The sequence below is a fragment of the Carassius carassius genome, chromosome 3 (genome assembly GCF_963082965.1).
Source record: "Carassius carassius chromosome 3, fCarCar2.1, whole genome shotgun sequence".
In the NCBI taxonomy this organism is placed as follows: Eukaryota; Metazoa; Chordata; class Actinopteri; order Cypriniformes; family Cyprinidae; genus Carassius; species Carassius carassius.
Window position 1 is genome coordinate 25863952 of NC_081757.1, and position 143658 is coordinate 26007609.

The 143658-nt window shown below is 39.6% G+C and overlaps 7 protein-coding genes across 14 annotated transcripts; 5 read left to right on the forward strand and 2 right to left on the reverse strand.

Moving 5' to 3' along the window:
• Positions 1 to 2358: 2358 nt before the first annotated feature.
• trpm5 (transient receptor potential cation channel, subfamily M, member 5) lies at positions 2359 to 14635 on the forward strand. Of its 3 annotated transcripts, XM_059534508.1 has the most exons (25): positions 2359 to 2411; positions 2497 to 2647; positions 2752 to 2932; positions 3015 to 3181; positions 3715 to 3892; positions 3981 to 4045; positions 4123 to 4308; positions 5458 to 5554; positions 5693 to 5811; positions 5907 to 6236; positions 6313 to 6456; positions 7678 to 7801; positions 8565 to 8710; positions 8793 to 8905; positions 8998 to 9096; positions 9183 to 9444; positions 10926 to 11044; positions 11125 to 11257; positions 11358 to 11532; positions 12118 to 12286; positions 13225 to 13403; positions 13629 to 13761; positions 13902 to 13974; positions 14067 to 14157; positions 14317 to 14635. In XM_059534508.1, the coding sequence occupies exons 2-25, from the start codon at positions 2549 to 2551 to the stop codon at positions 14424 to 14426; spliced, it is 3492 nt and encodes a 1163-aa protein (XP_059390491.1). In that variant the 5' UTR covers positions 2359 to 2411; positions 2497 to 2548; the 3' UTR covers positions 14427 to 14635. The 3 variants fall into 3 exon arrangements, with proteins under 3 accessions (XP_059390491.1, XP_059390482.1, XP_059390474.1); XM_059534491.1 differs by lacking the exons at positions 2359 to 2411; positions 2497 to 2647; positions 2752 to 2932 and adding an exon at positions 3278 to 3353 and having other exon boundaries at positions 3108 to 3181; XM_059534499.1 differs by lacking the exons at positions 2359 to 2411; positions 2497 to 2647; positions 2752 to 2932 and having other exon boundaries at positions 3074 to 3212.
• Positions 14636 to 15452: 817 nt separating this feature from the next.
• Positions 15453 to 19296, forward strand: LOC132123843 (proline-rich protein 5-like). Of its 2 annotated transcripts, XM_059534544.1 has the most exons (9): positions 15453 to 15710; positions 16486 to 16552; positions 16679 to 16759; positions 16843 to 16891; positions 17011 to 17068; positions 17147 to 17238; positions 18202 to 18342; positions 18424 to 18523; positions 18801 to 19296. In XM_059534544.1, exons 1-9 carry the CDS (start codon positions 15698 to 15700, stop codon positions 19058 to 19060), a joined length of 861 nt encoding a protein of 286 aa, XP_059390527.1. In that variant the 5' UTR covers positions 15453 to 15697; the 3' UTR covers positions 19061 to 19296. The 2 variants fall into 2 exon arrangements, with proteins under 2 accessions (XP_059390527.1, XP_059390519.1); XM_059534536.1 differs by lacking the exon at positions 15453 to 15710 and having other exon boundaries at positions 16081 to 16552.
• On the reverse strand, positions 19058 to 24677 carry traf6 (TNF receptor-associated factor 6). 2 transcript variants are annotated; one of them, XM_059534519.1, is made up of 7 exons: positions 24531 to 24677; positions 23580 to 23881; positions 22849 to 22999; positions 22002 to 22160; positions 21628 to 21699; positions 21422 to 21499; positions 19058 to 20998 (listed from the first exon to the last, which is right to left on the reverse strand). In XM_059534519.1, exons 2-7 carry the CDS (start codon positions 23879 to 23881, stop codon positions 20129 to 20131), a joined length of 1632 nt encoding a protein of 543 aa, XP_059390502.1. In that variant the 5' UTR covers positions 24531 to 24677; the 3' UTR covers positions 19058 to 20128. The 2 variants fall into 2 exon arrangements, with proteins under 2 accessions (XP_059390502.1, XP_059390508.1); XM_059534525.1 differs by lacking the exon at positions 24531 to 24677 and adding an exon at positions 24007 to 24143.
• Positions 24678 to 36465: 11788 nt separating this feature from the next.
• acana (aggrecan a) lies at positions 36466 to 52947 on the forward strand. The gene is made up of 19 exons (XM_059534806.1): positions 36466 to 36735; positions 39233 to 39315; positions 39396 to 39779; positions 39885 to 40059; positions 40270 to 40397; positions 40481 to 40774; positions 40967 to 41296; positions 43533 to 43707; positions 44372 to 44499; positions 44679 to 44972; positions 45099 to 45197; positions 45755 to 47515; positions 47807 to 47920; positions 48643 to 48756; positions 49921 to 50079; positions 50160 to 50242; positions 50339 to 50483; positions 50559 to 50741; positions 51781 to 52947. The coding sequence occupies exons 2-19, from the start codon at positions 39240 to 39242 to the stop codon at positions 51861 to 51863; spliced, it is 4725 nt and encodes a 1574-aa protein (XP_059390789.1). The 5' UTR covers positions 36466 to 36735; positions 39233 to 39239; the 3' UTR covers positions 51864 to 52947.
• A 1720-nt stretch (positions 52948 to 54667) lies between these two features.
• On the reverse strand, positions 54668 to 65829 carry mfge8a (milk fat globule EGF and factor V/VIII domain containing a). Its single transcript, XM_059534759.1, has 10 exons — positions 65615 to 65829; positions 64185 to 64310; positions 62992 to 63123; positions 59324 to 59437; positions 58891 to 59072; positions 57872 to 58027; positions 57229 to 57373; positions 56920 to 57122; positions 56560 to 56715; positions 54668 to 55751 (listed from the first exon to the last, which is right to left on the reverse strand). Exons 1-10 carry the CDS (start codon positions 65691 to 65693, stop codon positions 55608 to 55610), a joined length of 1437 nt encoding a protein of 478 aa, XP_059390742.1. The 5' UTR covers positions 65694 to 65829; the 3' UTR covers positions 54668 to 55607.
• A 516-nt stretch (positions 65830 to 66345) lies between these two features.
• On the forward strand, positions 66346 to 90876 carry cpt1aa (carnitine palmitoyltransferase 1Aa (liver)). 4 transcript variants are annotated; one of them, XM_059534739.1, is made up of 19 exons: positions 66346 to 66534; positions 67237 to 67398; positions 67495 to 67637; positions 68601 to 68769; positions 68854 to 68958; positions 69386 to 69523; positions 69994 to 70071; positions 70249 to 70356; positions 72815 to 72899; positions 85368 to 85563; positions 85762 to 85950; positions 86086 to 86191; positions 87103 to 87219; positions 87352 to 87516; positions 87619 to 87750; positions 88952 to 89104; positions 89335 to 89448; positions 89537 to 89629; positions 90372 to 90876. In XM_059534739.1, the coding sequence occupies exons 2-19, from the start codon at positions 67258 to 67260 to the stop codon at positions 90456 to 90458; spliced, it is 2319 nt and encodes a 772-aa protein (XP_059390722.1). In that variant the 5' UTR covers positions 66346 to 66534; positions 67237 to 67257; the 3' UTR covers positions 90459 to 90876. The 4 variants fall into 4 exon arrangements, with proteins under 4 accessions (XP_059390722.1, XP_059390704.1, XP_059390712.1 ...); XM_059534721.1 differs by having other exon boundaries at positions 66347 to 66534; positions 68598 to 68769; XM_059534729.1 differs by lacking the exon at positions 66346 to 66534 and adding an exon at positions 66620 to 66816 and having other exon boundaries at positions 68598 to 68769.
• Positions 90877 to 96817: 5941 nt separating this feature from the next.
• igf2a (insulin-like growth factor 2a) lies at positions 96818 to 100771 on the forward strand. Its single transcript, XM_059534792.1, has 4 exons — positions 96818 to 97024; positions 97335 to 97473; positions 98230 to 98405; positions 99245 to 100771. The coding sequence occupies exons 1-4, from the start codon at positions 96965 to 96967 to the stop codon at positions 99479 to 99481; spliced, it is 612 nt and encodes a 203-aa protein (XP_059390775.1). The 5' UTR covers positions 96818 to 96964; the 3' UTR covers positions 99482 to 100771.
• Positions 100772 to 143658: the final 42887 nt, after the last annotated feature.

A 143658-nucleotide genomic window follows, 5' to 3' on the forward strand; every position in this document is an offset into this window, starting at 1 on the left:
CCCGATGCCGAGGCGGTGCCCGATGCCGTTCCGGAGGCCGAGGCGGTGCCCGATGCCGTTCCGGAGGCGGTGCCCGATGCCGAGGCGGTGCCCGATACTGTTCCGGAGGCCGAGGCGGTGCCCGATGCCGATGCTGTTCCGGAGGCCGAGGCGGTGCCCGATGCCGTTCCGGAGGCCGAGGCGGTGCCCGAGGCCGATGCTGTTCCGGAGGGCGATGCGGTTCCGGAGGGCGAGGCGGTGCCCGATGCGGTTCCGGAGGGCGAGGCGGTGCCCGATGCGGTTCCGGAGGCCGAGGCGGTGCCCGATGCCGTTCCGGAGGCCGAGGCGGTGCCCGATGCCGTTCCCGAGGCCGAGGCGGTGCCCGATGCCGTTCCCGAGGCCGAGGCGGTGCCCGATGCCGTTCCCGAGGCCGAGGCGGTGCCCGATGCCGTTCCCGATTCGGTGCCCAAGACCGGTCTAGAGTCAGGGCTAGTTCCTGTTGACCGTCCAGAGTCAGGGCTAGTTCCTGTTGACCGTCCAGAGTCAGGGCCAGTCACTGATGACCTTCCAGAGTCAGGGCAGGTCACCGTTGGACGTTCAGAGTCAAGTCAAGTCACTGGGTGGGCTGCTGCTCGGGCCTGTTGGACTCCGGCATCGACCACAGGGGGGTGGTGGTCATCCGCTCCGCCCTGGGGGACTCTGGCGTCGACCATGAGGACGTGGTGGTCCTCCGCTCCGCCCTGGGGGGCTTCCACTCTGACCACGAGGACATGGTGGTCCTCTGCTCCGCCCTGGGGGGCTTCCGTTCTGACCACACGGACGTGGTGGTCTTCCATTCCGCCCTGGGGGGCGTCCGCTCTGACCACGAGGATGTGGTGGTCTTCTGCTCCGCCCTGGGGGGCTTCTGCTCTGACCACACGGACATGGTGGTCTTCTGCTCCGCCCTGGGGGGCGCTTGCCCTGACTACACGGTTGTGGTGGTCTTCTGCCCCGCCCTGGAGGACTCTGGCCTCGACCACAAGGACGTGGTGGTCTTCTGCCCCGCCCTGGAGGGCTTCATGTTGTTTTTTGTTTGTTGTTTTTGTATTTACTCCTGTCCCTGTTCCTCTCTGTAGTCTGGCCCTCCATCCCTCCCCCTGAACCTCCTCCAGTCCTCCTCCCTCCTGGTCTTCCTGTTTTGTGGTTACTTTCTGGTGCCTGTTTCCAATGTCTTTCTTTTCTGGCCCTCCATCCCTCCCCCTGAGCCTCCACCTGTCCGCCTCCCTCCTGGTCTGTTTTGTGTCTGTCGTGGAGCGTCTGGGAGCCGCTCCGTAGAGGGGGGGTTCTGTCACAGTGTCTGGGTTGTGTCCCTGGGTTTCCACTAGATGTCCTCCTTTCTCACGGTGTCTGTCACCTTATCACTTCCTGTCTCCTTATTTGGTCACCTTCCTCCTTGTTTAGGTAATTGATTGTTCCCCACCTGTCTCCTGTTTCCCCATCATCCTTTTGTGTATTTATACCCGGTCTGTCTGAGTCTGTGTCACGGAGTCCTTGTGTATGTTTCATGCTTTTCGTAGTCTTGCCCTTGCCGTGTGTTATTGTCTGTTTTCATGTTGTTTGGATATTCTGGTTTTGACCCTGCCTGGACTGTTTATGCTTTTTGGATTGCCCCTAAATAAACCGCATACCTGCATTTGGATCTCTCCGTGTTTCTTGTATCACCGTACGTGACAATACCTGGACATGATAGCATTTGGATAAATTGAAAAGAGATTAATCAAGCTCATTCAGATCTGATTGCATCAATCACATGCTGTGAACTGCCTGAAATGTTTTATAGCATTACACTTCTGTTCCTGACTGCTTTTACTATGGCTGTTTCTGTCCGTGCCTCTTTAACCACATGAAGGAACTGGCTTCATAATCACTTGTTGACCAGGATGCAAATAAGCTTTAGTTGTCTGCTGCATAGACAGCATCTGTGGGTGATCATTTATGGCTGTTATCAGTGTTTAGAATGACATGTAAGTTTAGATGGGTGATTCTTTATGTTAAACCATATTTCCATATTCAACCGCATGCAGTGTTTTCTTTTAAGTCTTTAACTTGTTCTTTCTTTCTGCTTGCTTGCTATTTTTTTTCTTGCTTTCTGACTCTAACTTTACCTCTGGTTGGTAAAAAGCACGTCAGTTTCTCAGTTCATGTGTGGATCAGCGTTTACCAGAAGGGAGGGCATTTTTGCATGCGTGTAAAGAATGAAAATGAAAATTGCTTCTGCTTTACATAAACATTTCCAACTACCTGAAGTGGCTTTCTGAACAAATCAGCAGCTCCTGTGGCTGCACCTGACTGGACTGTGACGCAGATGCATTTTATTTCTGTCTGTAGGGTGTGTTACGGCAGCCCAGGTGTCTGCGATGTGGGGAACTGTTGATTGAGTCCCAAGAACACGGGTGAGACTAGTTGCACCTCTTCGTTATTACCACTAAATATTTAACACCGTTCAAAATTCTTGACCTTTTGTGTCACTGTTTGCAGTTCTCAACTGGGATGTCAGTGCTACACCCCGCTTACAGAGTCTGTTATTCAAATGGGCGAGAAGGGTGATGAGAGGTTTGATAAACCCCAATGGATGCCCGGACGTTTGGGAGATATTGATTTTGTTGGAGTCAGTCGGACCAGGGGCAAGGTATGCAAGGACAGATATTTACAGAATCTTTTCACTGTAACTCAAATTCACCTCTAATGAGTTCAAGCTTGTGCACATTATTCACAGACTATTTGTCAGTCCAGTTTGTCAGGGTAACCAGCTCCACAGATCCAGCTGAAATCTACCAGATGTTGACTAAGCAGTGGGGTCTGGCCCCTCCTCATCTGGTGGTGGCACTGATGGGAGGTGATGAAGTGGCGCAGATGAAGCCCTGGCTGAGGGACACTCTTAGGAAAGGCCTTGTGAAGGCAGCACAGAGCACAGGTGAGTCATTTATTGTTCACTAAAAACAAAACTCGCAATCTCTTTTTGACTGTTACAGACCTATGACCCTTGACCCACACAGGGGCATGGATCCTCACCAGTGGTTTGCGTTTTGGCATCACCAAGAACCTGGGTCAGGCTGTAAGGGACCACTCTCTAGCGAGCACTTCCCCTAAGGTGAGAGTGGTGGCTATTGGAATTGCTCCCTGGAACATGATTCAGAACAGAGATCTTCTGCTGGCTGCAAGGGTGAGGACTACCTGCTGGCATGAATAGAAAGGTCTTCTCAAATGATACATTTTGATGTCATAATTATGTGATTTATGTTCCAATTATATGATTCAGTTGCATGGAAAAGGCATCTGGACTTTTTGTTACACAAGAGAGTGCTGCAGCAATGAGTCCTAAAACCCAGAAACAAGTTAGGATTCCTGCACTTAGTTTCCACCTTCTTTTCCTTTTTTTATTTCATGGTCTGCCCCTGCTCAATCTATTTATAATATAATATAAACTATATTAGTAATACCACACTTGTGTTGTTTTTAGCTTTTACATGTCTTAAAAAGGGTGGTTTAAGTGTCTAATTGGGACTAAATAGGCTTAAGGCGACATTATTCTTTTACAGTCTCTATGTGTTTATACTTGCACTCTCTCAAACTATTCTAACTTAAACATGTAAGATTGAATGAGCTAAGAGGTGATGATGTTCAAGTCATAGAATAAGTATTATAAGTAAGTTGTTAAACAATGTTTATTTTTTATAATTTGGTATTTTTGTGTAGCCTGATCATCCAGCACAATATCCATCTGAGGATCTTCCGCATGGTGCAGTGTACTCTTTAGACTGCAATCATTCTCATTTCATTCTGGTGGATGAGGACCCACAGAGACCTGGAGCCACTGGTGAGATGAGAGTCAAGATGCTCAAACACATCTCTCTGCAGCGCACAGGATATGGGGGTGAGTTGAGATGCATTTTTCCCAGAATATCTGTAAATGTAGCAATGTTTCCTGTATATATTTTTAAAGGAGTTTATTGTTCTAACAGGAACAGGCAGTATAGAAATCCCTGTCTTGTGTCTTCTGGTTCATGGAGAGCCAAGGATATTGCAGGTAACTATTAACACTTATCTAATGATTTGTTTTGTTGTAGCATGATGGTAATATCCACTTTCAATCCGTTCTTACAGAAAATGTACAAGAATATTCAGAATTCAATACCCTGGCTGATTTTAGCTGGCTCAGGAGGAGTCGCGGATATTTTAGTGACCCTGATGGACCGAGGTTGCTGGGATGCTGACATGGTCCAAGAGCTGTTGTTAAACACCTTTACCAATGGCCTACACAGCACTGAAATCCCTTCTTGGGTCAAACTGGTAAAGGACAATCTTTGTTTTAAAGGGGTCATATGATGCAACTAATATTTTTTCTTTCTCTTTCAAGCTCTTGGTGCTTAAATAAGATCTGTAAAGTTGCAAAGACTAAAGTCTCAAATCCAAAGAGATATTCTTTATCTAAGTTAAGACTCTGACATGCCCCCCTAAAACAGCTCATTCAAACACGCCCCCACATGTTTACGTCACCTTGTGGAAATATTTGGTAATGCCGCCCAAATGTTCACGCAAAGAAAGAAGTTGTGGTTTCAGTAACCGCAGTTAGTGTTGAATCAGCCGTGTCAGGGAGATGGTGTGTATCTAGGCGAAAGCAAAAGCATTTGGCCTTCCCGAAAGTAGATGCATTTAGGAATCTTTAAGATTACTTACAACAGAACAGCAAAGCATTTTATGAACGACCGTTTCGTGAATCTAGGAGAAGAGGTAATTCTGACTTTGCTACGACAATCTGGCGCTTCTGAATCAGTTGTGAGTATGTTGTGTTATTAGTTTAAGAATTTGCTATTCACTGTTCAATGCAGAGCTTTGTGTGTCGTGTGTGTGTGTATGTGTGTGTGTGTGTGAGGGAGAGAGAGAGAGAGAGAGAGAGAGAGAGAGAGACAGGGTCACACAGTGGAGTCAGCTGTCTTAACCGTCAGTGGCTTGTGTGAACTGCAAACACATGGGAGCTTCATCACTGTGTCTGTCACGTGACTCTGTTCCCCTTTCAGACTTGAACTGATGGTAAAACTAAGGACATTATTAACTGTCTTTACATTTATTTTGAAAGATGAAGCTCATGATTATATTTCCAATGAGTGCTTGCGGTGTTCGGCCAATCACAATGCACTGGGTCAGTTGGCCAATCAGAGCAGACTGTGCTTGTCAGAAGGAGGGTCTTTGTAGAAAACAACATGTTTGAAAGAGGCGGGGCATAGAGGACCTACAATAATATACAGTATTTTTTTTTTAAATGTGTTCTTTTAACATTAAAGCATGTCAACATATTCTGGTACACCAAATACACAAAATAATGATCTTTAAAAAAGCATCATATGACCCCTTTAAGATAGTTAGACATTATATTTTTATACAAGGATGGATCATGCTGTTTTAAGTTGTGTGTGTAAAGACTCAGATTTTGTCCATTAGATCCAGAGAATATTGGACCACGGTCACCTGCTAACAGTTCATGACCCAGAGCAGGACTCAGAACTGGACACAGTAATTCTCAAAGCTCTGGTTAAAGGTGTGTAACTGTGATTTTATACTAACTCCAGCAGACATATGGGGGAATCATATATTTCTCTATTTGAATGTTTTTAGGAATTATATATTTCTGCATAATGTTGTCAGTGAGTTAATAAATGTTCTTGTCTGGGCTCAGCTTGTAAGAGTCAAAGTCAGGAAGCACAGGACTTTCTGGATGAGCTGAAACTGGCTGTGGCCTGGAATAGGGTGGACATTGCTAAAAGTGAAATCTTCAGTGGAGACATAGCATGGAGTGTAAGAACTGAACTTTTAAAACCAATTTGTATTTGATTTATCAGCCTTTTGGTTTTTTGGATTCTCATACACAATGTTTCTATATGCTCTTTTAGGCTCAGGACCTGGAGGAGGTGATGATGGAGGCATTGATAAATGACAAGCCTGACTTTGTGCGTTTGTTTGTGGATAACGGGGTGAACATAAATGAATTCCTAACTTACGGCCGTCTTCAGGAACTCTACTGTTCTGTTTCTGAAAAAAACCTCCTTCACACCCTGCTCCTGAAAAAGCATCAGGTTCATATGGCCAACAAACGGATGTCGGGACACCCTCACACTGAACCCGGTGACCGCAGGCCTCGTTTCACCTTCCATGAGGTCTCCAAAGTCCTCAAAGACTTTCTTGATGACACCTGTAGGTGTTTTTACCAAAAACTTCCAGCGGTGAGTGGGCCTTTAACACACACTTAGACGTAACCCACCATGCTACAGTCCTGCTATAAAATGTTATCTGCTGCAGGAGAGGATGGGGAAAGGCCGGCTTTTCCACAGTCATAAAAACCTCCCAGACATGGATCGTCGTTGTGATCACCCTTGGAGAGACCTCTTCCTTTGGGCCATCCTGCAAAATAGGCAGGAAATGGCAAACTACTTCTGGGCAATGGTGAGTCAATAAACCGATATGACTGATGAGCTCATTTTCATAAACTAAGTCCATTTACATTTTTACAATTCGTTCTTTAGACCTTAACAGAAGTTAGTACATACGTCCAATTGATTAACAGTCATTTGCTGTTGAGTATCACAGATGACATTAGTAGGGTTCACAGATCAAACGTTATAAGGGTGGGTGAACGAAGAGCAATCTGCATGAACAAAAGTGCTGACAAACTGAGAATAAATACTGAATAAATTTACTGTTTATGTTTTTGCATGTTTGAGGTTCACAGTTCTTGCTTATTTGTACTGAATGCAAAGTATTTAGGGTGATCATATGTCCTGTTCTTTCCAGAGCATGTATTGGCCAGGGTTTCTAAATTGATTAATATGTCCTGGTTTTGACTTTGTTTTCTAATAGACTGCTGCTGCAAATCATCCAAGTATCGTCAAGTTATGCTTACCATATACCTTATTATGCTCAATAATAATAATAATAATAATAATAAAACTAATTTTAAAAACCCATTGGAAAATCTTAAATTAAAGGGAAAGTTCACTCAAAATTGACAGAAGAGAAGAATTGTTGAATAAATTCATAATGTTGTGCTTTCTTAAAAGAAAAAGTATTCTTGTAGCTTTAAGGTTGAACCACTGACATCACATGGACTATTTTAATGATGTCTTTACTACCTTTCTGGACCTTGAACGTGGTAGTTGCGTTGCTGTCTATGCAGGGTCAGTAAGCTCTCATTTTCATCAAAAATATCTTAATTTGTGTTCCGAAGATGAACAAAGGTCTTATAGATTTGGAATGACATTAGGGTGAGAAATGACAGAATTTTCATTTTTGGGTGAACCGTCCCTTTAAGGTAACTCATGGTGATTTAGTCTTCTGGGTTTTGATATCAATCTACTGTTTTAATACTTAAGAAATGATTGAAATGTAATTTGACCAATAGTGTGCAGGCATTGTACATGATTGTGGATTGTTAGAAGGTTGACCGTTCTACCGAGAATGGTCAAACCAATGCAAATATGCCTAAATATAAAGTATGAGGATTGTAGAGAGCATGTCAATATGAAACAAAATGCCAAAACCCAGACATTTTAGGAAGTTTAGAAATCCCAGCCCGGACATGTCGGGACAAGGAAGGACGTACAGTCACCCTAACTTGTTCAATGCATTATTGTACATTCATCTTTGATAGCTGTTTGTGTTTTTTAGGGCCCGGAGGCCGTGGCAGCTGCTCTGGTGGGCTGTAAGATAATGAAGGAGATGGCCCATCTGGCTACTGAAGCAGAGACTGCTCGCAGTATGAAGAATGCCAAATACGAGCAGTTTGCTATGGGTCAGAATCACATCACCACCTCATTGAAAACACAATCATTCAAACATTTCATCTTTGTTGAGTACATTGTTTGTCAAACCACTTGATAGGGAACAAACTAATCCAATATTAAGATACAAGGGAGCTTTTATATATTTATATATCATTACAATAAAAGTTAGTGACTTTAGTGATATACTGACATGGATGGTTTTTCACACTTAAAACTGTGGACTCTGGGTCATGTTTAATTACGTGTCATAATGATCCTGCCGCAGTCACAGTTATTTTTAATGTAAACCTTTGACCCTGTAGTTTATACCAGGTTTGAATATGGTGCTAACTTTTGTTTTAAAAAGGGGCCTTAATCTGTTGATAAAAAAAGGTAAAACAAATAGTAGAAAATGTTTTTATGGTCTACTCAACATTGTCCCATTTCAATACAATAATATTTGGAAAACCTTTTCAGAATGAACCAAAATTTTTAAAAGTGCTTCATACAAAAAGCAGTATTTCAAGCCTTCGGAAGTCATGCTTTTTTCTGAGGAACATAATCAGGAATAAATCCTGTCATCATTTACTCACTCCTGTGTTGTTCCATACCTGTATGACTTCTTTCCGGCTGATTTGAAGAATTTGAAGACTGATGGTAACCAAACAGTTCATTTGAGTTAGGTTGAGTAAATGACACAGAATTGTAATTTCTGGATGTAATGTTTCATTACGCCTATATTAAGTGTAACATCCAGAACTGTCAGTCCTGATACCTGCACTGTTCTGACAGATCTGTTCAGTGAGTGTTATTCAAACAGTGAAGACAGAGCCTATTCACTCCTGGTGAGGAAAACATGCTGCTGGAACAAAGCAACGGTCCTGAATCTCGCCACTTTGGCTGATGCCAAATGCTTTTTTGCTCATGATGGTGTCCAGGTAACAGCTTATGACTAATTCTTACATTATCATGCCACCAACCAACCTAATCCCCATGATCGACCTGGATGCTCTTGCACAGGCCCTGCTGACCAAAGTCTGGTGGGGAGCCATGAGAACAGACACTTCCATCTCTAGACTCTTGCTCACGTTCTTCATGCCTCCCCTCGTTTGGACCAACCTCGTCAAGTTCAAGTGGGAACATTTATTGTGATTGATTCCATGTGTGACATTTAACTGATGTTTGACTTATTGTGCATCAATATGTGTGTGTGTATTTTTCACAGTGCAGAGAAGAAAGTGAGCAAAGGTGAAGGAGAGCCGTTTGCAGAGCTGGACAGTATGGAAACAGAGCAGGCCTTGTTACTCACAGAAGAGCACCCAGCGTAAGCCTCTGTTTCCTACTGGAGTAGATAAAAACTACAGTGAAGTTGAAAGATCTTTTTGAAAACATCTGTTTTCATTTTGTTAGTGCTGCTGAAGGTGGCGGTGATTCTGCAGTGCGGAGCTGCAGTGCAGCTTTCATTTATGTGATGCTGCAGAAGTGGAATCGTTTCTGGAGCGCTCCAGTCACTGTGTTCATGGGGAATGTCATCATGTACTTTGCCTTCCTCATTCTGTTCAGTTACGTGCTCCTTTTGGACTTCAGGCCTCCACCGCCACATGGCCCGTCTGCAGCTGAAATTATCCTCTACTTCTGGGTCTTTACCCTGGTGTTGGAGGAAATCCGTCAGGTAGGACTGAATGCCAATGATCTATTGTTTAAAATCTGTGTGGTTGTTTTTAAATTGTGTTTGTATGTTGAAAGTCTCTTATGGATCTCTGCTGAAATAACTTTAAGCAGAGATACAGTAGATATGCAATTATATTTATCAAAAATTATGAGAAACATAGTTCAAAGTAAACTTTAAATGCTAATTTCACATTTTAGGATCCTTTAGAATATGTAGAGCAGTGTTATTATTGTTAACATAAAACAAAAACTTAATTGAAATAAAACAGAAATAATATAAAATGTTAATTATAGATGTAAAATGTAAATGAATATTAGAAGTGTTTCCTTGGCAACTAACTGAAAAAAAAATAATAATAAGTTTTAGTACTAAAATTACTGAAACTAAATCAGAAAAAGTTAAGCTACATAGAGATATCATACAGATGACAATAGAATTTAACTAAATTAAACTAAAATTAAAATGAAAACTGAAAATATTAAAATAATAATTTAATAGTCTACTGTAATAACATACTGTAATACTAAAATAACACTGATTTTTAAACACACTGGGTCACAAAATTCCTCATGAATTTTAATTTGATTTGTATTGAAGTAGCAAATAAGGTGCCTAAATGTCATTTGAATTTAAGGAGGTAGATTTAAAATGAATTTAAAAGTTCACATAAATACATTTGAATGTGAATTAATTACATTTTCTAGTATGAGTTATCCCTGACATTTTGAGACAATATACTCTGATTAATAATCTGTACTTATATATATACATACAGTATATATATGCAACAGAGCACAACCGATTCATCATAAAATACAGTACAATCAATGCAACATGCCATATATAATGTAGTACAATACAGCGCAGGAAAATACAAACAGTATACATTACACAATACAATACAAGTCATTATTACACATGCAGGGTGAAGTCCAGGATTCATCTGAAATAACCGGTACAAATGCAGTTTAGCAGCAAAGTGGTCAGTGTGCCCAAGCAGCTGAACAAACAGTGCCAGCAAAACTGGGAGAAGGGTTAAAGAGCATATCCAGGTCAGGGAAGTTGTTTAGAAGAGTGGCATCACAGGTGAAGATACTGTTTTAGTTGTTGCTTTGATGGGTCTGAAATGGTTTAATCACTCATTTCTGATTTCCTGGACTCTGACTCATTAGATGGCTAGGGCAGATGGTAGCCAATGATTCTTTCTGCTGGGTGCCTATAATGTGCAAAGGTGTGGCTTCATGTGTGGTGAAAATAAATATGTGATACCAGACAATTACGGGTTAGATGAGGACAGAACAGAACAGGTTGATCAAGACTTGTGGAGGAATAACATTGAGCATTTCAAACGGTAAATTCTTCTTTGAGATTTTCTTGATGTTATTTGGGGGGAAATTATACGGTTATCCTCCAGAAGTACACAGTGCCGTTATATTGGTATTCAGTGTATGCGATCATTTTTAACACTCTCTGATCCACAGAGTTTCTTCACGGATGAGGACATGAGTATTTTTAAGAAGATGAAGCTGTATGTAGAGGATAACTGGAACAAATGTGACATGGTGGCCATCTCTCTTTTCGTGGTTGGATTGTCATGCAGGTATTATGATCACATAGTGCTGTAGTATGAGCCGCATTAAAGTAACAATGTGCTTAATATGAATCCTGTGTTTTCTCAAGGATGGCCACGAGCACATATGAGGCTGGCCGTACTGTTCTTGCTTTGGACTTCATGGTTTTCACCTTAAGACTCATTCACATTTTTGCCATCCATAAGCAACTCGGGCCTAAAATCATCATTGTGGAGAGAATGGTGAAACTTGACTCATCTCATTAAAAATTAAAAATCATAGTCAGAAGAAACATCCATCTAACCTCCAAAACATCCATCGTGTTTTTAAATGGTTTCACAGATCAAAGATGTGTTCTTCTTCTTGTTCTTCCTGACCGTGTGGCTGATAGCGTATGGAGTGACGACACAAGCCCTTCTGCACCCTGATGATCCACGCATCGACTGGGTCTTCCGCAGGGCACTGTACCGCCCATACCTCCATATATTTGGACAGATTCCTCTGGAGGAAATAGATGGTACACTGCCAATGTTCTTGCTTTGAGCACATTGTAGCTCACTGTTTGCAAAAAAGGAAAAAGAAAAAAAAAAAATATATATATATATATATATATATATATATAATATGATACTTAATATTTTGAGTTAGCTTTTATTTTTATATTTTCAGTTTTAATTTCATTTTAATTTGAATTTGTTTTAGTTAAGTTTAGTTACTTTTTATGATTTGTATTATTTTGTATTAGTAACATTATTTAAACATTTCAATTTGATTTTCGGTTACGGTGCTTTTTTATTTAGCTGCTTAAACTTTATATTTAGTAATTTTAGCTTAAACTTGTTTCAGTTATCAAGGCAATATTTCTTATACAAACACACACAGAAACTCACACACACACACACACACACACACAGAGAGAGAGAGAGAGAGAGAGAGAGAGAGTTATTTGACCTAGATAGATGATTGACCTAGATTCTCAAGTTTTTTTTTTGTTGTTGTTTTTTTTTTTTGTGTGTGTGTGTGTGTTTAGCTATTAGAATTGAACACTAGGTGGAACTGTTGCAGTTTATTCTTGACTGCATTTGTCCATGTTTCTTCACAGCGGCAAAAATGGCAGATGATAACTGCACCACTGATGTGCAGGAGATCATCTCAGGCACTCTGCCTCCCTGCCCAAACATCTACGCCAACTGGCTGGTCATCCTGCTGCTCGTCATCTATCTGCTGGTCACTAATGTGCTGCTGCTCAACCTTCTTATTGCCATGTTCAGGTCAGAGTCTGGCTAATCATTTCAGAATCTATGTTATGTTAATTCTTCATTGCAGAGTAGTAAAGTACAGTTTCAAATGTTTTTTGAATTTTTTCAGTAAAGAGTCTTTTGTGTGTTTGTTTATTTTATTTGTGTATATATAAATATATATACACAGTTGTGGCCAAACGTTTTGGTAGTGGCATACATTTTTTGTTTTGCTGTTTCAGTATTTGTAGATTATTTTTCCACAAGTTTCTATGTTATACTGTAAAACAAAACAACAAGTTTTAAGGGCTACAATTCATTCTGGCATGCTGGATATTAGCTTCTGGGCCAAATCCTGACTGATTAGTTCGTGAGTTGATCATAATTTATGGGCTTCTGCTTGTCCACTCGCCTTTTGAGGACTGACCACAGGTTCTCTGTGGGATTGAGATCCGGGCAGTTGCCTGGCCACGGATCCAAAATTTCAATGTAATGATCTTTGGGCCACTTCATCACTCTTGCTTTGTGACATGGTGCTGGAAAATGCAAGAATCACCTCAAGTGCTCATGGATCGTCGGTCGCTCTTGGAGGAAATTTTGATACCAATCTTAATTCATGACAGAGTTTTTGGGCAGAATTATGATAGAGCCCACTTCCTTGGTTTCACCTGACTAGTACTCATTCACACTTTCACATGTGCTGCTGATATGATTTGTCAATTAGTGTAAGCTGGTCATTTTGTGTCTGGACCAAAAACAGTGACATTTGTTTTTGTTGTCTTTTTTCTGATCTGATATTTGTTGTGCTCAGAGCAACCATCTGCATGAACATTATGGTATAATGATGAAATCATGTATTGGAGGCAAAAAAGAGATCTGTCTAATCGATCTAATTCTGGCAACCACTGTGTATATTTATTTATTTATTTGTTCATTTTTCTACTATAAATGCCATGGAACTCTCTCCACAGCTACACCTTCCAGGTGGTGCAGGAGAATGCAGACATCTTCTGGAAGTTTCAGCGTTATAACCTGATTGTTGAATACCACAGCCGCCCGGCATTAGCTCCACCCTTCATCATCATCAGCCACATCTCTCAAGCTCTCCTCAGCCTTGTCAAAACTACAGAAACCAAGCAGGATCTGCTGGGTAAGTAGATCTTCAAACTGTGTGTGTGTGCTCTTCCTGCACAGATTATTCTGGTAATTCATAATAATTACCCATTTTGTACCCAACTTTCTTTTAGAGGCAAGTTACAAGAAAATGACCAAGAAAGGAACACATGACATGATGGAAAACGTCAGACAAAAAGCAAAGAAAATATTTAAAGATACTGTGGTTAAGCGGTTATTCCTCTTTTCTTGTCATGGTTAGAGAGGGAACTATCGGCTGGACTGGACCAGAAGCTGATGACATGGGAGACGGTGCAGAAGGAGAACTACCTGGCTGAGCTGGAGCATGAGCACAGGGAGAGCAGTGCAGAGAGACTACGATACACTTCCTCGAAGTATGTGTTATTAACACATTTTCTTATATTGAGATTTACAGGTGGAGGGTGTTATAGCTAATCTGTGCTGAATGAGTGTATGTATAACCATTTTAATCTACTTCTTTGTGTATGTGTGTGTGTGTGTAAACACTTCATAGGGTACAGAGTTTGCTGAGGATGGTTGGGGGTTTTAAGGAGCAAGAAAAGCGCATGGCTACAGTGGAGACTGAGGTGAGATGAAGTGGTAGCTGCTGACTGAAGGTGTTGAGATGTGTCATTCTTGAGTTCATGACTGATTACTGAGAGTGAAACTTCATCTGTAGGTGAGGTACTGTGGAGAGGTGCTGTCTTGGATTGCAGAATGTTTCCACAAAAGTACTCTGAAGTGTGACAGAGACGCACCTACACCCCCACGTGAGGCGTTCTTTACTATTATGTTGCTCTCCCTTGTATTTCCTCTTCTTCTGACTTCCTCTGTGCCTCATTTGGTCTCTCTCTTACTCAGTGTCTTCTTTCCATTGTCTCAGAGGTTTTGTCCTCCTAAGGTAACACCACCCTATCTGTGTTCTGCAGGGTCCATTGGCAGCTCCAGAATTCCACATTCACAGGAAGCCAAGCAACAGCAGCCCTCGGGACATTCAGGATATGGTGCCGACAAGAAACTGCCTTACATTGATCAGTGATCTGGCCACGTTATTATGCATTTGTTTTATTTAACTGGAAATATAATTATAGTAGTTTAGTATAGTTTTTTGTAATTGAGACTCCAGGCCTCAACACGAGAGACACACTATGCAGATATTCTGATTTTGAGGTTTTTTTTGTGGATTATATATATTTCGCAGCTAAATAGCACTAAATTATTATTATCATTATGCAAATTTTCTATACAATAAAAAATCATTTTGTAATTTAATGCACTTCAGTTAATTGAAATTGTGTTGTTGTTATTATTTTGTAGTTAGAAGAATATTAATTTTCTTTTTGCCCTTCTATCACAGCCTGGCCAGAATGTATCAGTAAAATGAACTTTGTCAATTGAATTAATATTTTAAGGCACTGTATGAATGCTACAAAGTCCTATACTTCCTCGTTTCAATAGGCTTTTACAATTAATAAATATATGTACACCACCATTCAAAAGTTTGTGATTGGTAAGATTGGTTTTGAAAGGCTCTTGTGCTCACCGAGGCTGCATTCATTTAATGGAAGGGGGGGAAAACAGTAAAAACAACAATATTGTAAAATATAGTTCAAATATAAAATAGCTGTTTTCTATTTTAATATACAGAAGTCAACATTTGAAGTGGATCAAAAAAGTTCATCAAAGTTTTCCTAAGACATGAATGCATTTTAGTTTTAGGTTTTAGGAGAAGTTTGATGAAAGGTTTCGATCCGCCTCAAATGTTGACTACTGTATTTTAAATGTAATTTATTTCTGTGCTGGCAATTAAAAATGGTTGTGCTGTATTTCTGTGGAAACCATGATAGACTTTTTTTAGGATTCCTAAAAAAAAAAAAAAGTTAAAAAGAAAAACCCTAATTTAAAATAGTTTGGTAAACAATGTAAAAGTATTTAAATCAATGCCTCCTTGTCAAGTAAAAATATTAATTTATGAAAAAAATATATATACATACGTATATATGAAAAACATTTCACACAGAAAAACACTGATTATTCATTATCAAGAATGACTAATACGTTCCCATAGGTAATGAATCAGTAACCAGTTGACGAGGCAAATTTACCCAGTGTGCAGAAGGGACATCAAAATCAGCCTTGAGGGAAAACAAAGATTTGCAAAGTCTGTTTTCAGTACGATTACCAGAACTAAAAGAGGACACATTTACTCTACGAACCCACAGTGTTTTTTTTTCCTTAACGCAGAAGCCCTGATCTAGATTATGTAAGGAAGCTAAAAAGGACTCTGCTAATAGTTATTTCTGCACTGTGATGGACAGGCTTGGTATGTATTACATTCTCTGTGTTCCTTTACTTCGACTTTGTGCTCTTGAAACAAAGTTTACTTTCTGTTCCAAATGTTTGAGTGAATATATTTATGTGTTCTGCAAAATCAATAATACTATACATGATTTCTGACTCATTTGTAATATTTATATAGTTTGTTTGTAACAATTAATGAGAATAAAGAATAAAAAGTTCACTCTTGATGTCCCAAGCGTTTCATGAGACTGTGTAAATCTGTATGTTTGGTTGTAATTGCATATGCAGAATAATTTATTATTATTAATTTATTATAAAAAATCTAAATAACAGTTTGCATATATATAAAGGTGTGTGTGGGGGGGGGGGGTCACATGGCCCAGATCAGGCACCAATGAACATTGCATCCAACTCTGACTTCTTTTGAGCTTGTGTATTGTACCGTGCTTTTCTCAAAGGATTTTGCTGTATCACTCAGACATGTTGTCAGTGTGCTAGATCCTCAAAAGGAGGAGATGCAAAGTGTTGAGTTGATTTGAGGTTAATGAGTGAACAGATGTAAACAGAACAGGACAGTTAGTAACAGGAAGTTGGTGTACCACAGGAAGTAGATAATGTGTCAGATCCACCTGTCTACTTTCACACAGCTCTAAAAACCTGGAAATGACCTGGTTGTTTTGAACTGACATAGCAGTTGGCTATGTTACATGCCTGGGCTATTAAAAAGAAAGCTCTATGTCTTTATTTCATTCCTAAAGTTTTACAGACTTATTTATTGAACCATTATGTTCTACCAGACCTCCATTCAGCTCCATCCACCACTGACACCATCCTGCAGGGTCCCAGCACTGCTCTTACAAATAAGTATAGATATTTTTTTGAAATGTCCACTTTCTTTTTTTTTCTCCAGTACTCACAAGTTTTGTTTGTTTTTCAGTTGCCTTGAAGTATGACTTTAATATTCAAAAATATGAATGCTTTCTGTTTTAGTATCTACGCTGCTGTTATTAAGGTGTTCAAGGGAGAGGAACTACAGCCGAATGAACTGTACCGCTTGAATGAAAATACTAGGTATAAACTAAACAAGATGCAATATCACATTTTAAATGAATGTAATAACTACATTAAGCAGCTATTTGCTATCACCCATGCAGGTGGCTTCTAAGGACAGATATGGGGTTCTTTATCAAAGAATATTTTCAGGTGCTTTAGTGTGTCAGAGCCCTGGTGTTCTTCGTCTGGTAAAACAAGTAAAAAAATAAAATGCATTACTAGTAAAAGAAAAAAAACATGCTAATATTGCTTCATGTGATTATTTGCAGAAACAGATTTTGACCAAAGGTCTATCAATCATTTTGGATGAGATTCAGAAGCATGAAGGTGAGACACAAGATGTGGTGGATCTGCTGTTTGTGTCCATCATTAAAGCATGTCTTTAACATGATCTTTTGCCCTCAGGAGAGAGACAGCTGTTTGTTTTGGCCCAGGTGTGGGATAGGTTTTTCACTGAGATTCTGCCAACGCTGCAGGCTATTTTATATCCTCTGCAGGTAAATCTGCTTGTGAACTTGACATTCCTTGGCAAATAGTATAATAGATTCAAACATGTATGTGAGGTCTGCACTCATCTGAGACATCAAATGTGTCATAGCAAGGCTAGAGGATACACATATCAGACTCAGCCTGACACCAATGAACACTACTACACACTTTACAATGGAATTTTTGTAACAATGTTAAAGTCTTTACTGACTTTAAATACTCAACCTCATGTCATTCCAAACTCATAAGATGTTAATCTTGTGTTGATCTTCTGAATATAAATGAAGATATTTTTGATGAAATCCGAGAGCTTTCTGGCCCTGTATAGACATTAATGCGACTACCACATTCAAAGCCCAGAAAGGTAGTAAGGACATCGATAAAATAATCCTTGTGACATCAGTGGTCCAATCTTCATTTCATGAAGCTACAAGAATACTATTTGTGCACAAAGAAAACAAAATTAACAACTTCAACAATTTCTTCTCTTCATTATTTTTGTTTTCTTTGCACACAAAAAGTATTCTTGTAGCTTCAAAAACTAAGGTTGAACCATTGATGACTATTTTAACAATGTCCTTACAACCTTTTTGGGGCTTGACTATAGAGTGATAATTCCCTTTGTGTCTATGCAGGGTCAGAAAGCTCTCGGATTTCATCAAAAGTATATGAATTAGTGTTCTGAAGATGAACGAAGATCTTACACGTTTGGAACGACATGCGGGTGAGTAATGACTGTATTTTCACTTTAGGTGAACTGTCCTTTGAAGTGTCCTTTAAGTATTCATTTCTTCTTAAAAAAAAAGTAGTAATGTTAAATAGACTGTAGTAGAGTTAGATCTAGTGAGTTTAAATAGTATTATATATATATATATATATATTATTTTTTTTACCTTGTGGTTAATTTAATTGTGGTGGATTTTGATTCTGCTTGAAATTTATTCTGTTTCTCTCTCTAATTCTATATGCAGGGGCAGGAGTTGACGGTGAGACAGATGGCTCTTCTCGGTTTCAGGGATCTGGTCCTATTGAAGCTCTCTTTGGGTGACCTGCTGTGCAAGAATCTGTCTCTCATCCCAGCATCCATCACACAAATGCTACTTGTGCTACAGGTGAATATTAACCACAAACACATGCTGAATGGCCACCTGTTTAAGCATCTCTATTGTTCATGGCTGTTCTTGTGTGTGTAGGGAATTCAGGAATCCAGAGGCCCATCAAAGCAATATTGCCAACTTGAGAGTCTGGTGGCGCTAGTGGTCAGACCCTACTTATGGAACTGCAGACACACAAGTAGGACAACTGAGATTGATTCATTATAGTTTAATCTGACCCCAAAGTTAGCCATTTCCCCAACCACAAATTAACAATGTTATTTCACCCAAAAACACAATCACCCCCATGTTGTTCCAAATTCACAGGACTTGATGGTTAAAAAACCCAGTCTTAATTTACTTAAAATTTCCCTTTTGTGCTCCATGCAATAAAGTTCTACAGGTTTGGGATGTCATAAAGGTTGCAGCCCCTTTAACTTTGGCTAAGAATCTGTGACTTTCTCACACTCTCGTAGCCTGCACTGAACAAAGCACCACAAGAGCACAAGTGAGTCATCCTGAGATAAGGATTACTCATCACATCTCTGAAGGCTCTCTGCTGTCCCCTGTAGTAGAACAGGAAGGGGAGATGTACCTTGAGCGAGTGGGAAACCTACGACGCCACAGTGTGACGAATGCTCATTCTGACATTCAGCTGCTCACTGTTACCAGTAGAGTTTACACTGGGCAGGACGACAGCTGCCAAACCATGGAAAGAAAGACAGAAACTATCTGACATTCAATAATTTATAAAGACAAACATCAACACATCTGAGCACTGTATATTGTGACGTAAAAAACATGATATGAAAAAATGGTTGTCAGAATTCCAGTGTCAATACAATTATCAGATTAACTTGCATATATTAGTCCATCTGATTAAAGAAAAGGTATTCATACTTTGTCAAAGTTTTTCAATGAGGCACGTTGAACATTCACACACTATTGAGCAGTTAGGTGACTTGGGTAAAACATTTAAAAAAAGTAATGTCTTGTTTGTTGGCTAAGCTTGTTATGTACTGCACCTTTCAGAAATTTAGAGCAGCTGACATCTTTCTTTCAAGACAAACATCTGCATTAAGGTGTGATCACATTCACTGTTGTTTGACAAATTTTCTTGTGTAAAATCCAGTTAACTAGGAGTTTTATTAAGAGGGCGAAATACTTCCCCAGGCAGATTCACTCCATTAACAAACAAAGAGTTGGTTTTAAAAGGAACCCTTTGTGAGTTGCACTTCATGCATCATTAACAATTTTTAATCAAAACTTCGCTAATGTAACCACATCTTAAGACATTTTTAAGTTGTTAAATGAACAATGCACGACATTTAGTATAATCACAGTAAACACTGCTGCTCTGTACTAATGATACTTTAAATTGTCAGATATTGTCAAATAAATGAAAAGTAAATATTTTTTTCCTACTGTTGAGCAGGCAGAAAAGGCAGCAAAAATGAGCAGATGAATGTAGTATTGTGAAAAGAATTTGTGAAAGCTAACACTTAGCACAAGCAGCACCATTATAGTTTTACACTCTTTAGCTTGGTTGACAGGACATTCAGTGAATTTCTGATGCTAATCATATCTAGGGTTGTCCATTGATTGCACTGATTAAAAGGTTTTTGAGAAACAATATTTGTATATTAAACACTTCTCAACAGACATGCGAGTTATGCAATTTTATAAAACTATCATTACTAAGCCTGGGGTACGATGAAGAGTCAAAGAAAGTCCAGGTTTCGCCACATTTTCATTTCAGCAAAGTGTCTATGAGAACTTTAGGATGCAGGAGCGATGTAGGAACTCAAAGTGAAGGTTCTGACCCCCGAGGTTGGACCCCTTCCCTCCTGAGGCTAGCGTCGAATCGTGGCGTGACCTCACAGCGCACCAACAGCACGTCGTCTTTCATAAAGCCACGCTGCCGCAAAGCCTGTAGATGCAGGAAAGTGACGTAGCCGAAACCCTTGGGGTTGCGTTGCACAGTGGGCCTCTGGAAGGCCTGCAGGTCTGGCTTGGTCTCCATCACTTCCACGTGATGCTGCCCCTCGACCTGGTCCAACACTGCAAGTCGGATCATCCCCTGCAAGGGCCAGGAGAGCTGGCTGTCAAACTCACCCTGCATAGTGTGCACGAAAAGTGAGATGTAGTTGGAACAGCGTGGGGCGCTGGGAGTTTGGAGATGCAGTCGTAGGCAGAGTTTGTACCCCGGCCGGCCCGTGTAGAAAGGTGGGCTGTGGAGGACTATGGGTTGACCGGCTTCTTGGTTGCGCAGGTGAAGTGAGAAGTTCTCCAAGCGCCATACGTAGACGCCTTGATACTGCTGGGCTTCCAGCTCTCGGGTGGCCTCCTCCAGTGTGCTCAGCTTCCGGCGTAGCTCTGTGACCTGGTTTTTCTGTGTCTCATTGTGGATGCACAGCTCGCGGATCTGTTGATCTTGACGAACCAGTCGGCCCTCCAGCTCCAAGACCGTTTCACGCAGGTTCATCAGCTCCTGTCTACACTGGCAAGAGTCTGGGGCTCGGGCAGAGGCCCCACGTTCATCTGACGAAGAGTGGGCATTAACTGAGGGCACTGGGCAGCTACTGAGAGTCTGGCTACGCAGAAACTCGGCCATGCAACGCATGTGCATCTGTGTAAATTCCTGCATGTGCTGGGCCAGTTCATTTCTTGGCATCTGTAATAATTTCCAGAGAAATAAAAAAAAGTTAGACATGTGTTATTTACTATTTTCAAATATTTTTAAACAAATCTCTTACAAGGCTGCATTTATGTGATCAAAAATACAGTAAAAAAACTGTTTTAAATAACTCTTGTCTAGTTTATCAGTGTTGAAAACAATTGCACTGCTTTAATATTCTGTAGAAACTATGATACATATTTTTTCAGATTTCTTTCATGAACAGAAATCTCAAAAGAACAGCAATTATTTGTCTTTACTGTCACTTTTGATCAATTTAATGCATCCTTGCTGAACACAAGTATTCATTCCTTACAAAACAAGCAATTTTCACTGCCCCCAGAACGCACTTAATTCAGTATGATAAAAAGCAAAGCATATGTTTTCGGAGTGTTATATAACAGGAATCTCATGGCCCACCTTTACATGACAACCAAAAGTGCTGAAAGTACAGGCCACAGGAGCTTTCAGACAGTCTGTGTCACAGTGCAAGGCCAACTGAAACCGATAAGAACAGATTCATTCAGTTTTATAGTTTCACAATGAATAATCTGAAGTATCAAACAGAACAAATTACTGTTGTGCCTCTGGTCATGTGCATATTAGTGGCAAATCATCTGACACACCTGATCCCGAATAAGCTCCATTTCGCAATATTCACACACTGTATTGGCGAAAGGACAAATCTGTTCATGAATCTACACAAAAGAAGACAAATGTTTTAGACATTAATGTTAGACAGTGTTATCGTTAGCCAAAACTATTTAAATGTTTAACAATATTTTTTAAAAATACTAAATTAAAAGATTTTTACAATAATAAAACTATTTAAAAAATTACATAAAAATAAAGCAAAATACAAATGATGAAAGTAAATGAAATGAAAATATAAAAATAAACAATAATTAAATAGGATTAAATAATAGAATAGAATCTTTCAGAACCACTTTAACCAAATCTAAACATATCCTGTGTGTGAACAGGAGACAAGGGTTTTCACCTGTTTATTAGCAAACACGAAGCTCCCTGCACAGGCAGGGCAGGTCATACGCCGCTGTGAACACTGCTCGCTCTTGTGTTCATCCAGATGGCTCTTACGAACCGATTCCAGACACTGAGGACACTGCACTGTGGCAAACTTGCACTGAGACGAGTGTTTCTGAGGAAGAGAGAATGTAACAACACAATTAAACAAGTTGCCACCATGAGAACTGTGATTCAGCAAGACTCCACACTAATGCCATTCATGAAAGGTCTGGCTCTCTGAGGAGCAGATGCGTAACATAGCCATGGACTGTTTTAATTAAGATTTTAAGTTGAAATATCTTGGGTCCAATAAGTTCTTTTTTTAACCATATTTGATCTTTATTGTTTGGTTTCTGCATAGATCTGCACGTTTGCCTCTCTCTTAAACATGAATCAGTGGGCGGGGCTAAACAGGCAGTGATCTAAAGCTGCGGAGGTGGTGCTTATCCACACTATTATGTCATAGACAACATTCCAAAAGTTGTCGTTTTGGCTTTTAGACTAACAAGAAAGTTTTGAGTTCTGAAACTTACAGACTGTTTTTATAGTACAGTAACCTCTTATATGTCCAAAGTGAATTTTGGTTTCTCAGTTCATGACCCTTAAGTAAAGAAATGTTGTTTAAAAAAGGCATTTGGCATCATTAGACTGTATGGCAGTTCTTGTTGAAGACTTGTTGATCAAAAAAAAAAAATGGCTGCAAGTTACCATGATAATAAGCATGCATGCTATTTGTGGTGCGACGTGCTCGACAGAATTATCATTTATTTTTTTAATACAGCATTTAAAATATTTTTACCATACCAAACCTTCAAATTTACCTCCAGTTGGCGCAATTCCATTTTATCACTGCATCCTTCATTAGGACATCGGACAGTAAGTGAGAGGATCTCTCGTTTGGCAAAGTTATCAGGAAAGAGCTGTTCCTCAAGCAGCACCTCATTGTCAACTGGACATTTCTGCCCCGTGTCCCTGCCAGGAAACAGGAAGTTATATTTCATGTTTTTAACCCCATAAAGCCTGACACACAGTATTATTACATATTTAAAAAAAAAAACTTGCATATGTGTTTCTGTTGAGTATCATATTTGATGAATCAGGTTTTTGTGGCTCTTATAGTATTATATAGGTCAATATGGAGATCATATCTTACGGGGGGAAAAAAAAGTTTGAGCAATTTTACCTTAATCTAGTGCAGCTTGATATTTATATGGCAAAATATCAAATACATGATAATGATAATAATACATGATACATGATAATAAATGATTTTTATTTGAACATGATTTTTCTAAAAAAACAATGATGTATGCATAATCAAGTAAACCTAAGTTTCTTCAGTACACGAAGTATTGAAATATTCTTGAAATATTATTTATAATATAGAAATTATTAAAACATTTATTTATTAAATTTTGCATTTCAAAGGCATTTTTTAAATTATCCTAAAAGGCCTTTTACTAACGTGTAAACTATAAATAAAGTGTCAGAAGAAATATAATAAGATAATTTAAGATAATTTATGATTTTTGAAAGGGACACTTAAAGTCACCTGATGGACTTCTTGATGCACGAGTTGCAGAATCGATGTCCACATGGAGTCTGTACAGCCGAGCGAAGACCCATCAGACAGATAGGACACTCATACTTGCTCTCTAGCGGAGGGTCAAACTCCACGTCATAGCCTTGCTGGTCTGGAGGGATACTGGCGGAGACACTGATGGTGGAGGTGCTCTCTGTCGGGCTCAGATAGGACTCCCTTTCTTTCTCCATGGCTGCTGCACAACCGGAGAGGTCACTATCACAGTAGGGCTCCACATCAAGGCTGAGCTTCTCCATGTCACTGCAAGCCATCTGTAATCACATCAAGAGAGTGTTATGTTAATGAGTGAAAAATAACACAATCATTCAAACAACACATATAGCAGCAACAAACAAAACCCCCACCCATATGATCTGGCTGCCACACAGAAACTGACCTCTATATTTTACAGATATCCACACGAGTATCATTTTAAAATCTTAAATGCACCGAGGATGTGGTAAGAGATTATACATTAGGGCAAATGAAAAATCATAGAATGAGAGACTCCAGGCCTAATGATGGATTCAATTGTAAGCTGCTGTTTCCTCGCGCAGTTCTGTTGGGCGGGTCTGAAGTCAAGGAGAAACTTCTGTCGCTCAACAACTGGAAAGGTACTTTTATGTAGACCAAAATACCCATATTACACAGAGTGAACGTAAATATATAAATTTCAAAAGGTTACACTTATTATAAATGTGCATCTTGAACTAAGTTCATGGTTAAAGTAAGTTAAAAAGCGAAATCAGCTAACGTTAGGCAGTCAACCGACAGTTAAGTTACATCATAAACTTTCCTGACGTCGCCTAAAGTAACACAATCTTTAATCCACATTATCGCTGTAGGACCGCAAACATATTGGTGTATAATAAATGATTCGATTACAGATTAACATTATTTTTAATAGGTTTAATTTCATACCTTGCCTCAGTCCGGCCTCGCTGTCTACTACAACTTCCTGTATCTAAACATTAAGCGCATTAGCTCAACGTCATTGGGTCAAATTCCCCTGCTAGAGCTGACCCCAGACCAGCTCTCGCAACCCAATCCTCGCGAGATTCGCCGTCAGCTCGATGATTCTGCTGCTCTCAGATCAGCGCTGATTCGATCAGATCTGAGGCGCGTTTTGCGATCAGATTACTGAACTGCATATTATAATCCAGAAGATGGCGCAGTTGCCTCTGATTTTAAAGCAACAACCAAAGCGATTTCACGTGATGGAAAACTCCCAGTTCACAACGAGGACGTAAACACTTTCGGGAATTCCGACATGGCGTGTAGTTACACTTTTAGAGAGTAGTAAAATGAGTAATGGCCAGTTGTGGATAAAGTACCTGAAATCCATACTAGATATTTATAGATATTTATTAGGAAGTATGAAAAGTATATATATATATATATATATTTATATATACATACATATAAATTTAAATTAAAAATTAAATTAAAATTAAAAATTTATATATTTATATATTTACATATATATACTCTTTCTTCCATTTTTTTTTATAACTTCCACTTTTTTAATATTTGGGTAAGAATAAGAAGCACTTTATGTAATTAGTGTGTTTCATTCCAACATAAGAAAACATCTGGAAATCTGGAATCTGCATCTGAAGTTACATTTCAATGTATTTTCACAGTTTAATGTATCTCAGAGGGGACATGGATACATTTAACCTTCAGTTACAGATGCATAAATAATGTTTTATTTAAACATAAAATGTTGAATACTGATAATTTGAAATGATTTAAAACATGAAAAAAATAGTAGAAATGTCAAAATTAAAAGCGCTAGTTGGTGGCAGCAAATGACTGTTAATGTCATTGAGATTCAACCGATTCTTCAAAAAGCTGATTCATTTAATAAGTAAACACCTTCCATTGCTCAGAGACACAAAATAGTGCTGTGAACTTTGTTGGGAATCATTTTCGTTTGCAAAATTGAGCAAAAACAGGCAATATTGTGTCTAAAATGTAAGTCACTTAATGCTAGTTGTATCTGCGTCCACTCTGTTCAGTAAAATTTAGCAGAAAAAAACAGTTCACTTTGCTGCTTGATATTGAAAGTTGGCGTGTCTTATATAATTTTAATGTATGATCATAAACACAATAGTTTGTAGTGCAAACCATTTTACCATTTACTGCACATTGTTATTCTACTCGTTATTTACATGTAGTGGCTAATGAACCGGAAGTCTCACCCATGGGCTTACTTACGCATTGAAGAAAAAGGTGGATAGATTAAGTTAACTATATAAAATTATATATAAAAAGCATACAGAAGCATTTTTTGTATTTTAATAGACTAATAAACACATGCATGCACTCTTTGTGTGTGATTTGGTGATACTCAGTGTCAGATTGTACATCACTACTGTCACAGTTTCTCAAGGAGCGAGGGAATGAGGAGACGTGGAGATGCAGGAGATGCTTAACATCAACTTTAATCAAACCAAAACCTTAGGGATACAAACACTGACAGTCATGAAGACTGTGACGAGTGGGGCGGGGCCGAGAGACGTGGGAACAGGTGCGAGGCCGGTGGAGTGATTGGAAATGAGCGACATCTGCTCGACCCACCGGTCTCGAGTCCCACAGAGGAGATGGAAGGATATAAAACAGGAGCGACGACAGTGAAGGACGAGAGAGGACCAGGCCTGGGTTTTAGTTTGTGTTTTGATTTTTATTTGTGCACGTCAGTCGTCCGTGAGGGGCTGACGTGCTGTTTTGTGTTTATTTTGATCATTAAAATATCATTTGATTGTCCGCCGGTTCCCGCCTCCTTCTTCCCAATGATTATGAAGGTTTAATTCGTTACAAAGACGTTTAACACCGGACACTGGAGACAAGGAAACACAGGGCTTAAGTACAGGGAGTAAACTACATAACAATCAAATACAGCTGGAAGTAATGGAGAACTAATCAGGGAACATAATGGGAACAGGAAACAGGAAGGACCAAATAAGGGCATAAGAAAACACATGGGAAAACCAGGGCAATGGAATACATGTAAAAAAGACAAACACAAATCAGGTCTATAACCCTGACAATAACTCCCCCTTCCCAGAAGGCACGTCTATGCGCCCCACACCATCCAAAAAGGAGGGGGGATGGGCATACCTGTTCTGGGACCCATGGCGGATCAGTCAACCTAGGAAGCCATGGCGGAGCAGACAGTTCAGGAGGCCATGTTTGAACAGGGAGATCAGGAGGCATGGCGGAGCAGATAGTTCAGGAGGCCATATTTGAACAGAGAGCTTGGGAGGCATAGCAGAGCAGACAGACTAGAAGGCAATGGCGGAGCAGACAGTTCAGGATGCCATGTTTGAACAAGGAGCTCGGGAGCCATGGCAGAGCAGACAGACTAGGAGCCCATGATAAAGCAGACAGTTCAGGAGGCCATGTTTGAACATGGAGATCAGGAGCCATGGCAGAGCAGACAGACTAGGAGTTCATGGCGGAGCAGACAGTTCAGGAGGCCATGTTTGAAAAGGGAGATCGGGAGCCATGGCAGAGCAGACAGACTAGGAGGCCATGGGGGATCAGACAGTTCAGGAGGCCACGTTTGAACAGGGAGCTCGGGAGCCATGGTGGAGCAGACAGTTCAGGAAGCCATGTTTGAAAAGAGAGCTCGGGAGCCATGGTGGAGCAGACAGTTCAGGAAGCCATGTTTGAACAAGGAGCTCGGGAGCCATGGCAGAGCAGACAGTCTAGGAGCCCATGATAAAGCAGACAGTTCAGGAGGCCATGTTTGAACAGAAAGCTCGGGAGCCATGGCGTAGCAGACAGACTAGGAGGCCATGGCAGAGCAGACAGTTCAGGAGGCCATGTTTGAACAGGGAGCTCGGGAGGCATGGCGGAGCAGACAGACTAGGAGGCCATGGCGGAGCAGATAGTTCAGGAGGCCATATTTGAACAGAGAGCTTGGGAGGCATGGCGGAGTAGACAGACTATGAGGCCATGACGGAGCAAACAGTTCAGGGGGCCATGTTTGAACAGGGAGCTCGGGAGCCATGGCGGAGCAGACAGACTAGGATGCCATGGTGGAACAGACAGTTCAGGAGGCCATGTTTGAACAAGGAGCTCGGGAGCCATGGTGGAGCAGAGAGTTCAGGAGGCCATGTTTGAACAGGGAGCTTGAAAGCCATGGCAGAGTAGACAGACTAGGAGGCCATGGCGGAGCAGACAGTTCAGAAGGCCATGGTGAAACAGGGAGCTCAAGGAACCATGGTGGAGCAGACAGTTCAGGAGGTCATGAAGAGGGACCTCGGGGGCAGGGAACCTCTGCACTCGACCAGCCTCCAGTGATGGACCTCTACTACATCCCACAGCCCCCCAAATAAAACCTTAGGGAGAATAACGTCTGTAGAGGCCCTCTTTAGGCCTAACTCGGGCCCACCCTGTGCTTGACTTGGGGACTGGAGCCCTCCTTGGTCTGGACATCATGGAAAGTCATGGCCTAGTGGTTAGAGAGTTTGATTCCTAACTCTAGGGTTGTGGGTTCGAATCTTGGGCCGGCAATACCATTACTGAGGTGCCCTTGAGCACTGCTCCTCGGGCAACGCAGCATGAATGGCTGCCCACTGCTCCGGATGTGTGTTCACAGTGTATGTGTGTGTGTTAACTGCTGTGTGTATGCACTTTGGATGGGTACCAATTCTGTGTGTATGCACTTCATGAAGTGACATTCATGGCTCAATGTCACTTCACTTCACTCACTCACTCACATGGGAACTGGAGCACTTTCTGGGCTAAACTCAGGGACTGGAGTCTCTCTGGAATAAACTCTGGGACTGGAGTCCTCTGTGGGTTAAACTCAGGAACAGGAGGCCTCTTTGGGCTGGATATGGGGACTGGAACCCACACTGGAGCGCGCTCTGGGGCTGGAGCCGACACTGGAGCGAGCTCTGGGGCTAGTATGAGGGCTGAGAGCAGTCTTTTTCTTGACTTGGGAACGGCTGGCAGACAGGATGGCAGGCTGGTTCTGGATCGGGGATGGACGCTTTCCAGACACCAGAGGATCCCTTCCCTCCAGCTCAGTCCTGTGGTGTCTGGGAGGTCCACGGAGCAAATGGCCCCGATCCAGAACAGAGAGTTTAGCATGGTGTCGTCCAGAGCTGTTTTTGCGGCGATCCCGCAGAACTCCCACGCATGCTACACAAAGGGGAGATCCCTGCGGACTATGACAGAAAAGCGTGTGGCTATTCCCATGTCGCAGGAGGAAAACAAGGGAAAACAAAAAGACTTTCAAAAAACAAGGAAACAAAACAGGGAGAAGGGGTGCTGCTTACTATACTGTTTTGGTTCGGTGTTCTGTCACAGTTCCTCAAGGGGAAAGGGAACGAGGATACGTGGAGATGCAAGAAATGCTCTACATCGACTTAAATCAAACCAGAACCACAGGGATACAAACAGTGACAGACGTGAAGATGTTCAACACCAGACGCTGGAAACAAGGAAACACAGGACTTAGTTACAGGGAGTAAAACAAATAATTAATCAGACACAGCTGGAACTAATGGAGATCTTATCAGAGAACATAATGGGAACAGGAAACAGGAAGAACCAAATAATGGCATAAGGAAACACTTGGGAAATCCAGGACATAGAGTACATGGAACAAAGACAAACACAAAATAGGTCCATAACCCTGACAACTACAACAACACTTACTACATTATCTCAGACAATATACTGTATATCGCACACCCCAGCCTTGATTTGAGTGGGAAATTAATAATCTGCGGTTGTGCACGCACTTGTTTGCAAACAGCAAAGGTGTTTTGGCAAACCCCAGACCAGTGATTCGTCAAACCTACTTTTATTTTGTAGTAAGTAACAAATATACTTCAGGAAAATGTATTGGAGTAAAAGTATACATTTTAATTAGGAAATATAGTGGCGTAAAAGTGGAAGTTGGCAGAAATATAAGTAAAAGTAAAGTACAGATACTCCCAAAAACACTTAAGTAGGCTACTGTAACCAAGTATTATTACTTCGTTACATTACACCACTGGTAATGACAACTAATGCTGTCCAGAAGTTGGCTTTATAGATAACTTGATAGATAAGATAAGTTGACAGATAATTGTAATGTCAAGCCTTGTCTGACCAACCACATGTTATTGTCTTGATAAAGTAACCTCAAATTTGAATATACTTGAATTGTCTTCATAAAAATATTGCAAAACATAACAATTTACCAAACATAGTGCAAAGTCAATCAGTCTACTCCTTGAAAAAAATATTATTGTATATAAAATTATGTAAAATAAATAAATAAATAAATAAATAAAACAACCATAACATATAATAAGTGTTGTGATAAACCATTTTTGGTTGAAAAGGGGGTGTGTTGCTTAATATTTGGCTGAACTTTTGTGGGCATGAATAGCCTATATTCTTAATTTCAAAGAAAATTAAGTTTAAACTCTTAATATCAAAAAAAGCTAAATATTCAGAAATCAGTATAGATAATGTGGACTAACTTTTTTTTATTTGTTATTTTGAACACAAGACCCACTCACCTAAAAATATGACACTTCATAATGTGTAATATAAGTGACAGCAAGGCAGTTTCAAGCGAACTGAAACATTTGTATGAGATTATAATAGATTATTACTTAAACAGAATGCTTTTAAATACATTACATAGGCCGATGTGCTGGAAATGACACTGTGGTAGAAATGTTCATGACTTTCTGAAAAAGAAAAAGCAAATGACAAAATTCTCATGTGATGCATGTATGTTGGATGTTGTTTGTGAGAGTGTGAAAAGTGTGTTTTAAATGTCTTTATTTGCTTAAAGTACACAGGGTCAAAAGCCCATAGCTGAAGAAGCACCCAGGCATGAAATGTATTCACTCCTGCCAGTGAGGTAGGACTCAAGTCAGAGATGTGCAGTTGCTGTGATGCACAGTTCAGAAAAGGTGGACCTGAGAATTTGGTGATTCACCTTGTCAAAGTGTCTGTTCTGGCTTTCTAGTTATGTATAATGGCAATTTGTTAATTATTAATAGCTTGCTGTGAAAAGTTAGTGGCATTATAAAACCACTAAAATATCAGGGATGTTTTACATTTTATTGGAAAGCTTTACACAATTTACCAATTTAGCATATGGTTGTTTTTAGAGACACATTTATTTAAAACACTATGTCTTCCTGATTCTGAGACGATGCACACATAGGCAGTACTGTAGGTACAGATGCACCATGATATACGAATGCCATTTCTAAGCAAAGATCTTGATGTCAGCACTATCTTTTTTAAGTCCTGAGGACTGAGCATTGACTTGTAAGTACATTTTTGCCAGTCAGTTTGTAGCCTGATCACAGCCCACATAGTATGTCAAAGTTTGGCTAGGTGGGGGTCACAGTGAGCTTCTATGTCACTTATGAAAAGCACATTTTATAAACAGCAAGGTCAACAACCTGCATTTAACAAGGCTCCTTATTGAGCAGCCTCAGGATGCAGAGCACACCTTCTTGTTTAAACAGAAATCTGTGCAAATGTTTACACAGACCTTTTCTTTTAACAGACTTCCAGTTTTGTTTTGAGTGGGTAAGTGCAATTTGGGAAAACCGCAACATGATTTTGATATGCCACAATGTCTATATGTAAATAGAAAACAAGAATATAAGCATATATGAATGTTACCATTAATGCACCAACAACACTGCCTTGCTCGTGCTTCCTTTTTTTTTTGCCATTTTGAATTTCATGGTTTACTTTTGAATATTTTTTTAAAGGTTTTTTAATATTTTTTTGTTACAATTCTGATGAAGCTATACCACACATTTTTAAATACACCTATTCACCACACATCTGATAAGCTTCTAACCAACATGCAGCCATTCAGAAAATTCAGATCTGATACTTTCAACCTGGGCACAACATACAGAGGGAAGGTCTGTGCGTTCAAGTGCTACAGTTTGGCAGATTTCATCACTTCAGCCCCACATTCATTTTGACAAAGGCGTCTCTGTTGGAGAGGGCTCAGGAAACGCATCTTACATATGTTCCCTATTTAGTCAAACCAGAAGTGTGCATTAAAGAACAATAGATTCCATTATAAAAGTGCTCTGTCCTCCTCTTTTCCAAATCACATAACTGATGTCGCCCCTTGGATATGCATGAATTTATGTGTGGTCGTAATCTTGATTGGCAGCTATGACTTAGCACTTAATTATCTATGCTTGATTTTAAAGGGATAGTCCACCCAAAAAGGTCCCCCTCATGTCGTTCCAAACCTGTATGAGTTTCTTTCTTATGTTGAAAAGAAGATATTTTGAAGAATGCTGGTAATCAAACAGTTGATGTTCGCCATAGTATTTCTTTCCCTATGGAATAAGTCAATGGGGACAAAAAACTGTTTGATTATTCAAAATTCTTCAAAATATCTTCTTTTGTGTTTAACATAATTAAAACTTATACAGGTTTGAAATAACATGAGGGTGAGTAAAACAATAATCCACGAGTAATCCAAGCGACTCCAGTCCAATCGATTACAATGTGTTGGTGAAAATAATAATAATAGTAATAAATGCATTTTTTACTTCAAACAAATCCATTTAAATCAGTTGAACAATATGCACAGATCAAGCACTGTTCATATTCTAAACAAATATGTTAGTGGATTTTAATATGACAGGACAACAGGGGATGGATGTTTTCACTGGGAAAAGCATTATTATGGATTATGGACTCCTATTTTTGGCCAGAAGTGACGGTTTATTTTTTTCCATACAAACATGCAGCTTTTCACTTCACAAGACATTAGTTGGTAGATTAGAGTCGTGTGGATTACCTTTGGATTGTTGTGATGTTTGTTTTATAACCTGTTTGGACTCTCATTCTGATGGCACCCATTCATTGCAGAGGATTCAGTGGTGAAAAAATTATGTACTGCTAAATTTATCTAAATCTGTTCAGATTAAAAACAAAGTTATCTACACCTTGGATGGCCTGACAGTAGGTAAAGTTTCTGCAAATGTTCATTTTTGGGAGAAATATTCCTTTAATAAGATATTCAACGACTTTGTGTATCTTTATGTATGTATCACCCACTTTGTGTTTTTCAATTCAAGTCTTGTATATTCGTATATTCAAAGGCCAAATTAAGGCAATGCTGCGAAACATTACCTATGTCAGGAAAAATGGGTTATGTAACTACAAAGAAGTAATGGGTATATATACCAACCACATGTCTTGTTATCAGTCTGTCTCATGTTTTCTTTCTCTGTCTCAAGTTTTCGTTTAGAGCAAATTTTTATTTGAAGTAACAGACACACATTAAAATTCACGGAATGTCCTCAAGTCATAATCAAAACAAATGTTGTATTTGCAGCAACGGTGAACTAAAGCCAGCACTGTTTTTTCTAGTTTTTTTTTTTTTTTTTTCTTTCCTGATGCAGAATCGTTAGAGGATTCTTGTTGTCTACAGTTCCACTTTCAAATAGTGCACAGTACATGGAAAAACACAAAGTTTTCCTGTTTTTATTTCCTTTCATAAAATAAGTAATATTCCACAAAATGTGATTTAATAAACATACAGTAGCTGGTGAAAAAATAGGTATGTGAAACACGCTAGCAATGATCTCAGCTGTGGATAGAGGCTTTAATCAGCTGTTGAACTACAAGAATAATGTCAGGTCTGTTCCTGTGAATAAGGAAATACTGTTCTACGTCTCCCCTTAAACGTTCACACACTTAAGCAAACACACATGCTTGCATAGGAGCTGCGTCTGCTCTAAATTCCTTATGGGACGAGTGGAGTGGGGTAAATTCATGCAAAGACCATTTCAATTCGTCAAATCTATCCTTTAAAAGGTCTGGTGGATGGTAGTGGATACCGGCAATCCAGTTCAGAATTCCAGGAATTCTGTTTGCATTATGATGGGGAAATCTCTTATGAAAAAATCTGACACTTTTTTTTAAAATTATGATTAGTAAATTATGTATGATTACTTTTTCATTATTTCATAATTAATATTTTATTTAAGATTTTGCATTGCATTTAAATTCACTTTGAATGTTTTTTTTTTCTCTGGAAATCATTCCTTGATTCTATAAATAATAAAATATTTACATATACAGTTATTAGAATTCTGTTAAGGCTTGTTGGATGCAATTGAACAAGCTGATCATATGCTTTGCATCTTCTAAAGGATGTACATATTGCTGTCTATACTATTTAAAGTCATTTTCATAGCAGTAAATCTGTGTGTGATGCACAAAACAGTGACAACTAACAGATTTAATGAGGCATGCAGCAGCTTTAAGTGAGGCGTGTAAATGGACACTATTGAGAGAGAGCTGGCGTCCTCCTCCTCAGCTCTGGGACTTACACGGTGCTCTAGAAACCTATGGCGTACAATGCCCTGTTCAGTTCCAGTTGGAAAATAAATATGTTCTGTGCTGTCCAAAAATACCATGTGAAGGCGCTCCCTGTGAAAGAAAGCCTATTTCCCGGCAGCAGGGAGCCACTGAGTGCAAAACATCTTCTTGGTCAGATTATGTTAGACATAGCAAAACGAAGTCAGTCATTTGTCTGTGTCAGATTCAAACTCGAGTCAAATGTATGTATGTATATATATATTTCGTGTTGTCAGTAAGACATATAACTGACCCAGTAAAATTCAAAAGGTCCATAATGTCTTTCTAGATTGGAGGTGAGGCAGTACTTTACCAATCTTCATTCTTCTCGGTTGGTAGTAGGGAAAATAGTCCAGTGGCACCACAGTTTCCTCACACAGGCTTGCGAAGAAGCTTTTGTATCTCTCCAGAGACCTGAGTTTTCTCTTCCTTTATAGAAACAAGATTGTCAGTGAGGAGAACGCCTGATGTCTTTCAATAGTTTGGCCTTTTTGATGAAAAGAGCCCTTCAGGACAGCGAAATGTCCACAGGTCCCTGAAGGCTTCACTTGGAACTGTGCGTGTTGTCAACGTCAATCACCAAACGTCATCTTGATTGCTTAAAATCTGATGAATATGCTGACCCTAAGCTTGCAAGGTTTTATACCTTCAATGCTAGTCTACTCAAACTCTTCTGAAGCAGAGCCATATACTAAATCAGAGTGAACTTCTGTGTAATAATAATATGTCTGAATTGACTTTTAAATTTTCTTTTTTATATTTTTTATTTAACCACATTGCTTTCTGGAAGTTAGAAGATTATATTCAGTATTTTGAGGAGGATTTAAGGTAATGTGTCTCTTTAAAGATGTCGAGGGACATAGGTTAACCTGAGCAGGTTAACAAACCAGGGCACATTTCAAACATACCTTTGCATCTCATTTCATAAACACAAACTGCAGAATAAAAGCAAAGAGGACAAAGCACTCACACAAACTCACAGTAGGAACCTCCTCTTTGAAGTCCATTCCAAGCAGTTCAGTTACCGTTTTTAATCACCATCCAAAGGAAACAGAGAATGTCCCTCCCTTCTAAACCTAAACTGAGTTTAAACTCCAGCTCATGATTGGTTCTGTCTGTAGCTCTGCTGTGTAATCGGTATGTTAATGATGGAGAGATGGATAGTCTAGGAGAAGGTGCGATTTAAGTTTTTATATTAGTTTGTAAATCTCAGATTAAACACCCACAGGAATAAATGACAAATAGATCTTAAATGTCATTCCGGGTTTTTTTTTTTTTTTTTTTTTTACTTTGACACAAAGCACACAGCGTTCTTTATTGGGTACTCTGTATTCTTATGCCTATGTCTTGTGAGACATTACAAGGTTCTCAAATAGTGGCTCTATTCAATGGGATACGTTGTCATGTTCCCTCTGAGAGGAAAGTTTGAGAGGAACAACGGTGTTGGCCAGGCTGCTGAATGAAGCCTTGTGTCTCTGCTCTCCACTCCTGTTAATGCTGCTGCTGCATTAGACTAATTAATATGATGGATGTCTGTGACCAGAAACACAATATTTGAAAGCAGCACTTGGGATTTTGGGAAATTGAAAAAAAAAAAGGAAAAATATTATTTTTTTTATATTCTGATTTATAATAAAGACGTGTAGCATATACAGGGCTGATGTTACTCTTTACTCCAGTGAATATTCCAGGCTGGAAAAATGACATTTTTACCTGTAATGAGCCAGGATAAAATAAATAACATATCCGTAGCTAAACATAATAGTTCACCCAATAATAAAATTATGCCAAAATGTGAAAATGTGTACATTTACTCATTCTCAGGCCATCTGAGATGTAGATGAGTTTGTTTCTATATATTAGAACGGATTCTGACAAATTGAACATTACATTACTTGCAATGGATCCACTGCCGTATGAGTGCTGTCAAAATGAGAATTCAAACAGCTGATAAATCACAATAGCCTAAGTAGTCCATAAGACTCAATCCATTAGTTAATTGACTGTGAATCCTGTGAAGTGAAAAGCTAATGTGTAGGCGAATGCTAATAGGTCTAAGTCAAGTACAAAGATGTACCTTTCAGCTTTTGTAATTTCATAAAATGAATATAGCCTATACCTTGAATGCAATATGTAGTGAACTGTGAAGTGAACTGGAGTTGCTACACTAATGCCAGTTTTTATTGATTTGCTAATAAATTCTTTCGAAGGACAGAATTCTTAGATTCTAATTTAATTGGATTTTGAACAGCCTAGGTGTTTAAACCAAAACAATTTATCATTGCATTATTCAAAAAAGGAATATGTCATCATGTAAAAAGCTATAGGCTATTAGCAAAAAGACCGTCTTTGTTCCGTTCGATGATGTAGCTATTATTGCTCAAAACGGATCAAGAGGACCATTGACATAAATATCGTCAGGATTTGCGCATGTTTGCCACAAAAGTTTCAGGGACTGGCTCTATGTAAACTATAACCAAATTACATCATGCGTGGAAATTTTATGTGCTCCTTCACTCCACCTCTCATCCCCTAGCCCCCCTTTCAGCTCCTGTTCAGTTAAAGTATTTCCCCTGTGAGCAGAGTTTCTTTCTGCTTCTCAGTCTTCTGCCAGAAGCGCCTCTGAACTTTACTGCACACGCGACACTTTTATTACGGGTTTGGATTGAGAGGCGCGTGCCATCAGAGAGCTGGAAAGCATCTGCAATCGAGGAATATAAGAGTTTCAGAGGGAAACTGCATCTTACAGGTAATGTACAGTTTGGCTTTATGTTGTGGTTTCGCTAGCTGTACAGGTGAGCACTGTCACTGTCACATTTGTGGCTCAATTACAAGAATTCAGATGCTCAGGGTAGAATTAATTGTTGAAGTAATGTGAGATTGCAAATTGAAAGTTGTGAACCTTCAGTTATTCTCTGATATGTGCTGATATTAAACACTAAAATGTCTAACAGAGTGACAGTAAAGCGAATCAGATTTGATCATGTGGAAAACTTAGCATTTTGGAGCATTGATATAATGAATAATCATAATAAATGTGAAGAATAACTATTATTTACCAGTAATTTATGTTTTGAATCATGACTTAAGGTGGTTTTGTAATAGAACCTATTTCAGATACTTTTGTCTTAGCTTAAATTGAATTGAAGTTAATTTTGTTGCTCTACCGTGTCATATAGTTATATTTGATTATTACAGAAAACATAATTTATATAATGTCTTGTTAAGATGCTGATGTTGTTATATGCAACCTTCCTGACCTAAAGTGACAAATAACTTGTCAGTACATTTCACTCTGAGAAAAACTGTTGCTAGGTAACCTTTAAAAATATATTATTATGTATCATTTGGTGGTAAAGAAGGCACACGTTTCAGCTTTTGTAGGGTACAGTCCCAGTGATAGCTTTGTACCTTTTCTTTTCCTGAGAGAGTTCTTGCACTTACAGGGATGCCCACTTTATACATTTACTCATCCTAAGGCCATCCGAGATGTAGATTAAACTATAAGGTATCAGCTGAAACTGATATTTCAGATGAAACTTTATGTCTTAAGCCCTTTTTAACATTGGCCAAAAGATGCTGTGTTTCATTTCATTGACTCTTCCTACTCCTGTAATGCTGCTGGCTATGTAAAATGGCTAAATGACTTTATCATCAGTGAAATGCATCTAAATGTACTTGTTTCAACCTACTGTATGTATTGTTTGTGCCATACTCACAAACTGTACGTGATCAGACATAAAGAAATAAAGCACACTGTAGTGACATCTTGGTTTGTTGATGTCACATACCGTATACAGTACTTAAGCAGGATTAATTGACCCATCAGAGCATTTTTCCAAGTGGGCTAATATATATTTTATTTACTTTAAAAAATAGGTTATTATGTTTGACTTACAATGGCAAGACCCTAAATTACAGTTTTGTTGTTGACCCTTGACATCCACATGGTGGCACATGTTGACTAAGAATTGCAAAAAAATTAATTTTAGCATATTTTCTGTTTTGGGGGATTATCCTGAGATTAACTGTTGCAACATTTAATTGATTCGGTCATTTAACTCACACATCTGTGACTTCAGTGACAGTACACTCATTAATAATGTTGTTTTATCCCTGTTTTATGTCTCCTTTACTGGGTTTGACAGGAACACACAACTTTTAATGTTTCAAGATTGAGCAATGATTCATATATTCATCAGTCTTTTATCTTTCTATGAACTTCTAAATCTTGAATGATTTCCATTTAAGCTTTAACTGGTACAAACACTGCACTTTAAGGAGGACTTAAATTAAGACCAACACATAAGCCATTAAGACTTTTTCCCCATGAAACCAACTTTGGCAACTGATTTTATCTTATCTGTCTTTTTCCTTTGTGCATTCTCTAAACACAGTCCAGAGCACTTTAACAAAAACACCTGCACACATTTTACAGATAGCTTAATTGTTTTTTCTGAGCTTTATATAAAATGATATAATACTTCTAAATAGATTTAACATAATTTGTTTTGCTATAATAATTTGAGAGACCTCACAGAGGTCACAGAGTGTAAGCATGTATGCTCACTTTCTCAGATTTTGTTTTTTATGTTGTTTGCTTTACACGATTAGATTTGGACTGGACTAGAAGGAGAGGTGGGTGAGGACAAACTTGATATGGAATAGTGTATAAAAAGCTCTAGTTTAACAAGCTATGAATAAGTGTCTCTCTGCTCTAGCAGCATGTGTAGATAAGTCTATGTATAGAAAGCACTGTTGAATGCTTTGCAGAAAGTCAAATAAATATAGCATCACCCCTAAAAGCGGGCCAACACTGGCAAAGATTTTTAAAATGTTGTATGTTTGTTAAGTAAGGGCAAACTCTGTGAACTAGAAGAACAGCATATCTCTATCTATCCATGCATGGCCGACTTTCAGTAATTAATGGCTAGTTAATTCCCAAACCGACTGGTACAGATATGACCAGCTTGTTCTGGCTTGAGAACTGTACTGTTGCTGTGGTCATTTTGGGAACTGAAAATTACATGTTGGGTTTCTCTCTCAAAAACCTCTTATTTTACCGAACCTTTGTTATGATCTTGGAAAACCACATTTGGTACACAGCATATGCTGTCTGAATAAAATCTTTTGAGCAAAGCACAGTATAAGTTGCATTTTAATGGATATTAAAAACTGAGAATATCATAGTTGTTGCTGCATATATGTGCAAATATGATGGTCCTAACATTCTTTTAAACCTGTAGGTGAACGATGCTGTCCTTGCTTTCACTGAGTATGTGTTTCTGGGTCTGCTCGGCCACAGCATCTTTTGATTACTTTAACACTGGTGCGTATTGGTTGTGTAAGTTACATATTGAAATTGCTAGTTTTCTTGAAAACCTCATTAACCTGTATATGTTATCACAGAGCCTGAAAGCACACTGGGAGTCAGCATACCCAATGAGGGTCCTCTCCGGCCTTTGATGGGTGACACATTAATTCTGCCCTGCTACTTCTTGGACAACACAGTCAATGACCCTGGTGCGCCCACCATTGCACCTTTGTCTCACCGGATCAAATGGAGTCTGGTCACCAAAGAAAAGACCACAAACATTTTAACGGCATCTGAAGGAGTGGTGAGCATTGACAAAAGGTATCTGGATAGGATCACCATGTTTGGATACCCCATGACACCCACAGACGCCTCCATTAAGATCACTGAGCTCCACACCAATGACTCGGGAGTGTACCGCTGTGAGGTCATGCATGGGATAGAGGACAGTTATGCTGTTGTTGACGTTCAAGTTCAAGGTACTGTTTATGTGAAGATCCTTAAAGAAAAAAATACTTTATAACTTTATGTGTGTGCTTTTTTCTCTCAGAAATGTGACATAGATGTACTTTTATTTTGCTTAGGAATTGTTTTCCACTATCGTGCCATCACCACACGATATACCCTTACATTTGAGAAGGCCAAGGCAGCCTGTATTCAAAACAGTGCAGTGATTGCTACTCCGGAGCAACTCCAAGCAGCTTATGATGAGGGTTTCCATCAGTGCGATGCTGGCTGGCTTGCAGATCAGACCGTCAGGTCAGTTACTTTCAATGTAAAAACAGACTGTGGTGTCCAGAACATACTGTATTTTTTAAATGTATAAGAAATGAAGTGAATATGTTAACGTGTTTACTGTAGCTTTTTTCCAGAAAATCCTACAAAAAAATTGTAATGTATATTTAGTTAATGTTCTGTAGTTTTGTTAGAAAATGTGATGGAAGTATTGTTATTTGTTATGGAATAAAGGTACCCTATTCATGATCCTCGTGAGGCTTGTTACGGAGACAAGTACGAGTTTCCAGGAGTGAGGACGTATGGAGTAAGAGACGTGAATGAGACGTATGACGTGTACTGCTTTGCTGAGAAAATGACAGGTACTTGTTTGAGATGGCAGAGAACATAATGCCTTGTTTGAAGAACATTGAAATGCTGAAAAACTTTCCATTTCATCTCACAGGAAAAGTGTTCCACACTACTTCTCCTAACAAATTCACTTTTGAGGAGGCAGAAGCTGAGTGTGCAAAGCTGGGTGCCAAGTTGGCCACCACAGGACAGCTGTACCTGGCATGGAAGGGTGGTATGGATGTTTGTAATGCAGGCTGGCTGGCAGACCGGAGCGTCCGCTACCCCATCAACATCGCCCGACCGCAGTGTGGGGGTGGCCTGCTGGGAGTGCGTACCATCTATCTGTTTCCCAATCAGACTGGCTACCCTCTCCCAGACTCCCGCTATGATGCATTTTGCTACTCTGGTACAAAATTCTCTATTATTTAGCTATTCCTTCTTTGTCATTTAGGATTGTTTATCCACATACAGTACACTTATGTTTGATTGTATGATATGATTTTTTTATCCTTATTGATCCACAATAATGTGTGTTTAATAGCTGGTGCTAATTGATTAGGTACTGACAGGTGTATAATTTTCATACATTTTAATTTAGATACGGCTGAGGAAGGCCTATTGCCATTCGATATAGAGGTGACCACAGAAGCCAGCAATGGTTTACCGGGTGTGGACACATTCACAGAAAGTCCCCAGGTCTTTTTAAAGCCCACCTCCACAGCAGGTGAACTGCAGGGAGATGTTGTAACATACAAGCCATCAGTGACTACTAGTGTTGAGTTTCCATATACTGCACTAAATATTTCCCAGCTGCCCATTTTACCACCCCCCAGCTCTGTGGACACTTTGGAAGAGGTCACTGATAGGACTGATCTTGCCTCTGATTTATCCCGTGTGAATGAAACCGAAGGCATCATGTCCGCCACAGGTATGTATCAATATGAGATCAATACAGTAAAAAAAAGAATGTGAGGCATTGTTCTGTTCTCTGTAATTTGACATATGTATGTATTGAGTGCAAACCACCATACTTTACGGTTTATATTAATTCGTAGAATTATATATGTAGAAATTCTTATTTATTGCTGTGTGCCACCTTATGTATCTCATTCCCGGGGGTTTCAGTTCACCCTATAGTATTTGTACAATCAAATTTATCATGACAACAAAACATACAAAGACCAATGAAGTTTATGAGGGTCACACTGTTCCTGTTCCTCTTCCAAGATAAATCATGAAAATGCATGTTATATATTGTCATCAGTGTCAACGTATTTATATCGCAACCACACTGAACAAATGTCTAAATGCTGAATTCGACTGAATGCAAATTAGTATATTAAACTGGAGTAACAGCTTTTTAAATAGCATGTAAGAATCTTGCTCTAGAAAAAGACAATTAAGTGTTATAAATAGTGGTGGGCAGTTATCGGCGTTAAGAGACTCTTATCGGGCGATAAAAAAATTATCGCCGTTAATCTAATCTCAAAGTTGGGTTGGGAGCTGGGTCTATACTAAGCAAGCTATGATGACTTTCACCTTGATATTTTATATAACCGCCTGGCTGAGGCCAGCCTAAAAAGATGCTCAGGACAGTAGACGGGCCACTGCTGCGCATCGTCGAAAGCTTATCTTTTTCACGTGTTTTTAAACCTTACCGCTTGTCAATTTAAACATTAAAGCATCCAAAAACAAAATGCGGAAAAGCTGAACAGAGTAGCTGGTTACTCGAGCGCTGTGTTCGGTGCGCACGAGAGAGAGCCGCGTATCACGGACAGCGACACTGAACCGAGCTCTCTTCTGCGAAGTTCTCCTCGAAGTCCCTCCTGCACCTGAACGAACAAATACAAATCGCAGTTTGATCAAACAAAAAGATGTGAAAGAGCCCAATTCAGAACCGCGCTGTTCTGGTGTTCTGGGCTCAAGCAGAGAAAGGCGTCTCAAAACACTTGAACATCGAATTTGCTTATTTTTGCTCTTGTGCCGACAAATACATACAAAATATGTCAAAATACCCACCTTGGTAATTATGCTCAAAAAAACTGTCAGTTATTTCTTAAGTGAAAGTAAACAGTTGAGGAAAAAAATGGGATGTGTATTATATTGGATGCGTTCATCGTCTCTTAAAGTGACCGCGCCTAATTTAGCTACTGGCTGCTGTAATGTTAATCCAAGAAAATTAAAATGAAAATCACTCACTGCTCTTGACTGAATTACTTTGTAGTTTTAACAGTCAAACCAAAAAGTATTCAGACACCAGATATAATTTTTGATATATATAGCAAAACTGTAATAATGTGAGAAATGTTGAAGGTGTTTGAATAAATGTAGGTTTGATTGTATATTTCTAATTTACATTGAAGACTTTCCAGTGCTATTTTACATTTCATTATTTGGTTTCTGTACCTTGACACCTACAAACTTGAAAAATCTTAAACATTGTGTAAATAGCACAAATAAATAAAAATAAACAAACATACAAATTAAACAATTTCAAACAGGGCCCACTGGTACAACCTTCACCGGGTCCCCGCTGACCCTAACTACGACCCTGCTCACACCTGTTTCACACATACTCCGTCTGCAGTGCGTATGCAGTCTGTGTGCGTTACGTATGTGGTGCAGCACGGACTCGATGTGCTTTCACACAGGATGCGTTTGCAGTTCGCTACTCGGTACGTAACGATCGCTGCACTGCTGCAGACGCACCGCTCCTGGAACACAACTGGAATCCATTAACATGGGTGCTTAAAAAAATATGCAACGCATACGCACTGCAGACGGAGTATGTGTGAAACAGGCGTAAGGTTGTTTGCACCTTGTGCAATGTGGAATTAGTTTACAGCTTTTTCAAGCACTTTGTGATGCATTTTGGAAACAGGAAATGAGCCCCTTTTCTAACGCACCACCTAGCTTGATAAACCCCTTCTCAAAGATTTACTGTTTGTCAATTTTATTTGGGTAACACACATATTCTGAATGCCTTTGGCAGAATTCGAATGAGCCATTTTAATCTAGATTAATATAGATTAATCTAGATTGATTTCAGGATCACAGTGAGATTAATCTAGGTTAAAAAAATTTATCTATGCCCACCACTAGTTATAAACCTATGTAACTTAGATAAATCTGTTGATACCCATTGTTATTAATTCCCTCTGCAGGGGTGGTCTTCCATTATCGTGCAACCTCTGGTCGTTATGCTTTTGACTTTGTCGAGGCTCAACTGGCATGTCAGAGCATCGGTGCAGTCATTGCCAGTGCCCAGCAACTGCAGGCAGCATATGAGTCTGGTTACCATCAATGTGACGCTGGCTGGCTGTTAGATCAGACTGTCAGGTGCGATTAACTGCACAATTGTAACAATGTGGAACTGTTTTCTTTCAATTGTTTGTGTGTCTGTTTTTATTTTATAATGTTATAATGTTGTTTTTTTAATGTGAAGCATTGGACACCTTCACTTTATGTTATAGTAAAGTTATTAATTATAATGTTTTAATTATATATTTACCATATATAAATTTATTAGTGTAAAGCAAAATATTAGTGGCAGGGCTGATAACAAATGGTTCTAGTGGAATTACCTGCCTAATACTGCAAGAATATATGTGACCCTGGACCACAAAACCAGTCACAAGGGTCAATTTTCCATTGATGTACGGTTTGTTTGAATATGACAATATTTGGCCGAGATACAATTATTTGAAAATCTGGAATCTGGCATTGCAAAAAAAAAAAAATATTGAGAAAATCGCCTTTAGAGTTGTCCAAATGAAGTTCTTAGTAATGCATAATACCAATCAAAAATGTTAATTTGATATATTTACGGTAGGACATTTGTAAAATATCTTCATGGAACATGATCTTTACTTTATATGCTAATGATTTTTGGCATAAAAGAAAAATCTATAATTTTGACCCATGCAATGTATTGTTGGCTATAATGCTTTTGTGCTCCAGGGTCACATATGTTTACAAATGTATGTAAATGATGTTTATGCAGGTATCCCATTGTGTCTCCACGTGAGAAATGCTCTGGTGATTTGGAGCATGTTCCTGGTGTGAGGTCTTATGGACTGCGTTCTTCTGATGAACGCTATGATGTGTACTGCTATGTGGACAAGCTACGGGGTAAGAACCTCTACATAAATAGATAAAAACTGTTGAGTGGACAAAGGGTAGGTAAATAAATATAAATTACTTCCATTTTAAATTTCTGAGAGTGAAACAAAAGAAAACAAATGTAAAAAGCTGGATTCTCTCATTGGAAAAAAATATTACCAAATCACTCTGCGTGTCCACATTTTCAGGGGAAGTTTTCCATGCAAGTTCATTCGAGGGATTCACTTATGGTGAGGCAGTGGCTTACTGTCAGGGCAAGAATGCCTCCCTGGCCTCCACAGGAGACCTGTATGCCGCTTGGAAGCAGGGCTTTGATAAATGCCGTGCTGGTTGGCTTCTTGACCAAAATATACGTTACTCCATCAATAACCCGCGGCAGCAGTGTGGTGGAGGGAAGGCTGGAATTCACACAGTTTACAAGTTTCCCAACCAGACTGGCTCTCCTGACCTGCACTCCAAATTTGATGCATACTGCATCAAGGGTAAATACTTCTACAGTGTATTCATACAGTGTATTTTATTTTAAATGTAAAACATTAAGTCTGATGAGTGTCTGATGAGCCAAAATACATGATTCTTTAAATATTTGTCATTTTTTATACATACAGTGGATCTGGATCTGTCTCTGAATGAAAGTGAAACAAATATGACGGTAACAGAGGACAAGATAGTGAGCGTGACATCCCTCCCTGCTCTTCTCAAACCTGGTAATATACTGTAGCTCAGGATACATAAACAACTCAGTGACAATAAAGATAAAAATATGCATAAATCATACATCTGAATAGTTATTTAAGAAATGCTCAAATATATTTTGTTATATTTAATGTATTACATTAATTCATAAATATTAGGTTTTGAGGAATCACAGTCTGTTGCATTTTACAACTTGAATTAGCATTGGCTTACCATAAGAAGTGAAAAAAGTCCAATTGTCTCATTTGGTACCCTCATGTGATTCCACATCTGTATAACATTCTTTCTTCTGAGAAACACAAAAGAAGATATTTTGAAGAATTTTGGTAACCATAATTGACTTCCATTTTATGGACCAAAAAGACTTTTCTTGAAATATATTGTTTTATTTCGCACAAAGGAAATAAATTCATACAGGTTAATAACAAAAGGAGGGTGAGTAAATGATGTCAGAATTTTTGAGTGAACTATCCCTTTAATGGAACTATCCCATGTGTTTTTTTTATGTATTTTAATGCATGATGAGTGTTAATTTTGGTGCAGTACTTTAGATTATGTGTTTCCTCAGAAGGAGCTGCTCCCACTACTATCCCTGCGGAACCCTCTGGATCTGGCACATCTGGGCCCAATGGCACTGATGATCAGTTGAGCAGTGGGAGCGGGGATCAGCCAAGTGGGTCACATGTTTCAAGTGGAGACTCTTCTGAGGCTAGTGGCACTGATGATCTGTTTAGCAGTGGAAGCGGGGATCAGCCAAGTGGGTCAACTATTTCAAGTGGGGACTCTTCTGGGGCCAGTGGAATGGACAGTCTGTCGGGCAGTGGAAGCGGGGACCAACTGAGTGGGTCATTTTTGTCGAGTGGAGACTCTTCTGGAATCAGTGGCACTGATGATCCGTTGAGCAGTGGAAGCGGGGATCAGCCAAGTGGGTTATTTGTTTCAAGTGGAGACTCTTCTGGGGCCAGTGGCAATGACAATCTGTTAGACAGTGGGAGCGGAGATCAGCTAAGTGGTTCATTTGTTTCAAGTGGAGACTTTTCTGGGGCCAGTGGCAATGACAGTCTGTTGGACAGTGGGAGCGGGGATCAGCCGCGTGGGTCATTTGTGTCAAGTGGAGACTCCTCTGGGGCAAGTGGGAGTGGGGATCTGCCAAGTGGGTCTTTAGGTTCTTCAGGATCTGGCAGTGGCTTAGATATCCTAGTGACCTTTTCAGAAAGTGACTCCATTTTATCAGGAGTTGGATCAGCTTCAGGTAGACCTGAGGAGGCTGGGGAGGCAGGCACAGAGATCCTGACCTTTCCCTTTGGCCATGGCTCAGGGCTCTTTGGATTGGACACCTCTGGGTCAGGATCAGGAAGTGGGTCAGGGTTTAGCTCTGAAGAGAGTGGATCTACCTCAGACTTTTCTAGCAGCTCAGGAGAAAGCAACGAGAGTGGAGACCTTTCTGGCATCTTCTCAGGATCAGGTTCTAGTGAGGAGTCCTCAGGAATTAGCGGTTTCCCTTCAGGAATTTTTTCCTCTGGAGGATCAAGTGGCATTTCATTCATCGATGGCAGTGGTGACATCATGGTGGATAGCCCTTGGGTAAAGGTGTTCACTGCTCCACATTTAACAGAACAAGAACTGGGTGGAAGCCATGTGGATTTCAGCGGATCAGGACATATCTCAGGGTCTGGGATGAGTGGTGATGTCTCTGGGATGAGCGGTGATATATCTGAAGTTAGCGGTGTCCACAGTGGCTCTGAGAGTGGTTTAGAGTTTTCTGGTCTGACATTTTTGGGATCGGGCTTCATTGATCTCACAGAACAACCTCGTGAGCAGGAAGCTTCTGGACTTTTGGTGTTTGGGTCTGGTGAGAGAAGTGGATTTACATCTGGAGGCTATGCCATTGAATCAGGGGAAAGATCAGGGGAATCAGCTAGCGGTGATATCATCATCTTCTCCAATAATGGTCAGGTGGAAATGTCCAACAAGCCCTTCCAAGGCATGGAGCTAGGAAGGGGGGAGGTGGAGTACAGTGGCACCATCAGGTTGTCTTCAGGGAGTGGAGACGACCAAAGTGCCTTTGCTAGTGGACAAGAACATGAATGGATCCTAGTTACTGAAGATACGCCAACAGTGAACTCCAGTGATGCTCCCTTAGATGTACTATCTGCTCAAGGGCCATCTAGCCTGTACAGTGATGCTGCAGGACCTCCATTGCCACCATTGTCGGAACCAGAGGGAATCACAAGTAAACTTGACACTGTTACTTCTGCAGCTTTGTCTTCTACCACAGAACCTACTTCTTTACAGAGCCCTTCTGTCACGGAAGGACTTGATATTAATGGTAAGATCCCTTTTGCGTAAAATTTGTTAAAATATAGAACAGAGATACATGACATATCAGTTCCTTATCTATTACTAGCTGGTAATAGATAAAAAAAAATTGTGTCATCTATACAATTTTTATACTGCCTATTTATTGTTATCATCTGTAGCATGAAAATAATGGTTGACTCATTGGTGGATCATATTATATAATTTTTTCTTCTCACCTCTTGAGAAAAAAAAACCCTGCTTCTTTTTATGTGTTTTTTTATCATGTTTTGCTCTCTTTCTTTCTCAAAAACCATAATAGCTTCTCTTAACCCATGTGAACCAAACCCTTGTGGAGCTGGGGTGTGTTCGGTGAAGGATGGGGTGGGCATTTGTCACTGCCCACCTGGACTGCATGGAGAAGAGTGCCAGTTTGGTGAGTCAGACTGAATTGAAACAGTTATTGAATCAGTCACATAAATTATGGTAAAATTTTGTATTTTGAATATTGGACATCCTGTTTGCCTTTAACAGCTGTTGTTGCTTTTTTAGGCGCATATTTGGGATCAAATGAATCAAATGATTGTCTCACTGTTTTGCATTTTTTTGTGAATAACTTCTGTTCAGTTTGCTCTTGCCCTCAATTTATGTCCTCACAGTCCATTTTACAGGTTATGTGGCATGTATGTGTGGTTAAGTACTTCTCAACTTACTCAGCTCTTGTGTCCAGATGTCTTTTCAGTGACTGTTCACCTGTGTTGTTTTTGTTCAGCTGTGCCTTTGCTGCAGTCTGGTTTAATCAGCACGCCTGCTAACACCTGGTATATGCACATACTTCTTGTCCATCTTCATTTGAATCTGAACTCTGCTTCTGTGTCTTGGACTGTAAGAGTGCTGATCTGCTCACCCCATGAGAGGCTAAAAAATTGATCCCAGGTCAGCACTCTTACAGCAACTGCAACTGACTCTGATCTCTCCTTCAATTTACCACAATTTATTGAGTGTCTCTTCTCAGCTCATCAAAATATTGATGGTATAATTATGCAAGAGATTCGTTTAGAAGCAGCTCCAAGAGTTCTGATTCAATGGTGCCAAGCTTGGCCTTCCTCAGGGCATCTTCATAGTAGTCAGCTTTAATCGCTAAACGTTTATTTGCAGAGGTTGATGTTTGCCATTCAAACCCTTGCGCCAATGGAGCCACCTGTGTGGAGGTAGAGGACACTTTCAAATGCTTATGTCTGCCCAGCTACGAAGGAGACCACTGTGAGATTGGTATGAGGCTGCTTCAGCTAATTCTACTAACGGTCTTTCAAAAACAACCTTAAGGTGACACACAGCTCTAGATGTTGCTGTAGTGGAATGAAAGTCCCTGGAAACAGGGCATATTTGTGTAGAATAAGGATTGGTGAGGTTTTTTTTGTTTGTTTTGTTTGTGTGTGTGTGTGAGAGACTTTTGCCTGTCCATTTATGGAAATCTGTTGCAGTTAAACATCAGCGTTATTTAGGATGTAATGATGCATTTGCAGTTACTGTACAAATATAGCAAGAAGTATCTTAGACAGGAAGGGTCTGGATAAACAGAACGTGTCCAGTTCATATTTTCCATCTGAGCAGTGACTAGAAATATCTCAATTGTTCTTTTTTTATGCTGGATGTTTCTCTTGGCACAATATATGGAATTTAATCGTCGGTCTTCTGGAATACTTTTACACGATTGTGGAAAATCACTTTATCTAAAAAGCTGATATTATGCCACGTTAAAGGCATTTGTCACTTACTTAAAACACTGGTTTTAAACACTGAAGGATAAAGTGACTTTATCCAAATCCCTAAACACATTCCATCATACATTTGTCATTTGTTTTTTATTTGCCTGTATAGTAAGTTCACCCAAGGATGAAAATTCTGTCATTATTTACTCACCCTTATGTTGTTTAAAACCCATAAGATTTTTGTTCATCTTCTAAACACTAATTAAGATATTTTTAATGAAACCTGAGAGATTTCTGTGCCTCAACTGGAAGTCCATTCCACTGATTCCACAAAATGGATGAGAATTAGTGATGCTTTTTATCATCGGTTGAGCTTCCGTTGACCTTGTTTGATGAGCTTTAAGAATGTGCGTTGATCAATGTTTATGTGTGAATAGAAGTCCAATTAAATCTGTTTATCATATAAAGCAGTTTTGTGTCTTCACAAGACTTGATTTAAACTGCTCAGATTTTTAATGGAGGGAGAAAAAACTATCAGGATTTATTAAAATATCTTTGCGTTTGTATATGGGTTTGGATCATGAGGATGAATAAATGAAGTCAAAATGTAAATTTTTGGGCGAACTAAACCTTTAAGCCTGTATCAAGGACTATTCATCTTGCGATAGTGGTCTAAGAGGATATCTGGTGAAAGTGGTTAATATGCCATGTGATGTTGCTTCAGATGTGCACAGCTGTGAGGAGGGCTGGACTAAGTTTCAGGGCAACTGTTACTTGCATTTCTCGGAGAGAGAGACCTGGCTGGACGCTGAGCAGCACTGTCGAAACTTTAACGCTCACCTGGTGAGCATCATCACTCCAGAGGAGCAAACCTTCATCAGCTGTGAGTGTGTGTCTGTGTATTTTAGCTCCTAAGTATCTGTGTTGTTTTTCTGATTACAAACAATCACCCTCTTGAAACAGCATATGCACAAGACTATCAGTGGATTGGACTGAACGATAAAATGTTGGAAAATGACTTCCGCTGGTCAGATGGGACTCCGCTGGTAAGCCAGGCTCTTGCTAAGAAGCTGTTTTTCTAATAATAAAGCTGTTTGATTGAGATACAGTTTAATGCTTGATTTTTCTCTTCCTTTCTTTAGCAATATGAGAACTGGAGGCCTAACCAGCCTGACAATTATTTTAACTCTGGTGAAGACTGTGTTGTAATGATCTGGCATGAAAATGGCCAATGGAATGACGTGCCCTGCAACTATCACTTACCTTTCACATGCAAAACAGGCCCAGGTATGCTCAGCGCCAAACACAAACAAATGGCATCACTAGGTGACTCAGTTTCAATTGGACTTCCTCTTCTTTCAGTGACATGTGACCAGCCTCCTAAAGTGGAGAATGCCAGGATGTTTGGCAACAAGAAAGATCATTATCAGGTGAATTCTATAATTAGATACCAGTGCAGTGAAAACTTCACACAGCGCCACAAACCTGTGATCCGCTGCATGACAGATGGACAGTGGGAGAAGCCGCGAGTGCAATGCATAGCCAGTAAGCTATTCAAGTATTACCACAAACATGACTATTACCCTACCATTAAAACATTTGGGGTTGGTTAGTTTAAAAAAAAAAAAATGTTAAGTGTCTTATTCTCACCATTTATTTGATCAAAAATGACAGTAACACTGTGAAATTATTAAAATTTTAAATAACTGCTTTCTATTTTCATATATTTTAAAGTGTAATTTATTACTTTTATAGCAAGGTTAAGTTTTCAGCAGCCATTACTGCATTATCCTTCAGAAATCATTCTGATATGCTGATTTGGTGATCATGAAAAATTTCTTCTTATTTTCAATGTTGTAAATGGTTCTGTTGTACATAGTTTTATCATTCTTTTCTTTTTTTATATAATAATGAAAATGTATTTACTGTCTATTTTGAAAAATTAATGTGTCACTGATGAATAAATGTATTTCTAAAAATAAAGTACTGATCTAAAATATTTTAAAGGTATAGTTCACCCAAAAATAAAAATTATGTAATTAATTACTCACCCTCATGTCCTTCCAAACCCGTAAGAATTTCTTTCATCTTTGGAACACAATTATTTTTTATGAACTTCGAGAGCTTTCTGACCCTGCATAGACATCAAGGGTACTTTGTTTTGCACGCAAATAAAACAAAAAGGACGACTTCAACTAATTCAACAATTTTTCTCACATGGACTATTTTAATGACGTCCTTACTACATTTCTGTGCCTTGATCGTGGTAGGACCCTTGCTGTCTATGAAGGGTCAGAAAGCTCTCAGATTTAATCAAAAATATCTTTATTTGTGTTCTGAAGATGAGCGAAGGTCCTACGGGTTTGGAACGACATGAAGGCAAGTAATTGATAGAATTTAAATTTTTGGGTGAACTATCCCTTTAAATCATATATCTATATTATGTTTTAATCATATAAGATTTAAAATAAGAATTAATTTAAAATACTTAATTATTTAATCGACTTTGTATGTTTTAAACATATATTCTATACATTAATATTTGAAAGCTTCTGACATTATTTCTTTTTTTTTGTATTTTTAGAGGTCAAATCTGGACTGCGAAAGGAATCTTCTTTTCATCACTTTTATAAATCTAATACAACAACATTGGAGAAACATCTCTAAGGAGATTTGAAGAGCTAGAGATTCATTTTTAAATCTGTACGATTTTTATATTTATTTTCCAAGACACTGAATTATGAAGCATTTCTGATTAAAAAGTGTTATTTTCAAGATAAGTGCCCATCTTGTATATTGCTGCCCCCTATACATTAGATTTCAGCTATTGGCCATCAGCCATGATGATGTGATTCATCTCATCCCTGCAACAAAAGATCAGAGACCAAAAGATCAAAGACCAACAGCATTCATAAAGATGTCTGCAAATATTAGCAGGTTTTCCTTTTGGACCAGCTAGTGTTTTATGTTAAAATGTACTCTGTGAAGAGCTGGATGTGCCCAGTTTTTCCTCTGTGAAGGAGAGTGAAACAATTTTGTCTTTCTCTGCTAGTAAGCCAAATTTTAGGTACATGCACAACATAAATGATATGATGAATTGTGAAGTATTATTTTCATCTAGTTTGTGGAGAAAAGATGCAAACCTAAAAAAAAAAAAAAGTCTATAGCCATAAAAAAACAACCTTATTTATTTCTAATAACCAGACAGATTGAGAAAACAACTTGCACAAGGATGTCGTTAATTTGTTATGTCTGAGTTGGAAACTAATGTGAAATGAGATCTATTTATTTCTCACAGCATAACACATAGTAGGCTACATCCATCTTTGACTGGGTGTGTCCATCTTTTCACAAAAGCCATATGTAATTAAAGGAATAGTTCACCCAAAAAAGAAAATCTGCTTAAAATGTACTCACCATAAGGCCATCGATTATATAAAAGAGTTTGTTTCTTCTTTCGAACAGATTTGGACAAATGTAGCATTACATCCTGGCTCACTGATGGATCCTCTGCAGTGAATGGGTGCTCTCAGAATGAGAATTCAAACAGCTGATAAAAATCTCACAATAATCCAAAGGTAATTCACAAGACTCCCGTCCATTAATTTATCATCTTGAAGCAAAGCGAAAATCCATCGGCATACTTCTTTAGAACTGTTTTGGCTTATGAACAGAGCTTGATCTGTGTTTATTTCTCTCCTGATTCAGACAAGAGGAACAATATGGATTGAGGTCTTGTTTGCAGTTAAAACACCTTAATGGTAAACACCTTAATGTGTTTATTACAAACACACAATATGCTTCACAAGATATTGATGTACTGGAGTCGTGTGGATTACCTTTGGAATATTGTGAGGTTTGTTCAGCTGTTTGGACTCTCGTTCTGACAGCACTCATTCACTGCAGATGACCCATTGGTGAGCAATTGATTAAATCATAAATTTGACACAAATCTGTTCCAACAAGGAAACAAACTCATTTACTGTACATCTCAGATGGCCTGGAAGGTAGCAAATTTTCATTTTCAAGTGAACTATTCCTTTAAACAACATCAGACAGAGTTGGCCAAATCCAGGCAGATTATGAATGTAAACCCAACAATGAAAATGTACTTGTTTGTTAGATGTTATCTGTCACCCATGACTGTGCAGGGCATAGTACTACATGGGGACAAGAATGACCCTGGAACAGCTAACAGCTTTTATTTTATAACAATAGTTCAGATAGAACTATTAATGACAAGTGCCTTGTGAATATTTTACATTTTGCCATTTTACATTTTGCCTGTGATGAGACTGCTTGCTTAGTACAAGAGGCTGTGCCTCTTTCCCAAATGCAGCAGGATCTCTCTTTTATACAGCATAGCTTTAGTTTCATCTGATACAGCTGAAATGACGAATGCAGCATGAACTGCAGGAGATGCACAAATATTTCTTGAAAAGCATTTTTTTTCTCATGAATAGCAAAGGGGTTGGATACTCTGTGGCATAGAAAACCTATCATTTCTTTAATTGTGATGGATGAGTGGCCAAAGTCAACAGTGAAAACATGGGAAAATACGAGACGATACTGTCGTTGTGATAATCTGTCTTATAGTAGGAGAATTTACATTTATCCATGAATGTCTTCAGATGAACTTTGTGTTTGAATACCTGTATTACAGCAAATGCAACAACGTGCCATTAAAACATTCCATACATCATGTTTAATAAAGAACTGATTTGTTTGTTGGTCTGGTCATACAGAGCAGAAATGAAGGGCAAAGAGTACTCAGAGAGGGTATTCACAATGCACAGGTAGTATGTAACGGAAGGAAAATGGCTTTTACCCAACCAAACCCAGTCTAGAAATGTATTTTTAAATAAATGATAATGTTTGCCTAATTGGGTGGAGTGGAAGGAATAACCTTCCCTGTGACTGAATGGACCCCTTTGAGGCTGTTTGTGATGCCCTAACCTGTTTCTCCCATGTCGCCTAGAGAACCTTGTTATAGAGCATGAAGCTTAAAGCCTTCTGCCATCTTCTGGAGGATCTGAAGCATGACATCTTCTCTGGTAGATTTGTGAAGTCTACAAATGGCAGAATAAAGCATTTATCTTTGAGGAAAAACAGCACTACACATTCAAATTTACAAATGATTTATTTCCCGTGCATCGACTAAATATTAAATGAATCTCAAATCTTTTTAAATTAAACTACTGTTTCTTAAAATATCTTCTGCAATAATATTATGTAATATTTAAAGACAAACCTATTACTAGCCCAGTGACATGATATTCATGTGGCAGCATATCCAATGCTTTTGACCTAAAGAAGAAAATGTGAAGCTACAGATCCAAGAGCCTCTCATTTCATCATGACATTTACTGAAGCCAGTTCTTTCAGGGTTTTATGAGATTGGAAGACTAATCGTGTAGTCTCACAAACATAATTTCTTCTAAAGTTTATGCCTCGTTGTAAGGAAAAGCACAAATATTTAACATGTTTATTAATGTTGTTAAAGACAATGTGTTTTACAAAAGATAAAAATACTCAATATTTGCACAATTGTACAATTCTATTCAAATTTGGTTGACACAAATACAATTGAGTTATAAAATATATAAAGTGTAGAGCAACTGCAGTGCAAACAGGTCAATTGATTTGAGCAGCTCTACCGTGCTTATTTGAAACATTTATATCGAGAACCGAGAAATTCCCTGAAGGATAATAGTTTTCAATTCCATTCAATTTCTAATTTACAGCACAGTTTCTGACAGACCCATATATCAAGATTATTAAAAAAAAAAAAGAAATACTGTAGACAGCTCTTGTGATCTTACCCCCAAAAAGAAAAGAAAAGTTGTCCTTTTTCCATTACAGATCAGTGCTGTACATGTGCTAGAAGGCATACAGTTTGAATCAAGGAATAACAGAAAAAGATTTTGTATATTTTGTTGTCGATTAGGAGATGCATTTTGAAATAAAAGAATGGTCAGTGGTTAAGAGACTTGCAGATTTAGTAACAAACTAGAATCAGTCTAATTTTTCCTTACAGGTTAACCGTTCTCTAGATTTTGTAATATTCTCTGACACTTAGTGATATTAGTGTCTTTCAGCTGTTGAACACAAAAGAAGATATTTAGAAGAATGCTGGTAACCCAACTGTTGATGGTAGCCATTGACTTCCATAGTATGGAAACAAATACTATGAAAGTCAATGGGTACTCTCAACTGTTTGGTTTCCAACATTCTTCAAAGTATCCTTTTGGGTGAGATCAATTGAGCTTTTCAAACTACATCAAAATAGTGACACTGATCAAATATAATACAAAGCATTACGGATGAGGCTAATGCATATTGAAACGAAACATCACCTACAACCAGCAGAAAAACTTCAGGTGAAACCAGTGCAGAGAGAGGCAGAGTCTGCTAATCATCACAGCCCAGCAGCTCCATGCGTACAGTTATCCGCTCATGCCACTCCCAGGGCAGAAACCGCACAAATCGAGCAAAGAACGGAGGCTCAAACAAATTCTTTTTGTGTGTGTTGTTGTCTATGTTGCCTTGGAAAATCTGCAGGAAAAAAAAAATCAAACATTTAAATTAGTCAGATGAAATGACTATAACTGAATGTAAGACCTATGTGCTTTGAGGCCTTTGTAATATACAAATAACTAAAGCTGAGTTAGTAGCTTGATAATTCTCTAATGTCCTCCGAGCATCCAGATTCCAATGTGTAGAGCTTCATACAAAGTTCATACAGAGAGATTTACTGTACCCAGTAAACAAAACCATGTAATATTGCACCCTACACCCAAAATAAAACATTAAGAAATAAACCATTTCCAGTGGGATTTTTTTTTAATAAATTAATTTTATTCAGCAAGGATACTTTCAGTTGATCCTTGCCCACTGTTACAAAAATAGATACTTCAAATAAATACGGTCCTTTTGAACCATATTTTCAGAACATAAACCAAAAAATATATAATAATAGTATTATATATATATTTATATTTATATATAAATATTTATTAAGCAGCACAGTTTTGAAGACGGTTTTCAAATTGATGATAATCAGCATATTAGAATGATTTTTTTTAAGCATCACATGACACTGAAAACTGCTAAAAATTCAGCTTTGCGATCCTGGGAATAAATTTTATTTAAAAATATAATGAAATATAGAAGTTATTTTAAATTGGAATAATATTACATCAAATATTTGTTACAGTTTTTACTTTTTCTATGTTTGATTAGCCTTGGCAAGCACCAGATACTCAAAAACATGAAAACAATCTTTCTTACAAACTTACATACTGACCCCAAGCTTTTGAACAGTAGTGTATATTTAAAATAAAGATGTTGTCATTGCTGTAACCTTATCTGTTCTCGTTATTTGATCCTTCACAATGCTCCAAGATTGTCCGTCATCACTATAGGCAATCTTGAAGGCTGAAACAAACTGCACAACTCCAAAGTCTTTTGCTCCCTGAGTTATGATGCCTGTGATTCTTTTAGGTTTCTCCAAATCCAGCTGTAACATGAGAAGAAACATAAGGGACAAACATGTAGTCCACAATTACCAACATAATTGACATCAAAGCTAAAAAATAGGACTGCAGAAGTTAAAGTGTTATTGTCTTTAGATAGATCTATGCATGCCATTATATGATGGGTTTATAGCATAACTGAATTATTATGATTACAAGGAATATTTTTTGACTATTTTCAGCCTCACCTGGAGCCACTCTGAGCGGTTGTTGTTTGCTGCCGCCCAAGCGTTAGTCTTGCCTTGTTTGTCCAGTCGAGCATAGAAGGGATACCAGGTAAAGGCATCTATACCCCATGTGGAGAAGCTGCTAGAAGCTGTAAGCTGCACATCAGAGATGAGACGGGACTTCATGCCCAGTGGATCAGCGCAACCAATTGTGCTGGAGTGCACTGTCATGTTAGGGAAAATGAGATTGCTGAATGGCTAATGGGTAAAAATAAATAAATAAATAAATAAATAAATATAATGATTTATAGTTAATTCAACTGACATTACCGTTAAGTTCACAACCAACAAGTTCCATCCGGAGAGTACATGCTTTACGGCACACCACAGGAATGATGCGAATATACTGGGCCACAATGGGAGTGTCAAACATGTTTGTCTTAGCTCCATCATTATCTGTATTTCCCACAAACACCTGAAAAAAAGAGAGTCATAAGGATAAATAAGAAAGATTTTAAAGGTATGGTTCACTCAAAAATGTACATTTTGTCATTAATTACTCCTCCGCATGTCGTTCCAAACCTGTAAGATCTTTGTTCATCTTCAGAACACAAATTTAGATATTTTGATGAAATCTGAGAGTCTTCTGTCCCTCTACAGACAGCAATGCAACTGACACATTCAGGGCTCAGAAAGTTGGTAAGGACATCATTAAAATAGTCCATGTGACATCAATCGTTCAACCTTAATTTTATGAAGCTACAAGACTAAAACAAAAATAACGACTTTATTCAATTTCTTCTTTATTCGGATTTCATCAAAAAAATCTTAATTTTTGTGCTGAAGGACTTGCAGGTTTGTAACGTCATGAGGGTGACAGAATTTTAATTTTTGGGTGAAATATCCCCCCCAATTAATTAAAATTGGGGTGGGGGATATTTAAAAAGAATTCAAGATTTGTAATGTTTCTTACTTTGTCTCTTCTCTGGCCATCTGCTCTGTACACTGTGTATGATTTGCCATCAAAGCTGGATGCAACCTTGAAAGCCTTAACAAACTCAGCTGTCCCCATGCGGCTGGCTCCTTGTGTTATGATTCCAGTGAGGCGCATCTTCTTCTGCATGTTAACCTAAGATGCGAAAATCAAGGACAGGAAGCGTGAACATCTTTCAGATGTACACAAAAAGAAACTGAATCACTTTGTCCTATTTTGTATCTCTTTTGCATGATTTCTATGAGAATAGTGAGAAAAGTTCACACCATGACTATAACAATAACGGCACAGAGGAATGATAGGAATCACTTTCAGAACATTGACAACCAATTCAAGCCAGTGTTAAAGAGCTTAGCATTTAAAGCGTCAGACGACATAACTGTAGCACACGCTTAGAATAAACAGAGCATTATCATCCGTGGGTATGGCTGTGGACCTAAAGCCGTTGAAATAGTTATCTTTACTGTTATTGTTCTTGGTGTGAATGGGCCTTAAAAACATTTATTTACTTTGTAAGCACATGATGCATACAGGATTGCAATACAACTGAGTGATTACTTTGAATAAAATCATAAAATTACAATAAAAACATCTTTGTAAAATACTTTTTCTGGTATGGTGCACCAGAAATGGCCTTTAAAAAGCATCCAAATCACTAACATGGATGTTTTAAACATTTAAAAACACTTGCAGTCAACAGTCTCTTATATGTTATGTTACGTTTAAATTATGTGGCACCTTAATTAATATGAATTTAGTGAATATGGATGCAACACTGCGGCCTCTATAGAGAATTATATATTTTATGTTTGTTTTTGTATTATCCTTTATAAAATATTTATAAAATAATCGTTAAAGTACATTTTTTCATAAAATGTTCATCATCAAGTCTATTAGTTTCTCTTTCAGATCAGTGCACTTTTGCCATTATCAAAGTTCCTATTGTCACAATTCTCTTATAGTTAAGAAAAATTCAGTAAATGGGCTTATTGGCAAACCTCAATCCAGGGGTTCTTGTCTTGTGGTGCGGAGCTCCAGGCATTGACAAGGCCCTGATTGTTGAGGCGTGCGAGCTCCGGTCCCCAGTGCTGCAGCCCTAGAATGCCAGAGTGTACAGAGGAAGCCGAGATCTGGGACTCTATGATTCCACCTTCCTCCATCCCCAACAGTGATGTACAACCTGCGCCATAATATAGTGTGAGCACCAAATAATAGGGCATTAAGTCTACATTATATTGTCTTGTAGTTGTCCGGCTTACTGCTACTTGGTTTATTATAGTCATTAAGCAGCTGTACCTCTGACTCTAGATTTGGATCAAAAGACCCAGAACTGAGGGTCAACCATAGGGTACCCTAAAATGTATGTTATGGCATTCAAAACTTAAATTAAACACTGCCACCAGGAAATCATTGGCTGTATATAAAACTCACGTAGTTGGCATTGCTTCCCAATGTATGGAGAAGGGCAGTGGCAGGTGTAGTCTCCATCCAGATCATGACACAGGCCTCCATTCTTACAAGGCTGGTTTGCACAGTCATTCACATCTGTGTAAGAACACCAAAAATAATACAGTAAGTATACAGTAATTTGGAAATGTTGTAATGGGATGCTTCTCTGCAGAGGAAGGGAGCTGTCACGTAACTGCAGCTGAAGTATGTATAATTATAAGTGTGGCAACTGAGGTGTGGGGTGGCACAATGCTCAGTCTGTGTGCTCACACAGGTGGCTGCAGAATCTCTAATTTTCCTCAAAGGGGACAGAGAGTTCTGTGTGGAGCACAAGGTGGGATAGGGTGGTCTGTATTGCCAGTAAACTGTTGCAAACTGCAAATACAGCACGTCTTCTGAAACTAAACACTTTATAGGATGTTTGTTTTTACAATTTTCTTAAAGGGATAGTTCACCCAAAAATGAAAATTTTATGTTTATCTGCTTGCCCCCAGGGAATCCAAGATGTAGGTGACTTTGTTTCTTCAGTAGAACACAAACTGAGATATTTAACTCACGTTGCAGTCTGTCAGTCATATTATGCAAGTGGATGGGAATCACGGCTAAAACAAACAACAACAACAAAACATAAATAAAACCAAATTAAACCCTGCTGCTCGTGATGATAAATTGACGTGTAAAGACACAAAACAATCTGTCTGTGCAAGAGACTAAAGAGTATTTATATTGTTTATGCTTTATGGCGGATCGCAGACTTATACCGCCACCTATCTCTCAAATGAACCACTGTCAGATAGAGTGTCAGTGGTCCATTTGAGAGATTGGTGATGGTAATGCACTTATAAGTCTGCGATCCGCTGTAAAGCAAGAAGAAGAAGACGCCGGCTGTGTCGAGGATGCGCAGTACAGATCAGACATTTCAGCCATTTTAGTGCATTAAAGGTAAAGAAACAATATAAATATTGTTCAGTTTCTTGCACAGACCGATCGTTTTGTGTCTTTAGACATCAATGCATCACCACGAGCCGCAGGGTTTAATTTGGTTTTGTTTGTGTGTTTTTTTTGTTTTATTGTATGTTTAAGTCGTGATTCCCATCCACTTGCATTATACGACTAACAGACTGCAATGATTTGAGTTAAATATCAAATTTTGTGTTCTACTGAAGAAACAAATGGCGCTTTACCACTGCATGGTACAGCTCGGTACGGTTCACTTTTGGGAAGTTTTCCACTGGGTACAGTACCTGGTACTTTTTTTAGTACCACCTCGGTTGAGGTTCCAAGTGAATTGTAGCGTTACCAAAACGTGAGGTGAAACTCTGCTGCTAAAGGATTGGCCGAAAAGAATTGTCACTAACTGCGTCACTGAACTCGCGACACAAAAATAAAAGGACCACTAGATTTAAATCAGCACAGCCAGCGAAGGAACGAACACAACTGTTTTGAACGAGCGCACCTTTTTTTAACAACCAAAAATGTTCATGGTCTGTTGTGGTGGTACAGATGTTCCTCTCGTTGATAGCAGAGGAACGGATCCAGCTAGAGTTTGATGAGGCGACGCAGAGTGAAAAAGTTTATTTTAGGAGTTGTGGCAGTAGAGGCAGAGCAACTATAAGGACATGTGAATAATGTCAACAAATGTAGCCTTGGTAATCAGGAGGCTTCTTTAAAAACAACAAACAAACAAACAAACAAAACAAAAAAACAACAACAAAAACATTTGAACATAGTATATTTTATTCAGTGGGCTGCTTTTTACCTTGTTTGGTTTTGGAAAATTATTACAAAACTAACAGCCTAGCTGATACATGCAGAAACATAACACTGTGTTTCTTATTTTTTTGTTCAACCGTAATAGAAAAGAAAACACAATACTCATGCCCAGTTTTGCTCCTAAACTGTTAAGAGGATTGAAAAACATTATTCTGCTGAATGTCTGCATACACATAGATTGAATCAATCTAGGTCAGATGTGCTGCTGAAGAAGGTGTCTTGAGAACTCAACTTTTTTATTGTGAGTTATGAACTTTTTGCATATTCTGAACCAAATACTAAGAGTCTCAAGAAAAGGGATTTAATAAGAAAATGTTTAATTCAAACAAACATGTTCAATAACAAATGAGATTTAGTTTGTGTCAATTGCTTTTCAACCTTTAACATTTAAATTTGGCCAGGACATTAGATTAGATTATTAGAAATTAGAAATGTTTTAGGACCTCTTTAATCTCCAAAGGCTGGTCTGTCCTGTTCTTCTTAAGCATAAAACCTCGTTGGCTTGATTAAGTCTTGACTAATTATACTGAGGCTGTCTGTCTGGAATGTTCCTGGCTGCATTTGAGGGCCTTTCAGTGCCAGTGCTATTCTAATATTTGTAAAATCACTATCTTCCATCCCTTTGATGCATGAATTATTAAATACCAAAGTAATTTTTTTAATGTTTGTTTTTACTTCAAAACAAGAATAATACATATTTCCCAATGTCCTTTTTAGTTTGACAAAATTATGTTTTTGCATTGGTCCACTGTCTGCAATTTAGTATTAGAGGAGTTCAGGGGTGTGTGTTGAATCACCACTTTCATCAGCCGTTTTGAATTTGTCATAAATAAAAACCACAATGCCATATAAAGAAAACGGTTGCTGTGTTCACGCCATGTCGCAATTACCATAATTACTAGATGACACCCCGGACATTCTACTCAGAGCTGTCTTCATTCTCGGACTATGAATTATACATTTCTATAGCAACACTGTAAACTACTATGACAACACAAGTAACAAGTCGTTATGCAAATACCTTATTTATAAACTTATAGTGGGTTAAGCATCATTTAACTCTGTGCTAACTACATTTAATTGTATTGTACTTCCATTCAAATATTAACAACTGAAATATTATGAAGCATCACTACTTCACTACATTTTACTGTTGATGCCACTGCTATTTTTGAACATTTCCACATGACGTTGCCATGACCGGTTTTAACACAATGTCAGAATCTTGTAATTACAAAATTCTGAATATCGATTATGGATCCTTTGTAATAATCTGAACGGTTAAAACGGCTTTAACAGATGTGTCCACTGTCGAGAACCTCAGGCAGTAGAGAGTTAAATCATACATGGAAAGGAACTTGTGTGGACTGGAAATTTTAACAAAGCCTATTTAAAACTCACTATGGTTACAGCTCTCTTTAACTACCGCTGACAGCTCAACATCCTGGGTGTGTCTGGTGTTTACATCAGTGCCATTGCATATCCAGTATATTTGTAAGCATGAGATCAATGAAACAATGTGGAAAGAATTAAACAGCACACAATAACTAAAATCTGGTCTCTCTTCTGTGGGCCTGCAGCCACAAGAAGATTTGTCATATAGGAGAAAGGTTTTAACATGAATTAACAACCAAATGCATCATAGGGACTCCACGTATTTCATAATTGGGCACAAATGAGTCTCAATCATTTTGTAAGTTGTTGGTTTTAATAAATTGGGACAAAGAACTTGTTCAGTTTTGTTCAAACTGAAGTTTTCTTTTTTATACTAATGTCCCTCTAAACTCTTTGGCTGGTCCACTGGAGTGATCGTCACGTAGTTTTAATTAGTGCAACAGATGTGTTGTAAATCTAAAAATAAGTGGTACAAAACTTACTGATGTGGCAGTGTGCACCTTCGAACCCAGGTTGGCATTTGCACACATACTCGTTAAAAACATCTCCTCTTCTGGCGTTAGAGATCACCTCACATGTGCCATCGTTTTTACATGGGTTTGGATTACAAGGACCTACATTGAAAAACAGTTAAACGTTTTGATGCAAGTATCAAAAATTGACAAAAACACAGGAAAAAAAAAAAGACCTCCAAATCAAGATCACTTCCATACAGTAGGTGCTAGAAAGTGCTAAGCAGAATCAAACAAAAGAAAGATCACCCTCGTACTGGCAAAACTTTGCTTAAAAGGTTTCCATTTACGTTTTTTTGCAGTGCTGAGTAATATAGCCAATCACAGACATATCTGTTTATATTAAGTAGAATCCTGCTCAAAATTACCAAAAAAAAAAACAAAAGTTTTTGTTCACTGCTGTGTTATGCACTCTCATCTTATTATAACAAAGTGTTAACGTGGAGAGAGTTTCATAAATTACAATGGAACTCTTTGTGAGATCACAGTGCACTAAGAGGAGTGTCAGCTTTTTAGTGATTATAAAGGGAGCACTGTTTGCACACTTTCTAGATTATATATAATCCATTAAGAATTTGAATTAAAGTTTTGTTTTTCATGCTGCCAAAAGGACTAATGGCCACATACACACTGCAAAATTCAAGGAGTGGCATCCACATATAAATACAGGATTCAGTTGCACTGAGTGACATAGTGCTATCATAATATATGCGCATTAAGGCTAGAACACCCTCACTATTTTCAGAAGCACCCTCAGTGATTTGATTCTGGAAGCCTATTTGAGAATTTGAATTGTTCTTCCAAGACAGCAATGAGATTCCCACATCGCATATTTTTAATCTAAAGAAAGGAGCCATATGATGTGTCTACTTGTTTCAGAAAAAAATCTTAACAAGGTTTAAAACTGTGTTGCCAAGACAACAAAATCTACAATCGAAAATCAGAACACAATCCCAAATTTAAAGCATTTTCCCAATTTCTATGCTGGAGACAAAGTTGATAATCAAATGAAACAACTGAGAACCTCATTAAGTAAGCTATGAAAGTGCAACCCCTGAGCAGTAAGGCTTTCCACAGGGAACAACAGGGTGATCCATATAAACCTAATCTGAAATTCAAATGAGCATTAAACCAGGAAAATTCAGACAAACAACATTTCTGACCCTTCTCAGTGGCATTGCACGTATCTCCAGCAAATCCTTCGGCACAGATGCAGATGAAGGGATCTTCTCCAATGCCAGTCACACACGTCCCTCCATTATGACACAGGTTCACCTTGCAGTAATCTCCTATAGAGACACACATAAGCAGGAGTGAATGGAATTACAAAGATTAGACTGGAATTAGATCTTATTTTATAATTCGGCAACAGATGGAGTGGTCCTGCATATTAAGCTTTGAGAGATACAAAGGAGTAAAAAGGGGGGAAAAACGCTTTTCACACTTCTCAACAGGATCAGGAGAGTACAAAAGATAAGAGATGTGAGCAGCATAGCCAATGCACATGGTTAACTTTCAAAAGCAGATGTATACTTTTCAAGGGTAGGAAAGGTTCTATTATATTTCCAGATAAGAGAACATGAAAAAGAGCTTATATTGTGTTATCAGTATGTGTATGAGTGCAGCAAAAAAAACATATCCAAAGCAATCAGATGAATGGCAAATAATAACACAAAACATCCATATAATTAAATGCTGCTCATGCTTTGTTTGGGAAGCATCAGCATTCATTGCACTTCATTCTGGCTGACCAACATGACAGAAATGTATGGACATAAAATGCTCTTAGGCACACGTTTCTAAGATGAGTGAAACGTTACACAACGTGCTTCCTGAAAAGCTGGGAGATTTGTGCCATGTTTACCCTCTGAGCTCATTAAGATTAGATTGTAGAGGTTAAGACGGGGTTCTTTGACTATGCTTGTGCAATAAATGAAAGGCAATTTCCTATACAACAGATTTACTTTCCAGACTTTTGTAATTGTGAATTATACTACCATCCAGTGCAAATCTCTTTCTACCTCCCTGCATTGGATTTGATTTGTTCTGTCCTCACAATGGACTGGACATCTCGTTCAGACGGTTAACACTTTTTGAGATCCACCCTATATTAAATCCATCTGCATTCCAACAGGATAATATAATTATTTGGATAGAATAAATAAGATACAATAAACAAGACAAATAAAGAGAAATCATACTACATAAGTGTTAAAAAAAGTACTACCAGTATATAAATTAAACAATACAAAAGCATTTTGTAAAAGATGGTCTAAACTAGAAAGAGGTGAAAAGATAATGCATGAAGTACAAATGTGTGAAATGTTCATGAGCTACAAATAAACTCCTTCCCACAATAAGAAACATTCGCTATTTAAATAGTGTAATACTTGCAGTATAATTTTATTTTGTTTTCTGTATATATATATATATATATATATATATATATACATAAAAACACACAAAAAACACATGAAAAGATGTACATTCTTTTGTCAAAATAAACCAGCCAAGAGCTCGAACTATTTTCATGATGCAGTGACAATACTTTTTTAGAAGGTATTGAACTCTAAGAATCTAAGATGTGACTCACCATTCACAGAACAAATGCTGCAAATGACCAAACTGACAAAAACTGTTCTCCAGGACCGAGAGAGCCCCCAGGTCTTCATATTGATACCCTACTGTCTGTTTGTGAAGTCCTTGCGTTTTCTTACCGCTGGGTCTCCTGACGTCATCCTCAAACGTGGACTTGAGCAGCACAGGGCGCGCGCACTGTTCACGTGCACGGCTGTTTCAAGATCTGTTGTAGTTGCACATTATTAACGTAACGACTCTGTACAAATGACAGCCTGTGTTGTATTATAAAATTATTAAAATAACAGTATTGAGTGTAGACGTGTTTTCCCGATGTTGTGTTGAACTGAAAAGTATATCTGCACTGCACTGCGAGGTTTTTTTTTGTGTGTGGTAATCTTATTATCCCTTATTGAAAGTCAACAGTAAACACCCTATGGGGGTGCTGTAAAATAGCTTTGTTTTTGTGGTCCTTGTCTCTCTTCGTAAAGAAATTTATATAGCAAGTCCACTCAGCCTTCACTCCAGTGTCTGGCACGCAGTGAAGCACGTGATACTTCTGTGGGCTCCGATTGGTTACTTCGGTATTTCTCAACAGATCTTAGATGATGAAGGTCAAACCCTAATCTCTAATAATATAAATCCAAGGTATCTGATACAATTTTTATATTTAAATAAACCTATTTGCACGATTTGCAATTTAAAAAAAACATTTTAGTAACTACAGCGGTTTAGCCATATACTTACTGCAGAGTGGACGGGCTATATTGTCTAGCGCTCTGTTGTTAAAAGAAACAGACGGGGGGGATCTAGCAAGATAAACGTTGCTATCCTGACCTGGAATCATCGTGCCATTTAATCGAATGGGTGTCCGATTGTACAATTAATTTGATAAAGTTCACAGGTCTGACCAGGAGAATAAATAATTAAAAGACGGTAAGTCTGGCATGTGGCAGTTTATAAATTCGTCATCACGAAATTAAATAACAGTCCATCGGGTTCACGTCACCCATAGCTCACTAAGTAAACAATCACATGTAGATAACAAATCTAGATCTTCAGATGTTTGTATTCAGTAGTCCCAGATTCAAAACTGTTTTCGAGTCCTTTTACGTTACGATTAATGTATCTTCGCCTGTATTAAATCACGTGTTTTAGTTGTGTTTGATAGACAACGTTATATAACGTTAGAGGAAACGGCGGCTGCATTATCATCAGGTCTGTATGCATCGCTATGTGCAATTAACGTTACATCTGCAACTTTCTAGATAAATAGTTATTTATTTTTAAAAGCTTTGTAAGATCGAAATATTGTGTAATATGCCGGTGTGATTTTGAAAATGAACTTTAATGGGTCAATCAGTGTGAACTCTTCAGCAATTTTCGGTTTAGAAATATTATTGACTTTATTATAGTTCAGAAACATGGAGTATTGTGCTTGCTTGTCAAACATAAAGGCAAGCAAGTAATCAAGGGTTGGTTAGTCATTGGGTGGTCATTTACTAACAGCTAAAAAGCAGGTTAGAGCATATATAACAATGATTTTTGTGAACCGCAAGATGACAGCATGCTACAGTCATTTGTACTTTGAGCTAGTCAACTCTTGTGTTTGTATTAAAGAATGTTGTTCTTTCACAGAGTTATTAGCGGTGATCCAGGATGGCAGAAGCTCATCAGGCTGTGGCCTTTCAGTTCACTGTCGGCCCTGATGGCATTGACCTCCAGCTCAGTCACGAGGCTCTTCGGCAGGTCTACCTCTCTGGAGTTCACTCCTGGAAGAATAAATTCATTCGTTTTAAGGTACTAGGATTTTGTTTCTTACATTTTCTGTGGGAGTGTTATCTACCTTTTCAAGATTAATTGTAGAGTTAATTACATTTCTCATTGTGCCCACAGAATGGGATTTTGAATGGTGTTTACCCAGGGAGTGCACCAGGGTTCATGCTGGTGTTGGCGGGGTACTTGGGAAGAGCTCGTTATTTAAAAGTGGACCCTTCTTTAGGCCTGCTCTTCAAACTTGGCAGACATGTCCCAGTCAGGTGTGTCTGGTATATTTATGCTATATGGTATTTCATAATGCAATAAAATGCATTTGGAATGATGTTTTAAATTACATCAGTTTGTATCAGAGGTTTTTCTCAATAAGACTCCTCTGAATATACTATACTACGTTTGTACAGATTTTTGCAGCAGTTTGGATGAGTTGTAGCCAATCTACAGATTTTGGGTAGTCGAAAAGATTTCACAAAAAAAAAAAAAAAATTGCATTATATACTCATTTCAGTATTTAAGCAGTCATCCTGGTACCTTTCACCTTCTCAGTACTATGAATTCTATGGACACTTGTTTCTGCCACTTATAATAATATAATAACAATATTAATAATAATTTAAAAAAAAACTTTTCCCCAGAATTGTGAGCTTACATCATTGTAAGTTATAATGTCAGAATTGCGAGATATAAACTTACAGTCATGAGTTATAAAGTCACAATTGTAAGATTGTGTCAGTTGTGAGAAATAAAGTCAGAATTGCGAGATATAAACTCAAAATTGTGAGTTATAAAGTCAAAATTGCGATATAAACTCACAGTTGTGAGATTGTGAGATCTAAACGTGAAATTCTGAGAAGATTGGTATTCTGACTATTTCTGAGAAATGAAAGTTTATTTCTTACAATTTTGACTTTCTAACATGCAAAAGAAACTTGAAAAATCTCTGAATTGCGAGATGTAAACTTGCAGTTGCGAAAATGTCATGGCTACCTTTTTTATTTTAATTCACTCTCAGAAACAAGCTTCAATCTAATTCAGACATACTACTATTTTCATTTCCAGTTGGGGTATATCAAACACGTTTTTAAACAGTATTTTGAGGCAATTTTAGAACAAGTCATGTTTGGACGAGTTGCAAGTCTAGCAGTGTGTGATTCTCAGTTATTTACTGTGTGATTATCCTATTTGTGTTGTGTATTCCAGCCTTAATGCTTCTGTTTTTGCAGTAGGTACATGTCTACACAAAAGCAGATGTTAGTTGGGGGTGTCATGGTGGGCACGGGTCTGTGGATTGCCATCATATTCAGTATGAGGACTGTCCTGAAGGGTCTGCTGTCCTGGCACGGCTGGATGTTTGCTCCCCATGGCAAAATTACCTGGCAAATTCGACTATGGCTGGTGTGTATTTGTGATAACTGTTTTCTGGAACAGTTTATGCTCACTAATCCATTCTTGGTTGTTTGTTGTCCTCTGACATTGTAGATGCTAGTCAAGATTTTTTCTGGCATGCAAACACCAATGCTATACAGCTTCCAGAACTCTCTCCCTAATTTACCTGTGCCATCTGTGAAGGACACCGTGAGAAGAGTAAGCTTTTCATCTTTACAACAACCAAATCAAAACTCATTTGAGATGTTTTATTCAGTTATATAAATGTCAGATCGGTAAGCCAGGAATAGCTGCACTCCATTTAGTTTTTCAATGTGAATTTTGGTCACTTGTTTTCAGAGTTAACTTGCTCAGGTGATTATCTACTGATTTTGGAGGTAGGATGCACAGCGTGAATGAAGTGAGTTAACTTACTAAAACATGCACGCTGTTCAGAACAATACTAGAACGACAAAACTAGCTTGGTTTTGATTTCAACTTCTAAAGCATCAGTTGCTGGCATTCATTAAGAATATGCTTGGATTTAAGTTAATACTTATTTTTTTGACAACGCTGCCAGTAAGATTTTGCTTTTAGGGTTGAATCTTAACTGTGTTTTCTTTTTTTTGAAATGTCGGACCTGTAGCATCTTGAGTCAGTTCAACCACTGCTGAGTGACGAGGAACAGAGAAGAATGCAGAGTCTTGCACTTGATTTTGAGAAGAACCTTGGACCAAAACTTCAATGGTACCTCAAGCTGAAGTCTTGGTGGGCCACCAATTATGTAAGTTAAACATTTCTCAACATATCAATGACCTTTCAATGAGGATCTGCTGCAGGAGTATGCGCTCTTGCATTATGTTGTTATATTTTCTCCTTTATGCATCAAAGGGATGCAGACTACTTTTACAAATATTTACAAAAAATTACAAAATGTTTCACAAGTACTGTGTATTATAATACATTAATATAATACATTGTCATTGTTACAAATATATATTTTTCAGATAAATGCTGTTCTTTTGAACTTTCTATCTTTAAAGAATCTTGAAAAAAATTATTGTGGCTTCCAGAAAAAATAATAGGCTTAGGGTTAGAAATAGGGTTTGGTCTCGGGTTAGTTGCATGTAATTATGCATAATTTTCTGTTATTACGATAGTAAGTACATGTAACATGTAACAAGGACACTGTAAACAGCAGTTTTCCACTGTACATGATGGGATCCTGGATCACTGCGTCACTGTGTGTTTCAGGTCAGTGACTGGTGGGAAGAATATATCTACTTAAGAGGTCGTGGGCCAATCATGGTTAACAGCAACTATTATGTAATGGTAAATATATATGCATGTGCAACCACAAGATGCAGTATCTTACCTAGATATGCAGTATTATAGTCTGCTAGATCATTTTAGCTGCAGAGTTTTGACTAGATCATATTTTTGTTTAGTCTCAATTAGATTATACAGTACATGCGTTCTTGGATTCTGAAACCTTTTTCCTTTGAACAGGACTTTCTTTATGCCTTTCCTACACATCTGCAAGCAGCAAGAGCCGGCAACGTCATTCATGCAATCATGCTTTACAGGAGGAAGCTGGACCAGGCTCAAATCAAGCCGGTTAGAAAAGCTACCGTATTTCTGCCACATCTTTACTATAAAATAAATCGTTTAATATTTAAACTGTTAGTATATCAGTTTAATAATCAGATAGTTTTTAATCAGACAGATAAATGAGTCTATTTAGCAGTTTGTCTCATAACAAAGAAGTAAAAAAAAAGAAGGTTACAGCTTTAGACTTTAATTGCCCAACATTGTAATAACCTCTGTCCTCTATCACAAATAAATGATTAGCCCCAACTAACCTTAGGTCTGTTACTAAGGAGACTGATATCTTTAGTTTATTCTTTGAATGTTTCTATTTTTCATGCCTACTGATCATATGGTCAAAATGGTGCAGCTTTTTGCACTAATGAACAGCGTTCCACTCTGTTCTGCTCAGTGGGAGCGGCTGTTTAATACATGCCACATCCCAGGCCAGGAAACGGGTAAGAATAGCCAGTTTGTGCACCATAGACCAACTTCTGCCTACTCCACTGGTCATGTGTCCTCAGTTAATTTTGATTATTAGCAGTGTATAATAGACATGTTATTGTACAACCCGAATTCCGGAAAAGTTGGGAAGTTTTTTAAATTTTAATAAAATGAAAACTAAAGGAATTTCAAATCACATGGGCCAATATTTTATTCACAATAGAACATAGATAACGTAGCAAATGTTTAAACTGAGAAATTTTACACTTTTATCCACTTAATTAGCTCATTTAAAATTTAATGCCTGCTACAGGTCTCAAAAAAGTTGGCACGGGGGCAACAAATGGCTAAAAAAGCAAGCAGTTTTGAAAAGATTCAGCTGGGAGAACATCTAGTGATTAATTAAGTTAATTGATATCAGGTCTGTAACATGATTAGCTATAAAAGCTTTGTCTTAGAGAAGCAGAGTCTCTCAGAAGTAAAGATGGGCAGAGGCTCTCCAATCTGTGAAAGACTGCGTAAAAAAATTGTGGAAAACTTTAAAAACAATGTTCCTCAACGTCAAATTGCAAAGGCTTTGCAAATCTCATCATCTACAGTGCATAACATCATCAAAAGATTCAGAGAAACTGGAGAAATCTCTGTGCGTAAGGGACAAGGCCGGAGACCTTTATTGGATGCCCGTGGTCTTCGGGCTCTCAGACGACACTGCATCACTCATCGGCATGATTGTGTCAATGACATTACTAAATGGGCCCAGGAATACTTTCAGAAACCACTGTCGGTAAACACAATCCGCCGTGCCATCAGCAGATGCCAACTAAAGCTCTATCATGCAAAAAGAAAGCCATATGTGAACATGGTCCAGAAGCGCCGTCGTGTCCTGTGGGCCAAGGCTCATTTAAAATGGACTATTTCAAACTGGAATAGTGTTTTATGGTCAGACGAGTCCAAATTTGACATTCTTGTTGGAAATCACGGACGCCGTGTCCTCCGGGCTAAAGAGGAGGGAGACCTTCCAGCATGTTATCAGCGTTCAGTTCAAAAGCCAGCATCTCTGATGGTATGGGGGTGCATAAGTGCATACGGTATGGGCAGCTTGCATGTTTTGGAAGGCTCTGTGAATGCTGAAAGGTATATAAAGGTTTTAGAGCAACATATGCTTCCCTCCAAACAACGTCTATTTCAGGGAAGGCCTTGTTTATTTCAGCAGGACAATGCAAAACCACATACTGCAGCTATAACAACAGCATGGCTTCGTCGTAGAAGAGTCCGGGTGCTAACCTGGCCTGCCTGCAGTCCAGATCTTTCACCTATAGAGAACATTTGGCGCATCATTAAACGAAAAATACGTCAAAGACGACCACGAACTCTTCAGCAGCTGGAAATCTATATAAGGCAAGAATGGGACCAAATTCCAACAGCAAAACTCCAGCAACTCATAGCCTCAATGCCCAGACGTCTTCAAACTGTTTTGAAAAGAAAAGGAGATGCTACACCATGGTAAACATGCCCCGTCCCAACTATTTTGAGACCTGTAGCAGAAATCAAAATTGAAATGAGCTAATTTTGTGCATAAAATTGTAAACTTTCTCCGTTTAAACATTTGCTATGTTATCTATGTTCTATTGTGAATAAAATATTGGCTCATGTGATTTGAAAGTCTTTTAGTTTTCATTTTATTAAAATTAAAAAAACGTCCCAACTTTTCCGGAATTCGGGTTGTATACTGTATGTTCATTGGCAGTTCCATTGACAATTTGTTCTTATGCACAATAATGTGATGACTTTGTAATGAGCAGTTGGTGATGGGGCTGTGCTGCTTAAAATTCCTCTCCATTTATTCCATTTTCTTTCTTTTATTTTACATATTATTATTTTTCCGACTAGAACCCCAGTCAATCTTCTTATATCCTAATGATTGCATGGTTCTCTTTCCAGAGTGTCAAGTAGCAATTTGTGACCCTTTTCTCATCCGTTAGCATTGTTTATCACCAATTCCTCCTTCCATCTTTTATTTGACCTCTTCCTCTCTGCTTCGCAGCTTATGCTTCAAAACACCATCCCTATGTGCTCGTCCCAATATGAGCGCATGTTCAACACCAGTCGCATCCCAGGCATAGAAACAGGTACTGAACATTGACATAGTCTTTGCGCAGAGAATCTGTCTTTGGGTTATAGTATTTCAAGTATTTCCAATCCCACTTTCCCACAATTCAATCTGCAACTGGGAATGATAACTATCTTATGATTGCTGATGGAAAACTCCAAAGGCATGGATTAGTTATTTTGTTGTTGCGCAATATATTAGGTTACAAGTGTAATATTCCATACTACATTTTTAGTTGATGAAAACAAAGCCCCCTTTATCTTAAGGAAATTGTATGACACAAAACGCTCCCTGAGAAATTCGGTAACTGATTTTTTTCACGTCACAGATCTGCATTCAACTTCATGCATGAAATTTACAAAATTCACATGTTTATTTCATGTTCGTTTATGTTAGCTGCAATGTCTAGATCTAATACACACCCCCGTTCCTGCACTGTGGCTTTGGATAGAAGACCATTCTTAGCGGTGATGTGTGTAATTTTTTATTTTAAATTACTTTATCCAGTACTGAGCAGAGAGAGACAGTTCAGTAGTTATTGGGGTGTAATGGTTAGGTAAAGAAAAATCAAACCGTATTGTCCTCCACCCACGATTTGGCACACACTTGCACTTTATTTGTATTGCGCTTTTCACAATACAGATTGTTGCAAAGCAGCTTTACAGAGTATTTCAGTTTCTATGATAAATTTTCTGTTATATTTAGTAGTATCTTATCAGTGGTGACTGTCAAGTTGATGTCCATATGGCAGAAATGTACGGCAAAATTCATGAAGTTAGTTAATGTCATGTAAACAGTCAGACACTATTAACTGCAATGATTATATGTTGCGATTAAACTTATAGCAAAGTTTGGTAGTTTTGTATGTTGTCTGAGGGGTTTGCATCATCTCTTCTCAGGTGTTCGGTCAACTCAGGTCTTTGTAAAGGTTGGATCCAGACTGAAACTTGTGTAATTCCTAGTTGCAGAAACAGAGAAGCAAATAGAGACACAATTATCATAGCTGCTGTTCCAACCAAGCAAAAGAATGAAAATGCATTTGATCAGATGTAACTGAAGTACAAAACTATGAGATGTTTTATGTGAATGCTTGGCTAAAGAGATGTGCCTTTAATCTAGATTTAAACAGAGAGAGTGTGTCTGAATCCCAAACGTTATTAGGAAAGCTGTTCCAGAGTTTGGGAGTCAAATGTGAAAAGGCTCTACCTCCTTTAGTGGACTTTGCTATCCTAGGACTACCAAGAGTCCAGAGTTTTTTGACCTTAGGGAGACAACAACAGCGATGAACAAATAAAAGTGGACAAACCCAAATCTCTTTGTTCAATGCGAGTGCCGTATGCTGGAATATGGCCGGTCATTTATGCTGTCATTACCCAGGTGTTAAACTGAACAGCACATGTTGCTATCTGTGTTCATACTGAACTCATTTAAGCCTTGCAAGTGTAAACATTCAATAGCCACGAGACATGAATGAGAACTTGTGCACAGTGAGAAAATTTGTGTGATCGGATCACAAACCCTCATCTCAGAACGAGCGCAAATTACACAAAATTACAATTACATTTTTGTCCTGTGCTTAATTGGACAAATTCACAGAAAAATTACTTAAAAATCCCATCTTGTTGAGTATCCCCAGGCATAGTCAGTTGAACATACATTATCAGTATACAGGATCCGTACATTGTCTTAAAGTGACAGCACATTTTTAATTTGAATCAAACATCCAAAACAAGGAAATAACTCACTTCTCTTAATTGAATAGCTTTTGTAACTTTAATAAGGATTAATATTTAATTTATATAGTCAAAAATGCAATGTTATTTCACATTTGATTACTTTATTCAATTTCTGTACCTAAAAACGTCTCAAGGTTACGTATGTAACCCTAGTTCCTTGAAGGAACGAGACGCTGCGTCGAAACGCTTTTGGGGAACGTCCCTGACGAGACCGACTCTGAATATCGTGTGCAATCAGTCCATCGGAAAGGCGTGACGTCACGGGCGGGGTGACGCAGCGACCAGGAAGCCATAAAAGCACGCGCCGTGCAGCTGGCTTCAGCTTCGAGTAGGGAAGCAAGCGCCGGCAGGGGTGCCGGGAGTATGGCTCTGCGACGCAGCGTCTCGTTCCTTCAAGGAACTAGGGTTACATACGTAACCTTGAGACGTTCCTTTTCAGGAACTCGAGCTGCGTCGAAACGCTTTTGGGGAACGATGTGCCCACGCTGCCAGACTTCCAAATCCCTGCCTAGTGTGTAGTCAAAAGAGCACAGCTAAGACGAGAGAACAGAAGAGCCCGGCGTGGCTCGCATGTCAAGATCGTAAAATCGGACAAATGTGGAGGGCGTGGACCACCCCGCAGCGTTGCAGATGTCCAAGAGGGACACACCTGCTGAGAAGGCCTTGGAGGCCGCCATACTCCGAGTAGAGTGAGCCTTGGCCCCCAAAGGAGGGGGAAGACCAGAGGACTCATAGGAGACGTTGATAGCCTCGACTATCCAACGACTAAGGGTCTGCTTGGTGGCAGGAGAACCCTTGTTAGAAGGACCGTAGCAAACAAGCAATTGGTCTGATTTCCTCCACAGGGCAGCTCTGTGGACGTATGCGTCCAGTGCTCGCACTGGACACATACAGTTTAGCTTCTCTTGGTCTGGCTCCCGAAAGGGAGGAGGACAGAAGGCCTGCAGTACGATAGGCTGTGGTGTAACAGAGGGAACCTTCGGAACGTAACCCGCTCGAGGGTATAAGAATGCTTTGGCCATACCAGGGGCAAAGTCTAAGTAGGTAGGGGCCACCGAAAGGGCCTGAAGATCTCCAACTCTCTTTAGTGAGGTGATTGCCAGTAATAGGGCAGTTTTAAGTGTCAGATGTCTATCTGAGATATCTTGTATTGGCTCGAATGGAGCTTTACAAAGAGCCTCTAGAACCACAACCAAATCCCAGGGGGGAACACGGGATCGTACTGGAGGTCTCAGCCTCAGCGCACCGCGGAGGAAACGTGTAACTAGGGGGTGTCTACCCACTGACTGACCATTGAAAGGGACGTGGAAAGCAGCTATGGCCGCCACGTACACCTTTAAGGTGGAGTGGGATAACCCCGCAGAGAGCCTGGCTTGTAAAAACTCCAGAACTGTACCAACTGGGCAGTCTGCTGGGTCAAGCTGGCGGTCTCTGCACCATGAAGTGAAGAGCTTCCACTTCAGGGCGTACAGTTTCCTCGTAGAGGGAGCTCTGGATTGGAGTAGGGTCTCAACAACCTCGGTTGAGAGACCAGCTGCTAACAGCTGTGCCCCCTCAGGGGCCACACCCACAGTTTCCACAACTCCGGGCGAGGGTGAATTATCGTGCCCTGCGCCTGTGAGAGTAGGTCTGTCCTGATCGGTATCTCCCACGGAGAGCCGTCGAGGAGCGAGACTAGATCTGAGAACCATACTCGGCCCGGCCAGAACGGGGCTACTAGTAGTAGACGGGCCCCGTCCCGGCGTACTCTCGCCAGAACTCCCGGGAGCAGAGCGATAGGGGGAAAAGCGTACAGACGAAGCCTCGGCCAGGTCTGTACCATAGCGTCCAGTCCCAGAGGAGCTGGATGAACTAGAGAGAACCAGAGGGGACATTGCGATGTCTCCTGAGTCGCAAAGAGGTCCACCTGGGCTGTACCAAATACTCTCCATATCTGCTTCACCACCTCGGGGTGAAGCATCCATTCCCCGGGCCTCGGCCCCTGTCTCGACAGTATGTCTGCTCCCACATTCAATCTCCCAGGAATATACGCTGCTCTGATCGAGAGGAGCTTGCCCTGGGACCACAGAAGGATCTGGTGTGCCAGCTTGTACAAGGGGCGCGAACGCAGACCCCCCTGGTGATTGATATAAGAGACCACTGATGTGTTGTCGGTGCGCACCAACACATGGTGACCTCTCAGGTCTGGGAGGAAATATTTCAATGCTCGATAGACCGCTAGTATCTCTAGGCAATTGATGTGCCATGTTAGATGGCGACCACTCCACAGACCGCGGGCAGGGTGGCCGCTCATGACCGCACCCCAACCGGTGAGGGACGCATCTGTCGCTAGCGTTACACGGCGACAAGGAACTCCCAGCACCGGGCCCTGATTCAAGAACCAAGGTTTCCTCCACATGTCTAAGGCACGAAGGCACCGCCGCGTGACCTTGATAACTCGACGTGGATTTCCCCTCGGGGAAAAGCCCTTGGACTTGAGCCACCACTGTAGGGGTCTCATGTACAGCAGGCCAAAAGGTATCACGTTGGACGCAGCTGCCATCAGCCCTAACAATCTCTGGAATTGTTTGACAGTGAGTGACTGGCCTTCTTTGACTCTCTCGACTGATGTGAGGATCGACTCGATCCGAGCAGGAGACAAACGTGTCTGCATCGTGGTCGAATTCCACACTACGCCTAGATAGGTGGTTCTCTGAACTGGAGAAAGTACACTCTTCTTGGCGTTTAGTCTCAAACCCAGCTCCCCCATGTGTGCGAGAACGACATCTCGATGTCGAGCCGCCATCTGCTCTGATTGAGCTAGGATCAACCAATCGTCGATATAATTGAGAGTGCGAGGCCAAAGGGAAGTACTCGATATTGATAAGCTTTGCCCCCGAAAGCGAACCTCAGAAACTTCCTGTGTTGTGGAAGGATGGATATGTGGAAGTATGCATCTTTGAGATCTATTGTGACAAACCAGTCCTCGGATCTGATTTGAGCTACAACCTGGTTGACAGTGAGCATCTTGAACTTCAGTGACATAACTGAGCGGTTCAGGAGACGCAAGTCTAGGATCGGACGCAACCCCCCATCCTTCTTTGGAACTATGAAATACCGGCTGTAAAATCCGGATTCCCTGTCTAGAGGAGGGACCACCTCGATGGCCTCCTTCCTTAATAGGGTATTCACTTCTTGTTCCATAGCCAGAGCCTGCTGGGGGCCGACCACAGTCGGTGTAACCCCGTTGAACTTCGGTGGTGGATGACCGAACTGAATGCAATAGCCTCTTTCTATTGTACGCAGGACCCATTGAGATACATTTGGCAGTAGCTTCCACGCTGCTAAATAATCTACTAAGGGAATCAGTCTCTCGAGACTGACCTCTGGTGTAAGAGGCCCCCGAAGGGGCGGCGAGCATCCCAGCTCCGCTACGCTCACGGGCGGAAGTAACTGGGAGTGGCGCTCGCTGGAGGCCGCTGCGCCCTGAAACTCTGGCAGGGTTGGCAGACCGACCTCCTGAGGGTACTGAGGTGAGACGGGCACCGTGTAATGAGGTGAACCGCGCTCTACCCCAGCAGGGGCTACCCTCTGGATCCTGGCGTCAGGATCTTTTCGTCGAGGACTTCCGGGCTTCGATGACAGATCTTAAATCGGCTTTCGCCCTAGAAGCCCCCGACTCAGAGCGTCGTTGCCTTCGGTCCCGACGTGGGGGAGCACGAGTGGCGACGCTCTGCTTCTGCGCTTCCCGGTGTGAGGAGCCGGTATGTGGCGTGGTCATCTCCCGCCCAGATGCACCACGAGAGCGACGAGGGAGGAAACTCTGGAACGCCGCCGCCTGCTTGTGCGCCTCCTGGAACCTGTCGACGACAGTATTAACTGTGTCGCCGAACAGGCCCGAGGCTTGAAGCGGGGCGTCCAGGAGGCAGACCCTGTCTCGTTCTTTAATTTCTGACAGGGTCAGCCACAAATGCCTCTCCGCGGCCACTAAAGCTGCCATAGACCGCCCAATTGCGCGAGCGGTCTCCTTAGTGGCGCGGAGGGAGAGATCAGCGGTCTTTCTGAGTTCTTCAATCTCTTCAGACTTAATCCCCTCCCCCTCATCGACATCTCTCAGCAGGTCAGCCTGATAAGCTTGCAGGACTGCCATAGTATGAAGGCACGCCCCAGCCTGACCTGCTGCCACATAACCTTTGCCCACTAGCGATGATGTAACTCGAAGCGGCTTAGTGGGCAATGTCGGAGCCTTTAGAGACGAGGCCGAACCGGGTGACAGATAGCCCGCAAGCGTCTGTTCAACCCGTGGCATCGCTCTATAACCACGCTCTCCCAGCCCCATCACGTTGCCATAATATAGTGAATCAGGGCCAAAGAGGCGGGTCGAATACGGGTGTTTCCACGATCTCGATAACTCATCATGGAGATCGGGAAAATATGGAAGGCTCCGACGTGGAGGTGGTTGCTTCGGCCGCAGAAAGCGTTCGTCTAATTTGCTTCTCTGCGGCTCAGTCTGTTTTTCAGCAGGCCAGTCGATTTTTAATTTATCTACTGCCCGCGTGACCACCTCCAAAAGCTCCTCATACTGGGGCGACAGGGGTGGCGAATCCCCAGCAACAGTCTCCACATCGACCTCCTCGGAGGACGAGAGGTGAAGAGCTGATCCCTCACCCTGGGGGGAAGAAACCGACGAGCGTGCTTCCGAACCCAGGGTTTGGGCGCCGGATCTGGCAGATGAGGAAGGAGATAAGGACTGGCCCGTCTCCATTCCTTCTGACAGATCCACCTGCGAACCCCACGAGTGCAGCAGCCGCTCTGCCTCGGCAGAAGCGGGGCCAGCACCGCGAGGAACGCTGGTGAAGGCTCCCTCCTCGAAGAGAGCCCTCCGGGATCGAAGCGTCCGCATTGGCAAACGTTCGCAATGCGGGCAGTCGGCCCCCTCGAGAGCCGACTCAGCGTGCTTCGATCCCAGGCAAGCCACGCACAGCCTGTGTGTATCCCCACTCGTAATGTAGCGAGTGCAGGGAGGAACACACAGTCTGTAACGCGGCTTGGAATCGCCCTTCAAATGTTTGGTCTTTTGCTTCTGCTTAGGCATATTGAGCTGTTTTAGCGATCTTTTTAAGCTAAGGGACAGACAACAATAAATAGGACCAACAGGACAGACTTTTGCACATGCATACACAGAGCGCTTGCTGACAGATTCGAAGCTGAAGCCAGCTGCACGGCGCGTGCTTTTATGGCTTCCTGGTCGCTGCGTCACCCCGCCCGTGACGTCACGCCTTTCCGATGGACTGATTGCACACGATATTCAGAGTCGGTCTCGTCAGGGACGTTCCCCAAAAGCGTTTCGACGCAGCTCGAGTTCCTGAAAAGGAACTAATGTTAATGTTAGTTACCCACCTAAAAAAACTTGAAAAGTACCGTTTATTTTGTTTGTATCTTTGCTTTATTGTATTTATTTGTGCTGTTGCTTGTAGTTTGATGATTTTTTTTATGTTAATTATTTTTATTCAAAAGTATAGTTTCTTTTTTTTTCATAAACATGGCACATACCGAACCGTACAGAAACCAAAACCATGATACAAACCTAACCTTGAGTAATTTGAACCGTTACACCCCTTGTAGTTATACAGTATAAGTCTGTCACAGTGTCTGGGTTGTGTTCCCTGGGGTTCCACTAGGTGTCCTCAGTTCCCACGGTGTTTATCATATTATCACTTCCTGTCTCCTTATTTGGTCACCTTCCTCCTTGTTTAGTTAATTGATTGTTCCCCACCTGTCTCCTGTTTCCCCATTATCCTTTTGTGTATATAACCCGGTCTGTCTTAGTATGGGTCACGGAGTCGTTGTTTATTCATGTCCGTCAGTTCGTGCCCTTGCCTTGTCTTCTTGTTTAGTTTATGTTTTGGATGGATGTTTCCTATTGACCCCTGCCTGGACTGTTTATGCTGTTTGGATTACCCCTTAATAAAAGACTTACTTGCGATTGGTTCTATCTCCGTGCTTCATTGGATCCCGGCCGTGACAGAACGACTCCGTCTCACTAGGAACCAGCGGTATGTCATTTTTCCGTTCCCCAGCCAAGATGGCGGAGCGGCGAACCAAGTACCTTCGGTTGATCGCCCTCCGCCAAGAGGGCAATGAAGTGGGTGCCCTGGCTCAGGTGTTCTGGTCCCTGGCCGAGGGCATGGGCTACAACGATGCGGCCCTCAAGGACTATTTCAATGGCGGGCTGGATGATCCAGTGTCTCATGAGGAGATGGCGCAGTTAGAGACACTGGAATTCTGGGAATTCGTGCGCTACCTGCAGCATCGGCTTCGGTGGGATGCCCCAGCCACTTCGGTCTCTTCCGGCGGGATGGTCGTCAGCCCAGCACCACTGCCCAGGATGGCAACCAGCCAAGTGCCACAACCCAAGATGGCCACCAGTCCAGCACCACTGCCCAGGATGGCTAACAGCCAAGCGCCACAGCACAAGATGGCCGCTAACCCAGCGCCAATGCCCAAATTGGCCACTTTTCCAGCGCCACAGCCCAAGATGGCCGCCAGCCCAGCGCCAATGCCCAAATTGGCCACCGGTTCAGCGCCACAGCCCAAATTGGCCACCGGTCCAGCACCACAGCACAAGGTGGCCGCTAACCCAGCGCCAATGCCCAAATTGGCCACCGTTCCAGCACCACAGCCCAAGATGGCCGCCAGCCCAGCGCCAATACCCAAATTGGCCACCGATTCAGCTCCACAACCCAAGATGGCCGTCAGCCTAGCGCCACAGCACCAGATGGCCGTCAGCCTAGCGCCACAGCACAAGATGGCCATCAGTCCAGCGCCACAGCACAAGATGGCCGCTAACCCAGCGCCAATGCCCAGATTGGCCACCGGTCCAGCGCCACAGTACAGGATGGCCGCCAGCCCAGCGCCAATGCCCAAATTGGCCACCGGTTCAGCGCCACAGTACAAGATGGCCGCCAGCCCAGCACCACAGTACAAGAGGGCCGCCTGTCCAGAGTCATGGCCCAAGATGGCTGCTTGCCCAGCGCCGTTGCACAGGATGAGAGTCTCAGTTGACCCTCCGGAGTCGAGTCAGGTGCCAGTTGACCCTCCGGAGTCGAGTCAGGTGCCAGTTGACCCTCCGGAGTCGAGTCAGGTGCCAGTTGACCCTCCGGAGTCGAGTCAGGTGCCAGTTGACCCTCCGGAGTCAAGTCAGGTGCCAGTTGACCCTCCAGAGTCAGGGCTAGTCACCGATTACCCTCCAGAGTCAGGGCTAGTCATTGATGACCCTCCAGAGTCGAGTCGGGTTCCAGATGACCCTCCAGAGTCAAGGCTAGTCACTGTTAACCCTCCAGAGTCAAGGCTAGTCACCGCTGATGCTCCAGAGTCAAGGCTAGTCACCGCTGATGCTCCAGAGTTAGGGCTAGTCACCGTTGACCTTTCAGAGTCAAGTCAAGTCACCTTTGACCTTTCAGAGCTGAGTCAAGTCACCGGTGATCTTCAAGGACTGAGTCAAGTCACCGGTGATCTTCATGGACTGAGTCAAGTCACCATTGATCTTCATGAGCAAATGCAAGTCACCAATGGTCTTCATGAGCAGTGTCAGGCCAGCACCGATCTTCTGGAGTCCAGTAGAGACACCATGGAATTACCAGAGTCTCGTCCTCCCATTGATCCGGCCGCACGGAAGTGGTGGGCTTCTGATCCGCCCTTGGGGCTTTGTGCATCGACCACAGGGATGTGGTTGTCTTCTGCTCCGCCCTGGAGGGCTTCCGCTTTGACCACAGGGGGGTGGTGGTCTTCTGCTCCGTCCTGGGGGCCTTCCGCTCTGACCACACGGACATGGTGGTCTTCTGCTCCGCCCTGGGGGGCTTCCGCTCTGACCACACAGACATGGTGGTCTTCCGCTCCGCCCTGGGGGGCGCTTGCCCTGACTACACGGTTGTGGTGGTCTTCCGCTCCGCCCTGGAGGGCTCTGGCCTTGACCACAAGGGTGTGGTGGTCTTCTGCTCCGCCCTGGGGGGCTTCATGTTGTTTTTTCCTTTGGTTTTTGTGTTAATGTCTGTCCCTGTTCCTTTCTGTCAGTCTGGCCCTCCGTCCCTCCCCCTGAACCTCCTCCTGTCCTCCTCCCTCCTGGTCTTTCTGTGTTGTGTTTACATTCTGGTGCCTGTTCCCCATGTTTTTCTTTTCTGGCCCTCCGTCCCTCCCCCTGAGCCTCCACCTGTCCACCTCCCTCCTGGTCTCTGTTTTGTGTCTGTCTTGGAGCGTCTGGGAGCCGCTCCGTAGAAGGGGGGTACTGTCACAGTGTCTGGGTTGTGTTCCCTGGGGTTCCACTAGGTGTCCTCAGTTCCCACGGTGTTTATCATATTATCACTTCCTGTCTCCTTATTTGGTCACCTTCCTCCTTGTTTAGTTAATTGATTGTTCCCCACCTGTCTCCTGTTTCCCCATTATCCTTTTGTGTATATAACCCGGTCTGTCTTAGTATGGGTCACGGAGTCGTTGTTTATTCATGTCCGTCAGTTCGTGCCCTTGCCTTGTCTTCTTGTTTAGTTTATGTTTTGGATGGATGTTTCCTATTGACCCCTGCCTGGACTGTTTATGCTGTTTGGATTACCCCTTAATAAAAGACTTACTTGCAATTGGTTCTATCTCCGTGCTTCATTGGATCCCGGCCGTGACAAAGTCATTTGTAGGTAATTTCTCAGGGTGATAAAAGTGTAAACAGTAGGAGCTGTTTAGCTGACAGTGTAAGACGTGTTCTGGAAACTCATTTTCAAATTTTTAATCTAATGATGCAGCAATTACACACTTCAGCTTTAACTTTCACCATACTTTCTCCCTTGATCATTTGCACCCCATTTGTTTTATTTTTTTACTTGAATAAATGTTTTATATACTGTTCAGACATTTGGGGTCAGAAATAGGGTCGGGACAACGCGTCGAGGTCATCGATGACGTCGACGCAAAAAATACGTAGACGCAAAATATGCGCATCGATTCGTCGACCTGTTTTTATTTCTCTAAAAAACGTTTGCAAAACGTTTACCTTATATGCGCTTAATATACGCGATGGCCGGATCAACATTCTGTCCAACGTTATATAACCAATCCAGGGGTTTTTCTGCATTGATCTTTTTTTTTGCGGCTGTCAAAGCCTTATTTGATCGGTGAGTGACAGTGACAGGGCGCGTACGAGAGAGAGCCCCGGCTGCGCGCGCACTCACAGTCATCAAACAACGCGAGCGCTTCTTGCTCTCTCCCTCCCTTGTGCATATTAATCAAAATCATTAAGCACGATAGAAAAAGGGCGAAACACCTAAGTTTCACGCGCGCTCGCGCACTCACAGTCTTCAAACTACACGAGCGCTTCTTGCTCTCTCTCCCTTGTGCATATTAATCAAAATCATTAGACACGATAGAAAAAGGGCTGAACGCCAAAGTTTCACGTGGAGCATTCTGAGATTTTTTTTTCTCCATGACAGGCTGCTGGCTCCCACTGTTAATTTTTTTTTTTTTTTGTAAAAGCACTCTCTGTATTAGCTTAAAGCCCTCAAGTTTACATTTACATACTGTATTCTTTCAATTGCTCTAAACAAGTATTTTTGGGGTGACCTTTTTTATTGAATACTAGACATCAAGTTGTTGTTGTTTTCATCTGAAAGAACTTCTTTTTTCATAAGCTAGGCCCTATGTGTTCAGTAAGCTTGTTTCAGTAAGCTATGTGTTTTCAAGGCTTCAAGGTTTTATTGAATGCTATCTCTATACAAGTGCAAAGTAATGCATTCTTAGTCAGTCTTTTATTTTGTAATTTTAAGAGCAATAAACATATATTGCAATGTTAAGGAATTTATGTTTTTTTTTCCATTCAGATATGTAAATCAACATGTATAAATTGTTAGTAGTCAATTAATGGGGAGATAATCGAAATCAAATCGGTCTGAAAAATTAATCGTTAGATTAATCGATGCATCGAAAAAATAATCGCTAGATTAATCGTTTAAAAAATAATCGTTTATCCCAGCCCTAGTCAGAAAGATTAATGTTTTTTAAAAGAAGTCTCTAATGCTCACCCAGGCAGCATATATTTGAGTAAAAATATAGTAAAACAGTAATATTGTGTTCTGTGTTATATATATGGTAAACAACATTTGACGTGAAGCAAGAAAGTTAATCAAAGTTGTCCTAAGACAAGAACTCATTTTGGTTTTAGATTTAGGACAACTTTGATAAAAGGTTTTGATCCACTTCAAATGTTGACTAATGTATTTCAAAACGTATTCCTGTGATGACAAAGCTGAATTTTTAGCAGCCATTACAATCTTCATGCCACATGATTCTTCAGAAATCTTTTAAATATGCTGATTTGCTCAAGAAACATTTATTATTATTATTACCAGTTATTACCCTATTATTACCAATGTTGAAAACAGTGGTTACTGTGATACTGTGAAAAGAACAGCATTTATTTGGAAAATAATTATTTTGTATAATTAAGAATGTCTTTACTGTCATATTCAAATTAATTTTCAGTTTAATGCATTTAATGAACCTGAATGTTTGAAAGGTATTGTGTGTTTGTGTGCGCGCGCATATATTCCTTGTAATTTAATTTTATTAGAATGATATGAATGTTTTACTCACTGCCTACCTGCAAAACATTTAATACCTTAATGAAAAAATGTAGAATTCTATATAGTTGCTTGAATGTGACTTGAGATCTTTCTCTTCCTTTCTTTCTTTCTTTCTTTCTTTCTTTCTTTCTTTCCTCCATTCCACTATAGACACAGTTCAGCACATGACTGACAGCAGGCATATTGTGGTGTATCACCGAGGCCGTTACTTTAAAGTTTGGATGTTTTATGATGGACGGTTACTGTTGCCACGGGAGCTAGAGCAGCAGATGGAGAGGATTCTGGCTGACACCTCAGAGCCGCAGCCTGGAGAGGAAACCCTCGCCGCCCTCACTGCAGGGGACAGGTATTCACAACACACCCAACTGCAGGAGTAGCTACCGGTTTCCTCTCATTCATTTGTCTGATCTCTTTAAGTGGGATGTAAGTCTGAAATTAGGTTATTTTTTTCTTTCTCCTTAACTATTATTTGTCATCAATTATTACTGGACAGTCAAAACTATTTTTGATAGAGTAAAAGCTTGTCTGTATCTGTTTTTCGCAGAGTGCCTTGGGCGTGTGCCCGTGATGCCTACCTCAGACACGGCAAGAACAAGAAGTCTCTGGATACTGTGGAGAAAGCTGCTTTCTTTGTTACACTGGATGACACAGAGCAGCGCTATGATCCAGCAAATCCGGTGGAGTCCCTGGACCGTTACGCTAAATCACTGCTCCATGGGAAGTGTTATGACAGGTAAGGAAGAAACCATAGCATGGGTTAAGAGAGACCACCTCCTTCCATGCCCCTTTGAAGTCTCTTGTTACCAGTGCTGGACCTCAGAGTAGCTTTTATACAACATGTACATTTTTAATGGTCATTTTCCCTTAGGTGGTTTGATAAGTCCATAAACTTAATTGTCTTCAAGAATGGAACCGTGGGCCTTAATACAGAACATAGCTGGGCTGATGCTCCTATTGTCGCCCACCTCTGGGAGGTACACATGCACACATACACTACTATTCAGAAGTTTAGGGTCAGTAAGATGTTTATAGATCTTTATTATATACATTTATGAAGCAATTGATTATATAGATTACATTAAATAACTGTTATATTAAAATGTATAATAAAATAGAAAACTGTTATTTTAAATCATACTAATATTTAAAAAATACTTTTCTCTGTAATTTTGATTGGATAAAAGCAGGTGAGCATTAGAGACCTCACCCCCCACCCTCCCAAAAAACATACCCAATGTCATGGTTCTGCCTTCATGTCCTGATTTTTCCCTAGTCTTATGGCAGGATCATGACAGGCCCGTGTTTTGTGTACAAGCACATGGCCTTGTCTTTGGGCCATGTGCTTGTGTTGTCTCGTTTCCTGGCCCCGCCCCCCTTGTTACCCTAGTTTTGTCATCATTGATTTACCTGTTCCACCTGTTGTGTTCATTAGTAGCCTCCCTTCATAACCTCGTGTGTTTCTCTGTCCCTTTGTCGGTTCATTGTCAAACTTTGTCTAATATTGTCAAAGACTGTCTTACATTGCGTGTCAATCTATGTGAGATCTGTCTGTGAGTATGTCTATTGAAAGTCTTGTCTAAGTAGAAGTGTGATCCTGTTTTTGTTATAGTGTTTTGTCAAGTGTTAGTCTAGTTTATCTCTCGTCAGTCTTGCCCTTGTTTTGCCCCCTCGTGGGTTTTGTTTTCCTGTTTTGTGTACAATAAACTGTGTTGCAGTGACTACTGTCTGCATTTGGGTTCATCCTCCATCATCCCCACATAACACCCAATCCCAAACTTCCGTTGTGTACATAAATTGGGTTTCACTTTTAGTTCATAAAATGTCATATCATTCATAAAATGTTAATCTGCTGCTAATGTAAATTGTGATGGCATTTTTCATAAAGCAAGTGCTCTCGATGGACCCTGTTAAGCTGGGCTACACAGCAGATGGCCACTGTAGAGGAGAACCTCACCCTAATCTTCCTGGACCTCAAAGACTACAGTGGAATATTCCACATGAGGTCAGTGTGATACACTTGGTAGTAAAATGCTGTTAATAGCTCCATCTTTCTCATCTCACTTGAGTGAATATGAAAGGACCAAGACATAGGTTTGTTTGACGTTCTCTCTGTTGTGTTTTTTATTTATCACAGTGCCAGACTATGATTGCCAACTCTCTGTCTGTGGCTGTGGCTTTGGCTAATGATGTGGACTCGCACATCATCCCCTTCAGTGACTTTGGAAAAGGCCTGATCAAGAAGTGCAAGATCAGTCCTGATGCCTTCATCCAGCTTGCACTGCAGCTGGCTCATTATAGGGTGAACTTTCTTATCACTGTACATCTGAAATGTAGCAAAATATGCCTGGTTATCTTTCACTTGAAAAGGTGAAATGATGTCAATGTTTTTTTCACTGTACAGGACAAAGGAAAGTTCTGCTTGACTTATGAGGCATCCATGACCCGTTTATTTAGAGAAGGCCGTACAGAAACTGTGCGCTCCTGCACAGTGGAATCCTGTGCTTTTGTCCGTGCCATGATCAGCAACAAAACGGTACCATACCAAAACAATCTATACAACCCACATCCACAGGGGACGGCAATTCACTATGAACCAGTGCTGTAGTTCTCAAGACTAGACAAGACCGGACTGGACTTCTATTATTATACTACTGTATACATCAACAGGAGAAAACAAATCAGTTTTTCAGGAAAATACTTGTTTAATGTAATATAATCAGATTGAATTGAGTTCCAATATAGTAATCATATTGACTCCTGTTCACTTCTGATCCCTTAAACCTACCCAAACCACCAAACCTGTCCCCAGCCTTACCCATATCACACCTCAATAGCAGCAAAAGTGTTGTACATTAAAAAAAAAAAACAAAAAAAAAAGTTTAATCATCGTATAACATCTGTTAAAATAATTTGTAGATTTTCATGATATATAGTCTGTTAAGCATTATGTTTGTTAATTATATAATAATGAAAGTTATTACAAAGTGTTACGACTGGTCAGAAACACCTCATTCGGGTTCAGCCTGTGTCTGAATGCTCCTGAAAATATGGTCTTGGTCTCAGACTTAAGAATAAATTCATCAGAAATCTGAGACCAGTCTTGTCCGGTCCCGAGTATTAGAGTTCGTTACGATACCAACACAAATGACACAACAGCTGTAGATGTAATTTGCCTTTACTTTTATTGCTGTAGCCAGTGTTGGGGGTAATGACAAACATGACTTGCGTAATCAAATTACTTTTTTGATGTTACTAGTAAAGTAACATAAGTAAGTAGTAAAGTCTATTTCAAATTAGTAACACAAGTTACAAATTACTTTGTTTTTCCATTTATTCAGTGACACCTCTCCTGTCCCCATGTTGAGAGAAATTAGGAGTGAGGTGCAGAGGCATTTCCTTTAGCCTGAGTCTTATTTATTTCACTTTTGACGTGAAGGGGCCTTTACAGTTGCCAGAAATTAAACTTTTGGGTTTTTTGTTATTAAAAACACAAGCAAGCTAGCAAGCTCAGCTCAGGTGACAAAGAGTAACGTAATGTATTACTTTCTTACAAATTAACACAAAGTTAATTTTTTTTATGGAGTAACACAATATTTTAATGCATTTCTTTTAAAAGTAACTTTCCCCAACACTCTCTGTAGCTACTGGTTTCTATAATTTGACAAATTCAGTTTACTGGTCACTCTTTTACTGCTGTCGTTATTCAGAATGAGTCTTCTGTTCTTGTTTTGTAGAGAGAAGAGAAACTTCACTTACTAACCCAGGCCGCTGAGAAACACCAGCAGATGTATAGAATGGCAATGACTGGTCAGGGCACTGACCGCCATCTCTTTTGCCTCTACATAGTGTCTAAGTACCTTGGACAGGACTCCCCATTCCTCCAGGAGGTGGGTTTTAGCATTTAAGCGGTTCTGAAAATGTAAAATATAAAGGAGTATATTCTGAAAAACCATACCCAATGAGAATTAACTGTGTCCTGGTTGTAATTATTACTATGATGAGGGACATGTCTGCCTTTGAAGACATGAGTGCATGTGCCTTGCTTAGGAGTAATGTAGATTATTTTCTTTAACAAAATTCATTTGGATGCAATATTTCCCACGTCCTGTCTCTTCAGGTGCTGTCAGAGCCTTGGAGGCTCTCCACTAGTCAGACTCCTTTGCAGCAGGGGGAGCTGTTTGATCTGGTGAATCACCCAGAGTATGTTACCACTGGAGGAGGCTTTGGACCGGTGAGTCTTCCAAAGATTTCAGAATCTGCTCATATTAAAATGCTTTGGGGAAAGGATCAAATGTAACTTTTTTTTCTAACTGTGGTAGGTTGCAGACGATGGTTATGGTGTGGCCTATGTGATTGTCGGTGAAAAACTCATCAATTTCCACATCTCTTCTAAGTGTTCCAGTCCAGAGACGGTGAGAGAATACACAAGCAGAGATTCTGTCAAAATACAGAAAATGTTGCTCCTTTTTCATTATCAGTGACAGTAGATATGCTTCATCCACTGGAATGTAATTTTTAGGGTATTACCTGAAAATGTGAAGATCTTAAGATGCACATAAAATACATGTGCTCAAATGAGGTTAGTAATTTATCTGATAATAAGACATGCACATATGTACATTCTGATGGAAACACATTTACAAAATAATTCCAACAGAAAAACATATGTGACTTTGACTTCGATTCAGATCATGTGATTGGATAACTGGTCTAAACAGTGGACCAATCACATTGCACACTTCAGTGTTAAATCATTCTGAAATGCCTGAGCCAAAGTATGTAATCAAAATAATTTTCTATAATTACCTCCCAGAACTACACAATTGTATTCCCAAATATCAGGCAACTGCCTCTTAATGCAAGATAGAATGACTGCATTTGTACCATTTCATCTGCACACTTTGAGGCCCATGTAATTATTACTGAGAGAAAAGAGCCATAGTGCTACTTCGGGTGGAACAACTTCCATTTTTATTATTGATACTTTGCGCCAGTTTCCAGTTTAATGATTTGATTACTGGAACACATGAGATGGAAACTGTGATTTAATCTCAAATGTTTTATGTGATATTCCATTCTTTTGAAACAATACATGGCTAGTGTTGTTCTTGAATGCTTGGTGATTTCTTTCCATCTTATCTTTTCTTTTTTCAGGACTCTCATCGCTTTGGAAACAATATCAGGCAAGCAATGCTTGATATGCGGAATCTGTTTCAGCTGGACAAAAAGAACCTAAAGTGATTTGATTGGTGAAAGGATTATGCTTTTAATGACTCGCCTTAACTATATATGAGCAGTGTTAAAAGAAGCTTGAATGTTTTTTTTGTTTTTTTTGCATGTGCCTGTGAGATGAAGCCTATGAAGGAGAGAAGTAGGTAGGAAGTGTGAAAATCTCATTGTGTCCCTATATGTGCTGGTGCCTTAACATATGTCTTAACTGAATGGTTCAGTTCAGGTGAAAAATCTAAATCTAAAGTAAAACTGGATTTCATTACCAAGACTGCTTTCACGTTCAGTATATTTTACTGAGATGGACAGTTTCATAGATACTTCAATAGATGACATTCTCTTGACAAGATGTCAAGGAGCATAATAATTGCTTGGTTGAAGTGCTGAGCTTACAAATCAAGCAATACACAGCTCTCCATTTGTGCTTTCAGTTTGCATTCTGATAATTATGGTTTTAATTCAGTATTAAGTAATGAAGGAAAAGATTCTGAATTTCCCAAGTGTGCGCTCATTTATTATGGATTAACTTTTTTCTCTCCAACCTGATGGTTTGATATCATGTTGATTCAGCATTGAAAGGTCAACACATTTTTCGGTGGGATGTGTTAACACTTCAGAGAATTAATCACATTAAATGGGTCATATGATGCGATTTCAAGTTTTCCTTTTTCGTTGGAGTGTTACAAACTCTTGGTGCATGAAGAAGATCTGTAAAGTTGCAAAGACTAAAGTCTCAAATCCAAAGAGATATTTATATACGTTAAAGGGTTAATCCACCCCAAAATGAAAATTTCGTCATTAATCTCTTACCCCCATGTTGTTTTAGACCCGTAAAAGCTTTGTTCTTCTTCGGAACACAATTTATGTTATTTTGGATGAAAACCGAGAGGCTTGTGACTGTTTTTATAAACTGTCAAGTGAGTTACACTGTCAAAGTCCAGAAAAGTATGAAAGACGTTGTCAGAATAGTCCATCTGCCAGTAGTAGTTCAACCGTTATGGTATGAAGCGACGAGAATACTGTTTGTAAGTGAAGAAAACAAAAATAATGGCTTTAATAACCTAAACATGGCAGCCTTACCTTCATTCTCTCTAGTCTTTCAGCATCCCTCCACCACCCCGGCTTCTCACCGTTGACCCATTCTGGTGGGAATAGCTCAGCATTCGTCCCGCACGCCAAATATGCATGCTATTCTTCTCACTTCATTACCTGCAAGGCGAACTTGTGGAACTGGTGTCTGTTTCTATAAAGTATGACTCACAGTATGTAAGTATGTTCACATTTGTAAAGGATTTTCCACTGATGATTAAAACGCGAGTTTTGAGCAGATCACATATGCAGACATGGTATTATGTTTACGCAGCACGATACGTAACGTGTAATAAGTATTTATGTCCCCACTGAATGCAACAAATGCCTCGTTTGTACTTGGTTTTCTTGTTTTTGTCTTGTCATGCCGGTACACGCGTCATCACCATATGTTAATGGGCGTAACATTACCGTCACAAGCCTGAGGTATTCGGCCAATCACAACACACTGGATAGATGGCCAATCAGAGCGCACCTTGCTTTTCAGACCGATGAGCTTATTAAAAAACAATGCGTTTCAGAAGGTTTTGTAGAGGAGAAACAAGAATGTACAGTATGTGGAAAATAATGTGTTTTTTCAAACTTAAACCGCATAAACACATTTCAGTATACCAAATACATTTGACCCTTTTGATTGTACATTTATTTTTATTTGGTTTAATGTCATTTCCTTCCATCTTATTTTATGTTAATAAATAATATAAAATAATATGATTTGGAGGCTTCACTGAATGCTGTGTATTAAAACTACTCATTTAATTGTTTGTTCCCACTTTATATCAGGTGCCTTTTTAACTACAACCTACAAAATTAAGAAGTATAATGTACTTAATATGTTTATGCTTTTGCTGCTAGTGAGATGGAATACAGGTGAGGTTATGGACAGGTTTGGGTAGATTTAAAGATGCTCTAAGCGATGCCGGGATTCGTAACTTCTTGTTGACGTTCAAATTGTTGTCAAACAAAACGGAGGCTAGCTAGACCCTCCCTCCTCCTCATCCGTGCACTAACCCCCCAAACCCCACCCCCAAATCTTTCTTGTCGGTTATTGGCTGGAACAGTTTGTTATGTTTTGTGGTGCGGGTGATCCCAGTTTTTTTTTCTTGTTGTTTGTGGAGCCTGTGGTGTCTAGAGAGACCCCGTTTTTTTACAGTGTGTTCAGGGGACAAGCAGCTAGCGGATAGTGAGGAGATGTTTGCTGGATGTGACAAAAAATGTTTTGGCCTAAAAAATGTGTGACATCACTTAGAGCACCTTTAAGGGTTGGGTCAACAGTTTAATTATAGATGTAATTAGAAAAATTATGCAGGATTTCTTAAATGTAAGTACAATTAAAACTTTTATATACAAGAAGTAAATTGTATCAAATAAAAAATGTAATTGTTATCATTTTAGTCGACTCGTATTTGTCAAAGTAAACAACATGAAAATGTTTGTTTAACTAAAATTAGTTGCATACTTATTCATCTATTTGTCTAAAAGTGAGACCATAATATATTTTATTTTTCTTCAGATTTATGTTACTCTGCCACGGTGTGAATTGTGGTGTTAAGTGCTTTAGTAAAGCGGTAGTGCAAACGAGGGCCGTGGCACAGATGCAGGTGATGGATTGGTGACTGACTCCAGATTGAATGGTTGGAAGTGGAGCCAAAAAGACTTAAAAGCTGTTTATACTATTATGAGGTTTGTTAGGTTACAGTCCTGGGGACCAGTGCTGTTTGTTGCGGTGATATCATGAAATTGCATTCTCGGGGTGAACATAGACTTTTACACTGTTCCATTCAGCTGAATGGAGAACATCCTCATGTCTTTGTCCACCATTGCCCTTGACTCTGGTTTCACCAATATTTTCAGGAAAGGATAGCTGTATGATACACAGAAAATACTGGAGGACCTTCACAACTTTGGTCTGCTCATGTAGGTTATCAGTCTTCTTATTTTGATTAAGCTGCTTTCTCCCGATCACTATGTAGTTATGTAATTTAATGTTGCTTTACTTTTGGCTTGTACAGTGTATGAGACATATAATTATTAGATAGAAATCAGAATGTGTAAGAAAATGGCATGCTCTTTTATGTAATCCTAAATGTATATGCAATATGGGGCCATGTGTGAAGATTGTAAAAAAAAAAAAAAAAAAAAAAAAAAAAAAGGACCTTAAAAGTATAATGCAGCCTGATGCATTAAAATGTGTAGTTCTCTACTATCGTATAAAAAACGGTCTGAAATTATACTGCTTTGTTCAGTGAATTTAAATTTGTTTTAAATTCATTGACTAAATGCAACATGCCTGACTCATAATAGATTTATTTGGGAACACAGAAAAATTGATTCTTATGAACTATAAAATTAGTTATCACTATACATTTAAATATTAAAAAAGAAATAATATCACATCATCTTATAGGTAACCGGGGACTGCAAAATACTTGAAGTGAATTTGCCTGCTTCAAAGAATTACCCCTTACAGTAATGACTTATGAAGAAGAGGTCTCATATGCAAAAGCACATGAAACCAAGGCACTGGCACTATATCACTTTTTTTTTTTTTTAATAACCATCACTAGGGCCGTAACTGAGGTATGCAGGGCCCCAATGAAAATTATAATACAAATTAAAAAATGCTTTAATTTTTTAGGTTTGTCTTGTGTTCAGGTACAGAAGTTGAATATTTACATGTAAAATAGCATTGCATAGTATTCATTGTATAAATTAAATGAAGAATAATAACTGTTAAAGCTGCAAAAGTTATTCTGTCAAGAGCAGTGAGTGAACTTCTCTCTCTTTTCTTGGATTAACATTAAGGAACCCACAGCAGCTAATACATTAGGAGCTGTCACTTTAAGACAAATAGCATGGATCCAATATAATGATATATCTTTCTCAACTTTTTATATTCACTTATTTACAAGTGATTATTTTTACAAACATAGTTTGCACTGTAGCTAAAAAAAAGCTTATTCAGGGTGTGGAAAACAGACATGCTCAAGGTCCTCTTATACCGAGGTATCATATGACCTTTGACTCTCAGCTGGTCTTCTTTCAAAATGGTTCTAAGACAGGAGTCAGTTTAGAGACAAACTTACAAGGGAACTTTATCGACAGAAGGTGGCCTTTTCACAATGGCAGCCATATGCCACATTGTGAATTTCCCTATAATGAATATTATTTTCTTAGAGCACATTTTAAAAAAAATTCAATATTTAGTTTTCCATTATGTAATCAAATTTCATATTACATGGCACATTTGATCAGTGACAAAAAAAAAACATATGTGCCTCTACACACTATATAAAACGGCAAATATCATAGCAACATATGATAGAGAGTGAAGCTTTTCCACTGTCATTTTTCTTTCTTTTTTTTAAGTTTAGGAGTTACAATATTAACATGCATTGACTCGTCTACTTCTCTGAGCACAGAATGTCCATGCAAAGTAAAGTGATGGTTTTATTGCACAGGTTAACATTGCTGTTCTAGTGAGTGTAAGAGTGTAAGAGAGTTACATGGGCAATGCAAATAGAGGCCTGAGCAGTTTCTTGATGGCAGAAAGTGCCAAACATCAAACACATTACATCTCAAATAGCCCAATGGGCCACTGTATTCAGTGTGTCAGATTACCATACTGTAACAACAGTACACGCATAACATAAAGATCTTCTCTACAAGAATGTATTTATTTAATAAAGTTTTAGTTAATCCAGTAATTCTTTCAGTCACTGCCTCACTTTAACCAGAATAAGGTAAAGTCTCACTCATGTGAAGTCATTTTACAATGGCTTTATTACTTTGGACCACTAGAGCGTGCTATAGTGTACTTGTCATGATACAATGTCATGATACAATGTCACAATATTCACACACTATATTGAACAGTCACAAATTTGCATAAACCATTTTCCTTTGTGTATATTGTCTCGTACATTTTCACCGGCTGTTTAATGAGTGTAGGCTTGTCTATTCGTAAAAATAACATCTTATGAACTCAGTGTATAATTTCCTAATAAAAATAACATGCTTATTTTTGTCCTTAAATTAATGATTGGTACTATAAATTTCTAATTCAGGCCATTTCCACTTTTAGAGGAAGGTAAAATGAGCACATTTTGCATGACTGTCTGATGTTTCAGGCAAACAATGGAAAGTGTTTTTGCCAAAGTTACATTATGTCCAGTTTGAGGCATGTCAGGGCATGTTGACTGCTCATTCATTTCCGTCTAACACTTATGTAACTTAAGTACACAATTTATACAGAATAATATATATGTTTCGTTGTGTTCATTACTGGGTCGTAATCAGCGTATGAAACGGACTGAGTAGCTTTTTAAAGAAAGCATAAATCATTTTAGGTTTTCGCCTGAAATGTCGCGCTCGCACAAAAGGTCAACACTGTTGTCGTGAGAGTGAAATTTCAGCACGGTGTCTGTCTGCATTCACTGGAATGCGATTGCAACCCCCTTTGTTATGTTGAGAAGCTAGAAGAATGTTCCCTCAATTAAAATTCCTCAGGCTGACCTGTTGCCAAAAGGTATTTTAAAGAGGCGGCTATTTGACTAAGAAAGCCTTGTCATTGGTGAGCAGGTAGGCTACTCTATCAGCTGAGTGTGCACTCAAACATAAACCAGCAGTGAGCGCTGCACTTACAAAATATTTTGCCATTAACACGAGTATTCTGCATAAAAACGGTTAATAAGACAATTTGGGAAAATCTAAATATTAAGTTTTAACTTTTTTTGTTGTTTTTGGGTTAAATACAATGTTTGCTGCAGATTACATCTGATTAAAAGAAAAGCATTCCAGTTCTCATCCACAGGCGGGCTGGCAGTAATTGGGAAATCATTTCCGCGAATCGGTTCTTTTGAACATTTAATTTCAAAGAAAGCTAAAAAAGAGATAGAGAATCGTTACGTCATCGCGTTAATCGTTTCTGTTTTATATTCTAAATGTTTTCTTAATTAGAATCTTTGTTGTCATTTAGTATAATATAATCTAAGTATAATTTGCAGAATCAAGAAAAAACTGTAAAAATGTATTAGTTTGTTGAAATGCTGTATGTTTATAATACGGTCACAAAACAAGTTCTCGTTCAGTGAGACGATTTGTTGACTCGAGAACTGTTCTTCTTACTAATTCAGTGTATTGGTTCTACTCGGTTTTGTGCAGCAGTGCAATCGGTTCATAAAAAAAAAAAGAAAAAAAAAAAAGATCCGACTCAAAAGAACCATTCGTTCACGAATCGGACATCGCTAAGGGCTGGGGGTGCGAGGGGCGGGTATTGGTATAAATTGTCTCCCACTACATATGCCTTGCCTGTCCTCTAAACTTTGAGACAGCCACAAGCATCACTTTAAAGAAATGCAACAGACTGGAAACAAAGCAACTCTTTAGTACAACAACTAGTAAACGTCGTTTTCAACAAACCGCCTAGCATGGATGATTACCATCTATTCTGTGCATCGTGCCGAAAAACTGGGAAAAAACAAACAACGGTAAGAGAAAGTGACAATGACATGACTGTGGTTGAAGTATGCAAGTTATTCGCACAGTTACATCGTTTCTATTTACAGTTGCATGTTTAGGTATATTCATGACAATATGTAAAACTTAAGAGAAAAGTTGTGAGAATCATCACTGTTTTAAGCGTATAGCATTTCTTCATGGTATCGTTGATAAGGAGAATAGCGTCTCCACAGTTATTTTGAACTTTTTGTGTCACTCTTTGGTCGCGTGATTGAAATCAGCACAATCACACCAGTAACCTCTGTTAAACTCACACTCAAATGTGTTTTCATTTCACAGATGCGCTCACTGATACATTCATTTTTTATTCTGTCATTCTTCACGGTCGCATCCCCCGTGAGAACAGGGGAGACTCTTTGCGGTGGAGAACTAGTGGATACTCTTCAGTTCGTGTGTGGAGAAGATGGGTTTCATATAAGTAAGTGCAACTCTTAAAGTGCTGTGTGATGGTTGTCAGGAATTATAAACATTTACATAGCTGTTCGTCTTGTAGAAGCAGTCACAGCAATTTGAAAGACAAGACACAGATGACAATGCCATACTGTGTACTAATGAATGTCACAAGGAGGGTATTTATTAAAGAGGAAACATGCCTCTTATTGCTTTCTAACATGTATTCCCAGTGAAAGCCATTAGTGCTGTTAATTGCTGTTAAATGTCAGTATTTAGGAGAAACAAGGAATTTGTGTCTGCAAGTTATTTAGTTGTTTGCAAAAGATTTCTCTCTCTCTCTCTCTCTCTCTCTCTCTCTCTCTAGTCGACTATATTCCTATCAGATGATGAAGGACTTCCCCCTTTTGTACCTCTCCTGCTGTTCTTTATCTTTTATCTTTGTTTAGTAGGCAAATGTCAAGGTCAAAGGATCCATTTTGCTAGCTATTCACACATCCCTGGGAACACAGATTAATATTTGTTTTTCTGTGTACTGTTCTTTGTGATATTCTAATGTCCTCATCAAATCAGTTAGTGCCAGAAATAAAAAGCGAGTCACAAACAACAGGAAAGAAAGAAGGGAGCTGTTGATGCAGTCTCCGATTTCAGAAATCCTAGGAACATGCCAGCAGCCACATGTGCGATTTGGTGAAATATAAACAATAGGGTGTGAATTAATAGCATTGGTCGTTTTCCAGGGGAACCCCGGAGTTGATCCCTTACCTTCTCTTCCCCCACCCAGGCAGGCCGCACAGATTAAACAGCCGCCGTTCTCAGAGAGGAATAGTGGAAGAATGCTGCTTTCGGAGCTGCGAGCTGCGTCTGCTGCAGCAGTACTGCGCAAAGCCTGTGAAGTCCGAGCGAGATGTTTCCTCCAGCTCGCTGCAGGCCTTCCCAGCATCGCAGGCTCTTCACAAGGTACGTGGAGCTGTTTATCTCCCCTCCCCCATCGAAAGCCCAGCACAATGATTTTACTGAACCCACAAACACAGACTCCGACTAGACAGGCTAGTCAGACTGTTTTTATCATGCCAAAATCAATATTAACCACGTCTCCACTCTCAGAATCGCTGAGCAATGTAGAAAATGGCAGAGATCATCAGAAAGCTGTAGACTGCATTAAAGATGATGTAGGAACAAGACCGAGGGAGATAATTAGTTACACAAACAAAAACCCATGGTAACACCATAAAACTCTATTGGACAGCATGTGCAATGATGTCATTATTCCAAGCACCAAAACAAGTACAAGTGTTATGCCGCATTCTGGCAAAATTTTGTGCCATGTGCTCTTGGCATGGAAATATGTTAAGTGTTGGCAAGACAGTTGGCCAGCTGGCCAAGGCTTGGATTTGAAAATAACAAAAACAAACAACACAATAGTCAGCCCCACTTGAGAACAGTACGTTCACACTAAGTTGAGGAGGGTATTGTTTTTCTCGCCCAGTTCAACAAATAAGATTCTGACTTTGATCAGTCTGTCTGGGATGTGTTTAATGTACTGGCGTAAGAATAGCCTATGTCTGTGACGCATTTGATTTGAAGCCACCCTTTGGCTTTGTTCATAATCATATTGAAGTTTACATGCACACATTTTTCAGACACTATTTACATTGCATTCAAGATGCACATTTCATCAGTTCAGCCCATGACCTTTCTGTTGGTAGCACAATGCTCTGTTGTTTGAGAGCTACGGTGTTTCAAAATTTCAAAGTCAATGAATTACAGAATCTACAGCAAGTTCTTCTGTTTTGCAGGACATCCCAGGAGGGCCTCTTGATCTGAAGTATTCCAAATATGAAGTATGGCAAAGAAAGCCTGCCCAGAGGTTAAGGAGAGGGGTCCCATCCATCCTGCTCGCCAGAAAGTTTAGGAGGCAGGTGGAGAAAATCCAAGATGAGGAGCAAGCCCGTTTCCACCGGCCCCTCATGACCCTTCCCAACAGACAACCTGCCATCGTTCCACACATTCAGATCAACACGTCCCACAAATGAAGGCCACCTTTCCCAAATGGGAAAAAACAAGGGATTATAGCCAATTCTTGGTCAGTAGAGGCACTTTTTTCCATGAGTCATACCACTCGCCCGCCGTCTTTCTCGAATCCAGATTATGAACACTCTGTGTGTTATCAGCCCTCAAAACAATAGAAGTTAATGTTGAAAATGAATGTAATGGGACAAGAGAGATGAAGCAGTCTTGATGAATATCACAGGGATGCCCAGAACTGATGCTGAGGAAGCTGCCACAACGCCAATGTCAAAAGTCAGCCTTCTATGGTTCTGTCTTGCTTGTACCCTATTTTAAATGTCATATTTTAAGGAATGAATTTATTGAGATTAGAGTCCTTCACCTGCACCTTTAAAATGCTACACCTGTGGCATAAAGACAGAAGAAAAGTAAGGAAAATGTGTGGCTGTGTAAAGCCAAAGACTGATGTTAACAGCACTATTTTTTATGGACTGCTAAATATGATAACATTATGGTGCTAACTTGGACTCAAAAGGAGTTTGCTAAAGAGTTTTTCCGTTTTAGGAAAAAAAATAAGATTGTATTCAAAAGACAATTCAGTAAGATTGGTTGTTTGGAGATGAGCTCAACCAGGAAAAACTTTATCTGTGCTTGGTTGTTTCAAGATCCATAATCTGTGCCCTGGAGAATGAAAGTGAAGTCTTTGCTATCAAATGACATAGCATTGCAATGGAAGTCAGAAAACATCACAAAAATATCAATCTGATTTCATATCCCAGAACATCTGCAATCAAGTCACCTTGGACTTTGGGCAAGAGCAGTCTGACATGTTTTGAGGTGTCATATAGGTTTCTGGTTTGAGTTTCTGCCATTTTATCTTTGCAAATCGTCTTCACTGTTATTTAGACAGTATTTTAAACATATACACAAGAAATGGAGCAATCTTTTTAAAGGGAAAATCAGCAATAACCTATTGCATATTTTCAACATACAATCATAGTATTCCAGTGCTTTTGCTTTAAAAAAAATACTTGAATATGTATGAATAGTCTCATAAGATGTTGTCACTGACCCTAGTATGACCAGTCTTGCAAATTGAGCCACCAAACATTATCTTTAAGTAATGGCACTGTATCAAGGCGTTATTTATTTTGATGTAACCCATAAAATTCAGTCCCAATGAAAGATTACATGCACAAATGGCAGTTTTTTGTATTTTATCTTTTTTTTTAGTTGTTCTGCTTATGTATGTAGATTCTATGTACCAAAAATTTTTATGTCTCCTTTTATAAGTAAAGTCAATGGAATCTTCTAAAGTCGTCAAGACTCACTTTTTCAAATGCTTATTTTACTGCATGTTGCCTAATCTAAAATAGGTGGATGCGTTTATAGCTTTTTGAATGCATTTGGAGCGGCAAAACAAGTGCGTACATACACAGGCAGTGACCTGGCTGCCCTAAGGGAAGGGTGAAGGCTGGGGAACAGTAACTATTGATGATTTGCTGACTAACCTTCACGAAATGCCATAGGTCAGCTTAGAAACACGCAGACTCTGCATCACCTGTTCAACATGAAAAGGGGAGCCTCGTACTCCCCAAACTCAAGTCTCATTTTCTTTCTAAGGTCTGTTAATGAAGATATTGCAATTGGAAGTATTTATGAATCACAATGAATCAGTAAGTTCTTATCAACTGAAGTGTACAGATGGTGCAACCAGAATGGGAATGGTGTCTTACAAGTGGGAACCTGTATGACTTCTTTTCTTCTGTGGAATGTAGAAGATATTTCCAAAAAGTTTTTGTCAGTGCAATGAAGATCACTGGGGTCCAAAACAATATCAGGCCCTGTTAACCTCCATTTGTATAAACAAAAGGGTATAAATGTATAAAATGTCTTCTTTTTACAAAGCCCCACACATAATAGTAAACACACACACACACACATATATAAGTCATTCCTACATTAGTACAGTTTTACTGAGCTGAGGGAATAGCCCTAAAAGTTTTAGTAAGGAGGTTTTGGTAACAATATTTATTTATTTATTTTCCTCAGGTCATTTACAGGGCTCCATACTTTTGTGTTCCACAGAAAAAAAATTAAGTCACACAGGTTTGAAATGAGGGGATAAATACTGTCATACAGGAGCCCATTTATTCACACGTATCGCTCCACCCCAAACTCCAGGAAACTCTACATGCCCAGACCTGCTTCTTTGTACCTCATGATTATTTGCAAAAAGCCAGATATTAATTTGCCTGCCTTCGTGCCTTGGAGATGTTTATGTAAGACTTGGAGGGGTTGAGATGTGATTTAAGGACAGGCATGTTTTCACTAAAGCCAGAGGTTTGTGGAGCTATTAACAATATGGGGGAAAGAACAGGAATGATACATGAAGGCTCAACTTCAAAGACTCAGACGTTCTTTAGTTCATTCTATGGCAGCTAAATCTATCCTTCAATCTATCATCAATCTGCTTTGTCCTTTATCTGTTGTGCTACTGTTGTTCGTGTACATGTTGTATCGTGGGAACTGAAGGATGTTTTTGTGTACATAAGCCAGATAATTTATATTCTTTGCGGTTGCTGTGTATAAAAACTGTGTACAAAATCAGGTTAATTGTGAAGTGGATGATTATGCTTGTCTGAGATCATCACAAGCTTCTGTTCAAAAGATGTCTGGAAGAACAGATTCACACTGACACAGCGTGCCTGTTTTTCGGTCTATTGTGTGAAGCAAAGGCAGCAACTACTGATGTCCCGCTGAGCAAAATATCTGCTCTAATGTAATGCAAAACCAGAAATCAGTCACAAGCAAACAAGCGACCTCTAAATAGCAGTGAAATGTTTTACAAGTTTGCACAAATATAAATATAGCTATTCCAAAAATATATCATTTATGTCATTTATATCATTTATGTCATTTAACTTTCATTAGTTCACATCACCATCTGTTGATGGGTTTTGACGACTTTCGCAGCTTATATACTGTGCAGATCTTAAAAAATATGACACCATGATCCAATGACATTTCATGTTTTGTTGAAATATATGAATATATACACTGGCATACAAAAGTTTGGGTTCAGTATGTTTTATATATATATATATATATATATATATATATATATATATATATATATATATATATATATATATATATATATATATATATATATATATATATATATATATATATAATTCAGCAATAATTAAATTAATAAAAATTACTGTAAGACATAATTTCACAAAATATATATTTTAAATCAATCTTGTTCTTTTGAACATTATATTAATCAGAACTTTTTTTTGGAGGGGGGGGGGGGTCAGTTTACACAAAAATACATTTAACATGACAACTGATTTAACATTTGATAATAATAAGAAATGTTTCTTGAGCACTGAATCAGCATATTAAAATGATTTCTGAAAGATTATGTGAGAATGGAGTAATGGCTGCTGAAAATACAGTCAATTTATCACAGGAATAAACTACAATTCAGTTCAATTCAATTTTATTTGTATAACGCTTTTCACGATACAAGACTGGTTGACTAGTTAGGTACACAGGAGCTAAACCATTAAGGTACTTGTAGATAAGTAATAATATTTTGTAACTGATACGGCACATAATAGGTAGCCAGTGCATAAACTGTAAAATTGGAGTAATATGATCATATTTTCTTGACCTGGTAAGGACCCTAGCCACTGCATTTTGGACTACCTCTAGCTTGTTTATTGAAGATGTAGGACAACCAGCTAGCAGTGCATTACAATAGTCCAGGCTAGAGGTCATGAATGCATGAACTAGCTTTTCTGCCTCAGAAACAGGGAGCATGTATCGTAACTTGGCAATGTTTCTAAGATGGAAGAATACTGTTTTTGTAACATGGGAAAATGGGTTTCAAAAGACAAGTTTACTCTAGAGGAAGTAACAGTAAACCTTATAGTTGCAAATTGTAATCAAAAAAGTAATATCTCTGTCTTATCTGAATTTAATAGGTGAAAATTATTGGTCATTCAATCTTTTACATTTTTAACATACTCTGTTAGCTTAGATCAGGGGTGTCAAACTCAGTTCCTGGAGGGCCAGAAGCCTGCAGAGTTTTGTTCCAACCCTGCTTGAACACACATATCATGTAGCTTTCAAATAAGCCTGGAAGATTTGATTAGCTGCATCAATTGTGTTTAATTAGGGTTAAATCTAAACTATGTAGGGCTCCGGCCCTCCCGGAATTGAGTTTGACACCCCTGGCTTAGATAATTTAGAAGTTTCATCTGGTCTCGTTGACATATAATGTTGAGTATCATCAGCATAACAGTGGAAACTAATCCCATATTTTCTAATAATATTACAAAGGGGCAACATGTATATTGAAAATAGAAGAGGACCTAGGACAGATCCTTGTGGCACTCCAGATTTTACTGGTGATAATTGAGATGACTCTCCAATTAAATAAAGTGGTTGCAATCAGACAGGTAGGATCTAAACCATCTTAGAGCCCGCCCTTGAATACCTGTATAGATTTGTAATTGATCTATGTTGACGAACACAGCACTGAGATTAAGTAAAACTAGCAATGAGATGCAGCCTTGGTCTGATGCAAGAAGCAAGTCATTTGTAATTTGAACAAATTCAATTTCTTTGCTATGGTGGGGACTTATTTTATTTTATTTTAATTTTTTGAGGGAAGGAGCACAATTGAGCAGACACAATTTTGCAAAACTTTTTAGACATAAATGGAAGATTTGGAGTGGGTCTGTAATTTGCCAGTTCACTAGGATCTAGTTGTGGTTTCTTCAAAAGAGCAACTATTTTATATACAAAATTAAGCATTGCTTGATATTTGGTTGACCTAATTTGGTATTATCTAATTGTGTACTTGCATTTAACAGCTGACAGCTGGTATACCTTTCTATCAAAGTTATCTGACATCATCAAGATGAATCACACAGTCATAAACTGGAAGCAAAAAGATGAGTCACAAACTGCCATGTAAAAATGTATGCACCCATGAAACATTATAAAAGTAAGTTCTTTTTTCTTTTTTTATATTTATTTTGCCAGAATAAATCTCTGGTGATTTGCTATTATGTTGTTTACAGCAAACTAGGTGGTCAAAATGAAAGTGATTGCAATGGATTTTTAAATTCGTAAACAAATGGAAAGTCATTCCCTCATACAAATGACCCTTTTTGAGACATATATTAATATTTTCCTTCTTTTGTCTAACAGGGCTTTTGAGATTTTATCTATTGATCCTGCAGTGAATGAAACTGCTTACTGACAGCATATGGGACAGCATATGTCATCAAAGGCATTACACAAATACAGAGCTTTTGTATTTAATTGAATTGGTCATGTGAACCTTTTTTGTGAATGATTATTGTTACTCCAAATGATATTCTGTGACAAAGACAGCCTTTGTATTATATTGCGCGTACACGGATCTCTTCATTACCGCACTGGGATGAGTGCGTTTACCCATGTCATCGTCTTGCATCACCCTATTATGCAAAAAAGCCAAATGTGTTCGAAAGCATGCAGGACATTCACTGTGACATCCTGTCTACTCAAACAGGTGGAGATCTCAGCAGCACGAGGCAGGCTGCCATGATGCTGTGTGCATGAGAAAATGTGCATAGAGTAGACAGGATAAAAAAGGGCAGGTTCCGAACTTTCACACACAAATGAGCATGTGCACACTTATATACACTTGCAAAAAGATAACAGGCATAGATGTCATAAAAGCATGCACACATACACCCTGACTCCTAATGATCTCTACATTGGGTACTTCTTCCATTTATATTGACAGGATTGCTATCAAGTCATGAAAAGGCCAAATGTAAATGCCCTCCAAGATGCATTCAAGACTCACCGCAGTCCAGTCACTCAGTAGTTAAAGGTGCATACAAGATATATGCATTATGAGTCATTCATGTAGCTCAAATGGTAGAGCAATACCAGTGTCATGTGTTTAGTCCCAAATGGAATGTGAGAAACTATAAAAATGTATACCTTGGAAGCAAATTTGCAAGTAGGCCTATAATATGCAGAAAAATAAATAGATACTGTGACAATGAATTAAGAATTTAAGTATTATTTCTTGGCAATGTTTTCTTAACTTGTACAATTTTTCCGTTAAACTGTGCCAAGTTGTACTAATTCTTTCACTATAGCTCTGTCCCAATTCCAAGTGATGCGTCCTCTGAAGACTGCATTCCAAGACCAAATGCGTCGTCATAGCGAAATTTTGACGGCTACTTCAAATCCTTGTCTCACAGTGCTTTGGTCCAAATGCCTGCTTTCCTCTTTTACATTACCTCCACACATACACACTTGAGTCCAGTGAGAGAGAACAATAGTTGTGGAACCCCAGTAAATAAGGCTGTCAAGACCATTTTATTCACTTAAATGTAGGATAAAGTGATTATTTTCACTTTAAAGATGATGCCAATTCACTGTAAAAAAAAAAAATCAGACCTCTTCAACGCAATTTTTTCTGTTGACTGATCACCTAATTTTTTTCAATTGGCCTAACTAAATTCATGTGAATTAGTGATCACGTCTAAATGTTTCAATCAGCTAAACTGAATTAGTGTTCATTTAATTTTATAAATTCAATTAGGCCAATTTAAAAATGTCAATGTGACCAGTCACTAGAAAATTCTGAGTTGCATAGGTTTTTTTTTTTTTTTTTACAGTGAATGTATTTATCGAGAAGTCTGCTAGGTTACCAATAATAACGTTACCTGCTTGACGAAAGGGTTGCCAGGTTTTCACAAAACCCACCCAATACTCAAAACTAGCCCGAACTAATTGCGTTTCGAGGAGGTCGCCTGGGTAAAAATTGCCTTCCGAGGGCTAAAATACATGTTATTGGGGTTGCTTCAACCCGCAGACATTAAAAACAACCTGTGGCAACATTGATAAAGTAGCCCAATTCCATGAGAAAACTGCGGATTTGGCAACACTAATAGTAATGTCTACACGAGCGCTATTGCCGTGTGAACACAAAAGCTTGACTTTGTCTAATTTGGCATGGTCTCCCTGCTGCACTAATAGTATTAAGGTTTTCCTCTATGTATACATATCCTTACAAGTACAATTTTAGCTGTTTTTTCTGTGTCCCCTTCAAAAATTGCTCTTGAGAAATTTTATGTTTATTGTACCCCGCTAAGATGAAATTTACGCCCCTGGGTTAAGGAATCTAAAAGCAGAATAAAGCATTGATATATGCTTTATCGGTGCTAATAAATTGTCAATATGCTAGTAGTATGTGTGGCAAGAAGTGGTCAGGTAGGGGAGGGGACCCACCAAAAGTGGATACACGTCAACTACGCCACCCGCAATATATCGGGACATAACAGCCCTACGGAAGGGCACACAGGTTTGTGGCCAAAAGCCAGGCTGAGCATAGACCGTATAAAACATTTGCAACTTGTTTTTACACAATTGAAATGCTTCAAACATTGGGTTTTTTGGATACAATATAAAACATGCCTAATACACAAGTCTACCGGTTACAAAATGACCAGAAGGAGAAAGATGACCAGCAGGGGCCTTTTAGATTATCACCTCACACCATACCCCAAACCACACAATTGTGAAAGCAATACAATTGGCCAAACACCACACTACTCCAAGTGGACACACTAGAAGTATAAAACCCCCGCTTTAAAAGTTCCTACTCATAAATCACATAATTAACTGGTATAAACCAAGACATTCATATCACAGGAGTTGAACGGTTACACAACAAACACTAAAAACAAAGCAGCAGTGGAGTCATACTGATGTACATTTGTCTTCAACCAAGGTTCTGGAAACCCCTGGATGTGTAGTTACACCTGCTGAACATAACACAAAGATGACCTACATTACACTCATAAAACACATGACAACCTCCCATCATACATACATACCGAGAGAGAATTCCAATGTAGCAAAACGCATGGTCGCTTACCACACGAGACCACGGCTGCTAGCATGCTGATGACCAAAAGACAACAATAAAACCCCTTTATAAAAAGTAAATCCTTTTTTCAGAATTGGGAAACTAACCTGAAAAAGGCCTACTTGCTACAACACAACAGGGAGATGCAACAAACCCTATCCTTTTTCCATGACTTTCCACAATGATCTAGTACCAAGGATGACACATCTTGAGTAATCAAACCATTCCCTTTTTAATAGGATCAATCCCAACACTGATAGGTTAATTGGATTTAAACCATTTTAACCAATGACAAAGGAGTAGGAACACTGATAGGTTCCCAGGCTGGCATGACATCAACCAATCATACCTGGGCTATACCTTACCCTGCTACATATGCATGCTAATAAACAACTGATTTACTAGAATTGATCCTTAAAATAAATTGTTACCATGGTATTCCTTCCCAAAATGCATTGCACGCCAGTGATGACAGGTTTCAACTTACTCCAATAATGATACAGATGTTGAAAATAAACACTTCAGTTTCACAGAAGCTCCAATTCTGATGTATCTCACTAAGATGTGATTTTATAGATAGTTTATACTTTTAATTTTGCACATAAATGGAACAAGGTGACCATATTTAGACAGGTTGTAAACCCTGGTTTGTTTTGGTTGTGTTTCAGCTCTGCTTCTTTATGTTGATAAATGTTTTTCTAGGAAGCAGAGAACAGAGATACAGGATATAGAATTTGAAAAATAATGGTTTCTTTCTTTTTTGTTAACAGTGAGTCTTGAACTTAAAACTGGAAGCATAGTTTATGGAAGTGGAGTTTAAAATTAATTTTTTGCTAAGGAAAAATATATTCTTGTAAAAGGTCTTATGAAGGCCTATCTGAGGTCTGTACCAAACTGTTTACACAACGTACCATCTGCATTACATCAAGTTGGTTTATACAGCTAATCATGTTTTGTGTTTCTTGAGGGTTTCACCTCTAACATTTCTTTACATTGTGGTTAATATTTTACCCTGCTGCATATGATATATATTGTAACTACAGTTCAGAAACATACTTTTACATTGTTGCTACAACAACTGTTAAAAAGTTTGTACTCTGGTACTACTCAGTGACTTCAACATCCGCCTCCAGGCTGCGGGACATTCTAAAACGCTTAACCTGAAAAATGCTTAACGTGGCTTAACGTACATAAACAACTGTAACGGTCTTGACTTAACTGTAACGGTCTCGACTTCAAAATAACCTTGAGAGTCCCAATAAGGATATGAAACCAATTTGTGTATATTGAATCACTGAATGATAACACAGTAACAATTCACACCTTGAACAATGCAGTGTTTTAAATAACAAAGCTCAATACTTAACACTAAACTATTAATCAAACTCAAATCCAAAATAGCAGAGTGATACCACATACATGTATAATACGGCTGGCTTATTAGAATGGGGTTCCCAAGATAATATAAGATATGCAACACAAATAAACAAAAATAATATAAACTGGCTAGCCTTGGGTTGAGATACTCCTAAGCTGTGTCCGAAACCGCTCCCTATCCACTATATAGTGCACTATATCGGGTGTCAGCCATTTTGTAGTGCTGTCCGAATTCTGAGTGAACAACTTCATTCCCTACATTCATCCACTACTTTGTACCCACAATTCATTTTGATTTCGAGTGTACAATCGATGTACACTCGCTGAAGTACTATTTCCCACAATCCAATGTTGAGAACCGGCGAGCTGGAAGTGAGAGTGGGAGAGAGCGAGTTTGAATGAGAGATGCCATTTACATTTACGTTTTAAGGTTTTTTTTTACATTATTTTTATTAAAATATGTTATGAAGGCAATAACTCAGTTTAATATTTTACTAATTTACTGAGGTGGCATCATTGTTAACTTACAAAAATGATCATAATTTGGTGGATAATTAAAAAATGTTTTTTAATCATAGTAGGTAGCGTATTCATTCTGATGTAAAATTAATGGTCGCCTGAAGGCGCTCTACAACCATCTTATCTGAGCTCAAAATGCTGCTTGAGCGAGTGTCAAGAAACTAAAAATGATAAAATACATAAAATTATTTACGTGTTAACGTGTGTTTATTTTTGTTCTCAGTATTTTAATAGCATTTAATGATTATGAACATAAAAGCATTAAAAAAAATTATATACCATCGATAAAACCACAAAGCGGACGCGGAGGTATGTTTAATTGCAATATTAAGTAATTTTGAATATTATTGCTATTAATAATAATATTTTCTAAAATAAGGTACATGTACTATAAAAGAACATATGGCAATGTTTTTGCAACAGCTCCAAGTCTCACGTGGAGTGTATACGTCACTGTCCGAATCCGTTCACTTATTTATTCACTCCTTTCTGATATAGTGAACTCAACTGCCATACACTATACAGGGATTAGTGAATGAGTGAACGGGTGAGCGATTTCGGTCACAGCTCTAGTCACCTTTCACTCCACAATCAGCCAACTCCAACATGCTTTTCCCCCTCTCTCTTCCCCTTTGTTGCCCTCTAGTTGACAGGATGACTATTTTCATCCATGTAACAGGATAACTGTTAAAATTGAAAGTGTCATACAGCCAAGAAATCTCAGAATTCATACTCAGAATTCGTGCTCTGCATTTAACCCATCCAAAGTGCACACACAGCAGTGAACACACACACACACACGGAGCAATGGACAGCCATTCATGCTGCAGCGCCCAGGGAGCAGTTGGGGGTTCGGTGCCTTGCTCAAGGTCACCTCAGTCGTGGTATTGAGGGTGGAGAGAGCACTACACATTCACTCCCCCCACCTACAATTCCTGCCAGCCCAAGACTCAAACTCACAACCTTTGGATTACAAGTCAGAATCTATAACCATTAGGCCACAACTTCCCTAATGTAAATTACGTACTTCCGCCCTCACTGGAAGAATTTACCACATCATAAAAAGGTTTTACATTTTAAACATGAAATGTCAACCACCAGAGGGGCATCCAAAAATGAAATTTAATAATTTACAGGACCCAACCATTTACAAACTTTAGCTTGACCCTTCCATTTAGCTGCCAGTTTTTCCATGCGACCTTCCTCTGTCTCTGTCTGGTGAGCCCTAACCCAGACTAGATCTCCTTCTTGGAAATCCTCCACCTTCCACTCTCAGTTGTAATTCCGCTTCTGTTTGTGCTGACTTTTTTCAACATTCTCTTTCACAGTTTCCACAAGCTCTTGTTGTCTCTCTAATAACTCGTAGGTGGGACTGTCGGGGTGAGGTGGTGTTGGTTCAGCTCTTTCTAAAGGCCCATTGAGATGACGCCCAGGAGCAAACCCAGTGTCCATGGTGATCTTTTACATAAGATGCCATCATCGTCTTCAGTGTTTGATTGGTCTGTGGGTGGTAAGCAGTGGTCAGCTTTTGAACTACTCCCCAATTGTTGACAGAATAATGTGAGGAGACTAGATATAAATTGAGCTTCTTGATCGGACACAATGTAGGCAGGGGTACCTCAGCGAGTAAAGATTCCATCAACTAAGATTATTGCCACTTGCTGTGCTTTAGCAGTCCGCATTGGGAACATTTTGACCCATTTGGAGCAGCAATCCACCACTACGAGGAGGTATTCGTATTGTTTGGTACTTCTGGGAAAGGATCCAATAAGATTTACACCCAGCATATGCCCAGGCTCCACCACTGGGATTGACTGTAACTGTCCAGACAGTTTAGTGATGTAAGGTTTGAACTGTTGCCATACTTGGCAGTCTCTACAATATTTCCAGACATCTTTCCATACTGGGCCAGTATGCAACTTCTAGCAGTCACAGGAGTGTTTTCAACCATCTGAAATGTCCACTCAAAGGACTATCCTGGGAAACTTCAAAAGTTCCTCCCGGAAACACCCCGGAATGTCTAGCTGCCACTTCTGTTCTTGCTGCTGATTTGGAATAGATATCCTTTGTTAATGGCGTATTGCACTTTTGAAGGGTCAACATTCATTTTTTGTTGTAACTTTGGCCATCATTTCTTTACACAATTTTTGTCAAACCTTACTTGTAATAAACACCAACTACTGTCAAAAGAACAAACCCTAACTCCACAGATAGGTGAATAATATCACATTAAGTGTATTCTCTCCCTTAGAAATCCATTATAAGGAAACAGCTTAACGTGGTTTAACGTACCTTGAAGCCCTGATATACTTCAAATGAAATCGAAGAACGAACTGATATGACATCATTTCAAACAAAATAAAGGCTGAAAAGAAGTTCGTTTTGAGTTTGTTTCGGCAGTTCGAAACAGCTGACCAAAGCAAACTTTCTGGGGGAGTTCATTTTGGCTTCTAAACACCTTTGTGTTTCCATTGGTCCGTGGAGGTTATTTAATGGTGGGTATGTTCTGAAACTCCACCTTTGACATGCATTTTTTTCCCCAGGTTAGTTTCTCACTCTATGGAGGTCTGAGGATAGAATAACATATCCTGAAAACACTGCGTCCAATAGCTAAGCTGGCACAAAAATATCTGCACTTGTACGATCACTCACGTAGAGACTTTAAAGATCCAGAGAAAGCATTTCTTTCCTAGAAAGAAATTGCAACAAAGCTTGGTGTCGACCCGAAGTTATGCAAAAAGCGACGTAGAGAAACATCCGAGACAAGTTTTCCAAAGCCACGAAAAGAATGCAAGGAAAGAGTAAAGATAGAAGGTAGCAAGTGTCAAATAAATGTGTTTCAAATAAATGTTAAACCATGCTGCTGCTGCTGCTGTTTTTTCAAAAAGCAAATTTAACGGGTACAATAAATGAAATGCCAAACTAATATAAAATAAACCTTTGTTTTTTTTTTATCAAAAGTATAACATAACACCACATAAAATATAAAAAGGTGTAAAAATGTATCCATTTTAATAAAAAAAATGAACACTAATAAAATAAATTTCCAAACTGACTCCAATATATTATCCCACATAATGCTAAAATTTCAGACTATGAGCCATTCACACTTCCTATAAAGGCCGATTATGGAAATAGAATGGTTCTTTTGTATTGCAAACATGATACTTGACTCTGAACTGAATATTCTGAGCCTTGGGGCCCATCTCCCACCTAGATTACCTACACTTCTTAATTTCATTGTTGTTTTGTTTAGGGGATATGCTTAAACAGCGTGACACGTTTACATTAATCTACACCCCACCTCGAGTAGCGCGGGAGTGTTGTAATGTTTGGAAATAGTATACCGTCACTCAGCCTTTGAAGTATATCGGGGCTTTTAACAATGACCGGGGATAAACACATTTCTGTCAAATTTTACTTATATTGTTGAGCGAACCATTTGGAAGGCGTTGAGAAAAAAAGGGAAAAAAATTGTTTTAGAAGACAATTTTTTTTGGCGTTGCATGAATGTGAGTCTGTACTTGCTGGATCTATCTGCTGCTTTTCACACAGTTAACCACCAGATCGTCCTGTCTACCCTTATAAAGATGGGAATCTCAGGAATCACACTCCAGTGATTCAAGTCTTACCTTCAGGTCCAGTGTGTCTTGGAGGGGTGATGTTTCTAAGTCACAGCTTCTTGCTATTGTGGTTCCTGAAGGCTCAGTGCTTTGACCACTTCTCTTCTCCATCTACATGTCATCATTAGGATATGCCATTCGGAAGCTTGGATTTTACTATCATTGCTATGCTGATGACATTCAACTCTTCTTCTCATTCCAACCAGACGATCCGACAGTAGCTGGTCGCATTGCAGCCTGTCTGTTCAGTTAATCTTCACAGTTAAGCTTCACAGACCATCAGTTAAGCTTCACAGACCACATTGCTTCAATAGCCAGGTCCTGCAGATTCGCCTTGTATAACATTAAGAAGATCAGACGCTTCCTATCAGAGCAGGCTGCGCAACTCCTTGTCCCTGCTCTTGTTTTCTCCAGACTGGACTATTGTAATGCTCTTTTGGCGAGCCTCCCTGCATGTTCTATCAAGTCTGTGCAACTGATCCAGAAAGCACCAGGGAGGGCGGTTTTCAATGAGCCTAAGAAAGCTCACATCACACCTCTCTTCATTAGCTTGCACTAGCTGCCAATAAGTGATCACATCAAATTCAAAGTACTGATGTTTGCCTACAAGACAACCATTGGTGCTTCCCCAATACTGTATCCTTTAACTCGCTTTTTAATAAGCTTTCTTTCGATGTTTAAGTGAACGACGCTTCATGGTGCCATCCCAGATGCACAAAATCACTCTCATGGACCTTTTTTCTGGATTATTCCCAGCTGGTGGAATGACCTGCCTATCACAATTCAAGCAGCTGAGTCTTTTCGAGCAGCCATTTTCAAAAAACGTCTAAAGAAACATCTTTATCACCAGCACCTGACCAATTAATACTAGCACTTACCTATTCTATTCTATTCTATTCTATTCTATTCTATTTTATTCTATTCTATTCTATTCTTTGTCATTGGTTTTGGTCTATGTAACGAATTAAACCTTCATAATCATCGGGAAGGAGGAGGCGGGAACCGGCGGACAATCAAATCAAGACTTTAATGACAAAAATAAAAACAAAACAGCGTGGCAGCCCCTCATGGACGACTGACGCGCACAAATAAAAACCAAACACAACTAAAACCCAGGCCTGGTCCTCTCTCGTCCGTCACTGTCGTCGCTCCGGTTTTATATCCCTCCATCTCCTCCGTGGGACTCGAGACCGGTGGGTCGAGCAGGTGTCTCTCATTTCCAATCACTCCACCGTCCTCGCCCCTGTTCCCACGTCTCTTGGCCCCGCCCCACTCGCCACATACCCCCATTGCCCCTCGCAGGCCTGGGGGTACCCTCGAGACTGCGCTCCCGGAGGGAGGGGGGGGGCACTCACTGGGACCTGCGGGAACCTGGGGGAAGGACAGATGAGGCGAGAGAAAAGGAGATGGAAGGAGGAGCGACAGAGACGAGAGAGGGGAGAGAGGAGAAAAAATAAATAAAATTCCGGTTCCCAGACGCACTGCTGCTCGGCCGTCCATCAGTTGGGTGATCTCCTCCGTGGTGCCTGGCGGTGGCACTGGATGGCCCTCGGCGGACGGCACGACACTCCTCCGCCGCCCGGTGGACGGCGACGGCTCCTCTGGTTTTGGGCAGCCGGCAGGAGTCCTCCGTTCCCTGCTCCTCCGGATTCCTTAATGGAGGCAGCAGGCTCCGGCCCCCTGGCGAACGGCGCCGACTCCTCTGCTCCATCACGGATGGCAGCCTCCCCTCCACATCACGGGCGGCTGGCAGCAAGCTCGCCCGTCCCCGGCAACTCACTCCAGTCCACCGCCTCGAGCGTCCATGGCGGCACACTCCCTCACCTGCTCGATGACACTGCGGATTCACCACAGCGGCGAGGAATCTTCAGCAGCGTGTCCCTCCTTCTCCCGGGCTTCGGCACCACTGTAACGGATTAAACCTTCATAATCATCGGGAAGAAGGAGGCGGGAACCGGCGGACAATCAAATCAAGACTGTATTGACAAAAATAAAAACAAAACACAACTAAAACCCAGGCCTGGTCCTCTCTCGTCCGTCACTGCCGTCGCTCCTGTTTTATATCCCTCCATCTCCTCCGTGGGACTCGAGACCGATGGGTCGAGCAGGTGTCGCTCATTTCCAATCACTCCACCGTCCTCGCTCCTGTTCCCACATTTCTCGGCCCCGCCCCACTCGTCACAGTCTAATTTATAAAAAAAAAAAAAAGCTAGACTAACTGGGACTTGTCACAGCACTTGTATACTATTGCTCTCTCATTGGTCTGATTGCTTCTTTTGTTCTCCTAATTTGTAAGTCACTTTGGATAAAAGAATCTGCTAAATGATTGGATTAAATGAATGATTAAATGAGAGTTTGGTGTGTTTTTTTAGCATGGAAACTACGAAAGTCATTGACACTTCACAAGACTTTCAAATAAATGCTGTTCTTTTGAATCATGGTTTCTACAAAAATATTAAGCAGCACTAGTATTTTCAACATTGATAATAAATGTTTCTTAAGCACCAAAACATCATATATGAATGCTTTCTGAAGGATCATTTGACAGTGAAAACTGCAGTAATTATAGCTGACAATTCAGCTTTGACATCACATTAATAATAATTTTACAACATATTCAATTAGAAATTAGTATATTCAATATTTCACAACATTATTGTTTTTATTTTATTTTTGGTCAAATAATTGCAGCCTCGTTGAGCTAAGAAACTTCTTTCAAAACTTTTGAATATATGTCTGTCTTTTTTATAACCAAATCACAGCCATCCAAACCAACACAGCAAATATTTAATAGTTTGTGTGTGTACTGCATGTAAAACATATTTTCATCTAAGGAAGAATTAGCTTCATCATTAAAAATGGTTTTACTAGATCTCAAATAAATTACTTTTCCTGTTTTCCTTTTCCTTGGTATATAACAGAAAACATGTTGTTTGCTGTCCATGGTCCTGAAAAAATGGCTCGTTGAGGTCTTAAATGGAAGCTCTCATAACATTCTTAAGTTAAGACAATCATAAACATGACGGATGAAGCTTAGTGGTAAAATATTTTTTTTCTTAATGTATGTCCGACATTGATTTGAAAACAAACAAATCTTTCACAGTGCAGCAGAATACATAAGACTGTGGAATGAAAGTATTTCCTATGGGAAGATATTCATACAATGTAACAAAATAAAATAAAAAACACAATAAGCAAATTTCTCAACAAATGGAGCTGAACCTATGATGATTTTTAACTTAGCTGATCACAAATGTGCTGTACAAATACAAGTACAGATTACATGACAACTAAGCAGGCAGTACAAATGAACAGTTGTTATGATGTTACACACAAACACACATAAATTGGTTCTTCAGTGGTTCCTTGGAGTGGTTGAGGTCCTATAGCTACCACTACTGTATAAAGAACCTGTTTAGTCCAGTGTGGCTCTTTAAAGGTCCTCTAACTCTCTCTTATAATATCTTAGTTTAGTTTGGGAAAGGATTAAAATGACATTAAAATATAGTGTATTTCCTTAAGATAACGTGGTTCTCAACCTTAGAAGAAATTTTCAAGGGGTCCCCACACAAAAATTTTTTTAACCTCAGAAAAGCATAAAACCTTTTGCCATTGTAGTTAATTCCCATTCATAGCAAACATATGAGAGTGGAGTAACATATCAGAAAGGAGGAGAATAGGCTTTCTCTAATTGGTTCTACATAGCACCATTTGACAAAGGTGCACCTAAAAAGGTTAGTTAGATTAGATTAGATTATACTATATATATATATATATATATATATATATATATATATATTGTGAAATCTGAGAGCTTTCTGACCCTGCATAGACACTGATGCCACATAGACTGTTTTATCAATGTCCTTACTACGTTTCTGTGTCTGGGAACATTTCAGTTGGGTTGCTGTCTATGCAGGGCCAGAGAGCTCCCAGATTTTATCAAAAATATTTTAATTCATGTTTCAAAGATGAACAAAGGTCTTACGTGTTTGGAACCACATGAGGGTGAGTAATTAATGAAAAAAAAATTAATTTCTGGTTAAACTAATCTTTTAACGATATAGGTGCTGTACTGCATTTAAAGAGGTTCTCCTATGATTACAAGCCAATGAGCAACTTTAAGTGCTATTTAGCACCATTTTTATATAGAGTGCATTGTAAAAATAAATAAATAAATAATCACTGACCTACTTTATGTTTTGTTAAATATATATTTTCAGTGTCTTATCTCACTTTGTTGAGTTCTGGTACATTAAGAATCATTAAAATCAACATTTGGAAGGGATTAAAATGAGAAAAATGGCTTCTTGTTGTATGACTTGCCTTTATAAATCTGATTTAAAATAAACAAATTCTGCTTGTTACTTTTGACTTTAATCTGTGACTGTCTGGACTATGTTAAAGTAAGTTTAACATTAACTAATGTAGAAAGATGAACTCTGGGGTTGCTGGATAACGCTGCCAAAAAAACAGAAGAGGCCTGGGAACTGGGATGTTTGAAAAGGACAGGTTAATATTTGAATTTATCTTGTTAGCTTTTTAATCAATGATGTCTGTGTGTGTGTGTGTGTGTGTTGGGGTGGGGATTGAGTGGAGGCTTGATTTATATTTTAATAATACTTTCAAGTAAAATTACGCATCATTATTAGAATCATGATTATCTACTTAGAATAATAGTCAGTCACTTTCTACTGTTCATGTCTTATGCAAACATACTGCTTTGTGGCTCTAGGCCATAGATGTAGTCGGAACAAAAACATGACGTAGTCAGTCTATAATGTCTTGGACAGAATTTAACAAACTTTATGGGAACAATTTGCATCTAATTGTTTTTTTTTTTTTTTTTTAAGCTATCCGATTGTCATGGTCAAGTTGTCTTCAACTATGCTTTTATTGCAATATCTATAACATTACTATTTAAATCTAAATAGATAATCTAAAAAAAATATTTATCACTTTTAGTCTTCACAATGCATTTTTGTACTATTGACACAATGATGCAGTAAAGGATTAACTTTGCTTTTCAAAGCGCATCTTTCTCTAAATTCTCGAAAATCTGGAAGCCATTTTTAGCATATATGTGCATTTTTACTGATGAACACTTTTCCATCCCAGGCACATAATATTCCATTTCAACCTTTCAAATGAAATATACATCAAACTTTGTTTATTGAAAAACCTATTTTTAAAGTTTGCTTATTTATTTATTATTTATTTAATTTTTCCCAAAAAAATTTTTTATGTATTAATGCATTTTTTTCTTCTTCTTTTTCCACTCTCTATGTGTCATAAAAATCTAAATAAGTCATTAAAAAGCATTCTGAATAGAACCCATAGATCCTTTTCAGGAATTTTGCCAGATTTTCAGGTAAGAGAGATTGATCCCAGGTAAATTGACAATTCACAATATAGATAGGCTAGACTGTGCAACTGTCTTTCTGTGAACTATACACAGAATTCAGACATGATGAACATGAACAGATTAGACTTTGGTATTATTGCAGCATTTCTAAGCAGAATACAGAAGTCAGATTATACATTTTCTGTGAAATTCTGTGAACACTTGCATCATTTTCAATCATAGTATTTTGCAATGCATAAATGCACCTATGCAAATCTGCTCCCCTCTTATATAATATATAATCATGACTCATTGTAAAAGCGAAAAAAAAAATATAATAATAATAATAATAAAAAAAATAATAATAATTATATAATATATTATATAATATAATATATATAAATATATATATATATATATATTTTTTTTTTTTGCATGACTGTTTGCATGACCTATATATATATATATATATATATATATATATATATATATATATATATATATATATATAAAGAATGTACTAGATGTACTAGAAAAGTAAATAAGCAATAAAGAATAATGAAGACCCTGGATAGACATTAGGGACTGGAAGTAAAGCCGCACAGAACTGGCACAGGTTAATAATGCACCATATATATAAGAGGGTCAGCCAGATGTCTGATTGCATGTAAACCTTTTGGTCCTAGGCAGCGATTGACTCACAGCATTGAGTTGGGAAATGTTAGCCAAAATAATAAAACACTGCAGTCTTCTCTGGTCAGCAAATACATGTAAATCCACATTCAGATGTGTTTATTTAGCTGTTCAAAGAAACATGCTTAGCAGTAATATGCACAGAGTAAAAGGGAAGAAACTTTGCTCTGAAACTGGCCTTGAAAAGATAGGACTATTTAATCATGTGGTGCACAGACCTGATGGACAGTGCTGAAACATGGGTCACATGGGAAAACAATGAGGGGGTGATGTCACAGATCATAGAACTGACTAGAAGCCTTTCTTTAAAACATCCTTCAAAACTAATCACTTTTCACCATGAATTCGGTCATAAACCATATGCCATGTGTGTTATGTTATGGTTATGTTTCAACCAAAAGATTATTATATGTTTTTAAAGTGGTTGAGACAGTGGTTGAGACAAGTTGGCATTTTATTTTGTGCTTGTTCCCACCACTTCATTTGTTTTTATCATATGATGGCGCACATGTTCTGAATAAAGGTCTCTTATTATTTTGTGGCGTAACGCATCTGCTAATTGTCTGCAACCTTTTTTCTGTTCGGCACAATGCTCTAAAAAAAGTGAGAGTATCGGATGTCTTGACCTGTCTTGGAAGTCCATGACAAAAACAAGTCCTGTGGTCTGACCTAGTTCAGCTATTTTCTGACATTCTATTCCATAAAAACAACACAGTATGAGGTCAGGGAGATGCTGGGCTGGAGCGCTATAGTACGGGATGCAGTTTGTTGTTTGGATGCCTGGTGGATGACATCAGCTCACACAGAGCTTTCCCCTCAGCCCTCACAGCGGGAACAGTGGTTTTCCATACTATTACCACTGCCTCGAAGGAAAGTCCAACTGATTGTGCACTACTGCACCACCTCCCTTTACCTTAAGAGCTCTCTGTAAATGGCAAATAAATCACACTCAACCGCATGTAGCTGAGCCTCAACACAGACATTTATGTCCCTGGAGGGAATAACGGCAGTTGTCAGGGCAGAAGCACAAGAGCCAAAATAACCACAGCAGCTGATGGAGAGCTGAATAGCAAGATAACTTCATTCAACAGATGACAGCACACATGAAACATATGAAATTATGTATATACATAAACTGAAATATATAACTTAATGCTGATCACCCCTTCCTTTGTAGTGCAAAACAACTTTTTTTAAATGGCAGTTTTCCAAAGTGTATGTTATAGCATTCCACTTTTACAAGTCCATGATGGGAAACATCAGTCGTTCTATACAGTGTGTAGGAAGAAAGCAGCCCCCATCCTTGGCTCATGTCAGTTGTTTATAAGCCTGTCCTTTTTATGAAAAAAATACCAAGATGATATTTGCCATAGCACAGGCTGTTTTGCAGAGAGAGGAGCGTGCAGACATATGAGCAGATGTTTGGACAGTTTGCAAGGTCAAGTTCTGTGAAGAAGAGGCAAGAACCAAAACACATCAATACTGTGCATGCACTGCATGCTGCAAGGGACTTTAATGTGTATGTTGTTTGGTAGACAACTGTATTTTATAACAGGTGCTATACAGAAGCTTATGCACAAATTCACCATGTTTGTAGTTCTTACTATTTGTGTCTGTAGTTCTGAACCAAAATATGAATCTGGTTTCGGGCTGTGGGTGATATAAGCCATTAGAGTGGATCTGTACTTTGAACGTTTATATAGGAAATAGTGCACCATCTGTGTATATTTAGGATACTAATTTCAACATATTATCATTTGGCATACACTGATTCTGGGATACTAATTAGGGCACATTGTATGCAAATTGGGATGCAGTGTAAGAATAAGTTGAAAGGCTGAAAGATGAATACACAGCAAACCATAGTATCACTTTAGTTTAGAGAACAGTTCTCACTAATTGCTTATTAACATGCACATTGGCTGTTTATTTGTACTTATAGAGCATATTTTAATGCTAATTCTCCATGACCATTTTAGTTCCCTTAACCCTACCCCATACCTAAACGTAACAACCATCTTACCAACTATTAATACGCAGCAATTTAATTGTTTATTAAGGCAAAGTTAATAGTTAATTATAAGTGAAAATTGGTCTCCTACTTAAAGGGTGACCCCAAAAAATTAAAGTAACACATTATTTTAAGGTGTCCTTGTTGCATGTTACATGTACTCACAATTATAATAAAAATAAATTATGCATAATTATATTTAAGTAAACCTCAAACAAACCCTAATCATAACCCTATAGTAAGTGCATGTAGTTAATTAATATTACACAGTCCTGAAATGCATAATTACACTGTAACAAGGATACCTTAAAATAAAGTGTAACGTCTTGGTTACGTACGTAACCTTCGTTCCCTGATGGAGGGAACGGAGATGTTATGTTGAATGACATATCTCACTTGGGAGGCCAATCATCTCTTGAGTTCAAGAGAAAATGCCAATGAAAATTGGCTAGTGGATTTAACATACCTGAGCCACTCCCCTTGCCTACGGGTATAAATAGGCGACAGGTGCATCCACTCACTAGGTTTTACACTGCGGAGCTGAAAATGTGTCCCGGCAACAGGGAATGGTTGTAAACAAAATGTAAACTGCAGAAACGGTCTGTGGCGAGGGAGGATCAAGACATGAAAGTACGCGTCTTTCAGGTCGATTGCTGCAAACCAGTCCTGGGGCTGAATGCATTTGATAATGCGTTTCTGCATCAACATCTTGAACGGGAGCTTGTGCAGGGCCCGATTCAAGACCCGCAGATCCAGGATAGGTCGAAGGCCACCGCTTTTCCTGGGTACGATGAAGTAAGGGCTGTAAAACCCTGTTCTCATTTCGGCTGGAGGGACCGGCTTGATTGCAGCCTTCGCCAGCAGGACAGTGCAAGCCACGCTCCCAAACTCCGTACAAGTGGCACCAAAGGGACGGTCGACATACCCGCAGTGGTGCAGCGATGGGGAGTTGTCTCGGATGGGCCAGAAAGCATCACGTTCTGAGTCATCACAGCCACACTCCCTGTGTTCCCGGAGGAACTGGCCAGAGACGCGTGGAGAGGCGTTGCGTCTCTGAACAACATTCTTTTACATAGACTTGAACACTTTGTTGGCATTAATGGAAATGCATTAGCATGGTTTAAATCGTACTTATATAACCGCCATCAGTTCGTAGCAGTGAATGAAGATGTATCATATCGATCACAAGTGCAGTATGGAGTACCTCAAGGCTCAGTACTAGGGCCGCTACTCTTCACGCTTTATATGTTTACCCTTGGGAGATATCATCAGGAAACATGGTGTTAGCTTTCACTGTTATGCTGATGATACTCAGCTCTATATTTCTTCACGGCCCGGTGAAACACACCAATTTGAAAAACTAATGGAATGCATAGTCGATATAAAAAACTGGATGACGAGTAATTTCTTACTGCTAAATTCTGAAAAAACAGAGGTGTTAATTATAGGACCTAAAAACTCTGCTTGTAATAACCTAGAATACTGTCTAAGACTTGATGGTTGCTCTGTCAATTCTTCGTCATCAGTTAGGAACTTAGGTGTGCTATTTGATCGCAATCTTTCCTTAGAAAGCCACGTTTCTAGCATTTGTAAAACTGCATTTTTCCATCTCAAAAATATATCTAAATTATGGCCTATGCTCTCAATGTGAAATGCAGAAATGTTAATCCATGCATTTATGACCTCAAGGTTAGATTATTGTAATGCTTTATTGGGTGGTTGTTCTGCACGCTTAGTAAACAAACTACAGCTGGTCCAAAATGCAGCAGCAAGAGTTCTTACTAGGACCAGGAAGTATGACCATATTAGCCCGGTCCTGTCAACACTGCACTGGCTCCCTATCAAACATCGTATAGATTTTAAAATATTGCTAATTACTTATAAAGCCCTGAATGGTTTAGCACCTCAGTATTTGAATGAGCTCCTTTTACATTATAATCCTCTACATCCGCTACGTTCCCAAAACTCAGCCAATTTGATAATACCTAGAATATCAAAATCAACTGCGGGCGGCAGATCCTTTTCCTATTTGGTGCCTAAACTCTGGAATAACCTACCTAACATTGTTCGGGAGGCAGACACACTCTTGCAGTTTAAATCTAGATTAAAGACCCATCTCTTTAACCTGGCTTACACATAACATACTAATATGCTTTTAATATCCAAATCCGTTAAAGGATTTTTAGGCTGCATTAATTAGTTAAACCGGAACCGGGAACACTTCACATAACACCCTATGTACTTGCTACATCATTCGAAGAATGGCATCTACGCTAATATTTGTCTGTTTCTCTCTTATTCCGAGGTCACCGTAGCCACCAGATCCAGTAGGTATCCAGACTAGATGGTGGATCAGCACCTAGAAAGGACCTCTACTGCCCTGAAAGACAGCGGAGACCAGGACAACTAGAGCCCCAGATACAGATCCCCTGTAAAGACCTTGTCTCAGAGGACCACCAGGACAAGACCACAGGAAACGGATGATTCTTCTGCACAATCTGACTTTGCTGCAGCCTGGAATTGAACTACTGGTTTCGTCTGGTCAGAGGAGAACTGGCCCCCCTACTGAGCCTGGTTTCTCCCAAGGTTTTTTTCTCCATTCTGTCACCGATGGAGTTTCGGTTTCTTGCCGCTGTCGCCTCTGGCTTGCTTAGTTGGGGTCACTTCATCTACAGCGATATCGTTGACTTGATTGCAAATAAATGCACAGACACTATTTAACTGAACAGAGATGACATCACTGAATTCAATGATGAACTGCCTTTAACTATCATTTTGCATTATTGACACACTGTTTTCCTAATGAATGGTGTTCAGTTGTGTTGTGGATGAGAATGAGGAGGCAGTGCGTCACTCATCATCAACCCATGAGCCTTGCAACTCGGAAGAAAGGGAAATTGCTCTTTTATTGAAAAAGTGGGTGCCGCCGGCTGTTGGACCAGCGGCAGAACAGAAAGAATTGTAAACTTAAGATTCTCCACCCGGCCCTCCGCCGGGGGAAAGAGTGGTGCTGTCTCCACCAGCTCCTGAAGAGCAGTCTCCCACATCTCCGAGTTGCCCATGTCAGGGCCGCTTAGTCGTCTTCCTCGAGGAACTCACAGCTGCCAGGGCAAGCATGGCCGACAGCTCCAAGTCAGATTCGGCAGCAGCGACAACAACCGAGGGGGCAGCCCCACCAAATCCTCATCCTCAGAGGCCGATAACCCATCCCCCGATGCAGCAATCTACATCTGATCCTCGGGCGCCGCACCGAAAGACACGCTGGGGACGCTGTAAGACGGCCCAGCAGAATCAATCGGCAGCTGCACGGGACATGCGCTGCGGGAGGAATGAGAGGTCCGTGGGGCATGGCCCAGCGGAGAAGCTCTCACTGTAACCCTCAGATCTCCCAGAGCGCCAGTCGGCGCACCCCTGCTCGAGCCAGAGAGACCAGGACAGGTGGCGACAGAGGGGTCTGCTGCATTCCCATTGAGGAGTGAGAGTCGCGATTGCAGCACTGTCATGATCATACGCCCACAATATACGCATGAATTATCCACGAGCGCAGCCCCAGCGTGTTGGATGCCCAGACATTGCAGACAACGCTCGTGACCGTCAACCGAAGACAGGAAACGACCGCATCCAGAAGGACATGGACAAAACGGCATCTTGTAAAAGACACGAATCGTCCGTGATTTGCCCTTTTAGAAACTGCTCTTTTAGAAACTGCTCTGTAGCCAAAGTGCCCAGAGGAATCACCGTCACAGGGACACCACTGTACTGCGCCGTCGGACCGACCAGGAACAGCTCGAAAACACAGATGAAAGGCTTTGTAGTGACTAGTTGCATCAACTACTTGGCTCCGAAGCAAAAATCTAGTGAGTGGATGCACCCTGTCGCCTATTTATACGGGGAGTGGCTCAGGTATGTTAAATCCACTAGCCAATTTTCATTGGTATTTTCTCTTAAACTCAGAGATGATTGGCCTCCCAATTCGTTCGACATAACTCGTAGTGACCGACAGATAGGGAACCAAAATTATTTTCTTACTTACAAATATCTAATATTGCTTAAATCAAGAAACATTTACTTAAGAAGCACTTGTTTTGTTTAGATATTTGTACTAAATTAATCGAAAATACTAAGTAAGGAAGCCATTTTTGCAGTCAACTGTAGATGTTTAGTCATGAGTTTATAAAAAAGTGCTTTGGCTATACTGATCGAGATGAAAAATGAATGAGAAAACCAGTAAATTTTGTATTATATTGTTCCAGAAAATGACATCACGATTCCTACATGTAGGAAATACCAGCATGAGGTGAGTTGACTGTAAAGATCAAACAGACTGCTTGGCTTATTTCATCCCTTTTAATTCCCTTCAGTAACGTTACTCTCTAAAACTGAAGGTTCCCTATTTTTATGTTGCTAAAACAGATGAACACTTGTCTCACATAACTTGATGGATGATGATTGCTAACTTATGTTCATAATGATCCTCATAGTGCAGAAATACACTCAGTACATACTGTTACTACACGCCATACTAAAAAACTCTCTAGAGAAGCTGAGAGTGATAAATCCTTAAACAGTCAAGCTGAGTACAGTGGCTTATAACTCAATAGGTCATGGTGAATTCATCCGTCACTAAACCTCCTGCTGTGGCTTTTTAACCTAGTCCAAAACTCGGTTCTGTACAAAGTCCAACAAAAGTGAGATAACAATGTGCTTTATTGGCGAGTGTAACAAGACCACTCATTGCAGTTGGCTGTACTTGAGAGCAATGTGACCATGGGACTTTGTAGCACATCAAGTCTGTGTTCTAGTCTAACAGCACTTCTTTGTCCAGTTTTGGTTGGAGGGACAAGACAACAGGGTAACCTCTGTACTGCAGTTCAGGGCAGCTGTTGTCCAGAGCATGACCACTGGCTTCTTCTCAGCATAAATGAAAGCTTGCAACATAACAGGCCCAAGGATTTTCCCATGGATGCAAGCCCACTGTTTACCATAACTGTATTAGGAAGTCCAGCTGTTGAGCATCTATGCCGATTTATACTATGTTTACAATCAGGTTAAAGGCCTTTTTGCTTGGTTTTATTGATTTGATTGCATTCAACCTCAAGGGTATTTAGAGCCCATTTGTGAACTGGATGAAAACCTCAACAATGTTGCAGTTAAACTGATGGTATTCAGTGTGTTGATATAACATTAAAATAGATGAAGGTATGAGGATGACTGCATGTATTAAGCATTCCATGAAAAACAATCTCACATGAAACTCAGATGTTTATACGACATTTGATTTTCAGCCAAGTTCACATTGTCCTCAGGAAACTCGACGGATGAACATGTGACTCTTACCTACTGTTGTTTTCATGCTTAAAATAACATGACTGAAGATGTTTTTCTGCTTATTGTCTGACAATGAAATACCTCCACTGTCTTAAATGCATCCAAGTGCAACTAGCTGGAGATTTCCTTTTTCTAACAGCCTTCTCAGTGAATGACCTTTTCATGGCCTAAATTAAATTAATTTTAGTCACTCTTGACCTTCTAAATACCACCCATTCAATCTCTGTCAGCTTTTTATTTTCTCCACAAAATAACTTCTTGTATGCACACCAATGGAGGAGATCACAGAAGAGTCCTGATTTTTTTCCTCAAACTGTGCATGAGTATCCAAAAGTGCAGGATATCTAGACCAATCTGAAATGGAAATTCTTTTAAAAGCAGCACCCATGCAAAAGAAGCCAAAATAAAACTGAGAGGTGTCAGTGTTCATAGGGGTTGTTCACTCAGAATGTGTTTTTGCCTTTCACTGTTTTGCTAGATGGATGCGTTTGACTATTGCATCTCGCATGTTTTGAAGCAACACAATATTCTGTAAACACACTGCTCAAATTCTGAGCACTGGATACCATACTCAGCCACACGTGACATTCCTAAAAAGTTCCGAATGAAAGTTCCTAAAACTTTTTTTTTTATTATTATTATTATTCTATTGCACTGTATCTAGCAAAAACACATTATATGTGAAGGGTCCCAAAAATGTCCAACTAACTTTAAATTGAAATAACTTAAAAATTTGACTGCACTGACATACAATGTTTTTTTTTTCAAGTGTCTTGATATCCTGCATTCCTGTTTCATTCCATTGCCTCTTGCATTTTTAATTGCACATATTGTGTTCCTGTGTTCCTTATTGGTAGAGCATTGCGTTAGCAGTGCAAAAGATTGTGGGTTCAATTCCCATAGAACACACATACTGGTTAAAATAAATAAATAAATAAATATAGCCTGAATACATTGTAAGTCGCTTTGGATAAAAGCATCTGCTAAATGCATAAATAAATAAAAATCTCGCTATGTGTTGCTGATTCTTCAGTCTCTTGCACCATGTTTAAATTTTGAAGAGGATCAACTTTTATTAACGTTTTGTTGTTTTTCATACCACTATATGTACTGCATGAACCGGCACTCCCTTTTGTTTCCCTCTCTGGGAGAAGAGAGCCCTTTTAGTGTTTGTGTTCTCAATTTTTTATAATTTTTTAAAAATGCAAGCTTTTAGTGGAGGATGTGGACAACAAATAGATTTTATGGTAAATGGATTCATGCTATTTGCACACAAATGCAAATTGTTGTGACTTGTGAAGAGCTCTTTATAGGCGCTACAAGGCAAAAGCAATAAAACCCATTACAAACTAGCCATTTGTTACATGCAGTAGGGACATAATTAAGGATTATAATGAATTATACTGTGTTTTTACGTGAACCATGTCTGCATTTGTGATTGGAGAAAAGACAAACACCAAGCGCTACTCTACACCAGTGGTCTCTCTTTGTTAACACACCTGATTCATGCACTCTGTGCATGAACTGTGTTCCCATAGTCCGTACACACCGCTACAATACACGGTTTAAAATTCGCATTTGAATTGTCAGTGGAAAATCCTTTACATATGTAAACATACTTATAGACTGTGAGTCAGAACAGCCAGCATTGTAGTCTTCTCTGCCAGGACCAGAAAACAGTCCTCCATAAAATGTGCTGCACACACTCAAATATTTGAGTTGAAGTGTTCTGGAACAGTGTTGTAAATACAACTTAACCACTGATTTCTAGTTGTGTGCTCTTTTGGAAGATCAAACTAAGTTGTTTCGCTTTCACAACGAAACAGTGTCTCCACAACATGGCACCGATGGAATCTTCCCACATCGTGACATAGATATGTGGGGGCGTGTTTAAATGAGGCGCTTTAGGAGGGTGTGGACAAGTCTTAACTTTTATAAACAGTTTCTCTTTGGGTTTGAGACTTTAGTCTTTGCAACGTACAGGTCTTCTTTATGCACCAAGAGCTTGTAACACTCCAAGGAGAAAGGAAAACTTGAAATCGCATCATATGATCCCTTTAATAAGCAGAATGTGTCGTTTCATTGTTATGCTGACGACATGCAAATTTATGTGGGATTTAAGCAAAATTACTACCAGAGTTTGAGTGATTTAACTGCTTTTCTGTCTGATATTAAGGCTTGGATCTCTCTTAATTTTTTGAATCTCAATGAGAGTAAGACTGAGGAAATTGTGTTTGGTTCTTTAGCTATATATGGCAACATACAACAACTGCTGGGTGATCTGGCTGCATATGTCAAGCCCTCTGTATTTGGGTGTTGTGTTTGATTCTGCTTTGACTTTTGATAAGCAAGTAAATGCTTCACCTTTTGCTTCCGGCTTTGCTACCGTTCGGACGTTCTAGCTTACTGCTCTGCGCTTTGCTTCTTATTTCTGTACTTTTCTCTGATTTTTCTAAGATTTCTACATCAGCAGATCAGCACAGTGCTCAAACAACAGATTTTACAAACGCTAAAACTAAAAACTCTTTGGGACTGGAATAATACTACAAAAAGAAAACTTTGCCTCCAAATGCCAGCAGCTTACATTCCAGAGACGGGAAAACAACTGCCTACATTCAAACAGAAGAGAGAGAAAATGCCTCCTGTTGGATCTACTTGTTGCATGAACTGCTGCAAACTTCTACAAAGGATTGTGATTATTGAAACAAAGTTACTTGCTGGACTTCCAAAACAGACGGAACACTTAGCAGACCGTCGTCATGGACCCTCTCAGCATGGTGAGTCCCATGAATCTTCTGAATCTCAACAGTTTATACCAAGTGTAGCGGAACAAGCCGAAACTGGTCGCCACACTAATCGATGGCACAAACAGGGAGCGAGACCCAAAGGAACACGAGACATCAGATTGTCACAAGTTTCTCATATTGCTGCCATAGCTTCCTCTACCACAGATTCGACTATGACAAGGCTTGTGAATACTGGCATTCAACCACCCCCTATACATCTTGAGAACAGATTTGAAGCATTAATGAATGTGGGTGAGGAATCCCCAAATGTGATTAAACATCTATTGGATCAGCCAGCAGCTAACACCGCTACTAACAGGCGCTCAAGGTCGAGCAGACAGCGGCTTTCAGCTCAGAGCGCAGCCGAGCCAAGGACTCTGATAGTGGGTGACTCTGTTATCAGAAACATCCCAGTGTTTCCCACAGAATTAGATTCTATTTGCGGTGGTGTGGTGTTTGGGGACTGGGGACCGGTGACCGGGGGGGGGGGGGGTTAAGTAAAATATATCATGTATCATATATCATATATATATATATATATATATATATGTGACAAGTACACATTTCCATTGCCAACACTTAGTGTCAGATACCTTAAAGGGATAATTTGGAGATATTTGGAAGAATGACAGAATCAAACAGATCTCGGTCCCCATTGACTTCCATAGTAGGAAAAATATATACTATGGTAGTCAGTGGGGACCGAGATCTGTTTGGTTACAAACATTCTTCCAAATATCTTCCTTTGTGTTCAGCAGAACAAAGAAACTCATTCAGGTTTGGAACAACTTGAGGGTGAGTAAACGATGATAGACTTTTCATTTTTGGGTGAACTATCCCTTTAAAGACATTGCTATTGCTACACACACACACACACACACACACACACACTCAAACTCACAAACTTACTGACACACTCAAACACAGGCTCACACACTCAAATATTCAAAAAGACTCACACACACACTCACACACAGACTCAGAAACACACAGGCTCACACACACACACCAAACTGGACCTGGAGGTGGACACACACAGACTCTGACACACACACACACACACACACACACACACACACACACACACACACACACACACACACACTGGAGATTGAGGTGGACAAAAACCAACACACACCAACCTGAACCTGGAGATACTAATAATATAATGTCTAGTCTGGTGGCTGTGATATATATAAACCTAGCAACATCCGTTGCCATGATTTTTGGAAGGACTGATCGCGAGAGGAAAAGAATGACGTTTTTGTCGCATAACATCGGTTAATGGAAACGCCGTCATTTCGCAATAGTTGTTTATCGATATTTAGAAAAAAAACACAAAAGTTTTGCGCGAATCTGTAATGGAAACGCGACAGCGCTTAACATAGACTAACTTCTCAGAGTTATGTTGAGCAACAGTGTTCATTACTAACCATTCAACCCCGGATTGATTCAGGGACCTTCGCTGGGGGAATAAGCATTAAGCACCGGTGATCCGTCCTCTAACTAACGCATGCTCATGTTTTGATTCAGATCGTGGCTAGTCGTGCGTGCCTCCGTTGTCAGTTTGTGAGAGGGAGGGAGCAAGCAGCGCGCAGCTCTACAATAAAATACAATTGTACCCATATTAAATAGTTTAAAAATCTGAATCAATCCATGGCGGTCAGCGTTGATATTGTGGCGGGCCGCCACAAATTAATGAATGTATGGGAAACCCTGCATCTGTAGCAGGACTACAACAACATGCTGCCTTCCTCAAGCAACGGTCTCTGATGTGAACAAGGAACTTCAGAACATTCTGATGAAGCACAATACTGCAAATCGAATCATCATCTTTTTATGGAGGCTATATCTTTAACACCAAGAATTTCTGCAGACTCTGTTGATACTCTCCTTGATTCCTTTAACTCAAAAGTTAAGAATGTTATTGATGATATTGCTCCAATAATAGTCAGTAAGAAAACAAACAGACAGAAATCAGTTTGGAGAAGATCAACAGCAGTTCAGACTATGAAAAGACAATGCAGAAAAGCAGAGCGGATGTGGCGGAAGACAAAACTTGAAATTCACTATAGCATCTATAAAGACAGCCTTCATGCTTTTAATGTAAAACTAGCCACAGCTAGACAGAATTTCTTCTCAAACCTTATAAACAGTAACTTAAATAACACTCATATTCTTTTTGCCACTGTTGAGAGACTGACAAACCCCCCAAGTCAGATTCCCAGTGAAATGCTCTCAGACAGCAAATGCAATGAGTTTGCATCCTTCTTTTCTGAGAAGATCATCAATATCAGGAAGGCGATTAGCACATCTTCAAGTAATGCAGAGGTCAGACAGATTAGGCCACAATATCAAAAAGATACTATGTCTATTTTTGAAGCAATTGATAGCAAAATTCTGGAAGACATAGTGCAGCACCTAAAATTGTCAACCTGCTATCTTGACACACTTCCCACATCTTTTTTCAAAAGTGTGCTTAACTGCTTAGAAGCAGATCTTTTAGAAGTGGTGAATGCCTCACTTCTTTCTGGGACATTTCCAAACTCCTTAAAAACTGCAGTTGTTAAGCCCCTCCTGAAAAAGAGCAATCTTGATTACACCATTTTGAGCAATTTTAGACCAATATCTAATCTTTCTTTTATAGGCAAAATTATAGAAAAGGTAGTTTTTAATCAGCTGAACAAATACTTAAACTCAAATGGATACCTGGACAATTTTCAATCTGGTTTTCGACCGCATCACAGCACAGAGCCAGCACTCATTAAAATAATAAATGATATTCGCTTAAATTGTGACTCTGGCAAAATATCGGTGCTGGTATTGCTAGATCTCAGTGCTGCGTTTGACACTGTCGATCATAACATACTACTAGAGAGTCTGGAAAACTGGGTCGGGCTTTCTGGGATGGTACTCAAATGGTTCAGGTCATACTTAGAAGGCAGAGGCTATTATGTGAGTATAGGAGAGCATAAGTCTAAGTGGACGTCCATGACATGTGGAGTCCCACAAGGGTCAATTCTTGCACCGCTCTTGTTCAGCCTATATATGCTCCCACTAATCAAATAATGAGAAAGAACCAAATTGCCTATCACAACTATGCTGATGATACCCAGATTCACCTAGCCTTATCTCCAAATGACTACATCCCCATTGACTCCCTCTGCCAAAGTCATTGCATTTGGAAACAAAGATGAAGTGTTCAAGGTGAATGCATCCCTTGACTCTAGGGGTCAAACAACTAAAAATCAAGTCAGGAATCTTGGTGTGATTCTGGAGACAGACCTTAGTTTCAGTAGTCATGTCAAAGCAGTAACTAAATCAGCATACTATCATTTAAAAAACATTGCAAGAATTAGATGTTTTGTTTCCAGCCAAGACTTGGAGAAACTTGTTCATGCCTTTATCACCAGCAGGGTGGACTATTGTAATGGGCTCCTCACCGGCCTTCCCAAAAAGACCATTAAACAGCTGCAGCTCATCCAGAATGATGCTGCCAGGATTCTGACTAGAACCAGAAAATCTGAGCATATCACACCAGTCCTCAGGTCCTTCCACGGGTCTCCAGTTACATTTAGGGTTGGTTTTAAAATACTTTTACTCGTATATAAGTCACTAAATGACCTAGGACCGAAATATATTTCAGATATGCTCACTGAATATAAGCCTAACAGACCACTCAGATCATTAGGATCGGGTCGGTTAGAAATACCAAGGGTTCACACAAAACAAGGGGAGTCCGCCTTTAGTTACTATGCCGCCCGCAGTTGGAATCAGCTTCCAGAAGAGATCAGATGTGCTAAAACACTAGTCACATTTAAATCTAGACTTAAAACTCATCTGTTTAGCTGTGCATTTATTGAATGAGCACTGTGCAATGTCCGAACTGACTGCACTATATTTTATTTTTTATATATATATATATTTTTTTTTTTTTTTTTTTTATGTAAAATCATTTTCTAACTGTTTTAAATTCATTTTAAATAAGTAAAAAATTTTATAATTTTAAAAGTTTTAAAATAGCTTGTTTTATTCTTGTTATTATTTTTCTTCATTTTTATTTTACTTTCTTTAATGTAAAGCACTTTGAATTACCATTGTGTACGAAATGTGCTATATAAATAAACTTGCCTTGCCTAAATGCAATTTTTTTTCAGCTCAGACTCCTTGCATCTTGACTAGACTACTGCAATTCAGTGTATATTGGTATTAACCAATCATGTATGAATAGCTTACAAACAGTACAAAATGCAGCTGCTAGACTTTTGAGTGGCACTCACAAATACGAACATATTACATTTTAAAACAGAGTTAAAAATTTTACTTTTTATTTTTAAGGTTTTAAATGGACTGGCTCCTTCATACCTTTCTGACCTTTTGAGTTTACACAGTCCAGCTAGATGTCTAAGGTAATCGAATCAGAAATTTTTATTGGTACCTAGATCGAGGCTGAAGAGAAAAGGTGACCGGCTTTTGCCATAGCCGGCCCTAAATTGTGGAACAGCCTTCCAATCTCAACAGAATCACTTTTTAAAACAAGGCTTAAAGCCTACCTCTTTGAGAAGCCTTTTAGTGTATGAGCAAACAGGAGTTTATTATTTCAAATTATTTGTTTGTCTTGTCTTACCATTTTATGCATTTTGATTCCTTTTAAATTATATTGTTCAGCACAATGGTCAACCATTGTTGTTTTATTGTTCTTTATAAATAAAAAAAGGAAAATGAAATGAAAATGTGTTTGTACATGCTTTGTGGTCTCAGAGACGATAATAACCTCATTGCTAGTAATTGTAATTTTTTATGAACTTCTTGCCTGTGTGAATGAATTGTGAAGATGTACTAGAGAAGAGGTGTGAATAACCAGTAAAAATAGGAAATAATAAATCCAAAACATCTAGCATGTGTGATGACGAGTACCGTCGAAATTGCCTTAACTAAGACATCATTCACGCATTTTTTCCCTCTTTTACTGCTGATTCATCTATTCATAAATATCTGCCTCTTAGTTGTTTTACTTCCTGTCTGCCCCTCTCTGGTTTCCTGTGATGTGTCAGGACTTCTGTACCTCCAGTCATCCTTCTGACCTCTCTGACTGGAGGCCTGTTAGACTGGTCGAGCAGCCAAGAGTCCCTCGTGGGCCTAGCACTGGCACAGGGCACCATCCTGTTTCTGTGCAGCTCATTGTTTTCCCGCTCATCTGCAGGGTGAGGTCTCACTGACTGCACGCGAGCCATCCACGCATCCTGCTTTCATTGCACGGCATGAAGAAAACAAATTGGGTTTGCTGCAATGCACAGACACCTTGTTTTTAAGGCCCAGAGGTAATAAAACTCTCTTTATGCCTATATTTCATTTTGCCTGAAGCTTTCAGACCAAAGTAACCCATATAAAATCTATACTTTACATTGTTTAAATATAGATTGATTACAGGAAAAGCAGATACGTCTGACAACAGATAACAGACAACTGTGTTCTACAAGGTCATAGAAGGCACACAGACAGACACATTTAAAAATATATTATATTGAATTCCAAAGAACAAATAGAGTCATACGGGTTTGGAACAAGTAAATGGTGAACTATCTTTGTATCCTATGAGAAAACTAAATATCACTGATTAGATTTACAGTACAGCTGTTGTGTTAGAAACAGTCAGTATTAAGGCTTTACTCTTTAATGCATGTTTATCTACATGGGGACAGAGATGATCCATAAATCTTAAGTAAAAAAAAAAAAAAAAAACACCTAATCAACAAAACTCCTTGGATGATGGAGTCTAGAAAAGCAGTCCAGTATTTGGTAACTATGTAACCTCACTGAGGTAAACAGAAAGCGCAGCCTCATTTGAACCCAAAGCAACCCCTTCATCCATCTGACATGCACAGACTTGGCACATTTGTTATATGGGCCACATGGAGGGAAACTCCTTGGGAAGTGTGATGAGAGCAAGAGACCTTTTCAAGGCGGGCTATTATTCTTTGATAACCAGGCTTTTGCATTTGGCCTCCCTAGTGCTTTTCATTAAGAAAGGAATCACCTTGGCTTTGCCAAGATTTAATCAGAAACAGCCTACTGCAAAAGCTAATTGAAACAAGCTGGACCTCCACGCTCTATACAATACACAATAAGTGACAAATTTGACCACAAACTGAAGTGTATATAAAAAAAAAGTCATGGCAATACAAGACTCCCTGCTTGTCAAAACCAAGGCATATAAAAACATGTTTTTGGAAACACGCTGGATAGACTGGGAAGTTTATGCCACTGATGATCTGACTTTCAGTTACTTCATTAAAGGGGATAGACATATTTTAAATGTGTTGATGCTAAGCTTTGTTCTGATGAGAGGTTTTATTCCAACCAACTCTTTATGTAAACCAAGCAGCTTTATGCAAAACTGTGAAGTAGAACAGCATGTAGTTCTGCTGTAAAATCTGACAAAACCAAGAAATCTATGGAATATTATTCATAAAATTCAAATCAACTGTGTAGTACAGAACATTTCACTAGGAACAATCAGAATGATGTCATTTCAGTGCAGAAATATCATAATGCAGCTCCAGGATGCTTTTTATTATTATTATTATTATTGTCACCCAGACTTTGCTGACACAGTTCTCTAAGTTTTCATTTCATTTTTTATGGTGTAATTAGAGAGGAGGATACTGTTAACATTATACTGCACAGTGCATCCACCTTCCCTTGACCAAAAAATAAGGACTGCACTACAATGACATATGTAACCATATCAGCATAAAGCAAACCCAACTCTGGCTCATACAGGATAACTTGTGCCAACCACTATTGAAACACATAAACAGCTCTTAGCTTGGAACTTTACACAAAATATAAAAAAATGTAATCATTTGTGTAAAATGATTAATCTATACTCAACTGTATTGAAATTCCAGTTTGTTTTCGATGAATTACCCAAACTGGATTGGGTATGGACTTAAAATAACAAAAAGGAAAAATGATGAAAATCATTGGTTAACATCTGGAGAATACGGAATGGGAGAGCTTCATTGGGACTGCTGGATTGTTTTGGAGTTTTGTGTTTAAAGTGTGCCTGACCTCGTGGATCAGATTTACCAAAATTTTGATTAATTAATTTATTTCCCTTGAAGATATATTGTATTTCAGGAGTTATATCTGGCTAGAACTGGTTGTGAATGTCTGTGACACAAATCAGTAAAACCAAAATAAGTCTGACAAATATGCTTTTTAGGATTTTATAAATCACTGGAAATCACTAGATTTGGGTGTATTGTGAGCCTAGGTAATACTTTTTTCCACATCTTGTGTTCTCCAAAGTAAATGTTTGAATATAAGTCATATATTTATTGTTTGCTTATTTTTCAAACATGAAATGACAGAAATGAAGGACAATAAAAGGGCCATTTTGGAGCAGGAAAGAGATAGTGATTATGTAACTTTTCTCGATTTTTAGGTTCCCCTTTTTAAATCAACATATGCCCCACTTTTCATTGCAGTGTTTGATTTAGATATTCAACTTTCCATGCCCACTGTACTATGAGTGCCTACTAAAAGGTAATTTCCATCCTCAAATAATTCAGAATGGTTTGAATGCCTGTCAAAGTTAATAATTCCTGAGTCAAATTACCTTTTATTTATTCATATGGCAAGTGCTGTCATATCAGAGTTGGCAATGATGTATGACTGTCATTCAGCCTGAGTGTTATTTCTGGTCTGTGGCTTGTGGCTGCAAGACTGTAAAACTAAATCAAAAACATGTGATGAGAGAGTGACAAAATAACCACATATTCAGAGTCAAACTTAGTGCAGTGAGGTCTAGCTATGTAAAAGACTACTGAAACAGGACCCAAAGCCATGCGTGCATGGTTGTTGAGAGCTAAAACGTTTATTCAAAGTCATTAATTAAGCCCTGCTGCCACCACACTGGAATTTATGTATCTGAATTTTAGATTTTTGCAGTCATGTAAGTGAGACTTTTAAAAGTGGGGTTTATAATTTTTCAAAAACGCTTTAGAAAACTGACTCGGGCCGAGTACCAAAACAAACTTGTAGCCAATCAACAGTAAGGGGCCTGTCTACTCATGATGTGGAGAAGAGAGCGATCAGTGAACAGGATAGACATTAGCTGTGCTGAGCAACGACAGAATGTTAGAGATGGCTAAAAAAAAAGAGGAAACCATCTACTGAACTAAAGGAGGCTTACGATAAGTTAAGAAGTAAACTTGTAAATTTTGGGTCAGCTTTCCAGTGCTGGAGAGAACTCAAGGAGTGGGAAGGCCTGCAATTTGATGCCGAGGATGCTTTGTTCAAGCGTCAGCTCCCAAAGTGTGTCCGAAAAAAATAAGATTATAGGTTTAATACAGCAGATAATAATACAGCAGATTCCGCCATAATCGTTGCCTGGTTTTCATACATATGGGGGGGTGGATTTGTCAAAATAATGGCGAGACGCTTATGGGGGAGGGGTCGTGTTTGTTTTGGTGATTTGAAACATCAGCATTGGCTACCAGAAAACACTTACCCCACAAAGTCTCCCTTCACATAAGAAATGTGCAACAGCGATTCCAGCTTGCGTGTTTATTGTTGAGTCCAATTGACCTCCCAGTCCTTCAATAACAGCATAGTTCTTCTATAAGATTTAGTACCAATTGCATTACCCTAGGCACAAGTTTTGTTTTGTTAGCAAAGTTCCATTAGGCCCTGCTGGTATATGTTATAACTACACTATCTCAAAGCATAAAAACAACTTTCTCAATTGACAGTCAAGTAAATAATATTGTTTTAAAGCATCTTCACAGTAATAAACAGGAAAATAATGGAATCAATGATGGAAACTGTGTAAATATAAATTATGAAATGAGTTCAGTTCATCTCTAAGCAACTTGAGTCAGTTCAGGGTTCATTCAATTTAGTTCAATAGCAGTGTCAATGTTGTAAATAGTCGATTAAGCATGGAAGCTCTATGGAAGACAGTAGGTTTATTATTGAGATCAGTTCAAGTTTTGTTTTTATCTAAACAGTCATGTATTCTGATTATATAAACTTTGTTTTCATGTTTTTTTTTTCTTTTAGACAAAAATGAGCACTCAATAAAATTTATTTATGACATATTTGTAATGTGTCCAGCTATCTGTATCTGGCGCAGCTGTCAAATAAATGGTCAAATAGGGGATTACAGACCAAATACAGCCAAAAGTGTCAAGAAAAAAAACTGGGATTTTTTACATTATTTGTGAACTTCATTTGGTTCATTTTTCATCTAGTTTATTTTGCAACTAGATGGATGTACTGTTACTTCCTCTACAGTCAAAAATCTGGGGGTTATATTAGACAGCAACTTGTCTTTTGAAAATCATATTTCCCATCTTACAAAAACAGCATTCTTCCAGCTTAGAAATATTGCCAAGCTACGAAACATGTTGCCTGTTTCTAATGCAGAAATGCTAGTTCATGCATTCAGGACTTCTAGACTGGACTATTGTAATGCAATTCTAGGTTGTTGTCCTGCATCTTCACTAAACAAGCTAGAGGTAGTCCAAAATGCAGCGGCTAGGGTCCCTTACCAGGTCACGGAAATATGATCATATTACCCCAATTTTACATTCTCTGCACAGGCTACTGAAGTTCCGTTTCCGTTCTAATATATAGTTACTTACCTATATGGCCCTTAATGGTTTAGCTCCTGTGTACCTAACTAGTCTTCTATCACTCTTCAATCCATCACACTCCCTTAGGTCACAAAACGCTGGACATTTGCTAGTACCTAGGATAGCAAAGTCCACGAAAGGAGGTAGAGCCTTTTCACATTTGACTCCCAAACTCTGGAATAGCCTTCCTGATAACTTTTGGGGTTCAGAGACACTCTCTCGGTTTAAATCTAGATTAAAGACACATCTCTTTGACCAGGCATTCAATTAATGAATCTCATGATCTTGGACTGCAGTTATATCTGATCGAATGCACATTATTATTCTTTAGCTTGGGTTAAACAAATTAATATTACTTTGTTGGAACAGCAGCTACGCTATTTATGTCTCTATTTGTTTCTCAGTTTCTGCCATGAGATTGACATTCCGTGATAACTAGGATTTAAACAAGCTCCAGTCTGGATCCAGAACACATGAAAAGAGATGATGCCAACCCCTCAAAGGACCTCAGATGATGCCAACCCTGAAATAACATGCATAACTACCAAATTTTGCTATAAGTTTTATTGCATCATATTATAATTTATTTTAATAGTGTTCATCGTCTGTTTGATTACGTCTTCAGTTGATTTTTACGTACATTTCTGCCATATGTACTGAAACTGATAGTCACCACTGGTAAGCTACTACTAAATATTGTAGAAATTTAATTTTCTGTAAAGTTGCTTTGCAACGATTTGTATCGTAAAAAGTGCTTTATAAATAAACTTGAATTGAACTGAATTGAATTGGAGGGCCTTTGAGATCAAGGATGAACACACTGAAAAATATTTACAGTCTTTCCCATATGTTTTCTCTGAACCAGCTAAAGCTGTTTGTTAAGGGCAGTCTAATCTGCCTCGATCATTTCTGCCTTGAGGGCAAATGGATGCCTCAGCGAGAAAAATCAAACACATACGTCAGAGGAGGCCATTTTGGTAGCTAATCCCATCCCAAAGGAAAGCTCATTAAAATGATTTGTACATGCTCTTCCCCTCTCCTTTTTACAGGACTGAACCATGCTTAATTTTACACTAAACATGCATATTTTAAAGATTTCTCTCTTTTTTGGAGTCAGATAGGACAACCCAGTCTCACGGCAGTTCGTGATTTGGTCACGTAATTTAACCTATTTATTTGTGGCTGAGACACGTTTATTTCATTATTTTCGTGATTGCAGCACGTTTTTTAAACTAATGCATTTCAATTGGATGCATCTTTCGTGCATCAGCACGATACTTTCTGATTAATTAATTATTAATTTTTTTTTTTCACAGGACAACAGAAGAAACGTCTAAGGTTACGTATGTAACCCTGGTTCCTCGAAGGAACGAGACGCTGCGGCGAGAACGTTTGGGGAACGCGTCCAGCGTGACGTCTCTGAATAATGTGTATAATCAGTCAAAAGGAAGGGTGAGACGTCATAGGCGGGTGACGTCAGAGACCAGGAAGCATAAAGCATGAGCGGCGAAGCCGGAAACCAGCCTAAAAGGATGAAGCAAGCGCCAGTCAGAGATGCCGGAAGTGTGGCACTGCGACGCAGCGGCTCGTTCCTTTGAGGAACCAGGGTTACATTTGTAACCTTAGACGTTCCTCTTCAGGAACTCGAGCTGCGTCGAGAACGTTTGGGGAACGAGAATGCCCACGCTGCCAGACTTTCAAATCTCTGCCTAGTGTGGAAGAGCACAGCTAAAGCAAGAGAAGGAGCCTGACAGAATTCGGGGACAACCCGTCCAATGGCCAAACTTCAGAAGGAGTGAGTCTTGACCCCCAGGAGAGGGGAGATCAGAGGACTCGAGGCTTAGGATAACATCCTGATCACCGCTTAGCATAAGCTTCTTCTGGCCGGAGGCCTCAGCCTCAGCGCACCATGGAGGAAACATGTAACCAGAGGGTTTCTGCCCACTGACTGGCCACCGAGAGGGGAGCGGTAGACCACCATGGCCGCCACGTAGACCTTCAGGGTGGAGTGGGTCAACCCTGCGGAGAGCCTGCAGGAACTCCAGCACTGTACCATACGGGCAGTTAACTGGGTCGAGCTGGCGGTCTCCGCACCAAGAAGTGAAAAGCTTCCACTTCAAGGCATACAGTTTCCTCATTGAGGGAACTCTGGATTGGAGAACGGTCTTACAACCTCGGTTGAGAGACGGGAAGCTAAGAGTTGTGCCTCTTCAGAGACCACACCTACAGTCTCTAAGCTCCATGCGGGGGCGCACCCTCCGCCTGCGAGAGGAGATCTCTCCTGATGGGAACCTCCCATGGAGTGCCGTCAAAAAGAGAAATCAGGCCCAGGAACCATTCCCGGCCCGGCCAGAACGGGGCTACTAACAGCAGCCGGCTCCATCCCGGCGCACTCTCTCCAGAGCTTTAGAGAGCAGAGCAATCGGGGGAAAAAATGTACAGATGAAGCCTCGGCCACGTCTGTACCATGGCGTCAGAGTCAGAGGAAGCCAGAGGGGACAGTGCGATGTGTCTCGAGTCGCAAACAGATCCACCCGAGTCTGGCCCAACTCTCCAACTCTGCTTCATCACCTTGGTGTGAAGCCGCCATTCCCCTGGCCTTGGCCCCTGCTTCAACAGGATGTCTGCTCCCATATTAAGATGCCCAGGAATGTGAACTGCTCTGAGCGAGAGGAATTCGTCCTGGGCCCACACAAGGATCTGGTACGCTATTTGTATAAGCGGCGTGAGTGCAGACCTCCTTGGTGGATGATGTAAGAGACCACCGCTGTGTTTTCGGTGCGCACCAACACATGGCGACCTCTTAGATCTGGGAGAAAATAACGAAGTGCACGAAGCACGGCCAGCATCTCCAGGCAGTCGATGTGCCATGTCAGATGGCAACCACTCCACAGAGCGGGCAGGGTGGCCACTCATGACCGCACCCCAGTCGGTGAGGGACGCGTCTGTCGCTAGCATCCCGCGGCGACAAGGAGCTCCCAGCACCGGGCCCTGAGACAAGAACCAAGGCTTCCTCCACATATCCAAGGCACATAGGCAGCGCCGCGTGACCTTTAGCATGCCAGGTGGGTTTCCCTTCAGGGAGAACCCCTTGGTCTTGAGCCACCACTGTAGGGGTCTCATGTACAGCAGGCCAATAGTATTCACATTGGACGCAGCTGCCATCAGACCCAGCAATCTCCGTGACTGCTTGACAGTGAGTGACTGGCCTTCTCTCACTCTCGCGACTGCAGTGAGGATCGACTCGATCCGAGCAGGTGACATACGTGCCTGCATCGTGGTCGAATCCCACACCATGCCCAGATAAGTGGTTCTCTGAACTGGAGAAAGCACACTTTTCTTGGCGTTAAGTCTAAACCCCAGCTCTTTCATGTGAGCGAGAATGGCATCTCGGTGCAGAATCGTCATCTGCTCAGATTGAGCTGATATCAACCAATCGTCAGTGTGGTTGAGTCGTGAAAGTGGGGGGTGAGAGTGCAAGGCCAGTGGAAGATCCGTATTGGTAGGTTTTTGCCCCCAAAAGCAAACCTCAGGAACTTCCGATGAAGAAGGATGGAGATAAGTGCATCTTTTGATAGATTGTGACACACCAGTCCTCGGACTTGGCCTGTGCAGGCGTGCTAAACTTCAGTCCCCTGACTGAGAGGTTCAAAAAGCACAGATCTAGAAAAGGACACAACACCTCATCCTTCCTTGGAACAGTGAATTTCTGGCTGTAGGACCCGGACTCTGCAACCCAAGGAGGGACCACTTCGATGGTCTCCGTCCTCAGAGAGAGTCTACTTCTGTTCCATTACCAGAGCCTGCTTGGGGCCCACCAGAACTGGATTCTGTGGCCTCTCACTACAGTGTGCAGGACCCACTGAGACAGCCAAACTAGTTGCTCTGGAAACCTCCCAGAAGGTCGCAAGCCTCTTAGCACCGCTACGTTTCCGGGCAGTAACTGAGAGAAGCGCTCGCTGGAGACCGCTGTGCCCTGGAACCAGGGGCGTCATGCATTCATGATTTTTGAGGGGGCACATCATTTTTTTTGGGGGGGGGGGGGGGGTCGGGGTTATAAGTCATTCTACGAAAGCACTGTATAACTGATATAGGCTTATTATTATTATTAATATTTTTCCTTTTTATTCAAAACAATTCCAAACATGCTTAATATATCAGGAAATATCTCGTTTCTCAAATATGTGTAGGTAAACGCGTTTTGCACCTTTATAGATTGCTATTTGATCAATATATGGAAATGTAGTGAAATCTATTAACTACACATAAAAACCTGACTTTTTACTTAAGTGCCATATCATGCCATAAAATATTTTTAATACGACTGAATTTGCATTTAATGTAAATTTTAATAACAATATTGTAAGATACTTATTTTAACACTTTCATTTTACAGAGAGTAAAGAACATTTACATTATCAAAAAACATTTTCATTCAGTCTAGCCAGAGTTCAGGCACTCTCAAAAACTCCCATTAAAATCACTAAAGCACTTTACATTATGAAACGAATATCTTACTTACATTCGTACGCACATCTGCACTTTTTGTTGTTTCTGATGAGAGAATTCGCTAAATAATTCAGTCAGCGAGCAAGCGAACAAAACACTGCGTTTCAGTGATGACTCTTCTAGACGTCTCTGATTGGCCATTGCATCCATAAGCGCAACAGAATAGTTTTCTGATTGGTTATCATGAAGCGTTGTACGAACGCGTCTGTCTCTGGCTCAGCGCCAGCCAGCGAACGCAGATTTGAATTTAGCAGCTGATGCTGTGCACTGAACGATCTAATCACACCGCTGTGATTGTATCAAATATATAAAAAATATTATTCTGCAATTTTTTTTTTTTCGTTTGGAAGCTGCATTTAAAATCCACTTGGCTCAGAAATCTGAGGGGGCACGTGCCCCCTCACTTCGAATG

What these genes read in the sequence shown, in the direction of transcription:
- LOC132123843 (XM_059534536.1), top strand. Translation starts at nt 16,389, where the DNA reads ATGTTACATGCCTGGGCTATTAAAAAGAAAGCTCTATGTCTTTATTTC. An exon ending in TGAGATTCAGAAGCATGAAG is followed by an intron (nt 17,069 to 17,146) that starts GTGAGACACAAG and finishes TTTTGCCCTCAG; the next exon opens with GAGAGAGACAGCTGTTTGTT. An exon ending in CTATTTTATATCCTCTGCAG is followed by an intron (nt 17,239 to 18,201) that starts GTAAATCTGCTT and finishes TTCTATATGCAG; the next exon opens with GGGCAGGAGTTGACGGTGAG.
- trpm5 (XM_059534508.1), top strand. Translation starts at nt 2,549, where the DNA reads ATGGGCGAGAAGGGTGATGAGAGGTTTGATAAACCCCAATGGATGCCC. An exon ending in TTGCTCATGATGGTGTCCAG is followed by an intron (nt 8,711 to 8,792) that starts GTAACAGCTTAT and finishes GCTCTTGCACAG; the next exon opens with GCCCTGCTGACCAAAGTCTG. An exon ending in TCATCATTGTGGAGAGAATG is followed by an intron (nt 11,258 to 11,357) that starts GTGAAACTTGAC and finishes ATGGTTTCACAG; the next exon opens with ATCAAAGATGTGTTCTTCTT.
- traf6 (XM_059534519.1), bottom strand. Translation starts at nt 23,881, where the DNA reads ATGGCTTGCAGTGACATGGAGAAGCTCAGCCTTGATGTGGAGCCCTAC. An exon ending in TCGTGTTTGCTAATAAACAG is followed by an intron (nt 21,700 to 22,001) that starts GTGAAAACCCTT and finishes TCTTTTGTGTAG; the next exon opens with ATTCATGAACAGATTTGTCC. An exon ending in TGGAGCTTATTCGGGATCAG is followed by an intron (nt 21,500 to 21,627) that starts GTGTGTCAGATG and finishes TATCGGTTTCAG; the next exon opens with TTGGCCTTGCACTGTGACAC.
- igf2a (XM_059534792.1), top strand. Translation starts at nt 96,965, where the DNA reads ATGGATGATTACCATCTATTCTGTGCATCGTGCCGAAAAACTGGGAAA. An exon ending in CTGGGAAAAAACAAACAACG is followed by an intron (nt 97,025 to 97,334) that starts GTAAGAGAAAGT and finishes TTCATTTCACAG; the next exon opens with ATGCGCTCACTGATACATTC. An exon ending in CATCGCAGGCTCTTCACAAG is followed by an intron (nt 98,406 to 99,244) that starts GTACGTGGAGCT and finishes TCTGTTTTGCAG; the next exon opens with GACATCCCAGGAGGGCCTCT.
- cpt1aa (XM_059534721.1), top strand. Translation starts at nt 67,258, where the DNA reads ATGGCAGAAGCTCATCAGGCTGTGGCCTTTCAGTTCACTGTCGGCCCT. An exon ending in GGCAGACATGTCCCAGTCAG is followed by an intron (nt 67,638 to 68,597) that starts GTGTGTCTGGTA and finishes CTGTTTTTGCAG; the next exon opens with TAGGTACATGTCTACACAAA. An exon ending in CTTGGTGGGCCACCAATTAT is followed by an intron (nt 69,524 to 69,993) that starts GTAAGTTAAACA and finishes TGTGTGTTTCAG; the next exon opens with GTCAGTGACTGGTGGGAAGA.
- mfge8a (XM_059534759.1), bottom strand. Translation starts at nt 65,693, where the DNA reads ATGAAGACCTGGGGGCTCTCTCGGTCCTGGAGAACAGTTTTTGTCAGT. An exon ending in CAGCATTTGTTCTGTGAATG is followed by an intron (nt 64,311 to 65,614) that starts GTGAGTCACATC and finishes GTGTCTCTATAG; the next exon opens with GAGATTACTGCAAGGTGAAC. An exon ending in ACCGCTCAGAGTGGCTCCAG is followed by an intron (nt 56,716 to 56,919) that starts GTGAGGCTGAAA and finishes CTCATGTTACAG; the next exon opens with CTGGATTTGGAGAAACCTAA.
- acana (XM_059534806.1), top strand. Translation starts at nt 39,240, where the DNA reads ATGCTGTCCTTGCTTTCACTGAGTATGTGTTTCTGGGTCTGCTCGGCC. An exon ending in TGTTGACGTTCAAGTTCAAG is followed by an intron (nt 39,780 to 39,884) that starts GTACTGTTTATG and finishes TATTTTGCTTAG; the next exon opens with GAATTGTTTTCCACTATCGT. An exon ending in GCGAGTGCAATGCATAGCCA is followed by an intron (nt 50,742 to 51,780) that starts GTAAGCTATTCA and finishes TTGTATTTTTAG; the next exon opens with AGGTCAAATCTGGACTGCGA.